We start from the raw sequence: 138,709 nt of genomic DNA on the forward strand, positions 1-138,709 counted from the left end.
GAAAGAGGAACTTTTATTCCATTAGGACTTCTTTTTTACCTCGGGAATTTCTTCAGGCTGCTAAAGAGGCATTTTTCAAGCAAGGAATAATAGGGAAGCTCGGAGCCCATCCACAGCACGTGGGGCTGGGAACTGCAGCTCACCTGCAAACTGAATTTGCTCTATTTTGTTAACCATTTATTTTGTCTTTACTGGCTGTTCAAAGGGAAGTGTGATAATCCCACTGTTCCTCACTCGCTCAGCGGGGAGTTTAATCTAATAAAGCTATTACAGCCGAATGGATTAAAGCAACGTGAAGCATTAGTAATTTGAGGAGCAGTTAAAGAATGTTAACGCTGAGCCTCTGCGCGGATTCTTCTCCAAACACGATCCCAGAGATGAAAGCAGAGCTGCTACTCAATATGTCATTTTTCAGGCACAAAATTTAATTCTTTCAGCCTCCTCATCCAGATGTTTATAGTGAGGAGCAAGAGGCTGCCCATTACTGAACAACTGCTGAAACCAGAGGCTGACCAGAATGGGCAGGCTTTCAGTCAACCCAGATTTCATTAATCCTTCTGTTACAATAATATCTTTTTTAGAAAGAGAGATACATGGCCAAAGTCATCTGATATGATGTATTAGGATGAGCTGCAGTATTAAAAGCTGAGGGACTTAAATAATGTTCACTGTCTCACCCCCTTGGTGCAGCAGATGTGGAGATCACTGCCAGGAGGGCTGAGAGCCTCAGCATGGCTGGGCAGGGATGGATGGATGGATGGATGGATGGATGGATGGATGGATGGATGGATAAATGGAGGGATCTGGAAATGGAAGTTAATACATTCAAAATTCCTCTTCTGGTCTTCTTTACCATATTTCCCAAGGAAAAAAACAGCTCCATGATGACCTATGCATCAATACATGGCAGCAAGATAATTTCTTGGAAATTCAGGGGGAAATTTGGAAACTGGACTTGAAGCATTCAAGTAGCTAGCAGCTTAACTATGAAAAAATCTATTGTCTCTATGTGATGCAAGTTCCACTTAATTCAGTCACTGGTTAATTTGTTTCTTTGTTTAATATGATAGAAACCCCAGGGATCAAATAATTCATAATAAAATTATATTAGTACTTTATTTTTGTCATTTCTGATTGCTCTGAGCAAGCATTATTGAATAGTTTGATCGTGAGATACAGAAAGTTACCATTTAATTAATATGAAAGGTGCCTAAATTTTGAATAATATTGAAGAAAAAAGCCTTAGGACGTGGCAGGAGACTCAGTGTGTTATTAAGTCTCTTGCTGTCTCTGCCATGTTGGCTGTCAGCTTTGGGTGCACTTCGAGTTAGGGATTTCATCTCGAAAGCCTGGAGCTGCTCAGAATGCTGTGGTCTGCACCCAGCAGTTGGACTGACACGATGGAGAAGATGATGGGTGTGGGAAAAAAAAAAAAAAAAAACCTAAAAAAAAAACCAAAAAAAACCCCAAACTTGTATGAAAGAAGGAGCAAGTAAAACCTGGTCTATAGAACCTTTAGCCAGGAGGTTTCACAGCATTCCTAAATCTGTGCCCACCTTTTAACACTCATATAGTGGAAAGCTTTGTAGGACACCCTGGCCCAGTCACCCTTGGCACAAAGTAAGTTTATGCTCTTTAATATGGTTGGTAGAAAAGGTAACAGTTAATTAGCACAGGAGAAGATAGCGAGGAAAAAGGGGAATCAGCAACACAGCTGGCAAGGAAAATCAATGTTAATAAGCAGAAGGAAATGTATACTAGAGGCAAAAACTAATGCATTTATAGACTCAACAATATCCCAGATCAACAGGGTGAAAACAAAATATGTTTCTGTAACGCATCCTGTTGGAGTATCCCAAAGGAAGTCACTGCAGACACCAAAACAGCCAGGTTAAATCAAAAAGATTTCCTAATTAACTCTAATAAGTTTAAAAGGCTATTAGACCTTGTACCCCAGGGTTTTTGTCAGTCTTTTACTACTGGAGCAAAGTAAGAGACACATTTTGGGGTGGGATTATGGGGCAGCAGTGTCCTCTGAGATTCTTGGGTTTTCCTCTAGAATATGCAAGAACCATTACAGCCAGGGATGAGGATGAACCAACAGAACAAAACAGACTCTGCTTTCCCTCAGCACAAAGTCACATTAGTTTGAAATCCCAGAGTCTCTGATTCAATTTGGGAGCTGCACTGGCGTCCCCTACAATGCAGCTCATCCATCTTACACTGTTTATGCTGCTGAGCCTCTTTGTGGCTTGTGAACCACCCAGCTCAGCTCTGCAGCTTTCCTCTCGCTGTGCACGCGAGAGGATTACACCACACAAGAATTTTTAAGGACACTTTCTACTCATATGTCTTCAAAAATGAGGCTTTCTACACACACATCCAGATATTGTAATTTGACATTCCCACAGAAAACTCAATTTTCTCCCCACAGGAACAGGCCACTGAAAGTATTTATAAAGGCATTAGAGCTCATTCTGCTGCCTTCTGAAAAGACTGCACATATTCCTTAATAAAGTTTAGTATAATAATTTCAAATGCAAATTATTCAGTCTTTGTTGATATGACCACAGAGCGGGAGCTGGGATGGAGCCTGAGAAGTTTGCACAAGTTTCTCTCTGTCATCATTATTTCCAACATGCAAAGGCTTTTTCATTGCTGGGAGTAATTGAATAAATGCTCAGGTTATATCTAATCAACCCAATCCCCATTTTCAGGTCTTAAGCAGCTTGCCACTGCATTGGCCAACAAACACAGGATGTTGCCATTCTCCACCTTCCCTATCAGATACAGAAATGCTGTTTGTTATCAATCAGCTCCCTAAAGACAGGGTTACAACTTTAATAGTTTTCATTTCCAAATCCAGCTGAAGCATTTTAGAAAGTCCCCGATGCTCATTACCCATCACTAACCAAAGGCCATGGATGTCTTTTCTTCCTAGACCCTCTTTAACCCTGACCTGCATGCAGAAGGTACTGGAATGGCACCATGAGAAAACCCAGGACAAGCTGGTTAGTTTCATTTTTCTCTTGAGACAGTTTATCCAGTAGTCCCAGTTGATTAAACAGGAACAGCACCAAGATGAGTTCCCGTTTGGCTGCAGGAGGCTGAGCTCCTGTGCTGATCCCAACATTCCCACAGCCTCCCTGCAGCACCCTCGCACTGTCAGCGTCAGGCCCTCCACAGAGCGCCTGGGGAGAGCCCACACGGTGCTGGGTAACTTACCAAGGCACATCTCCTGCCAGCTCCTAGCACCTGATAGCTTGGACACTTCCTGAAGCATCAGATTTGGATGCCTTCGGATGTTTATTTAATGTATTTGGGAGCATTTAAGTTATTCCTCCCTACATCTCGACTTTCTTGCTTTGCTGAAATGTCTGGCTCCAAAGCCCCTCAGGACACATTGTGCCTCGGCAGAGGGAAGGTGAGAAAAGAGCTGGGGCCGGTTCCTTTTCCCCCTCCTCTCAGCCCTGCTATTCCTCCGAGACCTCCAGCATCATCCAGCAGATTGTGGAGTCAGCCATGTGCTAATTCTGCACTTACTGCTGCCTAATTTAATCGCTCCATTTCCAGCCCTGTAACCAGCAGAAAGTGTTTCTCTCCGCTAGAATAACCTTCCTGCTCGGCCTGGGTGCAGCGCCAGCTCCGGCGACACTTGCTGGGGTGTCCCGGCAGAAGCGCAGCCGCCGGGCGGGGCCCCGCCGAGCAGCAGGGACAGGAGGGAGCCCGGGAAGCCGTGTCCTGCCGGGATGCCGGGTGCCCGCAGCTCCCGGTGGCCAGCCGAGAGCGTGTTCAGCATCCCAGCTCTAACTCCGCTGGCTCTGCTTGGGCCTGGGGCGGGCAGAACAGCTCGACCTTCCAGGTCCGCCTGTAGCGGGAACTTTGGCTTCGGGCTGTGCTCTTAGGGTGATCAGCTAATACAGGACCATGGGAAGAACACACTCCACTGCAGAACAGGCGCCGAGAATAAACCTGCCAAGTGATCTCTTTCCACTCTGTCCTGCTCCAGGTTACCTACGATCCTCCCCGGGCAGCAAATGCCTTGATCTTATCTAAACATTTCTTTTGCCTCTTTCATCACCTTCTGTAGCTGTGCATTACTTGTTTGGCAAGTCACCGTTGCAGCTTGAACAAGTGCAAAACCAAAACCAACCAAGCACCTGCTGAGAAAATAAACAGAAACTGACTATGTCTGAAAAACTTTTCCCCTTTGTTTTGCCAGATATTCACAACAGGGGATATAACTATCCTCCTTGCAGGTCCAGCGTAAACAGTTCTTTTCCTTAAAATTAAAATAATCAGTGTTTTTAATGCCTGTCAAGGCTTTGCAAGTATAAAATGCTGGAGGCTAGAGAGGACAAAAAATAAGTCTACAGCTGAAAACGTATATTATAACTGGTCCCTTAAACCCTGGTGTGGGATCCTTTTATCATTCCTTCATTCCAAGGTTAGTAGGTTATTAACCTGTATCCTGAGGGAGAAAAGATGCACATCAATTATATCAATTGAATAGACAAATGAAAATCAAATTAAAAATTTAACATGTGCCACCATAATTACAATACAGACCTACTACAAGGAATTTCAGCTGAGGAATGAAATGGAGAAATGCTTCCCAAGTGCAATTTACAGGAGGAGCAGGAAAAGTAGCCAGAGACGGGAATTCTACTGGAACTAAAGCCCAAACAGGAGGAAAATTATTTTCTAAATCTGCCACCCACTGAGAACTTTTGATTGCAATTTTAGACTAGGATGCAAAAATATTTAGTTCATTTAAGCAATTAACTGTGCTTATATGGTGTAATTATATGTATTGACATTGGCATATTGAAACAATTAAATAAACAATCTCAACACTTCAGCCTTTCCTGGTATTTAGACAACCCAACAAGTTGCAGCCCCATGAAGCTTCCAGCTGGCCAAGTCCTTCTGGGAACACAGGATGCACGAGGGGTCCCTGGCCACAGCCAGGCTGTCACCTTCTACAGTTGCAGGGGCCAGCTGGTGTGGAAAAGGGAAAGGCACAGTCAGCTCATTCCAGGATCCCCAAGGGATGGCAGAGGACAGAGAGGAGGCTGGACAAAGTCAAGCACCTGGAGGAGGACAGGCAGGCGTTGGAGGCACCTGCGGTGAGGCAGAACCTGTGTCTGTAACACGCGTCAAAGGCAGCCTTTAGCCAGCATCCCAGGGCCCAAGGAGAACGACTGGATACAGGTTCAACAGCTGCTTTAAATTGCTACAAGAGCCATTTAGAGGTTGTAGCAAAATTCTGCCCAAGCTGCAGCAGTAAAGCTCTCCAGGCCTCCCTTGGGGCAGCCAGACCCTTCTCTTTGGGGAACAGGCCTGGCCAAGCCCCTGTGCTGCCCCAGCGCTCGCCTCCCCTTTGCTGTGCCAGCAGCCAGAAACACCTTCCTACCAACAGCTCCCAAACACCTCAGCACCAGAGCTGGGGGGAAGCCAGAGGCTGCACTTCACTCTGCACATCTGCCTGTAACTTCAGCACTCCGTCACTTGTGGCTGAGGCCAATTCGTCGGAAACAAACAGGGAACAAAGGCGGCGCCGCACCGGAGCGCTGCCATTTTAATGCTATTTCTGTCTGTATAAAATCTTCTGTAATTTGTTTACGACTACCAGATTCAACAATAGTGTGCAAATGCAAACCCACTTATGTTAATGTCCTCTCTCGCTCTCTTTCTCAGATCAGATTCTGAATAAAAATTAGGTAAATACTCTGTTTGAAAATATATAAGATGAGAACTGGTTGGGGAGGGAGGAAGAGAACCTCCAAATGCACCGTCCTATCAGCCACGTTATTTTTTTTACTTAATAACTTAAGTGTACTGTTAGTGAAATTACAACCTGCTTGTGACACAATAAATTTACAACAAAACTCATTCCATAAATTATTCAATGCGCTGACTCCAACGATGCTGGGAAATATCACCATGAGCAGATGATTAGCATGTGAAAGGAAAGCCATCTCCAGCCTGAAACAATCACTGTCACACCTCCATTTGAAGATGCCTGGTGGAGTTTTGTAAAATTACCATTAGGAATACACATTTAAGGCTTTGTAGTTTCTATAAAAGCATTAACTATTTGATTTACATTAGATTCATTTGTTCTTTCTTCAACTGTCTCTTTTTCCTACAAACCACAACCATTTGGATAAATGCTGGCTCAATCAAGTGTGCATTAAAACAAAAGAATTTAGGTTCAATAAAAGTGATGAATCAGAACTAGAAGCCAACCTTCCCCTTCCTTTCTCTTCCCAGGCCACAGGATTGCTCCAGCAGGAGAAATGGGCAGGTTTGGGAGCCTGGAGAGCAAAATATTCTTGTCCCACATGGACATAAGTTCCTGGAGAGATAACCCAGGTCCTGGGCCTTTGGTGTGGAGTTGTTGGATCAAATGCTAAGTCCTCCTCAGTGATGGGAAGGAGAGAAGGTTGGGGATGAAGAAACATTTCTATGCAGGTAAACAATGGAGCTCTCAGTGGACAAAACTTGGCATTTCCCAGCCTAATCTCAACCACAGCTTTTTGGGGAGCCACCAAATGAAAATTTTAGCCAAAATTCAGCAGTGGGGTCAGCACATTCCCAACTACAGGGAATGAGACTACTCAGTGTAACTGGTGCCCAAGCATCATCAGCAGCTACCACAAGCATCAGCAAGATCACTGGAAATGTTCTTCTGCAGCCATCCCTTTAAACTGTTCTGATAGAGCAAGGAAAAGATTAAACCCTCCCTCTGTGCTCTGCTTTTAGCCTAATTGTTTGAACAATTCTCTTTATTCACTCTGTGGCTCTGCAGACACGTGTGACGTCACTGATGAATGACCCACACCCGGCCACTGCCACGCTCCACCCGATGGAGGAACGTTCAGCACAGTTTCCTCAGGTGACATAGAAGAGTAATCAAAATGCCTCCACACGAAAGACCCTTCTGATCCAGGCCCGTGTCATGTAAACATCTTACCCATTAGAGGTGTTGAAAAGGCTTCCAGAATCTTCTGCCTGCTGGATTTCCCAGGCAGAGAAATTCAAGGGGTATAGGTAAAGAATTTCTTTCCCTGGAAAGGAGGAGGAAGAATTCTTCTTCTTCTGGGAATCAAAATGTTAAATTTTTATAAAATACTTTTAAAAATAAGTCCAACAGCAGCAACTAAGTGATTCAAGAGTCAGTGCCATGAGAAAATCCTCTTTCACAGACAGGAATATTTTTAAATAAGAGCTGTTGGTTTTAAGCTGCATAATGACACCACTATGTCAACTTCCTCACCAACCCTGCCCCTTGTATTACACAAATCAAAGATTGTTCCAGAAGCGGTGACTGCAAGAAAAGGAATTTTTGCTCCTTTACCAAGAACTTTATTAGCTCTATGTGTGACTGCACTGCCCCATCCAGTGACAAACTGCTGGTTCCCGAGTTCATTACCAGCACTCAGACTCATTCCCTAGCTCCTTCCCAAAGCCTCTCCCATCTGAAAGCAGGAGCTTACATTATTCATAAGGAAAATCACAAATATGCAGGGAGCTGCAGACATGTAATGGAGAGGCTGGCTTGTATCCCATCCAAATTCCACATGCTTCATGGAGCTTATGACTTTCCCATAAATTTTTGCAGCATGGGACTTACCTCCATTCTCAGCCACTCCAGCGGTCCCAAAGCAGGGACAGCTTTGGGAAAAGTTCTCATGCTCCCCCGTGGAGTTTTATTACTTCTGAAGGAAGGAAATCAAGTGGAAATCTTGTGCCACCTTCCTGTGGATTCTCCAGGGGATGTGTTTGCCTACACACACTGACTGAACAGACAGAAGGCACAAACAGTGTTCATGCTCTGAAACAGCATTCTGGAAATTCTGTGGAAATAAATATTTTCAAGACCACAAGAACAGCAAAATCGAGTTACTGCTGTTTTCACTGCCTCCATGAAAAAGCCAGGGAAGGCCAGTGCCCTGCTTAGCATGACCAGCTGGCAGCCAACAAGAGGGCAGGTCTTCTGTAGGGATGGTGATGTGGAGGCATTTCTGTCTCATCTGCCTGCAAAAAGCACCTGAGGTAGCCACAGTCCTGTGGCAATGGCTGTGTGAGGAAGAAGGGAGGAGTCAAAGTCCAGTCAGCCTAGAAGAAAAGAATTAGATATGTCTAACTTTGAGAGTTGGAATGATATTTGCAGGAGAGATTATGAAATGAGGACAGATAGGAAAGGTGTGGGACCCTCATAGCATGTACTACTGGAAATATCCCAACTCCTTTTAGACAAGATTATTAAATGCCAGTAATAAAGTAATAGATTAAGAAAATGGAGGTACTTCTAAATCCCTCAAATCTAAGAACCAAAAAAAGATTCTTTCCCTTAAGCTTCGAACCATCCTGAGCAGATCCATGTCATCGGATGCAGTCCAGTAAGGAAGCAAGAGACAAGGCATTCACAGCCACATTAACAGTAATAACTGTAACTTCTGCAGAAGACAGAATTATGGAGACATTAATAAGTGATGAGATCACAAAACATCTGGAGAAACGTGAGCTGATACAAAAAGTTGCCAGCAGAGTCTTATAAAGGGCAAATCTTGTTTGACAAATCTGCTGGAATTTTTTTAAGAGGTAACACAGACTCCAGACAGGAAGAAAACATGGGACATAATCTGTTTGGATTTTAAAAGGTTATTTGACACATCACAGCCCGCAGGCCAGTGTATTAAAGTACATCAATCAAAAAATGCACCAACTTGGAATGGACGAATGAAATGAAGGAAGTTCACGGCCTGGTGGTACCATCAGCACAAACCACAGGGAGCAAAGTGAAGCCAGTTTTGTTCTGGGCATGTGAGGTGGAGAAGAAAATATCATAGCACAAGCATCCCTCCAGATGGATCACATCTACCCACAACATGGAGGACATCAATTAGCACACTGTAATGGTCATGGTATTCATTTTAACTGGAAAATGAGGATTTTTAATATTAGAAGCCTTATATAATGGTGCCTTTGGAAGACACACAACAGAAGAAACTGGGAGAACCTCTAGGAATAGCTGCAGAAGGTTTCATGGTGGGCAGGAGGCTGACAAGACTGATGGAGCCACACATGACAGGGAAAACTGAGCCCTCCATGAACAATGCTGTGGAGAAAGAACAGCCACCACTGCTGCATGGATGGCCAAGCCAAGGACTGACCCAAGAAACAGCCCAGACATAGGTCCTTCTGAAGTAGCTCCCTGGCAGGAAGGTAGATCTTCTCCAGCCTCTCTGGAAGCTGCAAATCAACAGCAAGCCAAGCACTGAACAGCCGGCAGCAAGGAGATGTCCTCTTCAGCAACAAGTTCCATTTATCTCTGACACAGGGAAGCCATTCCCCCTTGCCCTGGCACTCCAGGCCCTTGTCCAAAGTCCCTCTCCAGCTCTTTTGGAGCCTCCTTGGGATGTGACCAAACTGGTCCAGAAGTACCATAAGACACAGCACAAAGTAGGAAGAAAGCATGACAATAGGAATTTGCACCCTGGGAGGGGAGGCAGGAGCTTATTGTCAAGAATTAAATGTTTTCTAACTGCAATACGAAGACTTAAAATAATTTCTACATAGGCTTTCTGGGTAAAAAGCACAGTCAGGGAAAAGTTACACTAATTTAAACAAAATTAATAAAGAAATGTTCTGCTTCTTTTTATCATCTTTCTACCTCTCATCATTTATCATGCAAATTAAATTGCAGTAATAGAAAATGTAAAGAAAACAAACTCTGCAGTATATTGAAACCTCTATCCAGCAAGAGATAAGGTTGAGTATTAGAAGGAAAGGTGCAGAAAATTAGCTGTCCAGACAATAACTGGGAGGGAAACTGGTTTATTTAGCCTGGAGGGAATTTTGTTGCAAACTGACTAAATTAAAATCCAGACTATTATACCCAGTATCACACCAGAAAACGCCTTTTCCTTGCACTTTTAGATAAATTTTCATTGATCTCATTTTATGCATGATTACATTTTTAATGAGATGTACAGTATTTCGAAGCTAATTTTAAATGCCTTCTCCCTCTCCTTCCTCTGCTCCCCTCCCTCCTCCCACCACATACACACTTATGCTTGTTGGATTAACATTTCTGATAAATTGCTCGGCCAGAAAGGAACATTACCGAGAGGAAATAAATTACTTCCATCTTTCGCAGCTCCGGCACAGTAAAGTAACCTTTAAAATGGCCACTGTCTAATTCTGCCACCTTGCAATTCCTTCCAAAAGCGATCATTCTATTTCATGGAATGATTGTATTTGTTGTTGGGCACACTGAACAACATATGGAGCAAGGGAAGAAGTCACTTTCCTCCAGTGGCAGTTCTGGCCAGAAGAAACAGCAATGCCTTGAAACTCAAAACTCTCCTGAAATAAGGAGTTTTATTGTCAGGATCTTTGACTCTTGTGAATAAAGTACAAAGCAGGTGAAGGTGGGTGAACTGGCCTAATGCCAGAGCATGGGGGTCTCGCCTTGAAAATACTGGGCAATAATTGATTTTCAGCATGGAAAACTTGGCTTGCTCCAAGAAGTTTTCAATTTTATTTTCTTCCTTTGACTATTTTTGGTAAAGTCACACCCAGTAAAACAAAGGGGGAAATTGCAGGGACAAAGTATGAAATAAAATGCTGCCTCCAGCCCATCATTAAGGACCCAGCAGTTTATTTCCCTCTTTGATTTCAGGCTGCTTTTTGTGAAGAGAGGCTGGTTTGTCCTGCCAGTTTCTCTCCAGTCCGTGCTCAGGGAGGGAAAATAAAGGAATGAATAAATATGGAGGCTTGGGTCTCTCCTAAATGAATTTCAACTCTGTAATTTGCAGACGTTGTGCAAACTCTCCAAGGCTGTTCCGAATTGCTGCCTTGCCCTCCGGAGGGAGAAGAGCCGCTGTGCTCCTTCCCTCTGCCAGCCTCGCTCACTGCGCATCGCACCCACACCCGGGAGGCGGCGGGATGCTCCCGGGAGCTGGGGTCACTGGACACGATCTGCATTTGCCAGTGTGCCCGTCTGTGTTTCTCCTCGTGCCTGACCCACAGCAAGGGCCAGCAGCACCTCTGGCACTGCACTGCAGCGGGAGCACGGGCGGTGAGCAGGGCGGGAGAGGGGAGTCGCGGGCTGCGAGATGGGACAGCCCAGTAAAGCAGCAGTGGAGAACAGGAGAAAACCGGCGAGGATTGCAGAGGAAGGGAAGAGGCCTGGGACGGAGTCTGGGCTCTGGAAACCACGGAAATGAAGGAGTAACGGACAAGTATCTGCTCCAGCTGAAGCATCAGGAGAGGGGATTAGGAGTTTAGACTTGGGACAGTGGAAATGAAGCTGAGTAAAATGTCCCACAGACAATGGGAGCAGGAAAGAATCTTAAATGCAAATCCACGTTTCACAAAGGATTTATCATTATCCAGCAGTGCTTTGAGAATTAAGTGTTTCCATCAGAATTCTTGTCCCAGCACACTAACACGACAGACGGCGTGAGCCTTTCCAGATGTGGGAGTGCAGATGGGCTTACGGGCCCACAAAGCAAAATCTTCCCACTCTCCCCAAATGGATGAATGGGACTGTTACACAGCCTGTGAGGAATTATCACTGCCGAGAAAGCAGCGCTACAGGAACAGACAATGGGATCCCCAGAGCAGAATCCTGTGTGAAAACACACAAAACAGTTCCAGAAAGGTAAACAGCTGAAGAGAGGGAATGTAGATCATTGAGCAAAATACCGCACTCAGGCTGCACCCCCAGTTTTTATTAGCAGAGAGCCAGAGAATCCCAGCCACTTTGGGTTGGAAGGGGCCTTAAAGCCCATCCAGTCCCACCCCCTGCTATGGGCAGGGACATCTTCCACTAGCCCAAGTTGCTCCAAGCCCCATCCAGCCTGGCCTTGGACACTTCCAGGGATCTACATTTGCTCTGGGCATCCTGTGCCAGGGCCTCCCCACCCCCTGAGGTGGTTAAATTGTGTTATTATTAAGTTGTAGGTGTGAAGGTTAAACAGCATCCAAGTTTTCCATGAATAAATGACAGATCTCTGTGATGAAATAAAAAATGTAACATTTCCACAGATAAATGACAGCAAAGAACTGCTACTCCAGGTCAGTGGGTACCTCAGGGAAGCACAAACCTTCCCCACACACAAGAAGCATTTTAGTGTTTCTCCCACCAAAAAGGCTTTTCTGGCCCCAGCTGCATCCAGACCCAGCCTTTTACCCCATTGCAGGGGTGGATCTCAGACGGGGGCTGCTTTCAACAGAGCATGTTTTCCAAATAATCCCAGACGTTTGACAGGGAAATTGCCAAAGCTGCTTGTAGGCTGGATGTAACTTTTAGCATTCTAACACACAAAGCAATTCTTGCCTTGGTTTCCCTGGCTGTCCAGAAGGATCCCCTCGGTGTGCTGGCAGTGGGAGAGCCTGCACCACTCCGGCGTTCAGGAATGTGAACTCTTGGACAGTGCTGGATGGAAGGCTCATCCCTGGGCTCCCCCTGCACAGAGGGCAGCCCCTGGCTGGGGACAAGGGGCAATATCACACACAGAAACTCCTTCTTGGGACTAGGCACAACCAACTCCCCCCTGGTATTGCTGCTACTGCTTTATTAAAATGCATAAAGCAGCCAGAAGCAAAGACACCAATAAATTCTTCTGTAAAAGCAGAAATGTTTTTTTCAAATGGTTCCCCTAACACTAATAATCACAGCTCTCTTATGTGTACTTGACTCTGGTTAACCTTTTTCTGGCACTTTTTAACTTCTCCAAGTCAGGTACTAATATGGAACTAATGTGGGGTTTATTTTCCCTATAGGAATAGCAGAAAGAGCACTGCACATTAGCGTAATCACGCCGGCTCCTTCCAGAAACTGCAGGACTTTACATCAAAGCAGCCGCATTATGGCACAGGAAAAGAATTTAATAACAATTGGGGGACTAAGCATTTTTTTAATGTTAAGGGGGTTTTATTGAATATTAATCCTATAAAATGCTCCTGAAAGTTGGCAGAAGGAAAACTGATGTCCCAAATAGTTATCGTGGCCTTCCACAGTGCTGGCGTGCAGCTGCAGTGTAATCAGAATTCATCATGCCATTAGCAGAAGGACAACAGGAAAGGAGACACTTCCTCCTGCATCCTGGGGCTTGAACAACCAGAGCTGTGAGAGCAGGCTCAGCATTGACAGCCTCAGCCAAACTCTCAAAGTTTACATGGTGTTGGGTTCAGAGCTTGCAGTTTCTTTCAATACAATTTGATATTTGCACTCTGAATTTTATCTTCTGCTAAAGATTTCCATTATACATTCCTCTCTGAGGGGGTCAGAGGTGCTGGAAACAGGTCTGTAGTGAAAAGGAACAAGAAGCACCCAGAGTTTTTTTTTCCCCTATTTGTAAGTGCTGGATACTTTCCTTTTTCTTTTTTTTTTTTTTTTTTTTTTTTTTTTTTTTTTTTCCCAGGAGGAGGTCACTCCACTGCCCGGCATGGCTGCAGCCATGCTCCAGCCACATTAATTCCTGCCCTGCTGAGCTGCTGGAGAAACAGGAATTCATCTGGCACCAGCAGGGGAAAGACAGAAGGAAAAATGAAGGGGGGAAAAAATGAATAAATAAATAATTTAGGCAGAGGATGAATACTTGAACAAAGCAGGGCCTGTGTGCAAGGGAATGCTGGGCTGCTCTGGAGCAGAGAAGAGCACCAGCTCACAAAGGTGCACTTTTATCCGGGCAGAATCAGTGCTCCTGCCCAGGGGCTGAGCAGAGCTGTCCCCAGGCACCACCTGGACACACACACTGTGCCCTGGGTGGGACCTGCCCCCACCTTGGAGCTGAGTGCCTGGCACGGACCCTCCTGTGGGCACATGCCCAGGTTTGTGCCAGTCAGGTCAGCTGCTCCTGGACAGACACTCAGCACAACTCCTTTCCTAAGTGTCTCGTGGCCCCCATTCCAGGCCTTAGGATTTTCAGAGTAACTTCTGGGGGTCACCCCTGAGGGCTGGGCAAAGGACCTACATGTGGAAAAGGCCCTGTGCTTTAACCTCGATCTCAAATACTCCTTTTCTCTCTTTTTCTCTAGCCCAGTTCTAAAGGGGTGGTTTTTTCCCACTGCACATGCTAAAACAAGGTCAGGAGCACAGAAACCACTTGTGCAGAGCCTGATGCTGGAGGGCTGGGCAGCACAGAGCCCACAGGGGTCCCCAGCACTCAGACAGTGTCTTAGGACACACTTGGTGTTAGTTTCTTGCTCTGGGATGCCTCCAGCTTCTCCTTCACTGGAAAAGGAAACTCGTTCATTATGTATCACAACAGAGTGTTAACAGCTCACGGCCTGAAATGAAGCAAGTGCAGAAAACACTTTCATCACCGTTTCGGTCTCGTCAACTGGGAGTTCACTGGCACTCAGCAGAGACGTTTCCCCACCCGTTTACCATACAGATACCCCACAACAATGAGTGGAAGAGTGACCGACAGGTGCAATGCAAAAGATCAGCTGTTCCCCAGTCCCACAGCCATGGTCTGTGCCATGAGCGCTGCTGTCACCGTCAGCTGCGGCCGTGGTGCCTTGGGCAGCCCTGGCCCCGCGGCGCTGACGCCCGATTGACCTGTCGGGAGCATCGAGGCCGGGGCAGAGCAAAGAACACGTTAATAAATCTTGATATCAGCGTTTTATCAATGTGGTCTTGTAAGTTTACGAGCATTTGGCTTTGTTTTACACCAGACAGCTCCACGCTGCTCCAGAGCAGCTGCCAGATGTGCAGCATTTCCCTCTGCAGCCTCATTGCTTGTGACGGGTCAGGTCCAACAGGAACCTCCTGGAGAGCCTGACTGCTCCCCTCTGCCCCACAGCTCCTCTGGGCACTGCTCTCCCAACAGGCTGACCACACTTGTGACCTCTCTGGGAGTTACTGTGCCGACAGGGTGCTGCTGCCACCCAGCATCTGGGCTTGGGATGCAAAATTGTGGTCAAAAAAAAAAAGCCCAAGAAGGAGGGTGCTGCAGTAGGGAGTGAAGTGTGAACTCCATGGGGATCCCAGGAGCTGCAGAGGCAGTTCCCATTCATAACCATGTACAGTTTTCTCAAGATTAAAAAGTTAAGCTTGCACCCATGCAATATCAAAAAAATCTATGTGCTGTCAGGTGCCCACAGGAATCTCTCCACATTTGGCATTTGGGACTGGTGGGAGCATCAAATGGTTATGGATATCTCAGCAGCATCCAGCAACCCAAAGGCAGGCATTTTGTTGTGGTGGGAAAAAAATAATCCAAAGGGTGATTGCCATTTTGGCAATATGTTACAAAAACCAGCCCAAGGGAGAGTTCTTGCCCAAGTCCCTGTTTCATGTGCCTCACAGCCCACTTAGTTACAGAAACAACAGACCCTCAAAAGCTGCTGACAGCTGAGTAGTTTAAAGTTGCTGTAAGGCAATTTTTTGGCAAGTGGTCATATAATTGTTTGTTCTGGACATCTGCATTGACTGCAGGAGCAGTGAACACAAGACTGTAGGAGTTTTGCTTAAATGTGGACTGAATGGTCTCTGTTTCCCAGCAGTTTGTCCCAGCTTAGGCTCAACTACAAGAACTCTCTATTTTCAGAAATAAACTTTAGTCTTACAACAGGTGGCTTAAGGCAAAAGCAGGTGTTGACTATGCCCTTTTCATAAGGCCAGAGATGCCCAATCCCAGGCTACTGAATACCTCAAGGAGAGGAGGGGGTTCTTGGACTGGTACATGCTGTGAGCAGACCCTGAAGACGGGCAGGGAAAAGCCTCCATGGATATGTGCATCCATGGAATGTCAGCATCTCCAAACTGCCTTTTCCAATATCTGCTCTAGACCAACTTTTGTTACAAGGTACATCTTTTGTTATACCTCCTTATGTTACAAGGAGAGAAAAGAAACAGGACTTAACAGAGTTGTGGATGTTTGAGGTGTCAGTCACTGACAGAAGAAGGCAGATTTCAAAGCCTCAGCTGCCCAGACTTTGGACAGCAAGGAGTGTATTCAGTATATTAGGACCAAAAAAATCCAAGAACCGGTTTATTGTTGGGTGTATATGATTATATTATTAATAAAGAAGCAGACAGGGCAGAAGTAGTCAATAAACATTTTGTTAGGAAACTCAGCCAGTGCACTCAAATCAGATGAAAACCGCAAGCCCACCAGAGAATTTCTAGGCACAAGGAGCATCAAACAATCTAAAATCAAACAGCCTCTGGGTGCCTTGTGCTCCTACACTGTGAGAGAATTGCCAGGAGAGATCCCTAATCTGTCAATAGGAGTGGAGAAAAGTTACCAGAGCAGGAAAATCCTGGAACTCCGGAAATGCCGTAGATTATGTCCACGCTCAACCAGAGCAAGCAGGACTTGTAACTATAGGTTACTTAACCTGACATCAATCTCAGCAGAAAGTCGGGGAAGTTAATAGAGAATTTGATCAATAAAATATTAGAGGATGGGAATAAAATTAAGTCACAAATGTTTTGTACAGACTCTTGTTGAGCAAACATTGATTTTTTTTTTTTTTTAGGTTTCATAGTGTTGTTTCAATTGACTGAATCAGAGTCAGAGCCTTTGGGCAAACAGGGCTGCTCCATGCAGCAAAATCCTCCAGGATGTTCCCTGCCCTGGCCCCAGGTGACCAGTGACAGCAGGTGACTGTCCCCAGTGTAGAGGCTAAGATATGGCCACCAGACAACATGGGGGTTTATCACAGCCCAACCAGACCCTCACCAGCACAGAGAGCCACTTCCCATTGGTTTGAGGGCAACAAATGCTATCCTTGACTTAGGCTGATCCTCTCATTGAATCACAGGATGGGGCAGGGACCACAGCGGGTCATCTGGTCCAGCCTCGCTGCTCTAGCAGGGTCATCCCAGAGCGGCAGCCACAGCTGCTCTGGGCACCCTGTGCCACAGGGAGGGATTTAATGAAATTTAATGCACGCATTTGGTATCATGGGGACGATTTGCCTCCATTTCCATCCAGTCCCAACCCCCTCCTCTGGGATATCTCCAGGGAGGGAGACTCCACAGCTCTCTGGGCAAATTGTTCCAATCTCAAGCACACCTCGGAGTACTGGGTTGCACCACTGACAGAAACACGCGGCAAAACCTAAGAAAACTGGAGCTTTATCACCTCATAGCGGTAGGGAAGCCTCCCCAAAGACACTCCTCACAGCCACCACCACCGCCTCTGCTGCCCGCGGACCACAAACGCTGCGCGACACCGCAGCCAGTCCCGCCGAGAAAACCAGAAGCCAAACAGAAGTTTGGCCTCGATCCACTGAAAGCAGGGGCTCATCTGTAAGTGTTACAAGGTGTTCCCATCCCACAGTATGGCCAGACTCCAATTCGTGCAGAAGCTGAAATAATGGCTTTTACTAAAGGAGGCCGAGGCCGGTCCTTGGCTCACTCCTGCCTGGGCTTCCGGAGGAGCAGAGGAGTGATGCTCACTCGCAGGAGACTGGAGCTGATGGAGCCAGAGAGCTGAGCTTCCACTTGCTCAGGTAAACCCAACTTGAGCCAAAATTTTCTTGAAGTTAAATTCTCCTTCACAGATTTACAAGTGACCAGCTCAAAATTTTAATTGCAAGCAGGGAATGATGAAGCTGCTTATTTGAAAGGCAAGGCAGAGCGAGTCTGCTACTCCCAGGTAGCACCCTGTAACGGGACAGTGAGCCTGGGCTGGCACTCAGCTCTGCAGCAGCCTCGCCTGTGGGCAGCAGAGGAAGGATAATCACCTGCTGGAAAACTGCAATACTCATCTGGGCCTCCAAAGACATTCATTACTGCCTGGAAAACAGGGAAAGCTTTGGGGCAGCCAGGGAAGCCCTGCAAATACCACGTGTGGGGTACCATGGTGAGCCATGCCCTTGCTGGATGGGAGAGGAGGCAAAACTCAGCAAGGGCTGAGCTGTGGCTGGATTTTCTTATTTAACAGCATCTTCTGATGCTGCAAGGTTATACAGTCATTTAAACCACAGCACTTTCACTGCACCCACTATTGCCAGTCTATCTGTAATTTATTTTGTAATAAAAAATAAAAACTCCTCTGCAATCTCCATCCCTTCATTCATCCCCTTCACTACCAGCCTGACACAAGACACCCACTCCCAAACAGGCACAAACCCCCACAAAACGAGATCCAGCAATTGTAAGATTCAACTTCAAAGGCATTAAGAGACATAACATTTTATTTGCCTTCTGCTTTTTAACTTTTGGGGTCCACTCAGGTAATGCTTTTGAATTTTTAATTAAAAATAAAAGCAAGGCTGCTTCTGCTGTCATTTCACTTTGAAGTTGGACATTTAAATATAAAATCTGTTACCTGAAGACTCTGCTAAAGCTATGAGTTTAGGAAAACTGCCCAAAACATGTGTCTCAGCAGATCTGGACACTTACTATCGTTTGAGCTGGTTTTATTTTGCCTAAAACTCTTCCTGTTCATTCTTTCAGCAATTTTAAAGTGATTTTGATTTCCATGCAGTTTTTCTTTTTGCATTTTAAATTTAAATCAGAATCATAGGATCACAGAATAGTTTTGGTTGGGAGGGGACCTTAAAGCCCATTCCATGCCACCCCCTGCCATGGGCAGGGACACCTTTCACTATCCCAGGTTGCTCCAAGCCTTGTCCAGCCTGGCCTTGGATGCTTCCAGGGATGAGGCAGCCACAGCTGCTCTGGGCACCCTGTGCCACAGGGAGGGATTTAATGAAATTTAATGCACGCATTTGGTATCATGGGGACGATTTGCCTCCATTTCCATCCAGTCCCAACCCCCTCCTCGCTCAGCCCCTTCCCACCATCACTGAGAGTTCACATGTCCAGCTGGACCACTAAGGAGACAGTTCCATTGACACCTGGGAGCAGAGCAGGGCCAGGGGCTGTGCTTTCCTAACACCTTTGCTGCCAGGTGGGGATCAGTGCCCACCTTGACAAAGCCCTGCAAGTCCCGTGGGCCCCTCCCCTGGCAGCTGTGGCTGTGAGAGCGAGCACAAGCCCCCAGTGTTCCTGCTCCCCCCTAAGCACAGCAGCACAGCAGCACACCGCTGTAATGGGATCCAGCAGCAAAACACTCTTTCTACTGCAGGACTGGTATATTTCATTGCTGAAAGAACTGAAAACTTTTGAAGCCTCTCCTTAATTTTCAGTGAAAAGCATTTGGTTCCAGGGTGACAGACGAGGCTCTTAAGAGCTGTTACCACCTGAGGTAATTATAAAATGACGGAAGGGAAAGGGAAGAAAGCAAGCGAGGGCCAGATTAACACTCAGTGTGTTTGTGCAGGGCTACAAAGGCACTCGCACGGCTGCCTGCATGAGAGCTCGGCTACAACAGCTTCCAGTTGGAAAGAAAATTAAAGGAGGGTGGAAGTGAGGAAAGAAGAAGTTGCAATTAAAAACTGAAATGAATTCCAAAATAACATATGAACTGGAATGTTACAAAATACTTTCAAAAAAAAAAAAAGGAAAAAGGAGACTTTTATAGCAAACTGAAACCAGCCCAGATTGGAAAGAAGAGTCAAAAAAACTCTTGTGCAAGCTTGGGGCTGGCTCAGGCCCCAGGAGCTGGAGGAGGGCTGTCCTCTCCCTGGGAAGCAGGTAAATCTCAGCAAATTGGAATTTCATTTTGACACTTCACTTAATATACTCTATGTATAACTAGGGGAAAAAAAAATTAAAGCAAGACAAAACCATGCAAACAGGCTAAGCAAAGCCCAATGAAATGAAATGAAATGAAATGGTGCCAGCAGTAATAATTAGTTCTTTAACTACAGAATCCCAGAATGGTTTAGGTTGGAAGGGACCTCAAAAACCCATCCTGCCCCACTCCCTGCCATGGGCAGGGACACCTCCCATTATCCCAGGCTGCTCCAAGCCCCATCTAACCTGGCCTTGGACACTTCCAGGGATGGAGCAATATGGTGAAACCCAGTGAAGTACGAACACACAAACCATACAAGAAACATCATGTAGAGGCACAATCCTTTGGTAATAGATAAAACACAGCAGCTCCCAGTGAGGAGAGGTGAGCCCGAGGCGGGACCATGCACGAGTGACTGAACAGGGCAGAAGCAGCCGACAAGGGGCATCACCAAGTTCAGTAGCCTTCAACTTTGGATACCCTGCCCTTAAATCTAAATTAAACGAGAATAAAATGCAAGATTACTAGCCTATAGGTCCACATAATAAATTCCTCCTGAATTCTGCCTCCTGCCAGCAGAGCGTTTATAGCAGTGCACGTGGAAAAGCTTGGAAAGTCCGTATTTTGAGTGGCCGCACCCAGTGCCAGCCACCAGCGCCCACGGACACCAGCTGTGCCCACCCATCCCAGCCTGGAGTGGCGTGCACAGGGGCTGATGGCAAAGAAAGGGCCTTTAATAAACCAGCAGCATAATCCAGGACTCTGTCCTCTTTATTTTTTAATAGAAGCCTTTCACTATATGGAACTAATTATCGCCATCTGCCGTCCCCGGTCTTATATTTCCTCTCTCACAGCTCATTCTTCAAAAACTCAGTAGCTTCCTCCCCTTACATTTGTAAATGCTGTTGACTATGGATAAAATCCATGTTTACTTTGTATTCAGGGCCCATAGGAAAGCTTGTTTTAATCATCAACAGATGTTACATTCTGCTCTGCTGTGCTTGGCACACAACTTCAGAGGGAAATAAAAGAAAAATCTTTATTTTAAATTTAAATTGTAGATTGTTACAGACTAAATAAAATGCCAAATTGTTATTGGAAACAACATGGCCACTGTAATAACTGTAACTGACATTTACTTTTTACAATTAGGGTTTTTTTTCTGGTGCTGTATAACACAAGATGGTTTCCACATTTTGCAAAGGACTTTCTTTCCCTTTGCTCTGAAATGATTTGCAATCAAGCCACAGACATTTGTAATTTATTTTTATTTAATACTTTCCTACGAGCTTATGAAATACTGGGATTATTATGCTATATACAGTAGATAGTTTTTGAATACATACTCTCCCTCTGGACTCATATTTCAATACACATTATCCCCTTGAACTCATTTATAAACACCCATTATTCCCCCAGACCTCACTATAAACATGGAATATCTCCATAGACTGTTCCAGCCTTATGGTCCTTTTTATCTCTGGCTTCTTTCCTATTTCTATTCATCTTTGATGTCCGCTCCGCGCTCCCTTGGCCGCGCGTGCCCGGGGGACGCGGTGCCCTCCGAGCCGCTGGCAGCGGGACCCGCAGGCACGGCCGCTGCTGCCTCTCGCTCCCGTCCCAGCTGCTGGGAAAGCCGAGCCGGCGGCAGCGGCTGGCTCGGACACCTGCTGCACGCGTGGGGATTGTGGGCATGCGGACGTTCCTGCTGATGGCATCCACTGATGGCATCCCTGATGCCATCATTCCGACACCATGCCAGCATTCCCGCTGATGGCATCCACTGACGGCATCCACTGGTGGCATCCACTGATGCCATCATTCCGACATTCCTGCTGATGGCATCCACTAACAGCATCCACTGATGGCATCCCCTGATGCCATCATTCCAACACCATGCCAGTATTCCTGCTGATGGCATCCACTGCCACTTTCTCTGTCACCGTGTGAGCAGTCCCAATGTGATCCTCAAGCCTCTGGTGCCTGAGCGTTCATTCCTCACCCAGTTACCAAACTGGTGTTTTCTTTGATTGTTAACTTCTCATTTCAGTTTTATTTTCACACCACTGCAGAAACTAATTAAGAAGTTATTTTGGGGTTCAGTATTGCTCAGAAGCAAAATGGAGCAAAATGTTTGAACAGGAAAAACTGAAATATTAGGCAGGACAGCTCTTCATTGTACCTTACTGTGACAGCGATTGCAAGCGGACATCTTCCACTAGACCAGGTTACTCCATGTCCTGTCCAAATTGGCCTTGGACACTTCCAGGGATGGAGAAAATGGATTTCATGCCAAAAGATGTTTTAAATGCAAGCTTTGTGCATCCATGAGCTTATGCATAAGAGTGTCCAGGAGTTTTTAGAGCAAGTCTGTAAGGGAGCAGAGGAGCTATGCTAGACCTGAATGACGTGGTGACACTACTGGGGCTCTGAAGGATCAGAGTTGGGGGCTTAGATGTAAGAGAATTAATTTGCAAAAACACAGTGATGCACACCAAGGGCAGATGTTGCACATATTTGGGCAAATCTTAAGCACAAACAAGTTTTTAAAATTTTGCTCATGAAACTTTGTGACCTAAAAAATAAACCTCAGGAGGAAATAAATCCTTTTCTTTTAGAAATTGCAAACTCCAGCACAATGCAAACCAGCTTGGAAAGCACCAGACGGCTATTTTACATCGCTGGTGAATACTGTTATGAATTAACAGCTCATTAAGAAAAAAACCTTTGCAAACCATGAATCTCAAAAGAAAGTCTGAGGAACTGTCATCTGCAATCTCCAGTGTGTGAATAAATCTAAAATCCATCAAGGGACGGAGTTCTTCCGAGAGCCAAACAAACAGGTGTCCCCTGGCCTCCCGACCCCAACATCAACAGCGCAATAAAACTCTTCCCAGTGCAGGACCAAACCATTTGGTACCAGTACATGGGATAATACCTGCTCCTTAAAACACGGAAACACGGATAACAAATGCCTCTCAAGTCCCAGAAGAAACAGAGACGTGCACTGTGAAGTATCCCCCCAGGAATCCTGTAAATCATACCCAAATTTCACTTGTCCTGGAACAGGTTTGAAAATCTGTTTGTGGTTTCTCCTACATATTTTGAGCTGTACCTGGTCAGTTCAGAAATGAAAGAGTCCTTCAAATTCCAATGGAAAGAACCCTGTACGTGTTATTTTAAAATAGCCTTAAACTGCAGACAAATTTGCTCTGCAAACTCAATTATTTTTATGGTTTTAAAAAATTTACTCTTTTTTATCACATTTGATTGATCTGTACAGTCAAGTGCCATTACTTCATCCATTCATTCCTCTGTGCCAGATTTGTTCGTGTTGGCACCCAAAGGGCAGTGCTACGGTCGTCCTGGGTTATTCTCTGCTCCCTGAGCTCCAGCATTCCCAGCACAGCTCAGATCATCTTCGGGCAGCTGAAAGCACCACGAGCTTCTCCTGTTGGCTTCCATGAGCCTGGTCTCATCTCAGCACCAGAGGGATGAAAACCTCTGCTTATGCAAATGGTGACCCACATTTAATTTCTCTGACTATCTTTCCATCCATCCATTGATTTCTCTGCACTTGAAATGTAACACCAGCTTGGAAAGCTCTCCCAAGATAACTTTCAGTGTCACTTCCAAAAGGCCCCCTCTGACTGAGGGTGAGAGCTCAGCCCCTCTCTGGGGTCGCATCTTTGTGACTCGCTGGGTTCACTTGGCATTGCAGCACAGCTCAGCCAGAGGAGGATTTTTACCAGCACAAGTTTACCTGCAGTTTATTAATATTAAACCCTTTCTCTCCAGTCACTTCTCCCAGCTCCTTGTGGTTTATCCCATGGCTACCCTAACACAACGTTCTCACACAGCTGTGGTAAACACCAAATAATAAAACACACACGGCAATGTTATGACATGCACAGAAGGCAGCAGAATTAGAGCTGGGAGTGTCACTCTGTATCGCACCACGTGTGACACGGGGTGCCACCGCCACATAAAGCATGGGAAATTTAAGAGAACAGATAGGCATATGCAAAAAGGCAGAAACATCAAGAATTTTTTTTTATTCTATTTTCCTGACAGCTCCTTACATTTATTTTCTTTGTTTCACCACTAAAGAAATCCCTGTTCAGACAATTCGCAATGATGGACTAAAACATCATGAAAAACTCAAGCTGGTAAGACTTAGTTGTTCAAGAAAAAGGAAATTATTAGAGGTCATGTTTATTCAGAAACAAAAGTGCCTTGTTAATTCACCGGACTCAAGATAATGTGATTATTTGATCCAATACTTTGCATAATATAGGCCACTGGAATTTTCTGTATTACTTCCAGCTTAAAGCTCAATAGTTGCACTTGAACTACAGGTTTAGAAAATCATCCACTCTTGATGCTAAAATATCCACCATAACAGCCATTCCGTTGTTCCAGTGATTAATCACCTTCCCTGATTAACATGCACATTATTTCTAGTCAATTTTTTGTCTACCTTTAATTCAATTCACTAAATCTCTGTATTTTTTTCTTCTACTCTTAAGAGCTCTCTATTTGCTCATTCTTTTTGCCCATGTAGGCACTTATTGACGAAGTTCAACCACCTCTTTAGTGCCTTTTTGATAACAGAAGAGTTGAGTTGATTTTTTTTTTTAAGCTGTCACCATAAGATTAATTTTTCACTTATTTAATTCCCTTTGTGGATTTTCAGTGCATCTGTTTTGGTGCCTTTTTCCAAGTGTCAGGCCAAGAAATGGACAACAGCACATGAAGGCACCAGAGGAGCTGCAGGGACTCCCAAGATTAACCAAAGGGAAATTATCAGCATACAGAACCTTTTCAGCAATTATTTTTAATTTTTCAAAAGAGCCATGTACTTTTAAAGTGCATTTCAAGAAAAGGCAGTATTGTTTGTTTTATATAAACAGACAACTTTGAAATGCATTCTCTTTAAAAATTATACCACTTCTTCACATCTTAATTAGTGCCAAAATTCAATTTTCTTTCTTAGCAGTGTATTAGAAAACTGCTATTAATATAATTTAATTTTTGTAAGGACCAGCATTTGTTTTCTATTTTAAAAAAAATAGGTGGTTCTGAAATGTTGGTCTGTCAACATCACTTAGAACTTTCCCATTCCATGCCTCTATGTAATAAATTAAATCAGAGTTTTAATTGTGCCCATGCTTTGTGGTTCCTGGCAGTACAAAAAGATCTTCTGTGAATTCACGTCCCAAAAAGTCCTACTGAGTGATTAATTACTGGTCTGGAAGATATAAATATGCTTTTCAGGGAAGTCAGTATGGACTGCTGGAAGCTTTGGTCTTATATATGGCTGTAGATGTCTCTCACCCAGCAGACATCACCCTAATTCAAACAAGATTCCAGTTCCAATTTTTACTGGCAGTACAAACCCCTTTCCTGTCTGCTTGCCCTATTTAATTAACACAAAATCTATAGATCTGAAAGTGAGGAACACAAGATATGTTTATCCATATTTAAGATTTCTCTGAGTTTTCCTCAGCCTGGAAGAAGCCACCAGCACGGTGTCTTCAGTCCTACATGTTCTGGACAGTGAAGCTCCTGCAGAACTGATCAGCATGGGAGTCAAGCCCAGCCCAGCTGTCGGTCCCAACCCCATGGATCACTTTCCTCCCCACGACTCAGGGCTGTCACAGCCGGTGGCTTTGCTCTCTCCTCAAACTCTTTCTGTGCTCCAAGTCAATTATTGGGGCAGCCCATGGTATTTGCAGTCTGCCCCCAGAGTGCCATACAATAAACACACAAGGAGCTTTATTTTCCTTCCCACCACAGCACCATCAATATTAAAACCAAAACCATCCCACCTGCACATCTGGAGCAAGTCAGTGCCACCTCAGCCAAGGGACGGGGTCCAGCTGGAGCTTCCATCACCCCAGGGGAACATCTCCCAGCAGGGTGAGGAGCAGCAGGCAGGAGATCAGTCAGCAAAAGGAAAACTGATCAAAACCAGCAGTGATTTGAAAGGACCTGGAACCACTAATGCGATACTGAACTTCTCACAGTCGGGCCACCAACACAAGCCAAAGCAGCCTAAGTGGAGATTACTGCCTAATGGCCTGGCAGAGGCAACTGAGGGATCACAGTCCAGCTCCTTGCTGTAAGGAACACCATTTATGTCACTACCGGCAAGAACATGACAAACAAAGACAAACAAAGACTAACTCCATCCTTCCTCTTTGAAAAGGTCTGTCCATAGTCAAGGAACAGAGTGAAATGTGAGAGAGAAATGTGTTCCTGTTTGGGGGATAGAAGACAAGAGCTTTGCAATTCTCTGAGCACCAAAATTCACTGAAATCACCAGGGCCATTGTGATTGCTCATTAACAATACACATCTTCCAGCTGACATTTTCCATTTGGACCTTGTGAAAACCACAAATCAAACATACATAAGAAGGTAGCTAACTTCAACCGAGGAAAGGTCTTTAAAAAACAAGAAAGAAAATAAACCTTTGATAAAATAATTGCTTCTACTGTTATTTTTTTGCTATTGCTTCAAAAACAATTTCTCTTTCTTTCTTGTTCATCTGTCTGGTGTCCTGCTGGTGTGCAGATGAAAGGTCCAGTCTCTTTAAAATTTCATGCAGGGCTCTTCAGAACATCTCAGTTTTAAATGCCCATGGCAAAGACAACAAAATGTACCAGTAAATGGGAAGCAGATGAAACCCCTGTTTATACACTCCGTAAAGGTAGTGTGTGCAGGGTCTGTTTTCACACCCACACACACTGGCAAGAACCAGCCATAAAATCACTAAACCACATCACTTACATTCACCAGTACTGACCACGACTCAGCATCCCAAAAACTACCTGAGACTTAGCAAACCCAGGTGGGTACAATTCTATCACCTGGTAAAGAAAGTTTTTTTCTCTTTCTGCCCTTCCAGTACCTGAAGGAGCCTCCAAGAAAGATAGAGACAATTTACAAGGAATGACAGGACAGGGGAGAATGACTTCACTCTGCCAGATGGCAGGGTTAGATGGGATATTGAGAAGGAATTCCTGGCTTTGAGGGAGGTGAGGCCCTGGAACAGGGTGCCCGGGGAAGCTGTGGCTGCTCCTGGATCCCTGGAAGTGTCCAAGGCCAGCTTGGACATTGCTTGGAGTGACCTGGGATAGTGGAAGATGTCCCTGCTGGTGGGACTGGATGAGCTTTAAGGTCCCTTCCCACCCAAACCATTCCAGAATTCTGTGGTATAAATGATATTTCCTTCAAGTGATTTTGCCACTCACAGAGAGCATGTTCTGACCAAATTCAAGACAACAGATTCTCACAACGCACTTCAAGTTTCTACGGCTCGTGAGCCAGCATGGTAACCACCACAATTTAAGGCTGCAGCGTTCAAGTCTGACAGGTTTGTGTGGGTTTGTAGCACCTTTTTCCATCTAATAAGTCTAAAGTATTTTGCCAGAACAGTCACTGAATTTCCAACCGGAAGCCACGGCATCTGTTTCCTATATCTCTGCTGTTGCTGCTCTCATTTACAGTGTTCACAACTCTGAGCACTCATGAGGAGATATTTCTCAGCTCACTGTGGAGTTGAAACAGACGATTCACATCTGTGGTGCTGAAGCAGCTTGGGAGAAACCAGTGGACTCCCTGTCCAAAAGTGGAAATATATATAATTTAAAAAAACCAGAACAAAACACAAAAAAACCATCAGAGGAACCAGCTGTCAAATACTGAGGCACTTGAGGAGGAGCAGAAATTTATTGACTATTTTTCAGAGAGCTGTTCCAACATCTAATGGCAATCTAGATTCCCCTTAGGAATAGGGTAGTTTTAGGTGCATAAACTTGTTATGAGTGGAGTTATGTTTTGTACACTAACAATGAAAAAAACAAAAACTGTATCAAAGTAGGTGAGATGGAAGGTTTGGACTCTCAACATCCGGACACAGAAAATGTTACCCTGCAGGAGTCACTTGCATTAATCAAAGCGCTCTGGGAGTGAACTGCACATTGAGAACAAAAGCCAACCACGCAGGTGTGTGATGGGGACGGCTCAAAGTGAGCATGATTCAACAACAACACATCTCTGCTGCACTCTAGATGTTCAGTTTGGAGAGCACTGTGCATCACCCACAAGGAAACTTTTCAGTATCTCAAGGAGCTGCTATCAACAGGCTCATCCTGGATACTCTTGTGCCAAGGCAATTCCAAGGAGACAAATCAAACTCATCAGATGCTCAACAGAGCAGCCTTGTAGATGAAGGGTGGTATCACAGAGTGACACACGAGTGAGTCATGGGCTACTCCATGTGCAGAAGTGAGTCATGGCTCAGTAAATGGGCCTGCTCTGGCCACATCCCTTTGTCACATAGTGCTAATAAGACCAACCCCCGCTAATTGCATCAGCCATGGCAGAGGAAACAATAAAACTCCTTCAGTCAAGCCTGAGCTCCTGCATCCAGAACAACACCACCCCAAGGGATTTTGCAGCCAAGTGCTGTGAGGTTATGAACAGGGATGTGAAGCACAAACCACTTTCTATATTACCAAGTAACGACAGAGGTGAAAAAGCCTGGAGAGCTCCAACTGGGAATGAGTCCATTGTGAGTTGCTCCACAGGACTTAATACACAGAATCATTCTCAGAATCTTTCTGCAGAATCATTCTCAGGAGTCTCTGCCCCAGCTGGGGGGGGGACACATTTCACTTTGGACTTTTAAGGCTGAAAATAACACAGGTGATTTTACACAATAATCAGACTGGTGCAATATTTCAATATGTATGACCATAATGGAAGATGTAAGTAAAAGGAAATCTCTGTTACTCATCCCAGAATTTAATCAAATGAGAAGGATAAACCATGTTTTCTTTGACAATCATGTCTATGGTACATGACCTGCTGTCACACCAGAACAACCTTAATACAAAATTAAGAACTCAGGGCTATTTTATGTAAGTAAGAGAAGAAACTTGGGGTTATCCTTTTAGCTTACTCATGCATTATAGACTTAATAGCTCAGTCTTGGTTTTTCATATGTTACTACTAATTAGACACAGTGTAGCCAGAGGCAGAAAGCAATCAGAAGAAGCAGCAATGATCCAGAGTCAATGTGTCCCCCTTCACAGGGCCCTGCTTGTTGCCCGGCTGGACCCTCACTGCCTCTGACTGCCCAAGAGACACCTCTGGGCATGAAATTAGTACAAAACCTATACTACCTGTACAGTCTTGGGCCAGTACAAAACCTGTACTACCTGTACAGTCTTGGGCCAGGACCTCACCAGCTGTAAAGCTGCTGTTCTCTCTAAGGGAACGATGCCAACAGCTGTGCCTCCAAAGTCCCTCACCTGCAGTTCTGACCTGCACATCCCAACTAAAAAAGGCTTCTCTCTTCCCACTCCAGCATAGCAGCATCCCAGAGGGATGCATGGAGAGAGGTGTGAGCCCCAACAGCCACCTGGTTTTGGTATTAAGGGTGGACCCAGGTTTGCAGCCCATCATTCCCCAGGGCAGAGAGGGACCATCCCTAGCCTCAGGACATCAGAGGTGCTGCTGGTAGTAGAAGGGACCATGATAAAATTAATATGTATTAAAATACCACAAACTCCATCCCGTGACCTTAAACTGTTCCATTGTCAGACTGTGGCACCAAGGACGAGGCCCACAAAGTTTTTAGCTTCACAGGCAAAAAAGCTACAGCAATAATTCTGATGGACTTTTTCAAACACACCCTGAATTATCTGCACATTACCTATAACCCTCTGCCAAGTCCCAGTGGTGCTCTGCTGAGGGCAACTTTCACCAACACTTCACAAGAGCAGTGCCTGGGTGCCTCCCACCCTGCTCTGGGGACACCCTGTGCCCAATCCCTGTGCCAGTCCCCGTGCCCAATCCCCATGCCCACCAGCCCCGATGGCCCCATGCACATGCAGCCCATGGACAGCTGAGCCCCAGCACAGGGCTGCAGGAAGGCAGCAAACCAGCCCACCTGGGCACAACCACCTCACCCAGGAGCATCCTCATTAGAATCCTCATTAGCTGCTCCGTGTAATTAGCTCCAGGTAGTTGAAAGCACATTTTTGCTTGGCCTTTCTACATCTGTGTTTTCCTCAAAGACTTAACTACCTGGTTTAATGCTCAAACACTAAAACTCAGCTCTCCTTCCATAAAGTATTTTAATCTAAAAATAATTTGAACCATGTTTATTTTTAAGAACTTTTACCCTCCCAAAAATAATGTTTAGAAGAAAGCAACTTTAACCATGAATACAGAGTAAATAATTGCTGTTGCTTTCCTTGCAAATAAATCACTTTTACTCTGATTTTTTTTTAAAAAAAAAGATCAAAAGTAACATTAATCATGCTAGCCAGGGAGCAAAAGGACATTCCCAGACATTAACTGCCTTCCAAATATGAAAAACATATTAAATATCTCTCTAAAACAAGATGTTTTCCTCATGTTTCCTTTGAGGGAAAGCTGCTGGGCACATTCCTGCTGGGCTAGGCTGGGAGGGGCACCTGCAGTGTGCCACCCCTCAGCACACCTGCCCCACAGGCTTGGCATCCAGCAGGCTCTGGCCCTGGGATGAAGATGCCCTGGTGGCATCAGGAATTCTGCACTGAGAGTTGTCCTGACTGTGCAAATTGATTTTTTCCCAAACTTTTGCAAGAAAGCACATGCATGGAAAGTCCCATTCATCTGGCTGCCACCACGGCACAGGTGGATCAAACACCACAGATTGTGCATTTACTTAATCATGCCCTGTGATTTCTGTTGCATAGGATCGGAGACACGAGGGAGAGAAGCCTGCTTGGGCAGTGTAAGGAAATACAATTAGAGTCAGTCCCAAAAAAGACCCAGGAAAGCTGTATTTCCCTCAGCCTGGCTGGCCCAGAATGCCAGCACACCCTCAGTAGCCCTGAGTCAGCAGGAAGGTGCCAACTGCGCCCACAGTTCCAGTGTCAACCCTTAACCCCACAGTGTGGGTTTGTCATTAGGACAAAAGAAGGGGGTGACACTCCGTGCTGGGCATCGCCCATGGAGTGAAGGCCATTAAGAGCACTACTACTACAGAGGGGTTTTATCCTTCCCCTTCCCACCTCCAGAGACTTTTTAATGCTTTAAAGACACATTAAGAAAACACGGATGCTTTCTTCCCCTAACGGGAACTGGGGAACTGAGCGGTGAGTGCAGCCCCTGAGCCCCACGCTGGGACACACCAGGTGCTGGCCACAGGAACTGCCCATGGGAGATGCCACTGGCTGCCAGGCTGGCACACCCACTGCCAGTGCCATTCCATACCGCAATGCCCAGCTTCTGGAACACCCCTGTGCCCTGATCCTTGGAGCAGACACATGTTAGACCACTCCTGCCAGGAACCTGCTGCTACACCACACCTCCATGGTGAGGCTGCTCGTGTTCCTGCTCCCAAAAACAGAGCTCTGCCTAAAAGGAGAGGGATGAGCTTGGTGCCCCAGCAATAAAGGCTTCTGAGCACCATCAGTAACTCCTCTTCCCTTTCATTTCCCTGCTCCCCCCCAACAGCAGGAGGGACACACAGACAGGGAGGCTGCAGAGCAACAGCCAAATCTCCTGTTGGATTTGCTGTCTGTATTTCTTTGTTACTGAAGTCCCCCTAATTACTTTGAAAGTTTGTGGATTCTGGTCACAGGAATGAAGGGTTTCTGTCAAAGCAATTTTCCAGAAAAAGCTGGAATAAGCTTCTCATCTGCTAATCCACCAGTGCCGCAGTTGCTGGCTGGCCCAAAACAAAGGTTTTCCTCCCAGATACCCTAAGGAAGAATTTTATTAGCAGCATACATGTATGATTAGAATAACAGAAATAAGAGTTTATTTGTGAAAGAATTGACATCAAACCAATACCTAAGTCCTCCGAGGACAGGGTAGATGCCTTTGAGCAAGAAGCTTTTATAAAACTACCAAAAAGCACACAGGTCCCTCACTTTTTCCATCGAGTTTCTTCTCTGTGTCTTACTAGTATCCTTTACTTTTAAAGCAATAGTATTTGAACTTGCACCAACTCCTAAAAATTAGGATTTTACATGTTTATCATGTCTCATAAGAAGAAATTCCCATATATCAAAGTAGCAAACAGCACAGAACACAAAGCGATAAAACTTGGCGGAAAGTTCATAACTGCGAATCTTTAAAATGTTTCATGTGAAAGAGCTGATAATGCAAAAGCAAACACAGTGAGTGAGCATCCCAGGATTTGTGAATTAAAGCCCTTCAGTACCTGACATCCAGTGCTACAGGTCCTGTTAGAGCAGGAATTGGCTTTCCCTGACTTACCTGCTGTCCCAAGCGGAGCTCTGCTGACACCGTGCCAGGCAGCGAAGGTGGGCGCAGAGGCTGCTGCAGCTGAGGGGTCTCACAGCACCAGGGCTGGCAGCGAGGCTCCCTCTGCACCCTCGTTGTTCCAGCTGGTCCTGATGGCACCAGTGGAGTTTGGGAGGTGTTTGGGATCACAGCAGGACAACCTGACAACGCCTGTCCTTGGCTGTGGTGAGAGCACAGTCCTGAGGGGACCAGCCCAGTGCCCGGGCTGTTGGAATGTGTGCCCTCGGCTGAATTGTAGCACCAAAAAAGGAGCCTACAGAAATTATTGTTTTCTGATTCACTCTTAGACTAATACTCAAAGATATACAATCTCAAGTTATTTTCCAAACATTAGGAGTAGAAAAAACAAATATTTAATAAATTGATTAAACTTCTGTTGGGCAAAAGTACTTCAGAGCATACCCTGAGCTGCAGGTGTGTCTGTGCCACCCCCAAGACTGCCAACAGACCTTGTGCAGAATTGGTACAGTAAAAAAAAAAAAAAAAAAGAAAATATAAATACATAAGGCTTCTCCTCAACCTGTTTTCCTTTCCTATGAAGGAGACAGTTATCCCTGCTCCAGGAGGAGGGAGATAAGCACACACAGAATGCCCACAGGCTACAGTTTTTCATTTTCCTCTTGGCCGATCTACAACTAAGCTGCCAAAATAAACAAACTTCGCCTTCCAGTCAGGCTCAAAATGAACCAAACTGAATTTTTATATCATAAAAGGAAGCAAAAAAATAAGCAGGAACAGTTAAAATGCTTAAAATATCAACACTTTTTTCCAGAAGGGAAAATAAATTTCTGAAGACAAGCTATTAAGCACTGATTTCAGACACTAATTACGCAGTGCCCAACACATCCAATGCAGTATCTCAGTCACAGTTGCCTTCCTAAAGTCAATGAAGGGAGAAAGTTTGACCTAATGACATCAGGGACCAAACCCAGACTTTTTAGGTCAGAAGAGGACCAAGCACATATTTTGACAGCTACCTCATTTAATGAAGCTTTGCAGAGCAACAGCTTCATTAAATGACAAGTTTTTTTGAGTGGCATTTTTGTGGCCCAGTGAAAGCTCCAAAGGGAACTTGGAGAGAAATCCAAAGTCTCCTCACTGACTTAGAGCAGCAGGGATGCCCCAGGGCCACCTGAGCTGCCAAGAACCAGCTCAAAGTGCTGGTATTGATATTTTCTGGAGACACTGAAATTTCTCTGGAGGATCCAGACTACTTTCAATTTTAGATCTAGTATGAACTATAAATGATTAAACATTTCATTGTGTACTGAAGACCTGAAGGATGAACTTTTCTAAAATGCTGAAAACACGATAAGCACTAAGACGTAGACCCAGAGACTACCCCACAGCCATGCCATCTGTGCATTTCCCAGGGTGCTCTACCCAGCTCTGCCTCTGGCAGGTCAGGAACCAAGAGTGCTCAGCCCAGTCTGCGCAGGCTCCCCCACACAACAGCTCACATGTCCTGTATGGCCAACCCCAGAGGTTTCCCTGAGCTGTTGTGTCGTGCACTGCCTCCTGCAAGAGATTTCTCCAACCACCCGGCATTAGAAACTGTTCCTTTTAATTATCTCCTGCAAATGTCTTGCCCTTCCGAGCTGGGAGGGGCAGTCTCCGGGAGGTAATGCCCATGCTGGCCACTCCAGCAGGACCGGATACCTGCCGAGTGTGACAGCTGAGTGTGACAGCTGTATTGGTTTTGGCCATGGGACAGGGGGAGAGCACTGAAGGTTGCTGCAGCACCCCTCCCACCTTATCTTGGAGCAGCCCAGCACTGTTTTAACTTACCAACACCTAAGGCACCAGGGAAGTTGTACGCAGACAGGAAATTCTCCAGCAGCAGATTATTTCGTAAGATATCGAGGAAAAGGAACACGAGGAGCATCCAAGATCTCAGAGAACCCTTCAGAGGCTTCCTCCTCCCGGCTCCTGTGCTGACTGTGCCCAGGCTTCACTGACCTGCCAGTCTGAGGCACAAGCACACCAATCCATCACGATGCTCCATAAAGCAGTGCACAAATACCTGTTTTAAAGAAAAGCCCATTTTGTGAGTCACGTAGACAAAAGTACAAACTCCAAGTACCTGCTGTGTCAAGAAAAATACATACAGCACAATCAGAAAAAAAAACATTGGAAAAATGTGAATGCCAAAGCAGTCTGGAAGAGTAACTTAAAATGACTGATGGGCTGCTTGTCACTTTTGTATGTATTCTTACCCTTCTTCCACTCACTACACTCATTTCCCTTTTTTAAAAACCTATTCCCCTTACAAAGTGTCTTTGATCCTTTCAGAGTATGACACAACATTAATAACAGAGGTAGACAAACATCCAGACCAAAACAGAGCATGTCATCTATCACAACTGGTTCCTCACAAAGTACAAGCTTTAACTGGAATTTGTGTGGCCAGCAAGACTGAATTGTCAAATTAATTCACATTTTGCAATTTTTTTCCTTGTTATTGTAACAGGAAAATAAAATAAAAAGAGGAATTATTTTCACAACAAATATCTCATGACAACTGCAGATCCAGACCAACAGCGTGCCAGAAGGTTGGAGAGCACCAGCCTGAGACACCAGCCCCACGCATGCAGCAAGTGGAACCATGGCAAGCGTAGCCTAAGTTCTCTGTAAAAGCAGAGTGGAAATGAGTGGGAGGCTGTGCCAAGCAAGCGGCATCGCACACCTGGAGCGTGCGGGGCTGGGAGCGGGGCCGGGCGCTGGCACGCGGCTCTGTGCTCCAGCCCCAGCGGGAACACGGGCACTGCGCTCCCCGAGACCAAGGCCAGGCTGCTCTGACGGGGCACGGGCTCGCCCACACATCCCGCTCGGGGTTCCAGCGATGACAGGCCTGGTGGCTCAGAAGTGACTCCCCAAAGGCGTGGCCTGTCCGTCCCTGCACATCCAGAGCAAGGTCTGGGCCCCGTTACAAACACGGGCGTTGATCCACAACGCGTTATGAGCTCCATGAGGGACCACGGCCACAGCTGGTGGCTCCGCAAACAGGGGTGTCGAAAGCTTTGAGTCACACAGTCGGGATAATTTTCTATTTAATCTCATGGACGTTCCAACTGACCCCTGCTCCTGACATTGCCATAATTAGAAGTATTTGACATTACACTTTAACAACATTCTTCTTAGTTGGCATTTTTGTGAGCAATTAATAACCTTGACTAAAAATAAAATTTATGTATATATACACTGTGCTATGAAAGCCACAATATTTTAAGGCAGTGTTTCATCTGAATACTTTCTTGAGGTCATGTGGAGCATCTTTGTCTTTATATGGATAACTAGAAGCAAAGAGGAATCTGTCGTGATAACATGCAAATAAGTACGGTGCATTCATACGAGACCAAACACTAGAGTAATAAAAAGGAAGGAAAACTACACAGCAGGACAGATATTTCCAGCATTAATGTAGCATTTTCACCTGCTGTGCAGACACAAATTCTGTGTACATGAATTAACACTTGCTCTTATTTGTTTTCTCACCTTCTTTATAGACTGGAAGCCCTATGTACGTCTTTACTTTCAACTAATATTAAGAAGCATCCATGGCTGCAAAGATTATTTCCATTTATTCATGTGAAAAATGGGGTTGTTGTGTACACTTCCTAAGGGAAAAAAAATTAAAGAGTTATGACAAAAAAATAAGACAAAAAGTCTGTTAGACTCTCATCATTTATCACCAAGATACCTTTAAAAAAATTACTCTTACATCCAAGTAATGGTCACTCTATTGCCAATAATAAGGGCTAAATCAATTTAATCACAGAGCTTCCGTACTTGCTTGTTGAGCAAAGCTCAGCAGGAGCTCCTGGGCTTCATGGAGGCAGAGACTGTCCTGTGATTTCTTATCTTAATGTTTTACATTAACATTCTTTTAATATTAACAGGAGTCTGAAAACAGCCCTGTATGTGCAACTGGATCATGTGCTTATTTCCATCAGCGTTCTTCTCACAATCAGTTCCTTGTAGATAAGATTTCTAAAATAATTAATACTTTCATGGAGCCAGCTATGTTTTAACGTCAGAGACACGCAAGGAGATGGCTCTGAGGAAAAAAAGTTATCACCTAAACAGCTAATTTTTACTGAATTGCTGAGGGGCTCCAGCACATGGAATTCCCTTGGCTATGCTGTATGTTTGCTATCAGAACATGCATACCTCACTCAGCTTGGCTTATAAAATCCAAGTGTGTTAAACCTCTGGTGATAGAATAGTCCTGATTGCCTTTCTTCTTCTAATTAGCAAGGAAAAAAACCCTTGGAACAAGTTTTTCCCAGTGAGTGCGTTAGGGCACACATAGAGCAGTAATAGCACCACAACAAACTTGTGTAACAGAGAATTCCGGCTTCCTGCTTTCTTAAGCCTGACACAAAGCTGGAATAATTAGGGTGATAAAGTCGAAGCAGCCCGAGTAAATTCAGCTAAATCTGGTATCACCACAGTTGGGACACTTATTTGCATGTTTAAATTACTCAAGTGACTAATTTTATAATTTCCTTTTCAATTGCTGAATGCCTTACGTCTCAAACGAGTCCCCTGGGAGGCAAAGGCACAGCGCACGGTGTGTTAAACTTACAAACTTGTTATACTGCACCAGATTAGCATAATATTGCATATGTTATTCCTTATTTAATAAAAATTTAATTGTGCATATAATTTGATAATTCAATACCAATAATTGGTTATACAAATCTAGAATGCACTCATTTGGTTTCTTCCTTGGAAAAAAGTTACCTGTGAGTTCCCTGTGACTAAACATTCTCACTAGAACTCCCAATTTTGCCATATTTTACCTGCAGGCTTCTTAAACAGAACACAGCCCACAGCCAGGGAAATCATAGCCTTTTACTGGCACTCAAATATCCTTAAATCCAGCCCTGGGCTTTGTGTGGAGGATGCAGAACACTGAGGCTGCAGCTCTTTGTTAATGATGCTCTGATGACACTCCTTGGGCACATCTTTCACACAAAGCCAGGGAATGACCATGGAAGGTGACCAGAACAAACAGCATTCTGCAGCCAGGTTCTCCACACAGTCTGATGCCATGTAGAGACTTCAATCCCAGACTGCAAACAGCCACTGAGAACATCTTGAAAAGCGTTTGGAAAATCCCATCGCCGTTACATCATTCCCAATTACCAACCCTGGCAGACCAGCCTTTCCACCGGTTTGTTGACTTGCAATTTGGTTTTCCATGTCCTGGAGGGAAACTGTGATCTTGGGAACCTCCTAATGAAAGTAAAACTCACTCAACAGGATCACAGGAATGACAAATTCATTCTCTCCCGTAGAAATTAGCAGAAAATATTTGTCTCAGGTGTTCTACTAACATGTTCTTTCTTCCTTGTTTTCTAGCTCTGCGCTCCGGAGCTCATGCAAAGCTTCTGACACAAAAATGAGGGCAGGCAGGAGCTCTCCAACCCCCAAGGCAGCCCTGGGGATTTAACACCCATCCACCCACCCTCTCCCTTGGGTGCCAACATCAAGTCCCAGCAATGCATTTTAATTGAGAGCAATCACTCCACCAATAGAGGAATGCCAGAGAATGCATTTTTTCCATTGAAAAAAAAGTCCTAATAAACAGCCACCTTCATACAGGTGTTAAACCCATTAACCCCCACAGCTGAGACAGGAAAGGGTTCTTTGTCTCACATGAAAGCAAACTTTTTGGAGAAGTTGCAGTAATGCAGTTTTGTCAGAGCTGCATTAACGTCCTCCCACAAAGGTCAGTGCAGCTCAGCCCAGAACCTCCCAGAGCCTGCTGAGAAACCCTTTCCATCTGCCAAGCCTTTTTGCAATCTCAGTGTAACACGCAGGTCACCTTCCTAAGCTGCTCTACCTTCTCTACTTTTAAATTATTGGTATCATTTATTTAAGTTTCCAACTTGCTGTGGAGTATTAGCATATTGAAATTAACTCTGCTGGCTGTAATCACTTTAACTTAATAAAACAACTTACTAAGAGAAGTTTGATAAAATTATAGTACCTCCTTGTGGTGTTACCTTCGTGCCCCAATAGAACACCTTTTAATATTATATTTTTTAAAATCCTTTTTTATCAAGCTCAGTGGAGAATAATTAGCCTTTTCTAGAATGCAACAGGAGCAAAGGGAAGTAAAGGGACTATCACCGGAATCCAAGAGTGAATGAGCTAGAACACCACTTTTCCATGAGCCAAGGGAGTAATATTTACTAAAACTGACTCATTTTTACATCAACAAACACAGCTTATGACACTTTAATATGAAAACATCACTTGGGCAATTGTCTCCCTGATGCAAAATCAGTAAAGAATTATTTCCATTTAAAAAACACCAAACTCAACAGCCAGAACACAATCAGCCCAATCAGCTTACCAGTTAAAAAGTAATTTGGGGGTTCACCAGTGATTATACCCCAAGGAAACACCCCCCAAACTGTATACAACCTCAGAGGCACCTCCTTATAGATCCTGAATATCCTGCACCACTGTGCCGCTGCTTCCAGCACTATAAAAACTCATGTGGGACAGTTTCGGTACCCAGGACTTCAGGTGCCTCCAGAACCTGAAAACATGGGAAAGTGGGAGCATCCAAGAGCCTGCTCAGTGGAATTCCACAGTCAGGGAACCTTGCCGGGACAGCCAGGACACATTCACAGCTATTTGAAACCCATCACCTACCAAGCACGACCCGTAACTTCCATCACAACATTAAAAAGTTACTGTCTCCTGTTCATGACAAATGGAGCTCTGCAGACACAACCTTCCCAATATTTGGCTGCAGTCTAAGAATGGAAAAGAGAGAAAGTCTGGCAGAAATGCACCTAAGGAGATTTTATTCAGGGAAGAGAGGACCTCCTGCTTCACACACACAAGCCATTAAGAATTTTACAACAAAATCATATGGAGCTGCATGCACAGAACGTGTTCCTTCTCCCTTCCAGCAGCCCTGATAAAGGAGCCTGGCTCCAGGCTGGATGTGTTTCCTTCTGCTTCAGGACTCAACTCTGCCTTTCTTTTTGTTACTGCCTTTCTGAAATTCCATGGAAAGCCATTGTTGTTAAACAGCAGTAAGTGTTACTCTCCCAGCAGTGTACACTAACAATAATTCAGCTCTGTGTCAGGGGAGGCTGTGAGTTCCTAGCTGAATTTATTTGAAAAATAAAGTTTGTTCTTTTTCTCCAAGATCTTTCCTTAAGCCGGCATGGAACTCTTGTAAAAGAAAAGTGCCTCTAAGTACCAACTACCCAAGGAACAGCCTTTTTATTTTATTTTTTTATTCCTTGCTCACCATGACAACATAATAAATGAGCCCTGAGAGACTTGCAGTGCTTAACTATTTAAAATTGTGTATTTTATCTTTCACTGTAGGCTTCCAGACATAACATCCATGATCTATTTTCAAACCCTCTTCAGTGTCTCTGAGTGAAATGTGCCAATTTTCACCTGCAATACGCAATGATCAGAAGGACACCTTGAGCAGGGACTCTGGTAACACTTTACAGAACTACTCTTACAGTATTTTTGTGATCTATTAATAATTACTCACTCCTGTAAAAGAAAGGCAACAAGGCAATAGTTTCACCATCTGCTTTTTCCATTTTTGTTTGGAATTCTGCTGGATGGCTCTGTATTCTTTCATACATGACTAATAGGAAAGATACAAGACTAATAGGAAACACAACTGCAACTTCACTTAGGGTTGGTTTCAGTTAACAGATGGGCTTTAAACTATCCAACATAAAAGCATTCATTTCAGAAAAACTGACCCCAAAACTGCTTCATAAAATGAAGTATTTCCATTTTTTTTCCCCCTCAAAGCTTTAGGATCTTTCATGACACTACAGTATCAGAGGCCCCTGGGTTAAAAAAAAAAAAATAGCACACACACACACACACAATTTCTGACCTTAAATCTCAGAGACTAAAGGTTTTGCAATAAAAGTATCAGCAGTAACATACACGGCTGTACAAAAAGCCTTCAAGACCACAGCTTTCCTTGCTAAATTTCAAGTGCCAACATAAAATTACAGGAAAGAGATCTCCAAAATCCCTTTTTTAAGTCAAGTGAAGCTCTAGTTTTCCACCAGCCATACAGCAGCTGTGGTGGGGCTCGGGGCCGTTGCAGCAGCACTTCCCTCTGGATGAGGAACTCCTGCGAGGCAGCCTTGGAGGACACAGTGCAGCCACACGGGCTGGGGGCAGCAGCACGAGCCCTGCTTCCAGACCCCTGGATGTAGAGCACAGCACGTGGAAAACTGCTCGTCACACACACACCCGGACTGTTGAGGAGCATTTACCCAAGATTAACAAATAGGTTTGTCAAGACCCCTGGACGTGCCTGAGGCCAGGCTGCAAGGGGCTTGGAGTGACCTGGTGTCCTGCCCGGTGTGGTGCCAACTTCAATCCCAACCAGGCTCAACACCGGAGCTTTCCCAGCCTCCTGCTTCCTCCAGCCCAACCCACACCACAGCACTGACAGCAGCTTCACACAGGTTTACACTTACAACTAAAGACGTTCAAAATTATACTCTGTAGTATTTCTTGCAACTTGGTTCTCCTACTTTCCGTCCCAAAGGCCAGTGCAACCCCCCCGGACGCTGAGAGTGACGGAGCTTCCCAGAACTTCTGGGCAGAGCCCGTAGGTGGCGGCATTTTCGTATGGAAAAGCCAGAATTCCCTTTTTTATGGTCACTGCACAGGCAGATTCTGAGCCCGCTGGTGACGGGCAAAGGTTCTCCCCATCAGCTCCTGTCCCCAGCCGGGGCTGGGCAGTGCCCACACAAGCAGCAGCATTTCCCTCTGGACCAGAAGCCCAACTTTTCTCGCCGCTGCCCTCTCCTTACTCTCCATTGCTGTTAAGGAGCATCCCAGGAGTCACCAAAGCACAAATTTAGAAGCAGAGGAAGCAAGTGAAGCTTTCCAAATCTCACTGTACCCCATGAGCATGGATCTTCATTTTGAATACTTTTATTACTTCCTAACCAGAATTCTCTGAGCTTTGCAGAGAGATATAGAATCACCCAAAAAAATAATAAAAAAAGAACACACCAAAGAAAACTCCACGAACCCTGTAGTTTAAAAAAGGCTGTTAAAATTTCATACAAGAATTAACAATGGGGAAAAGTCAGCGAATAGGACTAAGTAGAAAGTAAGTTCCTGTGTTTCCAGCAGTGGTTTGCCAGATGCATCATCACATCTGCATGTGAGCAATTTTTCATTATTTATAAATGCGTAACAGGAACACGGCCAAGCTACAAACCATGGAGTCCAACACACGTTTTAAAAAACCAACCAGGGAATGTGTCTTGGTTATAGAACAAAAGAATTCATTTTATCACTTGGCTTTAGCGCTGGAGAAAATGGCTCCTGGTGCGCTGAACCCCGTGATGAATGTGCCCCCTCCAGATCTTTATTGCCCCTGTAAATCACCGCACTGACAGCACTTAATAAGAAAGCTTTGGAGTGGGTTTGAAGTTTTGCTTTGTACAAATAAAATCTCATATTAAAGAATTTGCTAGTCCTCAAGGTGTGGAAAAATAAGTATGACTAGAACCTGTTGTGCTTGCTTTTTTTAACTGTTTGTTTCCACTATTACTTTTTTTAATCATTTTGTAGCAAAGGGACCAGAATAGCATAAGGAAAACGGTCTGTATTAAAATAAAAAATTAGAGTCAGGACTTAGTTATTAAAACCCTGTATTTCTGATGTTTCTATATCCTGTGATGTCTGGACAGGGCAACAAAACCAGAGGCATAGAATATAAAACATTTAATATCTTCCGTGGTGTGATATGACATGTTGACAATACTCCTGGTTTTTAACTAAAGAAAGTGAGGATTTGATGTCCACAGTTATCGGTCAAAATTCCACTCTTTGAGAGAGGGCAGGATTATCTGAGTCACCTGCTACCCCCAGGTGGGAACAAAAGGGTTTAAATCCCTTGGCAGCAACTGCAACAATATTCACAGATGTGGTCAGTAACGACTTCTACATATATATATATAATTTTATATATTTATACACAGCTTTGGTCAAGCACCTTTTTGGGAAACAGAGAAATAAATTACAACACAAATATTTAAAGTTCATATCAGAAAGTGAGTAGACTCATTTATAATTAGATAATGTAATTATAATTTCTTTAGAGATGACACTCTAGAACAGATATTTGAGGGGGGAAATGACTATTTGGAGGTGTTCAGTAGCAGAGTGGAGCTTGGCTCAGGCCATCATGCACTGATAGACAGTGTCAGCACATCCCTGAATTACACTTTAGCCAAAATAAATCACAGTTCATATGGTGGTGGCTTTCTGTTCTGCTTCCATGACTTGTGCTATCCTTGCTCAATTCCAGGCAGCATCATTGCCTCTAAACCAGTTTATGGCACACCCTGGCTGAGGAAATCTTAACAGGAAACTACAGTTATTTGGACAAAGCTAAATGTATTTATAGGGAAATAAATGTATTTCCTGTTCAAACTGGGAGCACAAAGATATTATGTGACAGACTATCAACAGGTCTGGAGGAAGTCCAGCTTCTCCTGACGGATAAAACACATCTGAGGAGGTACCTCAAGGAAAATACACGCTAGTGGGCATGGTCTGTAAGTGCAGGAAAAATAAAGGAAGGTTTTTCCCTAAAAACAAACCCAAGCAGTATTAAAGGAGCACATTAGTAAGAGTCCTTTAGGATTAGGATCCAAAGTATCAGGTATCAATCTTTCCCAGCTGCATGGATCTTTCAATGGATTTTTTTCTAGCTCTCACCACTGGAAAGAACATCTGCAAAGGTGTGGCCCCTGTGCCACCAGAAAGAGTAACCTGGCACTTGGGGCCAGGGCACAACCCCAAGCCAAGCAAAAGGAAGAGAGTCGGGGCAAGAGGAGGAGAATCAGGGCACACGTGGATTTGGAAGGAAGTTCCAGGTTCACCATGTTCCCCCCCCCATGTCCAGGGACCCCCTGCTCTGGACATGGAGCCAGCACAGCCCCCTCCCCTTCCATGGACATTCCCTGCTGCCCACTCCCCCTGCAGCTCACTGAGGCAACAACCAGAGCCCGCTTTAACATTTACAATCATCACTTTGATTTTTAAACTACTTTAAGATGGTTTATTCTTATTTCCCAAACCGGAAACCATTCTTAAACTTCTGAGAACAGCTGTGTGTAACTTTTGGGGGTTGTGTATGGGTTGGATTGGGGTTTTTTCAACAAAATAAAAGCCCAGCAAATGCTGCAGGAATCACTTGTTCCATCTTAAAGAGCAGGTCCCCTGCTCCCTCCATCCGCACTCCAGGGGGGTGCCAGTGCTCAGGGACAGTCCCAGCTCAGCACCCCGGAGAAGGATCCCCTCTCGGGGTGGGTGTTTGCCACTCCACAGCTCAGCCACCTCGTTAGCTGCTTTGCATTGAGCACCAGCACTCACCACTGACTTCTCGATTCTGGGATTGAGTGGGATGCCCAGCCTGCATCTGCCAGCTGATTAGCTCAGTGATTCTCATAATCTCAAACCCAGAGAGCTGGGAAGGGAAGGAGCTGCAGCCCCCGGGAGCCGGCTCCGTGTACCCCTGTGTGTACAACACCAATACCCCAAACTCCCAGCAGCGCAGTCCAGAGCATCCAACTTCAAACGCGCCAAGTTCCAGAGCAATTTCAATAAAAATCCACAACGGGCCGTTAAAATGCCCCTACACTGTGTCCGTGCTGCTCCCGCTGGAGGTTTTGGAGCTGCTCTGGGAGCTGGAGGAGCCGCGGGGTGACCGAGGTGGCTCTGCCACGGCCGGGGACAGCCCCCTGGCCCTCTGCCCCCGTCCATCTCCTCGCTGTCCCCCGTCACTGCCGGGCATGATTTAACAACTCTAATTCCTTATTTAACGATGTCAAAGGTTTTTAGGAAATTGACTGTATTTCACCAACGATATATTTCTTCTCGATGACAGAGTGGTTAAAATGATTTTTAAACCAAGACAGCAAAATAAAGCAGTAATAAAATCAATAAAAGGTGCTTAAAACATTCCTTCTATTAGGTAATGGCATTTAAAATATCCGTAGCTTGTAATGGCACTTAGGATATGCCCGAAAATCAATGAGCTAAATTACTTATTGAACTAGTTAATTTGAACATTGAGTTTTATATGTATATTGATAAAACAAGTGACAAGAACCCTGGCTGTGTTCGAATTCCACGGTCAGATATCTCCCTCTGCCGGGAAAAAAACTCAGAAAACTCCACTAGAGACTCTTTTTTTTTTTCTTTCTTTTTTTTTTTTTTTTCAGCAGGAGGACTAAAGGATGTAACAACTGAAAACTCCACGAGAGGTCTCAGACTCTGCAGGGTTTGTAAATTATTGTTGTTTTTGTCAAAATCTCTGAAGTTTTATGATGCTGATTAGCAACACAAAACCTTCAATTGCGCCCAAAATATCATTTGGTATTTTGAAATACCAAAATATTACCACTATGTACAGAAATATACAAAAACCATGCGGCAACAGTGTAAAAAACAAGGGGATATAACAGAGCTTTAAAAACTGTGAGATCACCCTCAACAACTTTGATATTTTTCATGTCAGTAACTCCTTCATGTAGACGCTGAACTAACAGCCTAAGGTAATACTTTCTCTTCTTTTTTTTTTCTGGTTTGTTTGGGGGTTTTTTTGTTTTTTGGGGGGTTTTTTTGCTAGAAATAAAGTGTGAAAGACAAGATCTGTGTCAGCTTCTGCTCCTGAGGCGCAAAAACCCTTCTCCAAAGTCTCACCTGAGCCTCTTTCTCTTCTACACACAACAAACACCTGTACAAAATCTGAGAGGCTGAAGGGCAGTGGCTTTACCTGACACTGGGAAGAAACCAAACACTAATGACGATTTCTGCCTGTTTTCGTGGACTTTTAGCGCTGCCCTAGCGGGATTCCTGCCGTCCTCTGAGGCCCCGGGACGATGGCGCCTGCCGGGCCGGGCCGCCAGGACAGCACGGGCGCGCCTGAGGGCGAGGATCAAACCCGGCGGGGGCTCTTTGTGCCAGCCTCAGCCCGTGAGGGATGGCAGGGCCGGCGTGAGAGCGGGGATTCCTCCCTCTGGGAGAGGGCTCCGAGATCCCGGAGCCGGGCAAGGGGGAACGCCACCCGCATCTGCCAGGGAGCGGCCATGAGGGGCCCGGGCACTGAGGGGACGGAGGGGGGAATGAGGGGAAAAGGTGGGGAAAGGGGAGGGAAAAGGAAAGAAAGGGGGAAAAGGGAGGGGAAAAGGAAAGAAAGTGGGGAAAGGGGGGAAAGGGAGGGAAAAGGAAGAGAAAAGGGGGGAAAGGCAGAGAAAAGGGGGAAAAACGAAGGGGAAACGGAGGGGAAGGGGAGGAGTCCGCCCTGAGGGCCGCCCCCTTCCCGCCCTTTCCCCACCTCGGGGCGGAGCAACGCCGCAGCCCAAGATGGCGGCTGCACCCTCCCAAGATGGCGGCGGCACCTTGCCAATACGGCGGCGGTACCTTCTCAGCATGGCGACTGCCGCGTCCCGCCCCGGCCAATCCCCTCCGAAGATGGCGAGCGCACCTTCCCAAGATGGCCGCGGCCCCGCCCCGCGCCGCGCGCTGCACGCCGGGCGCTCGGGGCGGGCTGAGGGCGCGGGGCCGGTCGGGCCTGCTGCGGTCGGAGCGAGCGGGGCCGGGCCGGGCCGGGCAGGGCAGGGCGGGCGCCATGCCGGAGCTGGCCGTGGACAGGGTGGTCGTGCACCCGCTGGTGCTGCTCAGCGTCGTCGATCACTTCAACAGGTGCGGCCGCGCGGGAGTGGCGCCGCGGCGCTGAGTCACGGCCGGGCCGGGAGCGGGGCCCTGAAGGAGCCCGGGGCCGGGAGGGGACCCGGCGGAGCGGGAGGGTCCCGGGGCCGGGAGGGGATCCGGCCCCTCCGGAACCCCGGGGAATTGGGGCCTAAGTCCGCTCCCTGCCGCCGATGCCCAGCGGTTTCGGAGCCAGAAATAAACCCTGAGTCCCAGGAGGTGGCCGAGCCCGCGGCGGCTGACGCTGGCGTCGGTCGCTGTTCGCAGCCGGGGTCGGGGTCGCGTCCCCCTGAGTGACATCGGGCCGTCCCTGGGGACAGGCTTTGGTTCCGAGGGCAGCGGAACGCCCTTTTGTGGCTGTAAACACAAGCGGTGGTAGCACAGTCTTAACCCCCTCTTCCACCCCCGCTGTGTCTCCTCCGACACGGGGTGCGGGTCCCTTCTCCCGTCCTCCCCGTTCGTGGCAGGGACTGACAGCCGTTTTTCCTTTTAGAATAGGAAAAGTGGGAAATCAGAAGCGAGTGGTTGGAGTGCTGCTGGGCTCCTGGCAGAAGAAGATCCTGGATGTGTCCAACAGTTTTGCAGGTGAGTTCGTGTGTCCTGCCCTTCTCCAAAGGCACTGAATTATTTAGTGGATGGTTGTGTTGTGGGTTTTGAAGAAACCCTTGATCCATCCATGTACCAATCACCTCATATCCAACAACAAATGCAAGCTGCTGTCAACACCCCTAAGTAAACCTCACTCTCCTTTAGCAGCCAAAAATACCCAAACCCGGAGCATTTCAATAAACATTTTAATTCAGGAAGTTGGACTCTTAAACACTGGTGTTTTGTTTTATTCCCAGTACCCTTTGATGAGGATGACAAGGATGATACCGTGTGGTTCCTGGACCATGACTATCTGGAGAACATGTATGGAATGTTTAAGAAGGTCAATGGTGAGTTGAGATCTTCTGACAGTCAGGGATATGCTCCCAAAAACTTTCAGGGCTGTGGAGGAGGGAATTCCTATGAATCACAGAATCCTTGAGGGTGGGAAGTACCTGTAAGATCATCAAGTCCAACCATCAGCCAGCACCGTGTTCTCCGCTAACTGTGTCCCCCATCCACATGGTTCTGAACACTTCAGAGATGGGACTTGCATCTCGAGATGTCAGATGTGCAGGCTGTCAGACCCTGAGAGCCACACAATTAACAGAAGCTGTTAATTAGCCGTGAAGGGGCCAGGAGAAAAGCTGTGGGTCAGTTACGGTGATGAGCGAGTGCGGTCACTGCTCAAGCCATGGCCTTGTAATCCACTTCCCTCTCCTCCACACAGATCAGGCTCTCACCCTCCATCAGCCCACCCAGTCTCTGCCCAGGTCTCTCTGCTGGGGCCTCCCCCAGTTCTGATTCCAAATCCTTTCTGCTTTTGCTCAGCCAGAGAAAGAATCGTGGGCTGGTACCACACGGGCCCGAAGCTGCACAAGAACGACATCGCCATCAATGAACTGATGAAGAGATACTGCCCCAACTCTGTAAGTGGGGCCACCTTTGGCCTGTGGGGTTGTTCTTGCCTCCCTTTCCCTAAAAGGGGCATCTGGGAAGCCTTGTCCCCCACCTTTTTTGCTGGTGACACAGCTGTAAAGTGATTGAGGAACTGGGATCAGGAGTTTTTTGAATCATTGTCTCAGTGCTTGAGGTTACTCCTCTGGGCAGCCTTGTGCTGGTGCTGAGGAGGGAAGAGCTGGCTTGGGTATTTTTTCCCTACTCCTTGACTGAAATCCAGTTTTTTGCACGTTTTCTTTCTCCCCAAGGTGCTGGTGATCATTGATGTGAAGCCAAAGGACCTGGGGCTGCCCACAGAAGCCTACATCTCCGTGGAGGAGGTCCATGATGTGAGTGTTCACTGTGTCAAGTGTCACAGCCGTGGCTGGGAGCTCTTGGAGGCTGTCACTCGTGGGTGTCACAGGCTGCAGGTGCTCCAGGTGTGCCCAGTCATTGTGGGCCTGCCCTGAGCAGCTCACTCCTCGCTGAGCCCCACGCAGACAAACAACACCCAGCAGTGAGTCACTGTAATTGTTGCATTTAAATTAATACTGGATGCATATAAAATAGTGGATCTTGTTGCCTTTCTGAGGCCTTCACTGCAGAGCAGGAGCTGCTCTCCCAAAATGCAACAAGGTTGGATCAGGGAAGAGAGAAATAATTGAGATATTTACAATTTCCATTGCTCCCTCCAGGCACAGACCAGCAAAATGCAGAAATGGGAAGTTAACCAGAGCAGGAGAGATTGCTGGGGCAGTCAGTGACACTGATTAAATCAAGGACACCCCAGCCAGAGCTGTTCCTCTCAGATCCCTTGTAGCCTGTGTAGGGGCTGCTTTTCTGGTTTCCTTGGTGCAATCCCTCATCCCCTGGCTGAAATGCCCCGTTTGTGTCCCCCTTTAGGATGGCACCCCAACCTCCAAGACCTTTGAGCACGTGACGAGTGAGATTGGTGCTGAGGAGGCTGAGGAAGTGGGTGTGGAGCACCTGCTGAGGTGAGGGGACAGCTGTCCTGGGCCCAGCCACGCTCCCAGCGGCGTTCCCGGTGCCACTGCCCGAGGAGCACATCCAACACGTGGCATAAATCCTGGGAGCCGGCCTGCCATCAGCCCTGGGCCCTGCTCACAGCTGGGAAGGTCCCGGGGGTGAGGTTCTAATCCCCATTCTCTCTGGGTTGCAGGGACATCAAGGACACCACGGTGGGCACGCTGTCCCAGCGGATCACAAACCAGGTCCACGGCTTGAAGGGACTGAACTCCAAGCTTCTGGACATCAGGAGCTACCTAGAGAAAGTAGCCCTGGGCAAACTCCCCATCAACCACCAGATCATCTACCACCTCCAGGACGTCTTCAACCTGCTCCCAGATGTGAACCTGCAGGAGTTTGTCAAGGCCTTTTACCTGAAGACCAATGACCAGATGGTGGTGGTGTACCTGGCCTCGCTCATCCGCTCCGTTGTGGCCCTGCACAACCTCATCAACAACAAGATTGCCAACAGGGATGCGGAGAAGAAGGAAGGACAGGAAAAAGAAGAAAGTAAAAAGGAGAGGAAAGATGAGAAGGAGAAGGACAAGGAGAAGAGCGATGGCAAGAAAGAGGAGAAAAAGGAGAAGAAGTAAAAGGTGTAGTTTTTTTATTTGTAAATTAAAAATCTTGTAAACTAAATCCCTGGTGCTGGGGTCTTGTCTGTCGTGCTCAGCACTCTGCTCCTCCTCACCAAGGCAGGGCTGGGGGGAGCCATGTGGAGGCTTTTGACTTGATGATGCTGTTACACAGCACTTCTCCTGCCCCCAGTGTGTCTTCGGGGGTGTTGATGCCTCAGCTCACGCACACTCTGCTCTCACTGAGCATATTCCCATGTTCCGGGGCTAATCCTTTGCCACTAGCCAGTGTTGTGCACCCTCGGGCTGTGGCACAGCTGGGATGTTGTCACTGCTGTCACACCTCCGGGCCAGTGAGGCCCCAGCCCCTCCCTGGGGACAGCAATGGTGGCCCTGTCACCCCTGGCCGGGACCAAGCAGCTCTAGGGGCTCTGGGGAGGCACTGGGGCCCTCACCACTGACAGAGCAGGCAGGGACAAAATCCATGGGATTTGTGATCCCAGTGCTGAGCGTTGGATGCCGTTATGGCCCTGGAGCCTCAGTCCTGCACAGACCCCACCCTGGGAGACACACACTGACCCAGGAGAGGCGCAGACCTGGGACACAGAGGGACCCAGGACACACACGGGGACCCAGGACACAGGCACACCTCGGCAGCTGCTTTGTCGTTTATTGCACACGAAGCCGCGCGGGGCAGGCGGGGCCGTGCGGAAGCGGCCGGTTCCCAGCCCGGAGCCTTGCAGGGTCCCGTCTCCACAGGCCCCGGACACACGGACACAGACACGCCGGGTCTGTCGCCCGCACACACGGGAGGGACAGAAGTGACAGCCAGGTGATCTTGCCCTCCTCACTGCAGAGGGAACAGGAGTGTGGGCAGAACCCAGGATCTGAGCGAAGGCCGGCAGGGCCCCTGCAGAGCCCCCGGGGCTGCTGTGGAGCACCAGCTCCAAGCAGAAACCACATCATTTAAATACAACCGCCCCGGGGCCATGGGCTGCACATCCCTGGACACGCCAGGGACACGCTCAGCCAGGCTCTGGCTCCAGTGGCTGCAGGTCTGGCCTGGGAAGGGGCTGTCCTGGCGCTCAGATGGTGCACAAGAGCCCCTCAGAAGCACTGTCTCGGGGATCCCTGTCACTGTTGCTGAATGCAGGATGGGGCCCAGAAGTCAATCTAGAGCCATTTTCCCCCTCACCTGCCACATTCACCAAAATGCCATGAAAGGCAGAAAACACGAGGGGGAAGAAGAGCATCTACCAAACACTTAACAGTGTCTGCAGAGGGGGCTGGGGAGCCCCAGTGGCCCCTGTGCTGCCCCCCAGCCCCTCTGTGCCAGCCCTCGCAAGCCAAGCCCTTGTGTCCTACTCTCCATCACACCTCGGGTTTCCTTAGGGAGGGAAACACAGCCCCGTTCCCCCAGGGCCGTGTCAGTGCAGACCTTGCCCAGGAACAAAAGCCACAGTGTCCATAGGGGCCCGTGCACATCCCGGGGAGGGCTCGGCCCTGGGCACCGGCCGGCAGCGCTCCGGGAACGCCCCACAGCTCCATCACTCCTGTCCAAACCCTTCCGTCTCCTCAATGGCGTAAAGCAGCTTCTCCTTCAGCTGTTCATAGCTCTTGTAGGGAGGGAGATCCAGGCGGTTGAAGCTGGGGAGAGAGCCGAGGCTGGGACAGGCCAGGAAGAGCAGTCCCCTCCCATGGGATGGAGAGCCCCGTGCAGCCCCACAGAGCTCCCTGCCCCTGTCCCCGCGCGCTCCGGCCAGGCCGAGGGGCAGTGACTTACCACGTGTGACTCCGTGGCAGCCACGTCTCTTTGCCAACTTTATCTATGCAGAATTTCTGAGGCCCGTTGCTGCCTGTTAATGAAGAGCACAGCAAAGTTCTTTACACGACCAGGAGCTGAAAAAGAAACCCCACCCACACACCAAGATCCACCATCATGGCCCTACAATCTCAGAGGTACACAGGGCATAAATCCATGGCAGCAATCCCTGCCTGGCTGCAGAAAGGACATTCAATAAACAAAGGAGAAAGCAAAAAACAGATTCACAGCACAGAGGGGCAAGAGCTCCATCTCTGAGCACGATGGCTCCATAGCAAGTGCTAAAAGCCATTGATCTGTAAACCCTCAGGATTGTGTGAGTCCATCCAAGTTTTAAAGGACCTGGCACAGCAAGTCTGAGTCACTAAGGTGGTTTTTTAACACAGTGGGAATGCTGGAGAGATTCCAGGGGGTGGAAAAAGCTAATATGCCAGCAAGAACAACTGAGTGGGTTAAGCAAGCTGGTTGGCGTAACACGAATGCCAGGAAAGTCAGGGAAAGGCTGGTATAGGCCCCAAAAAGCAGTAAATTAAAGGAGGAGTGGAACCACACTGTGGTTTTCTGAAAAAGAGGCTTTGTCGCACAAGAATGAAAATTGAATCAGAAATCCAATCTCATTCAGACTGAGATCACAAACCAGCCCCACAAAGTTAACCATGGTGGGACCCTTCGGTCACGGCCAAAGAACGTGTGTGGAAATGGCACAACACCAGAGCACTGTGCTCAGACCTCACAGCTGCCTTCCTGCTCACGTGCTGCCGTGAGCTCTGTGTGGGGACAGGGACAGGAAGGTGCCACCCCCAGGACACACCGATGAGCTCAGCAAAGCCCCCGACGGGCAGGCGGCAGGTCCCCGTCACGAACTGCAGCAGCCGGATCCTCTTCTCGTTGTCCATCTCCTTAACCACCTGCAGCAGGAACGCAGCAGCTGAGTGGGATCCTGGTCCCATCCTGCAGGATGGCTCCTGCCAGCGCACCCCACGCCCTCAGCTGGGCTCAGACTGACCTGCCAGAACCACTGGATCTGTTTGCTGTTCTTGGTGTAGTGCCTGTAGATGGTATTTTTCTGCCAGTCGTTCATGTCAATCTCCTGCATCCCGCACAGCATCAGCTGGGGACAGGGGACACTCAGCAGGGGACAGATGGGGCCCTGCACCCACGCTCTGAGTGCCAACCCCTCTGGTGCCAGACTTCACCTGGCCCAGGTGCCAGTACTGAGGTGTCTGGCACAAATTCCTCCCATCCAACGGGATGGTCTCTTGCCAATGGACCCAACGAGCCACCCCCGCACCCAGCACACGTGGCTGTCATCAGGGGATGGGCACAGAGCATGAGCAGGGTCACCACGTGCCACTCTCCATCCACATCCCCACCCCAGGGGCCAGCTCACCTCCAGCTCCTTCTCGTCGAAGTAGCGCAGCCACTCAAGCGGCACCACCTCGTTGAAGCCGTCCAGGAACGCCTTGGTCTGCTCCTCCACGCCCCGTGTGAACCTCCAGTCTGTCAGCAGCCTGGGGAGGCAGACGGGGTCGGCACAGGGCCAGCACTGCTGGCCTGGCCCGGGGAAACCCCAGGATCCCTCCCACCAGCAAGGAGGGCCCAGGGAGTGTGGGGAATGGGAGAGGGGCTCCCTCAAAGCACCAGGGCTCCCCTCAATTCCCACTGGTGGGTTTCTGTCTCTGCCCCCAAACCCATGAGCAGCATTCAGCCCTGACAGTGGCCTTAGGAGCTCCAGGGGTGCAAACCACATCCCCTGGCTGGAGCTGAGCTGGCCCTGGCAGCCCCCAGGCAGGCAGGGGGAACAGCCATGGGATGGGAAAGCAGCCTCAGCCTCTCTCCCCTCTCCTTTTTCCTGAAAGTACTGGCAACTGCCCAGGCTGCAGCAATCCAGACCGCAGCAGAGCTCGGCCAGCCGCGCCAGCCCGGGCTTGTCACAGGCCACGTAGCCCAGGGAAGCGGCCACGTCCCAAGCCCCACGGTCCCACCCCTGCAGCCGCTGGGGGCGGGTGCCTGACAGGACCCTTGGGGCAGCCACTCACATGATGTACTCCTCCTTGTTCTCCTCCGTCACACGGATGCTCTCACCACCCTCCTTCAGCTCGTGGGTGGTCACCTTGCCCAGGATCTCCATGTCCTGGATGAAGTACAGCTCCAGGCCGCACTCCTCCAGGCTGTTCTCCCTGTGGAGGACACGGGGATGTGATTCCTGATGGAGGCACCCAGCAGCAGTGAGGGGCTGTGGGGGGAGCTCTGCAGGAGGGAGTGCAGGGCACTCACTTGGTCCAGACGATGGAGTTGTAGAACTCTGGGTCGATGGACTCCAGGTCCTTCAGCGTCGGGCGCTTGTTCAGCATCCGTTTGTAGAAGGGCAGCGTGAAGCCAGTGTCGATGAACTTCCCGTGGTACAGAGCCTGTGGCAGGGAGGGGACACCAGGTCACAGGGGACCCTGGGATGCAGCCCCGGGGCAACACAATGCTCCACCCTGGGGCAGCCACAGTGCAGAGGGGACTCATTCAGGGGTTCCTGAGCTGTGGCACTTGCTCCTCACTGGTACACATGGAGGGGAAGGGTGGGCTGCCCCAACAGCACTTCCCAGGCCGGGTGGGCTGCAGCCCCTCTCCCTCCCCATGGCAAATTCCACTCCATCTCCCTCTCCCCTCACAGCTCTATTAAGAGCACTTGTTTAAACAGAGCTGTGCTGTGGCTTCCCTGAATCCCTGGCTTCCAGGAGCCCCGAGGCAAAGGCAGCCAAAAATAATGCAGACGCTTGTCTAGAACGGCCCAGCGGTGAGTAATAGTCTGGGGTTTTATTGGTATCCTGCGAGGCGGGGCAGGGCAGGGCAGGACAGCGGGGCCGGAGCCGCCTCCGCGCACACCCCGCGGGGCTGCGTGCCAGGGACCCTTCCCCGGGCTCGGGGAGCCCCGGCAGCCCCCCTGCCAGCCCGGGGCACACTGGCCTTGAGCAATCCAAGACAAATGGGAGGAGCTGCTCTGGAGCTTGGGCAGCTGGAAAATCTCACACTGCTGGGACTAAAAATAGTCCCTGGAGCTGCAGACCCGACAGCACCTGGGGTGACAGCCAAAGACCTGGAGCCGTCCATCCCTGCCACAGCTCCTGGGAAACCAGGTCTCCTCTGGCCCCACAGCCGTTCCGTGGATTCAAAACGCATTACCCCACAGCACCCCCTTGAAGGCCCATCTCCCACTGACCCCCACGTGGGCAAGAAGGAGCTCAGGGAGGGCAGCAGCGCCGAAGCCAGCACACCCACAGCACACGGAGCTGCCCCTTGCCCTGCTGCCCACCCTGTCCCCTGCTCCACACGGGGACACAGACCCCTGGGGCCATCCCCCGGCTCTCACCATGGCGATGAAGCGGCCGATGAAGCGGAAGTAGGTGAGGTGGTCGGGGTTGATGGAGGAGGCGGGGTTGATCTGCAGGCAGTAGTTGTTCTTGCCAGCGTACTCAAAGAGGCAGTACATGGGGTTGAGCACCTCATGGGACAGGAGGAAGAACCACTCCCTGGAAGGAGACAAGGGGAACACGGTGAAAAGCAGCTCAGGGAGGGGACAGTATGTGTCCCTGCACCAAGCAGGTGCCCACCTCCCCAGGGTGCCAGGCAGGTGCTGGGCACTGGTGTGACTGGGCAAGGCTGTTCCCCTCCCCAGGGTGCTGTGTGGCATTTGTGAAAGTGTTTCTGGAGATGCCAGCTTGCTGCAGGCCCCACTCAGAGCACTGGGAACCTTGGAAAGTGCCACACACAGTCCCAGCTGGGCTGTCCCACACACACACACCCCCTGAGTGCACCCAGTTCCTCCGCACGCGCTGCCCCGGGAGCCCCACGCCAAGCTCGGGACAGCACCATCCTGGCTTTGCTCCCCCGGCCGTGCAGGCAGACAGGAATCCTCAGACGTGGAGGCAGCCCCGGCATCCTGTCCGTGGTTCTACCCTGTGGTAGAACAGCATGACGTAACCTACCATAGGGTAAAACCACTGGCAGGACACGGAGAGAGCTGGAGCAGGAGCAGGGGCCGGGGCAGCCGCCCCATGAAGGGCAGCAGGCGAGCGTGGGGTGGCAGCGGGCAGGGACACGCCAACTGAGCTCCAAGGAGATGTCCCAGGTGAGCCAGAGGGGGCCCACAGGGACACAGGACCCCCTTCCAGACAAGCCACAGCCCATGCCCTGTGGTAACATCATCCCGGGGCAGCAGCAGGGTTGCAGAAACCACATCACACCCTGCCTGCCCTGGCACACACTGACTGTCTGGGGCCTGTTTGCTGCAGGGAGACAAGGCCACTCAGCCCATCACCCCCACAACTGGGGGCAGCGGGGAGTCCCAGCTGGGTTCCCTGTGCTCTCACTGCCAGGACAGGCTGGTGCGATGCGTTCAGGGTGTCCCACCATTCCTAAAAGCCAGTTGCCCATTTGAATGCCCCTGGACTCCTCTGCTCAAGGGCTGGGAGCAGCTGAGTGCAGCTGCCTTATGCGTGCACTGCCCACGGGACCCAGGGCACAGGCAGGGCACGGCCCTGTGGCCCGGCAGGCCACGCTCACCTGGCGATGCCACCGTAGTCCAGGCCCTCCTCCCCTCGCATGATGATGTACAGCCGGCGCCGCAGGTCGTACGGCTTCATGTTCATGATCTGGGGACAAGCAGGGCAGTGTCACCACAGCCAGGGCCAGCTCCACTCCTGCTGGCCAGCTCCATGGCCTGGCTCCTGCCCGGCTCCGCGGCCCTGGCACCTCCCTACCTGCTGGAAGGAGTCCTCGAAGAGCGTCTGCCGAGACACGCTGATCTTCACATGGCTGGGCAGCGCGTTTGACTGCAGGCAGGGCAAAGGCACGGGGCTGTGTGAGGCTGGTACGGTTCTCCTCACCCACACCTGCCCACAGGGCTCAGGGCAGCCACACAGCTGCCCACAGCCGCTCTACTCACGTGGCAGAGGAAGCGAAACTGGTGGTACTTCCAGCGAAAGCTCCGGTCGTACGCGCCCGGGGAGCCGCCGTGCTTGCTCCTGCCAAAGCAGCGGGGCCAGGGTCACACCCTGTGCCTGTCCTGAGCAGCCCCCGGCAGGAGCCAGGTGGGATGGGGGTCACTGGGGCGCAGCTCCCCTCAGTCAGAGCCCACACGAGCCCCCAGACGAGCTGCTCGGGGCTTACCCAGACTCGAAGCCCGGGCGCGGGTCCTTGAAGGTGGTGGTGCGGGTGTTGTGGTCCACGAAGTACCGCACGCTCTCATTCGTGTACTTCATCTCCCAGCCCGGCGGCAGCGGCGGCTCCTGGATCATCCTGCTGGCAAGGAAGGGCTCACCAGACAGGCCCTTTGGGCAGTCCCCCCCTCAACTACAGCTCTGTGCCAGGCAAAAGGAAGGATTTATGGCATGGGACTGTCCACACCCCAGGAGAGGAGTCCTGCCTGGGCAGCGCTCTGGCCACGGCCACGGCACTGTCAGAGCTTCCCCTCCACCCGTGGGACACATGGCCTCAGTGCAGGCCAGGTCCCTGGAGAACTGCACCTTCCCAATCCCTGCTCCCCCCACGGCCGCCTACCCCTGCGTGCGAGGATCTTCCCACTGCGTGGTCCGGGTGTTGTGGTTCACGTAATACACTCGCCCATTGTCCTGTCTCTTCTCTAGGAGAAAAGGGAAAGAAAGAGTTAGCTGGAGTCCTGGAACAGCCCTCCCCTTCCCAGCTCAGAGGAAATTTGTCAGCTCCCCCATTCCACCTCCCTGGTTCGTTTGGAAAAGGCAGGATAAACCCCACATTCCTTCCGCGTGCCCGAGCTGCCTCAGCCCGGCAGTGCCAGCGTGGGGAGGTGCCAGGGCAGAGGCCAGCACTGCCAGGCCAGCACTGCCAGGCCGGCACAGGGGCTGTGCTCAGCCACACACCCTCGTGGCACACACACAGCCCCTCCTGGGACACGCAGCAGTATCCCTCCACATAGATCCACAGGCGCTTTCCCAAACTCCCTGCATGGCCGTGCTCCAGTGCACACGTGTGTGAACGCACACACCTCCCTGTGCTGCACACAGGCACAAAACAGCTACAGCACACACCCCGGCCTTGCAAACAAACACCCCCTGCCTCCCCAGCACTGTGTGTGCCCTGCACCTCCTCCTCCTCCTCCATGTGCTGCGTCACTCCCCCATGCTCAGCCCTGCACCATGCAGGCAGGGACACCTTGTCACCTCCCTGTCACCCTTGTGGCCAGTGCCAGCCCCTCGCTCCATCTCACTCCTGGACTGCGGGCAGCAGCCCCCAAATGATGGCCAGGACTGCAGCCATCCCAGGGATCCCATCCAGCCTGGGAACCCCCACCCCACGGTGCTGTGCCTGCCCAGCTGCCACTGGGGGTGGGTCCCCTCTCCTTGCTGATGGATGGGGGGACACCCAGCAAGGGCTCCACCACTGCCCCCATCAAGACACTGCCCCTGCAGACTGCCCGAGCAGCCTTGCCCCTCTGTCCTGCTCCAAGCTCCCACAATTTTAACCCTTCTCCTGCTCTCTCTGGCACAGCACAGCCCAGCTGCACCCACAAGCATCCCAGCCTGCCCTCTCCAGGGATGCTCTCACCATGGAGGGGTTCTCTCTGTCCTGGAGGTGGCACAGGGACTTTTCAAAATGTCCCAGCACACAATGCTTGGGCCATTTGGGGATGACCAGCTCTGCTCCTGCCAGCTGCCAGCCCTGCTCCAGAGCCAGGCAGAGCATCCCAGGAGGCAGCACAGCAGTGGGAGCTCGCCAGAGGGGTCCAGGGACAAACAAGGACTTCCACCCCCAAGTTGGGGATCTTCCCCAATCCAAAGAGCAATCTCAAGCACTTCTGCATTCAGCAGCTGAGAGAGGCTGGGAACTCCTCCAGGAAAAGAGGAAGGCAGGGGAAAAAAAGCTGAATTTCACATAAGAGATCGTGCTAGTCACAGGCAGAGTCAGTCCCACGTGCAGCCGAGCACAGGGAGTGCTGGCTCCAGGGTCACCCTTCACCCTTCCCAGTAACGCCAGTCACGGGAGCCAGGGAGCTGCTGGCAGCACGGTGCTGCCCGCGGGACAGGCAGGGTCCTGCTGCGGGTGACAGGAGTGTCCCCTGGGGGCCACGCAGGGGCAGGTGAGCGGTGCAGTACTTACCCCAGCCGGGAGGAAGGGGCCCCAGAGGATCATTGTCGGACGGGGCTCCGGAGGACTAGAGAGAGCAAAAACACGGAATAAACCCCAGAGCCGGGATGGCTGGGAGGAGCAGAACACAGAGATGAGCCGGCCAGCCCCGCTTCCACTCGCCTCTCCTTGGCCCACAGCTCCCAGGGAACTAAAAAAAAACTTGCACACTCAAGGGGGGGTTAAAAAAAGAAACAAAATAAGCAAAAGCAAATGAAAAAAAAAAAAAAAAAAAAAAAAAGAGCCCAGGAGCTCAGGCTAAGCAGGGCTGGGGCAGCCAAGGGGCAGCGGGGCAGGGGCTGTGCCGGCCCAGGGCAGCGGGACGGCCCGGAGGGCTCCGGACGTGCGCGGCTGCTCGGCTGCGCCGGCGTCCCCTGCACATACACCTCCAGCCTCCTCCAAGAACCACACACAAGAGGGGAAAAAATATCGCAGGCCTTTCCAATGAAATCATTCCCACAAGCGCTGTCCACGCCCCGCGCTTCCTGGCGGGACGGCGGCCCCCTCCTCCCGGGCCGGGCTGCGGGATGCGCCGAGCCCGCGCCCCGGCCCCGCCCGCCCGCACAAAGCCCCTTTCTCGGCCGCACGGCACGGCTGTCCTCCTGCCCGCTGGGGCAAAGCCCGCCCGGCCCCGCCGGGCTCCCCGGGCATGGAGGGTCCCCGGGGTCCAGGGCAGGAGGGGGCCTGGAAGAGCTTTTAATGGTTAAATGAGAACGCATCGTTACCCAAAAGGTGAAAAGCCATCTGCTGGAGCGGGGCTGTGTCCCAGCTTCCCGCGCCGGGATGGGTGCGACTCACCTGGGCCCAGGGAATGCCACCCGCAGCCAGACCCGGCTGGGAACCGGGGCAGCCCCGGCCCCCCACTCCCAGAAAGGCACCAAAACCTGGGTGGGTACAGCTCGTGGCAGCCAGCACCCCGAGGATGGCCTGGCACAGTCTGTGCCCCTCAGAGCTCTGTCTCTTGTACCCACCCCCTGTGCCAGGACTGGCGTGGCCAGCACAGCTGGACTTGGGGCAGTGTCCACTCCCTCCCGCCAGGACAGGCTGCCCACACAGCAGCCGAGTCATGTCCAGGGGTACCACCTCGCTGGCACCTCAAAACACCTAATGAAAGCTACCAGGGCAGAGCTCCAGGCAGCTCCTGCTGCTCCCCACAGCCCCTGGGAACAACCTGCCCCCAGACCCTTTGTGCAAAGCATGTGGCACTGGGGCATCTGCCGGGAGAGCGGTCCCAGGCTCCACTTGAGCCCCCCAAACTGTGCCTTTCCCACCTCTGCCCCACTGCTCATCATTCCCCTACCGTGCCCTCCAGCAAGGGCAGAGGGATGCTGGAGGCAGGAGCAAGTCAAGCAGCAAGCCCCTGTGGGGCAGCAGACAGAGCAGGAGCCATCACTGTTGGCAGCAGAACTCAAACAAAAAGTACAATCGTTTCATCAGGCTAAATTTGGAGGCCGAGTCCCTCCCTCGGCAGAGCGTGGCCAGGGCGCATCGCAGGGCCTGGAGCAGCTCCAGGGCTGGTGCTGGCAGGGAGGAGGGACAGCCCCCAGCCCCGCTGGGCACGGTGGCAGCCCCTCCCAGGGGAGCCCCTGCTGAAGGCAGGGCCAGCACAGGATCGGGGGTCCAGCTCTGCCTGTGAGGCTTGGAAGGGTTGGAGAGACATCCAGGGAGGGAGAGCCAGGGGGAGGAGGGGGCTGAGCTGCTCCCACAGCCCCAGGAGTGAGCCTGATTGTGTCCCACACAGAATACACTTTGCTCTACACACCCCACCAGAGAGCAGCTGAGCTCCTGGATGGAGCCCTGAGCTCACTCCAGTCCCAGCTGGGACTCCTGGCTTTCTCTGAGGAGATAAAAGGCAATGAGAAGTCGGTCCCTGTACGCTGCCCACCTTCCCTCCACAGCTGTTCACCTGCCTCTGGCAGCAGTGCAGGTTCACCCCTGCGTGGGGCTGGATTGCTGCTCCAGGAGGCAGAACTGCTCCAGTCTGGCTCTGTCCCTGTCCCAAGCACTGCTCTCCCTGCAGCCCACGACCACCAGCACTGCTCAGGTCAGCAGAGGTGCTCACCCCTCCACAAGGGTCCAGATCCATGGTAAAGGTATGGCCAGGCCATGATCCATGGCCAGAAGTAGTCCCTGCCCAGGAAAATAATGGTTGAGACCATTCCCTGAGCAAGGAAATTCAAACATTCAGCCCAAACCAGGAACAGAGGGAAGCAGCAGATAAAGCAGGAGGGTGCTGGCCAAGTCCAGCTCGTTCCCTGCACTCTCTGGTCCCTGGCTCCTGCAGCCCTCTCCACTTGCACCCCAGGCCTTTAGCTCCAGGACCCAGCCATGCTGCCCTCAGCCCAACAGAGACCTGGAGAGGGATGAGCTCAGGCCCCAGAGCCTCCTGTCCTGCTACACACCAGGCTCCCATGGCTCCCTCCTGACAACAGGTTCTGCAGCCCCACAGGTCAGCAGCAAGGCTTGTCTGATGGGAGCCACAGGAGAATGTGTGGCTGGCCACATTGGCACTGGAGAAACCTTGGGGACAGGCTGCTGAGGACACCTCCCACCACCCTTCAGGGCCATGCAAGCTTTATAAAAAGCAAGTCACTCCCCCAAGGCCTCTGCAGGCAGCTCAGTCTGTGAGCTCCCATCCAGACACTGCTCTGAGCCGGCACAGACCCACACAGCCCAGCAAGCGCCTTCCCGCGCCCCGTGGCTCCCAGGCAGCCCCGGTGAGACCAGAGGGAGAGGCAGGTGAGACCCCAGCTCTCACCTGGTACAGGAACCTCTGGCTGAACTGCTGCATGGCCCCTTGCAGCTGGTTGCGCTGCGACTGCCACTGCTCGTAGTTCCTGACGTACTCGGCCGTGGGGCGCTGCCACGTGGTGGTCCGGGTGTTGTGGTCCACGTAGTAATACCTGCCTCGGGGATCCACGCGTTTCTCCCACCTGGAAGCACCCAAGGAAGTTGTCACTGTGTGGCTCACGCCGCTGGGGTCCTGCGGACTGACACCCTCCGCCACAAGGGCTCCGTGCCCAGCTCCACAACCACTGCTCTCACACCTAAAGGGGCTCTTCTGGGCAAGGACCCACCAAAAGGAAACACAAAGGGTGAGTAACTCCTCGAGTAGCTCCTGCAAGGGCACACGAAGCCTGACAGGATGCTGGGACACCAGTGGAGCTCCCACCAGGATGCCATGAACGTCCATCCCTCCAAGACAGCGACTGATCCAAGGCCTGGACCCCCGAGCCCCTTACCCTGGAGGAAGGGGTCTCTCCCACGTCGTGGTCTTGTTGTTGTGGTCTACATAGTAGACTCTGCCATTTGGCAGCTCCCGCTGCTCCCACCTGCAAGGAAAATGAAATCATGAGGCAGGTGATACTTGCTGGCACCAAGAACATCCAGAGAGCTGTCCCTGCTGGTCAGGGAGCCCAGCCCCTCACATCCTTGGCACTCCAGCCTTCATTTGACAGGTCTGCGTGGCAGCCACTGGGCCTCCTAGACGGGGAGAGGGGCTGCAGCACTCTGCTTCCTCAACAGGCACAACTGGAGCATAAATTCCTAATTTGCCTCAGAAAGGTCAGCATAGGATTTCACAGAGGGTCAGTTTTATGCCCTGTGTTTCTGATGTTTTTGTTTAGTTTCTCTTAATACATCTTCAAAGGGGAGTGTTTGAGTTGGGGCTGGGATCTGTCCCTGCAGCCCTGGGCTTGCTGCTGACAGCTACAGCTTAAACACATGCGTGGCCATGGTGCTCAGGCTGGGGTGGCCCTGAGGACAGCCCAGTGACAGCAAGCCTGGCTTCACAGGGCCACGCTGCAACCACTCTTTGTGTGCCTTCATTCATTAATTTACCCTGGCAAAGGTAAATGCTCCGTGGAGCCTGTGCTTTCTTGTCAGCTTTTATCCTGCAGCAGAGGAGGCGAGCCAGCAGCTGCTGACAGATCAAGTGTTCTCCTGCCACACTTCTGCTCCCACAGGCCTCTCTCCCCATTCAATCATCTGTCTCAATTAATCACCACAAAAAGCTCTAGGAAATTAATACACCAGCTTCTGTGAGGCAGCAAGGGAGCCAGCCCAGGCTGGCAGGCAGCAGGCAGCCCGGGGGATAGAGCTGCTCCATGTGCTGGTACCCCACAGCCTGGGCTCATCCCAGCTCAGCCCCACAGCTCCAGGGACAGCAATGCCATCACCACAGCCACACACCTGCAGTGACACAGCTCAGCTGCACTGCAGCCTCTGTGGAGCCAGTGCAACACCTGCACATGTTGCTTCCAGTCAGCAGCACTGGACCTTTCTCCTCCCTGGAACGGGTCAGAGACACCAGTGGGCATCCCTGAGGGAGAGTCCAAGGCAGGGCCTGCTGTGCCCCTGCACCATAAGGGTGAGGGGCTGCCAAGCCTGACACCACCTGGTTTCCAGGTCACAAACCATGAACTTGGTGCTTCATGAACATAAAAGCACCAGGACAGGTAAAACAAGAAAAACATTTTCTCTAAAGAGAAAATCAGCACAGCTGGGGTGTCCTAAGGCATGAGCAGGTCTACCCCATGAGGAGGATGGCAGAAGGTGTCCATGCACTTTGAGGGCAGTGGAACTGCCCTGGACAGCTCCTCCAGTCTCATTAACAACAGATGCTCTGATCCATACAGCTCTGAGGACTTGGAAGGTACCATTCCTGCGGCTGTAGAGACCAGAACTCCCATGATGAGAATTCCTCCAGGTTTCTGGATCCCTCTGGGTGCACTCATGACTGCAAAGAGCCACGTGGGACTGGGGAGAGCTGCTGGTGGTGGCAGCTACTGCCTGATGTCCCCTGTCCCCACCACACTCCCTGTAAAAACACTGATGAGCTCACAGACTGCTCACCAGCAGCTCCTGGGTGATGTGAGGAGTGAATCTGCTGAGAGCTGGCTCTGTGAGCCAGTGCTGATGAACCGTGGTTACTGCTGCCACACAGGGATGGGGACACTGGGGACAACCCATCGTGGCTCAGACACCTTGCCCAGCTCCACAGGGCCCCCAGCATGGGAGATCCATGGTTTTGGGAGTGCTGGATGGTGGGAGCTCGCCCCACAAGCACCACAAAGCACCCAACATGCCAGTCCCTGCCAGCTCTCCTCCAGCTGCCCACAGGCTCTCGATGGCCATGGATGCAAGGAGCCACAGGCACTGGGAAGTGGCAGAGCTGAGGCAGCCCTGCAGTCCAAACAAAACGCCCTCCTTACGTAAGAAACCACAGCCCGTGGGCTCTGCCAGGCAGCATAAAGCACCTCTTTGTGCGGGCAGGGCAGCGCCGCACACCCCCCGCCCTGCTGCCTGTCCCACACGGGATCATCCCTGATAGGATCCAGATGCAGGAGCCAGCAGCCCCCTCCCCTCCCCTCCCTCGCTGCTCGGAAAGCCCAGCAGGAGAGCTGGGACCCCAGGCTGGGACCCCCAGGCCTCGGGCGCTCCACGCACGCTCCCGGCTCCGCGGGGGAACGCTGCCCAGAGGATGTGAAGGAGGCTTTGGGCACTGCTGGGCTGGAATTACTCAGAACTCCTTCCAGCCCTCTCCAGCCCCTAGGACAGACTCCCAGTTGTGTGAGGGATGCCTTTGAGCCGCCACACCTGGTGCAGATGTTGAGACACAGAGATCTGAGCAAGCAAATCGCTCTGGATCCCCAGATGAACCCAAGCATCTGTCACAGCCCAGAACGAGCAGGGAGGCTGAGGCCACCCTCCAGAGGTTGAAGTGAGTGTCCCCCATGCTCCCAGGGAAGGAAGGAGACACTCAGAGAACAAGGCAGGGCTCGGGAGGTGCCTGGTAGCTCTGCAAGGACTTTGCTCCTGGAGTGGCAGAGCAGGAGCCGCCCCCATGGGCCCTGCAGTGCTCTCACAGCCAGCCCAGCAAGGGGCTCTCCTGCATCCCCATCTCCCAAGCTGGGCCCCAAACCACTAGTCAGAATAATTCCGTGGTGAGGTGAGCCCGCCAAAAACCAGCCTCCCTGGATCAGGGCTCAAGAACTCCAGAAGCTCATTTACACCACCCCAGGGACAGTGTTGTGCAATCCCAGTTCAGCAAATCCCCGTTAGCCCAGGACCTGCTCTGGCAGCTCCCTGGAAGGGCTCACACCGTGGAGACCCCAGTGCATTCAACTCCCCACTCTCATTCACCTGGGAAGCCCTCGATCTCTGGTCTCCCCTGCCCAGGCCAGCACAGCACAAGCACAGCTCATGCTGCCCTCTTTCCCCCTACAGATCCCACAGCCAGCGCAGAAGGTGCTAATCAAAGGTGTCTCCAGAGACACCTTTTTCCAGATTCCAGGAGCTCAGCCTGGAGAATGTCCCTACCCTTCAACATTCCTCTCCATCCAGCTCCCAAAGCACAACAGCTTCATTCTCCTCCCTGCTCTGACACACCAATTCTCTGGTGTGAGCTCCACAGGGACATGGGCAAGGTGGACATGGCCACCTTTCCATCTGGCTGGGCCAGGTAAACCCAGCCTGGTGTGTCTTAGAAAGCAGTGCCCACAGCCTTCGGAACCCAGAGGTATCTGCAGGCTTCCCCACCCCAGCAGAGAAACAACAGCCTGTTTCCAACCCCAGGTGGGGAAAAGGAGACCTTCAGTCTACCTGGTAGGAGCAGAAAGGGGCTTAAGCTCTGGCTGGAATAAAGGCCTTTTTGAGAGCACTGGACTTTTCCAGCTGCCTGGAAACAGGAAGCGCCCAGGCCAGGAGAACAGAAAGCCTCACACACCCTGTGCATAAAGGCACAGTGAGCCGTTAACCCTAATTACCTGTGACTGACACGCGAGCGGGGCCTGACCTTCCAGGCATCGCCTCAGCCAAAGCAAAATAAACAGCTCCCTTCATCCCAAACACAGGCCGTTTCACCCCCCGCCCAGAATTCAAGGGGTCTGACACAAGGGGAGAATGGTGCAGCTGCAGCACACTGGGGGCTGAGCCCAGACCCCAACTGCTGCCCCCCACCCTGAGCCAGCAGCTCCCCCTCCCCTCCAGCCCCCTCCCGATGTCCCCTGGAGGAGGAGGAGGATGAGCAGCATCCACACCGGGGAGAATGAGCACCACTAGGGTCCTGTCCCCCTGTCCCCAGCAGTGGCCAGTGCCTCTGTGGTGTCCCCAGAGCATGTCCGTGCCCTCCTGCTCAGTGGGAGCTCCCTGAAAATCCACACTGTCTCCTGGGTGTTCTCGTCTGACTGATCCCTTCAGCAGCCCTGTGAGAGCCAAGGGCTCTGCTGCTCCACGGGCACAGAGATGCCACCCACTGTTGAGTGCCCAAACACCGGTGGGCACAGGCCAGACCCCAGCCCAGAGCGTCCTGGGCAGGCAGGCAGGACAGGGAGCACCGGCTGTGCCAGGCAAGGGGCACAGGATCCCAGCACCTCCCTGTTCTGCTGAGCACCAGCACCTCCAGCAGCTGCTGGGGCAGCCCTTTCCCTCCCTGGAACAGCCTCTGGTCCCGGCACACAGCAGTGCCCCAGCTGGCTCCTGTCCCCCTCCCCGAGGGCCGCAGGCAGAGCTTACCCGGGGGGCAGAGCATCCAGGGCGAGCACGGCTGCCCGGGCCGGGGGGGCGCTGGGGCCCGAGGCCGCCTCCTCCGCCTCCCTGGAGCCGCCCAGGGCAGGAGGGGCGGGAGCAGAGGAGCCCTCGGCCGTGCCGGACGCCGCCGGGGTCGGAACGCTGGCCCCTGCTGCCGGCCTGTCCTCATCCATGTCCACGGCAGCCACGGCGTCCCCGTTCACTGCAAGGCAGAGGGGAGCAGGTCAGCGCAGGGAGGGCACCGAGGCTGGCTGACCTTCCCGGGAAGCAGAGCACGTGGTGGGTGACAACTCGAGCTCGTGGTGGGTGACAACCCGAGCACGGCACTCTCAGTGCTCCCAGCCTGCGGCAAAGGCAGCACCTGCTTCACCCAGACCCCTCTGGGAACCACTGCCACCGCCTCCATCCTGAGACGGCACTTTGCATTTGTGCCCAGGGTTTCTTCTGCCACTGGAAACATGCTGCAACCCAGATGGGAACTCGGGGAATGAGCAGGAGCCCCAAAACAGTGACTACAGGATCTCCCCCTGAGGCAGAGTGAAACCCAGGCTCCACAAGTCAACAGCACTGCAAAGAGCTACATGTTGCTGGATTCCACTGAACCTTTGGAAAAGGAGAGACAAAGCAAAGGAGAACTACCAAAAAAAAACTGTTGAGGAGGAAAATGCAGAGCAAAAAATGAAAGGGAATTTGTTAGAGGAACATTTATTAGATACCAAAACCCCAAGATGTGGCAGCCCAGCTGAGGAGAACCTTTGGTACAAGATAGTCTGGCTGGAGTGGTAAAGCAAAAGCTTTATAAAAACCCATGAACAAGGAACAAAGGAGTGAGGGATGCAGACATACTTCCAGGAGCTAGAGCTGAGAAACATAAAAAACTGTAAGGAAAGCCCAAACATTTAGAAGCATTGTAGGAAAAAGCAGTACAAACCCTCATGGAAGGGAGACTGAAGAGCTACAGACGCTCTGTAGAAGAGACAGAATGAGACCCATCAATGCACAGGGACAAAATTCCCAGGCACCACAAGATGCATTATGAATCTCAGCAGGGACTAATTTTCTCCCCAGTGAACAGCTCTGAGCTCTGCCCCACCTCCCACGAGCACTGGTCACCTGTGCCATTGGCCACGCCGTTGGCCATGCTGGTGGCCGTGCCGTTGGCTGTGCTGGTGGCCGTGCCATTGGCCATGCTGGTGGCCACGCCGTTGGCCATGCTGGTGGCTGTGCTGGTGTGCTGTGAGCTCTTGGCCTGCTGCCGGTGCCGGCTCCTGCCACTGGGACTTTGCTCTCCACTCCCCGTGTTCCCCCGGGCTGCCCCGGCCGCATGTCGGTGCGTCCTGCAAGGGAGGGAGCACAGGAGGTGAGACATGTCACGTGGAAAACACCACTCCTGCCTTTGCACCCTGGGCTTCTGCTGCTTCCACGCAGCACAGCCACTGCTGTCCCCTGGGAAGGGTCAGGATACGGCTCCATGCCTCTGCTCAGGGCAGTGCCTGGAGCTTCATGCTGCCTGCTCAGATCTGCCCAGAGTCCTGGCACACACCTGCTGGTGGCAAAGACCCATGGAGGAGTCACCTGGGTGACACCAGCTTGCTTTGTTCACAGGTGGTCACTCTACATGCCAAGGAATGGCCCTGGATGCTCACAGCCAGACTCCTGCTCACCACAGTGGATCCCAGCTTTGCTGCATCCACCCCTGCAGATCCCAGGAGATCCCACACCAGCCCCGGGTCCTGCACCATGGTGGGGACCCTCTCCAGTGCCTTGTGCCTGGCTCCAAGCCTAGCGCAGAGGCAGGTGAGGAAGGTGCTCCCAGGACAGCTGTGGCCTCCAGAAAAGGAGAGAACAGTCAGGAAAGATAAGAGCTGAAATCCCAGCACGAGTTGTGACCAGCTCAGGTGCAGCTGCTCCATCTCTTGGGGGTCACTGCCACCCTGGAGCTCACCTGTCACTGCCCTCCACGGCCAGGGCACCCCAACCTTCACTGGCAAAGCACCTGCAGCTCCCCCAAGCAAACTCACTGCCTTGGACCATCCAGGGCGCCCAAGGCAGCACAAAGGCATTCCTGAAACAGCTGGGTTTCACCTTAAGAATTCATTCCTGCGAGGGAGATGCTGTCATCCCAAATCTGGGGGGCCTGAGGAGCAGAGGCAGAGCCCAGACACCTCCACCCAGGCTGGCAGCCCAGGCAGCAGCCATGGAGGGTAGAGACTGCAGGGAAAAGGACATGAGTTTCTCCCAGCCAAAATCTACCTTAAAAGGGCAAAACCCACAAACTGTCCCCAAGACTCAGGGCTGGTGCTGGGAGGGGACAGCAGCTTGGCAGCAACAGGGCACAGATCAGTCATGCCACTCTCAGCAGCTCCAGCAACTGGAACCCTCCCACTCACTCCAAAGCTGCTCTCCTCGGGGAGCGGCTCATGGCAGGGCTGGGACTGGGAGGAGACATGGGAAAGCAGGAGATGGTTGTTGAAAATAGATTAGATGAGAGCCACGGGCAGAGCAGGAGCTGCTGTGACCACTTGAGTGAGTCACAGACCCCTAGGAGGGCAGCCCCAGCCAGGGGCTCCTGGAGGGGCTCCTCAGACAGTGAACTCCCCGAAACCCCAGCTGGCCCCCAGACACAGCTCCATGCTGCAGTTTGCTTTGGCCACCAGCACCCAGCAACACAGGGCATCTGTGGGGAGAGAAGAGGCTCCTCTTCCCCCACCAGGAGGTGAAGGGGGCCCCTCACTGCCGGGGCTCAGCAGGGCACACTGGTACCACCCAGCTCCCAAAAGCTGGCTGGGACCTCTCCCCACAGTTCCCCCCATGGGGAGGCCAGAGGCAGCACAGCCCCCAGAGCCCTGGCCAGAGGGGAGCAGGCAGGTGCCACCAGCCTGTCCCACCGGGAGCAACCTCTCTGGCATTGGATGGCTCTGGTCCCTGCCCTCCTCAGCACAGATGAGCTCAGAACTGCTCAGGGAGTTTTTAGAAACCAAAACAGGATGTTTCCAGCCGGCGGCACAGGGTTACCAGCCTGAATTAGCCAGCCCGCCGCCCAGCCCAGCCCTCCTACGAGTGCTCCCATCTGGGCATTGTCTTTTAATAGACACTGGAAACAAACCCAGCAAGGCCACAGAGCACGGCGGGATGGGAGCGTGAGCTTAAAATAGGAGCAAGGAAAAAGCAGGCAGAGCACAGATGGGAACAGACAGGGTGGGATGGAGAGGGGTGTGTGGATGGCAGCCCCTCTCCCACAACGGGGACAAGACCCTGCTGTCCCCCATCGACTTGGGGACCTTGGCTGGCTGCCCCACTGCCCCTCCCGGGCTGGGGCAGATGATGCCAAAGAGTAAAGTGCCATCAGCCAGGTGACATCAATCCTTCCTCTTCCCCTTCTGCCAAGGCAGAGTCCCCTCGTGAGCACGAACCCCAGCCAAGAAACCCAGGAATGGCCAGTTCCTGCAGCTGGGATGGCCAGAGGGTCCCTCAGGAGATGCAGCAGAGGTGACAGTGTGTCTCAGTCTCACTCAGCACATGAGAGCCCAAGCTGTGGCCGAGGAGGAGGGCAGAGCACAAGCTGGAGCCAGCGCTGGCTCTGGGGAGCAGGGCACAATCTCTGGGAAACAGAGAGAGCCTCAGTGCCATGCAGGGGGCGAGAGCACAGCCCCCAAAACATGGAGCTGAGAAATTCCCCCAGTCCCTGCCAAAGGGGGGAGGCAGCCACATCCCCCAGCACCCAAATGAGAGAATCATGGAATAATTTGGGTGCCAAGGGATCTGAAAGCTCACTCTCGTTCCAGCTCCTGCCATGGGCAGGGACACTTTCCATTATCCCAGGGGGCTCCAAGCTCCGTGCAGCCTACCAGGCTCTGTCTGGACACTTCCAGGGATGGGGCAGCCCCAGCTTCTCTGAGCAACCTGTGCCAGGGCCTCCCCAAACAGGGGCTGTGGCACCCATGGCCCCAGCTCTCAGCCAGAGCTCCCTCTCTCCCTGCACAGACGGCTGTGGAATTTCACACCCAATCACCAAGATTAGCAGCAAATCCCAAGATGACATTTGTTCAGGAGAAGAAAGAGAAGCCCTGACCAAGCAATTTCCCTTGCAGGGACAGTGTGGAAATAGCTGAGGAGCAAAGAATGCCCCTTTTCTTCCCATCCTGCCGCTGAGTGACTTTGCCAGCATCCATCACCAAGCCCAAGAAAATAAACACGGCTCTGTGTATAAACACAGCAACCATCAAACAACATTCCCAAGTGCAAGGGACCCACATTCCACCCTGGAGCGTGCAGCTGTCTCCTCTGTGGGTATGGAGAGCAGTGCTCTGCCCCACAGAGCAGCACCACATCTCACTGAGCAGGGGTGTCCAGAACAACCCCACATTCAGGTGAGTACAGCACGGATTGAGAGCTAGCTCGGAGGTTCCCACAGCAGGGCAGCCAGGGGATATGGCTGGTGGCAGGCACACCTGGCAGGTGTCTGAAGGTGCCCTGCACAAGTCCTGGCCAGACTTCACCACACTCAAGGTGACAGCTGAAGCACAAACTCCTCACAGACAATGGGAAGTCAATGGGGAATGGGCAACAAGCAGTGCCCAGGCTCAGCCTCCCAAACCAGAATTTTTTTTGCAGGTTTTCTAGCACCTCCTGAGAGCTGCTAAGTGCCTGCCAAGCCCAGCTCATTCAGATCACTGAGCACTTCCCACCCCTGGGGAGGCTCTACCACCTGGACAGCAGGAATCAACAGGAACAGCCACCAGAAAGGGGCAGAATCTGTGTTCACAAACTGCTCCCAATTTCCATCCCTCTCCCTCCCCGGATGGGAGATGAACACACAACATGGAAAGACAAGGTCACTTTTTGAGCCAAAAACATCAACTCTGGTGTGTGCCCAGCACATAATGTAGGAGCAGAAGAGCTCGAGGTGTGAAGCTTGCAGCTGAGAGCGCTCCTGAGCCTGGGCCACGCAGAACCCCCCACGGACAGGCTGCAGGCGCCCTCTCCACAGCCACACTCCTACCCAGAACATCTGTACAGGCTGCTGGGCCACTGCCATGCTCTGGAAATATAAATAGGTGTTAAATTCAACTCCATGTTGACAGTGTGACACGTCTCTCAGTAACCACAGCTCCAAAAGGAGCAGCACTCAGCCACTCCAGCCCGGCAAGGAGGCAGGGCAGGGCAGGGCACAGAGCCAGCTGCAGGATGGCCTGCTGCCCAAGCATCTCACTTCCTTTGGAAGCAGCTGCTATTTCCCTGCAGCTCTGCTTCTCCTGCTCTCCCTGGACCTTCATAAGCATCTCCCTCTGGCCATTGCCTGGAGGAGCCTTGTGCTTCCCAGCCTGGCCAGGGCTGTGCTCAGGTGCTGGGGTTCCTGTGATCCCCATTTGAAGGGACCCCACTTTGCTGGTTTGCCTCACTGCCCCACTCTGAGACAGATCATTTTTTCAGCTGCCAGCAGAGCAACTGGTGGGAAACTCTCTGAGCCATCAGACTTGCTGCTCCTCGAGACACCAACACTTTAGGAGAGGCTCAGGCCAGCCACAGCCCAGCTGTACAGTCACTCCTCTGCACTCCCAGCTCTGCTGTCCCCCAGCACAGACCTCCCTTGTGCTGCAGGACAGGGGCTCACTGGGAGATCTGGAGTGGGGTGCCCAGCACAAGGCCAATCCAGCACAGCCACAGCGACCCCTCAGCAATGGACACACGGCATGGGACCCTCACCTCGGCCTGCTGCCAAAGCAGTTGGTGCTGGGGGGTTGGTGCCGGCCCTCCGTGGCCACAGCTGTGCTGCTGGGGTCCCGTCCAGGTACCTGGGACCCTGCATGGGGGAAGAACAAGGGGTGAAGAAAAGGACTGAACCACCTGTAGATCCACCCTCCTTCTCTCCCTCCTGCCTTCCAGAAAGGAGCCCCAAAAGCACAACAGCCCCATCCCCTGCAGGACAGACCCCCAGCAGCCTCACACCACACAGCCCAGCACCTCCTGCCCCCCCCAGCACTCCAAGCAGGACACAGGACTCTGCAGAGCTGGCAGTGCCAGGACAGCACTGCATCCACAGCTCCCAGATTTCACAGGTTCTGTCTTCCAGCAACAAAGAGAAGGAGCCAAGTGAAAGCAATGCACCAACCCCTGTTCTGCACAAGCTTTGCTCTCCTGGCAGCCCTGAGAGATCAGCCACCAGCCCATGACCCCACAGATGCTCTGGCATGGGGAGCTCTCGTGAGTGGATCAGCAATACTGACACCATTTCCCAGCCCTCACAGCCAGCGAGGGAAGGGGCTGATCCAGTGAGGGAAGGGGCTGACCTGCGTGGAAGGCTGGAGGAGGGCTGGAGAAGGGCCGCTCCTCCCAGGCTGCTGGGGAGGCAGCTGTGAGCCTGTGGCTGCTCCCGTTCCACTCCTGCCACAGCTCACCCCGGCGGGAGCCCACGGGGCTGGCCCGGGGTGGGCAGGGGTCTCACGGGGGGCAGAGGTGGGGGCTGGCCCGGGGTGGGCAGGGGTCTCACGGGGGGCAGAGGTGGGGGCTGGCCCGGGACACCGCGCTCGCCCCGCGCCTCGTGGGGCCGGGCACTCACCCTCCGTGCCGGCACTGCCGTCGGGAACGCTGCCCAGAGCAACAGCCGGCCCGTCCAGGAAAATCGTCAGCTCTCCGCCCGACACAATGCTGCCTTTGTTCTCCGTCTGCAGGTCCAGGGTCAGCTGCCTGTTCTCCACTGCGGCAGACAGGACACGGAGAAAGAGACCCCCAGTCAGCAGCGGGTACCGGCCCTGGCAGGGGTGGCTGCACCGCCCCAGCCCCGTGCCAGCCTCCCGGGCCTCCCCCATCCCCAAAGGACAATGTGCCCACGCCCTCAGGGCCACCAGTGCTGGCCCCACACCTACACACACCTACCAGCCCAGCCAGTCCCACCACCTGCTCCTGAGGAAGATCATTTTCAGCAGCCCTCAGGGTCCCTTCACCCTTCACTGGGGCTGCAGCTGCCCCAGGGGCCCTGGCTGTGACACCGAGACCCCCATCGCTCGCAGATCCAGGAGCTGGGGCTGTAGGGCAGATCCCAGCAGGAAAGCCAAGGGGTTTCACAGAACCACCGGGTTGGAAGAGACCTCCAAGATTGAGTCCACCCCATGCCCCAACACCTCAACTAAACCATGGCACCTCCCTGGGCAGGCCATTCCAGAACTTTATCACTCTTTCCATAAAAAACTCTTTCCTAATATCCAACCTACATTTCCCTTGGCACAGCTTGAGACTGTGTCCTCTGGTTCTGTCAGTGCTGCCTGGAGAAAGAGACCAACCCCACCTGAGCACAGCCACCTTCCAGGAGCTGTAGAGAGTGATAAGGTCACCCTGAGTCTCCTTTTCTCCAGGCTGAACACCCCCAGCTGCCTCAGTCGTTCCTCACAGGAGTTGTGTTCCAAGCCCCTCACCAGCCTCGCTGCCCTCCTCTGGACGCACTCGAGCGTCCCAAAGTCCTTCCCAAACTGCGGGGCTCCTTTAAGATGACACAAGGGGCAAGAGGGGTCCTGCAGGGTGGTGAGCATCCCTCCATCCACATCCCTGTGCACTGGCTCCACTGAACAAAACCAGCACGGAGGGCTGTCCCCAAACAGGAACACTCTGCTGCAGCACTGGACTGCATTCACAGAAGGTTCTGGAGAGAGTGCCACGAGCTGGGAGGCTCCTGGAGACAGCTGCCAGCTCCACTCCCTCCTGTGTGAGCCAGTCTGCCTTCATCAGCTTGGCTTTGCTGGTCCCTGGGGGCAGTGGGGGCACAGCACAGCCCTCAGCACCCACCCCATCACAGCAACGCCTGCCAGTGCCAGCCAGACTGAAACACCCGTCACAGAAGGCCAGAAAAATTTGGCTGCACCAGCCTGGGACACTAGCCCAGACGCTTCCTGACTCATTTGCTCAAATAATATTTTTATTATACACGGATTGCTCATGACACAATGGCACCATTTTTTAGCAACCTGCTTTGTCCCGGTGTGACGCGGGGATGGGGTACAGCTCAGGCCAGCAGGAGCAGGATGGGAGCACACCCCCATGGAACCCTTGTCCCACCTCTACCTGTGAGCTGTCCCACACTGGGACTTGACACTTCCTTCTCCAAGGCCCCCCAAAAAGCAGTGAAACAGGGTCTGCAGCGACACAGGGTTTGCAGCGAACACGGGGCTGTGGGACAGGCGGCACTTGTGGATCTGAGGGAAGTCTCCAGTTTTTAGTGCCAAGAAGGCAGGTGTCTCCTGCACAACAGGGGCACACACTCACAGGGGCACAGCTCTGTCACTGATCACCATCATCCAACAGGGGATCCTGCTGAGCCTGGTCTTCCCCTCTGCCTCACGGAGCTGCACTCCGCTTGCTTCCATGGAAAACCGACCTCACAGACAGTTTTAAGAGCCTGACACAGAAGATGCTACTGAGCACGGCCAAAAGTCAGAACAAATCCAGACCCTGTTTCCCCCCTGGCTCCTCCAAGCCGTAGGAATCCGCATTTTCTCCAGGGTCCCTCCATCCCCCTCCACGCGCCGCGCTCCGGGGCCGCACAAGCCCTCATTGTGCGGGCGCCCAGCTGAGGCGCAAAGACAAGGTGTCTCCAAGTGGAGGATGTGAACATGAACCTCCCAGCCGGCTTCCTTCTCCCCCCCTCCACCCCCTCCAGCTTTTTTAAAGAAAATAAACACTCGCAGAACCTTCCACTCCCTGTCCCCGTGCAGCACGCACAAAGGGACATTGCTGCTGCTCCGACGGCGGGTCCCCCGAAGGGCCCGGCACAAAGGCCGCCTCTGTCCCGCCGGCTGCCAGAATGTCAGAGGGATTATTATTATTTTGGGAGGGGGTCGGGGGGTGATTTGGTCCTGAATAAGGTCTCAGTTCAGCTACTTCCAGTGCCCTGCACGCAGCATCAGAGCTCCCATTTAGCAGAGGTGAGCTGGAATTCCCACCCAGCCCATTAAGCGGATTTACGGTTCCACGAAACGAGGCTGGGAGCAGCCGGTGTGATAACGGCCCCGGGCTGAGCCCCAGCCCTGGGACCCCCAGGAACCACTCGTGTCTGACCCCAGGGAGCTGCCACACGGGATGGGCAGCTCCTCTAGAAGACTCTGTGTGAGGTGGCCCCATCTCCACACCTGCATCCCAGATTATTTTCAGACAGACAGCCAAAATGAGCTTCCCAGTGTCTCAGCTTCCCAAACCAGTGCCAAGCTCTTTGCCCAGTCCCACTGCATGCAAAGGCCAGTTCCCATTCCAACAGCTCCATGTGATCATCCAGGTTTTGTCTGGGATGAATCAAAGCTCCCTGGTGCCGAGCAGGTGAAGACTGGCTCAGCCTTTGTGAATTCCCACAGAAGAAATGACTCCATGCCATGGCTACAGTGCCTCCAAGAACAAGCAAGGGGCAAGTTAAACATTCTACAGACATTCCCAAACTGAAAAGGAACCCAGAGTTAGGGGAAGGGATAAACTTTAGTGCCCCATGAAAGTCTCCCCAGGGAAATTTTGCCTTTGCTGCTGATCCAACCTCAACCACCAGCACCAGCTGTGTCCCACTCCATTTATCTGCCAGGGATAACCAGGAGGGTGTCAGGTTTCTGTATCCTTCCTCTAAAAGGTGACATGGGATGGGCACTCTCCAATCCCTCTAGTGACTGGCTGGATGGCCACTTCTGTGGGATTTACATCCTGGCCATGGCAGAGCCAGCTCACGGAGCTGCTGGGACATGCAGCACAGCACAGCACAGCTCCTTTGGCATCACAGCCACAATGTGGGGGGGGGAGCTGCAGTTTTCCAGAGGCTGGGAATTGCTGCTGGTGTCCTGGAGGATCCCAGGAGGCTACAGTTCCAGCCACTCTGCCTGGGGCACCGCAGCAGGGACCCTGCGGGATCCCTAAAGCCCTGCCACGTGGTGCCACTCAGCACACAGCGGGACCAGCACAACCAGCAAGGCCCAGCAGGGGCTCGCACACAGCCCGGGATGCGGGGCTGCCCGGGGCCGGGAGCTCCGGAGCCCGGGAACAAAGAGGAGCCTCTGCAGCGGCGGCAGCGCAGGGGCCGGGGCCGGGGGCGTGCCACGGCAAACGAGCTGTTTTATGGGAGCCCTGGGAGCAGCCCGGCTCCGGGAAGGCTCCAGCCCGTGTCGGTGGCTGAGCCGGCCCTGACCCACCTCTCCACGCCCGCGGCCAATCCCGGGAAGGCGGCAGGCGCTGCCCGCCCGCCGAGAGGCCCCGCAGGAAACGCTGCGAGCCCCAAAGCGCGGCCGGAGCCCCGGCTGCCCTGCCACAGCCAGGCTGCCAGCTCCAGCGGCTCTCACAGCCTTCCCGGCAGCTCAGGCCTCATCGCTGAGCTCTTCTTCCGTGCTCCCGGCCTCAGAGCTGGGACTCTTCCCCCTGCAGTGAGGCATCCCTGGCAGCAGCATCCTGGCACGCAGTGCCACAGGTGTCACCGGCAGCGAGGACACTGTCCTGCCCACCGAGGAGAGCGACAGGAACACCAACACAAGGCCACAGCTACACTCACTAATCAGTATCTTCCATTAAGCTTCACCAAAACCATAACAAACCCAACGAAGAGGGGCTGCTGCCCAGCAGGAGCTCACTCTTGGCTGAGCACCTCTCAGGATGGCAGAGGAGGGCCAGGACTCTCCAGTGGCAGGAGCACACACATTTCACTGCCCTTACATCAAGTGTCTGACTCAGGATGGCTTGAAACCCCAGATGCCTTCTGCACTCCCCGGCCTGACCCAGCCCCTTCCTCAGGCTGGCAGGCAGAGGGAACACACTCCCCTATTCCCAGGAGGACAGAAGCCCCTGAGGAAAGGATCTCCCAGGCTCCCATGGGACCCCCACCAGCCTCTGGGCCTCTCAGACCTGCAGCAAAGCCCGAAGGCTGAGCGTGAGCCTGCAGAGAAGAGGAGGGAGCAGATGGCAGCCCAGACAAGGAGGGCAGGCAGGAGCAGAGGGGCAGCACCTTCCCGGGCAGGGCAAGGCAGGCTCTGCAGCTTTAAGAGTCCTTCCTCCCTCCCAGCCCGCAGTGTCAAGGAAAAATCTGACACGTTTTTTCTGGGGGATGTTAACAGACAAGCTAGAACAGCCAGTTGCCTTTTCCATTCATTTTCCACACAGCCTCCCGGGATGGCTGGGAATGAAAGAGCCAATTGTGCCCCCGTGGCGGCGCAGGTAGGGCAGGAACCGCGGCGGCTCCGGGAGCCCAGCACGGCCCTGCACACCTCGGGAAACAGCGGCTGCAGGGGAGGGTGCCCAGGGGCACAGGCCCACAGCTGTGGGGCTGGCTGCCTGCTACACCCCAACACAGCCAGCCCGAGGCACACGTCCAAGTCCCCACAGGCCTCGTGAGGAGACAGCAGCAGCAGCACAGCTCCCACGTGTCCCTCAGTGCCACAGCACCCGGTGCCACCCAGAGCCACGGTGGCACGGTGGGGACACCGGTGTGGCCGCAGAGCTTGCAGCACCAGGGGAAGCAGCTCAGCCCAGCCCCCAGCACCGGGGAGGGTCTGAAGCAGCCCCGAATCCCTCGGGGCGCAGGAGGCCCCTCTCCCCGCTCAATACCAGGTCTGTGTCTCACAAGCTTTGCTTGGAAGAGACAGAGCCAGCCTTTTCCAGCCCCGCGCCGCCCGGGCCCTGAATGGCCGCCTTTATGTGGGAGCTGCTGTCACGAGCCACGCTCTGGCAACCGCAAACGGTGGCAAATAGCAGAGGGGTTTGTGCTGCCCGGCCGGCCCCGGCCCGGGCTGACGCAGGTACGGCTTCCGGCACGCCCGGCCCGGGCACACAACGGCACCTTGTTCCCTGTCAGGGACACAGCAGCACGCAGCCCGGGCCCTGCCCCGTGCCCAGCCCTGTGCCCCGTGCCCAGCCCCGTGCCCAGCCCCGTACGTACGTTTGCCACCGCCCTTGAGCAGGCTGCCGAGGCTGAGGGAGGCGGCGCCCAGCAGCTCGTTCCTCAGCGTGTGGCAGATCCACACCTTCAGCTCCAAGTGGCTCTGAGCAGTGACATTCCTGTAGAGACCGGGAAAGGGGCTGTCACCGTGGCCTCCTGCCTGCTCTGTGCTTGGGGAGCAGGTAGTGCCACAGGCAAGGAGCAAAGGAAGGTGGGCAAGGACATGGGGCAATGGGAGAGCCCCCTCCCACTGCCCTCCCAGCCTGGCTGTCTCTGGCAGTGTCCTCATGCAAGGAGCAAAGCCCTGACACCTGAGTGTGCCCAGCCGGTGGCACAGCGGGGCACACGGGGCCAGCCCCTGACCAGCCCCACAGCAGGGCTCACACAGACTCACAGGGTGAGGATCTCGTTCCACAGCAGCTCGGAGACCCCCATCTGCTTCCCCGTCTTCTTGGTCTCACTGGGCAGCCCGTCGCCGGCCACCTCCACGTAGCAGTTCATCCGTGCTGGGCGGCTCTGGGCCTTGGGCTTCACAGACACAACTGGGCAGGGACAGGCACAGGGTCAGGCCTGCGAGACACCCCGACCTCTGCCCTGTCCCCTGCCCTGTCCCCCAGCCCACCCCTGCCCGCTCAGGGTGCCACGACTCACAGCAGAGCGCTGGGAGAGGGGCAGCGGGGAGCAACGCTCCTGGTGGCAGCGACGGCTGGCACCAAGCCCTGACCACGCCTGTCCCCAGCGTCACCCCCCGAGGGTGGCAGGGCTGTCACTGTCCCCACGGACACCTCCCTGCCCCAGGGCACGGGGGCAGGGCGGGACGGGCCAGCAGCGCCCGCGGAGGGGCAGAGCGGGACGCGGCTGCGAGGGGACGCGGCTCCGGGCGCCGGGAGCCATCTCGCGGCCACGGCAGCACCAGCGCGGCCCCGGCAGGGCCCGCAGCCACGTCCCCACGGCACCGGGCCCGGGCCATGGCACGCAGGGCCGTCCCCAGCCCCTGCCCCCTGCAGAGTGCAGGCAGAGCACGCGTTCCCGGCAAGGCAGTCCCAGCGAGGCAGCAGGACCCACCTTTCACGGAGAGCGGGGACTTCTCGCAGGGCGGCCCGGCCCTGGCCCTGCTGGAGCTGGCAGCGGCCATGGCATCACCCCCAGCTAGAAGCAGAGAGAGGAGACACCTCAGCCCCGTGCCACGGCACCCAGGGAGCCCAGACACAGCCCGATGCTGCTGCGAGTGCCCGGCGTGGCACGGCACGGGGAAAGGGCTGGGCGAGCCCCGGGACACGCGGGCTCCCTCTCCTGAGGAACCCCCCTGCACCTAAGGCAACGCTGCGTGCCTGGGAGAGCAACCCCTGCACGGCAGCACCACGGGCTGAGCCACCTCCAGACACCCCTCTGGGCACCCGAACCCCTGACCCGCAGGCCAGTGCTGCTGGGGGACAGAGCAGCCACCAAAGCCTTGCCCTGGGGGACACTGACTCACACAACACCAACAAGATGGCAAGGACATGGCAGGGCAGCGGCTGGACAGAGGGAGCTCTGCTCACAGCATGGGGACCACAAAGCTCAAGGGCAGGGCAGCCCTGGTCTCATTATGGTACCAAATCCCACAGGATCACCGAGGCTGGGAAAGGCCTTGAGACCATCGCGTCACCCCCTGGATGAGAAGGACACACTGTGACACCAGGGAGGGCGGCAGGACACGTGGCCAGGGCCGGAGCCCAAAGCAGCAGCCACAGAGTGGAGGGATGAGGTCACACATCCCACAGGAGCACGAGACAGCCCTGGGCCTGCCCCGGCTCCTCCGCCGTTCCCAGGAGCTGCAGAGCACGGGGGCCAAGCCCACAGCCCAGCTCTGCCTGGCCAGGCCACTGCCAACCTCCCCTCCCCGGCCAGGGCAGCAGCTCCAGCCCCTCTCCCTGTGCAGGAGCCTCTCCCCTGCCCTCTCTGCACATCCTCCCTGAACCGTACCCAGCTCCACCCCACGGCACATTCCCTGTGGAATCCCCTCTCCCAGGGTCGCTGCTCTCCGTGCCAGCACAGCAAACCTGCCTGGCTCCATCCAGCAGCAGCCAAGCTCCCGGACACGTCCCGGACACGTCCCAGCCTCCTGCCCTCACCGTGAGGGGCCACTCCCCACACTCGCTGTCACACCCCAACTGTCCCGGCCCGCGGGTCACCCCGGCCTCCCCTGAGGGGATCGGATACCCCTGGTGCTCACGTCCCCAGCTCCACAGCACACAGATCCCAGCGGGGCCGTGCCCCTCCTGTGCCAGCCGTGCCCAGCCCTGCCCCGGCTGGGCTGCCTCCATCCTTCTTCCTTCACAACCCGACTCTCGCCCCCATTCCCTCTTTTCCTGACTCCACACCATGTCTCTGTCACTCGTCTGACACCCCCAACAATCGCCTCTGGCCCTCCAGACACCCCTCGGTGCCCGGTGCCGCTCCCCGGGCGCAGCTTTCCTGCCCCGCACACCGCAGAGCGCCTCAGCCGAGCGGGGCCGGGACCGGGCCGGGCCGGGCCGCTCCGCCCGCTACCCACGGCGGGATGTCCCTGGGCCAGGCCGAAGCCTCCCTTCCTCCCCGGCTTCCCGGCCTGGCTCCCGGGACACCGGCGGGGCCGCGGCAGCGAACACCGAACCCGCCCCAGCCCCGGCCGGCCCGGCCCCGCAGCCGCGCACAGAACCGGGCCGGGCACCGCGGGCACCGCGCACAGCAGCGGCGGCCAAGGGCCTGCCATGGCCCCGCCGTCCCGGCTGCTACCGGCACAGGCTGGGCAGCTCCCGGCGGCCGGAGCGCCGCACCAGGCCGTGTCCGGCGGGCGGACGGGAGCGCCCCAGGCTGGGCCGGGAAGCGGGTCGGGTCGGGCCAGGCCGGGCGGGGCCGAGCCGAGCCGAGCCGAGCCGAGCCGAGCCCAGCCCAGCCCAGCCCAGCCCGTCCCGTCCCGTCCCGTCCCGTCCCGTTACCGGCGGCCGCTCCGCTCCCGCTCCCCGGCTCCAGCTCCCGCCGTCATGTGACCCCGGCCCGTCACGTGACCGCGCCGGCCGGAAGCGCTCCCGCCGCACGGCGCCGCTCCCGGCGTGCCCCCACTGAACTACGACTCCCGGCGTGCCCCGTGCCCGGACCACAACTCCCGGTGTGCTTCCCGCGGCGCTTCGACGGCGGCCGGGGTGGGCCATGGGGCACGCAGACATGGCGCGTGTTCCGCACGTCGTGGCCGACACGGGCGCGTTCCTGAGCGCGGCCCCGCTGCAGGTACCGGGGGAGCACCGGGGAGACACCGGAGGGACGGGGGGGGTCAAGGGGCGACGGGCCGGTGTGACGGCGCTGCCCGCAGGACATCGCAGACGCGCTGTACACCGTGCCCGAGGTGCTGGCCGAGATCCGCGACCGGCCCGCGCGCCGCCGCCTCGCCGCGCTGCCCTGCGAGCTGCGGCTCCGCCGCCCGCGCCCCGAGCTGCTGCGCCTCGGTGAGTGCCGAGCCAGCGGCTCCCTTCCCCCGCCGGCCCGGCCCCGCGGCCCGCCCGGCCCGGCCCGGCCCGGCCCGACGCCGCTGCTCCCCGCCCGCAGTGACCGAGTTCTCCAAGAAGACCGGGGACTACCCGAGCCTCTCGGCCGCCGACCTGCAGGTGCTCGCCCTCACGTGCCAGCTCCAGGCCGACATCGACGGCCCCGGCTGCGTGCGCTGGGAGCCGCAGGACAAGGTAGGATGGGCGCGGGCACGGGCCCCGGTTCCAGCGGCACGGGGCCCGGTTCCAGCGGCCCAGACACGGGCCCCGGTTCCAGCGGCCCGGACACGGGCCCCGGTTCCAGCGGCCCCGCCGACGGCCCCTGCTGCCCCCCAGGTGCGGCTGAGCTCCACCCCGCGGCACCCCGAGGCCCCCCTGCACCTCGCCGGCTTCCACCTGCCCGCCAAGGTAAGGCTCGGCGGGGCGCGAGGGGCTGCGGCCGCGAGCCCCGGCTGAGCGCTGCCCGCGCTGTGCCCGCAGCACAAGCCCGCGGGGAAGGGCCCGCCCCAGCCCGGCCCCGGCAGCGGCCCGGCCCCGGCCGAGAGCGACCAGTTCGGATCCTTCCTGTACTGGCGGCCGCCCCTGCCCAGCATCGAGGAGGAGCTGCGGGAGCTGCTGGTGAGAACCTTCGGGAGCTTCTCCCTGTTGCCGTTTCTGGCTGGCCGCTCCCCACCCCTGTGTCCCACCCTGACCGTCTCCTGCCCCCCTGGGCCAGGCCATCGCCGGCAGCCCCGAGCCCCCCGAGGAGCACAGGAGCTCTGCAGACGGGGCCAGCGCCGGCGAAGAGGAGGAGGAGGATGAGGAGAGCGATGACGAAGGCTGGATAACTCCCAGCAACCTGAAGCAGGCCCAGCAGGACACGGGGCACTGTGACACTGCTCCCGTGGGTGTCCAGGTCGGCTGTGTCACCACGGACTTTGCCATGCAGGTGGGTGCTGGGCTGCAGCCGGGGCTCAGGCTCTGGGGCAGCTCCGTGTGTCAGACCAGCAGGGTCTCGGTCCCAGAGGCCCCTCAAAGCCTGCAGGGCTCTGACTGGCCCAGCTGGCAGGTCCCAGCTGCCGGGGTGTGTCCCTGCTCTTGCAGAACGTGCTGCTGCAGATGGGTCTCCACGTGCTGGCTGTGAACGGGATGCTGATCCGCCGGGCCCGCAGCTACATCCTGCGCTGCCACGGCTGCTTCAGGTGCTGGGGCTGGGGCTGAGCCCGGGCTGAGCCCACGTTCCACGGCCCCGGGAGCTCTGAGCCCCCTGTCCCACCCTCGCAGGACCACCTCGGACATGACCAAGGTGTTCTGCCCCCACTGTGGGAACAAGACCCTCAAGAAGGTGGCAGTGAGTGTCAGCGATGACGGGAGTCTCCACATGCATTTCTCCCGCAACCCCAAGGTGCTGAACCCCCGGGGGCTCAGGGTGAGTACCTGGACAGACTCCCAGACTCACTGAGGCTGGAAAATACCATCAAGGTCATCGAGTCCAGCCTGTGACTGATTCCTACCTTGTCAGCCAGCCCAGAGCACTGGGTGCCATGTCCAGTGAGTTCCTTGCACACCTCCCGGGATGGGGACTCCACCTGGGAGTGGAGCCCCTTCCCCCATTTAACAACCCTTTCTGTGAAGAAATTCTCCCACTGGGACCCAGCTTGTGGCTGGCAGGTTGCAGGCAATCAAAGCAAACTGAGAACATCCTCCAGCTGTGGTTACACTTGACCCCCAGGGCTTTCAGGCTTCCCTGCTGGCTCTGCAGGGGGCTGCGGTCCCCGGGGCTCCCCGGGGCTGATCCCTTCTCTCCCGCAGTACCCGCTGCCGGCGCCGCAGGGCGGGAAGCACGCCAACAACCCGCACCTGGTGGAGGACCAGCGCTTCCCGCAGCAGCGCCTGTCCCGCAAGGCCAGGCAGAAAACCAACGTGTTCGACCCCGACTACCTGGCCGGGGCCTCTCCCTTCGCCGAGAACGACGTGCACAGCCGGGCCGCGCACCTGCACCTGCGCGACGCCGCCCTGGGCGCCGGCCGCCGCCGCCTCAACCCCAACGCCGTCACCAAGAAGTTCGTGAAGAGGAGGTGAGGGCAGGACAGGCCCCCCTGCAGGACCCACCTGCCCGCGTGTGGTGGTGGCTCTGCCAGGGCGAGGCCTCTCCCAGCACCTGGGCACGGCTCAGGCCGCGCTGTCCCCGCTGCGCTGGTGCCAGAGCCGCCGTGACCGGGGCGATGGTGACGGGGTTTGGGGAGGCACGGGGAGGGTGGGGTGGCTTCCCTGCCCGTCCCTGGGCACCCCTGGGCAGGGGCTGTCACCCAATAAACTCCAAGTCCCGAGCTCTGTGACTCAGTCCCATTTCTGCATATGCCTGTGCCAGGGGGAGTCTTTCTCTGAGCCTCGAGGAACGAGAGGCAGAGAGGGAGGGAGGATTTCTTGGATCATTTGCCCCATGGGATAATGAGCTCCAGAAGGACAAAAGCCCAGGGCAGGGGGTTGTGTCCCACCCTGGCGCTGGGCGATGCCCAGGACTGAAGGGGGAGATTCCAGGGTAAAGCTTTGTGGATAAATCTGCTGAAATCTTCCACAGTTGACTGCTGGGCCCAGCTCTTGCTGCAGTTTCTCCTTAACCCTGCTGAAATTGTTCAAAATAAGGAAATACCTGATAGCAGCTGTGGTCCCTGGCCCTGGGGAGGTCACAGGTTGCAGAGTGGGAGCAGGAAAGGGGAACAGGGCAGTGGGTAAGGCAGCACACATCCTGCTGAGGACGTGGTAATTCCAGCATCTTGGCCTTGGACTCCTGGCCTCGCCTCCCTGGGGCAGACTCTGCCTCTCCCCCAGTCCCTCGGAGCCGGGATCCTGGGCTATGGAAGCCGTTCCCGTGGTCACAATTTGGGGGCTGGGTTGGGCAGCCCCCAGGGGTTACCGGGGTGCCACAGCACCAAGTCAGTGTGGTTCCAAGGACCTTTTCCTGCAGCAGCTGCAGCGCCCTGGGCACAGCTCTGGAATTGCCTTTGGTAAAACCATCACAAGACTTTAGAGTGTAAAATGAAAACTTTCATCGTTTATTCTCGACTGCAGCTGTTTACAGAAATATAGTTGCGAGTATACAAATGTCCCAATAGAAGCAAAATATTTTTTTTTTTTTAATATTCAACAAGTTATCACAGGAGAGCTAAAAACATAGATGCAAATAAAATATCCCCTCATAGACAAACTGAAAACACCGGGAATCAGTGCCTGGAAAACCCACCTACGAAAGCCATATACACAGAACTGCACGAAGGAGTATCTGGTGCTACTTTCACACTGCAGGACACAGAAGAGGCAGCTCAGCGGTCGAGGGTGCACCCAGAACATCTGGCAGGCAGGGGAGAGCCCACCTCAGGTGCAGGGACAGAGGCTGGAGCTCTGCTCTGGAGGGGTTGGAGCTTAGCATCAGCTCAGATGGGAATAATTCAAATTGCCTCCTTTTACCCAGAATAGAAAAGCCTCAGGAATGCTGCAGGCTAAGGACACAGGAATGGGATCCCAGTTCTGCAAGACCCAAAGAGCCACTTCCAAACAGGAACAGCCCCCTGGACACGTTATCCCAAGGGGCAGCCATGGTCCTGCCCAGGTCAGGTCCCGTTCCATGGGGCAGCTCCAGGGCCAAAACAAAGCCAAGGCCATTTACCTGCCAGGTGAAGAAACCCCTCCCTAATCCCAGGCCTGGAGCTGGAATGTGTCACAGAGGGCTGCTGGGTGTGGGAGCCTTGGAACCTCAACAGAGGGGTCAGTGAGCAGGGAGTCCTGGCTTCCTTGCCCTGGCCCTACACAGTGAATGTCACCAGGCAATTCAGTGAAGTGTAACAGTAAAAATGACACATCTGTGGAAAAAGCAGAGTTCAGCTCTGCAAACTCCAAGAGAACAAAGGAGGACACTGGCTCTCAGTGGGGAGGAGGGATTTAAGAAGACCTGTACCAGGGTAACACTGATCCACAAATTCCAGTGCAGCACAGATTTGGAATTGAAAGTCATGTTGGACACAACACACATTACTGAATGCATGACCTGATTTAATGGCTGGAGCTCTGTCAGGGGAGGTTCAGGGTGGATCTCAGGAAAGGTTCTTCCCCCAGAGGGTGCTGGCACTGCCCAGGCTCCCAGGGAATGGGCACGGCCCCAGAGCTCCAGGAGAGGTTGGACAGTGCTCTCAGGAATGCCCAGGGTGGGAGTGTTGGGGGGTCTGTGCAGGGCTGGGGTTGGACTGGATGATCCCTGTGGGTCCCTTCCAGCTCAGGATATTCCATGATTCTGTGATTCTTAGGGTTTAATTCCTCACACAACCTGCAAGAAAGAAATCAGCACGAGTCGTGGCAGGTTCCTGACAGACAGAATTCAAGGGGAGCTTCACTGGCTTTCAAGGAGTTCTTTAGATTTTGATTGTTGCACTAATGAATCAGTTAAAATAATCAAGTTTACAGACTCTTGCCTTCGTGGGAATAAAGAGAAAGGGCAGAGGAGCTTCCCCTCCCTGACCCAGCACGAGCAGGGACCTTTTGCTACACAGTGACATCCCACACACCTGGGCTGGTGTCAGCAGCCCTGCGCAGCACAGCCAGCAGCAATCCCTGTCTGCACCAGCTGCTGCCCCACTGGGCATGGAAAGCACTCAGGGGAAGCCCAGGGATGCTCAGGGCTGCAGGAAGCCCATCCTCAGTCAGTTCTATCCTAAACCACACCTGCAAGTATGAACTAAAAGATACAAAAACACAAGAGTGGCCACAGCTGCTGGCAAGCCACAGATCCCAGCGAGGTTCCCAAGCAGAGCAAGTTCTGGATCCACGTCACCAACAGGACCACACGTCCAGGACTGAGAGGTGTGAGACAGCTACTCATGAGTTACTACAAAAACCTCCTACTGAGGAAAAGGAGTATTATTTCATGTTTATAAAAATGTAAATATAACAGTGTTCTAATGCTGTGTCTACTAATATTTATATATAATAATCTGACTCCTCTATATACATATATATAATCCTAGAATATACAGGCAGTGCATATTTACATCCCTATACAGACTGGGAGAGGAAAAGCCTCTCCTCCTGTGGAACCTCCCCGAGTCCCCCACTCCCCTAGAGAATTTCACAAGTTCCCTTTGGCAGGACTTTACCCCCTGCTGCATTTTTCCCTGTTTCTAGCAGGTTTAGCCCATTTCCAACGCCGACCCTCGGTGGCACAGACGCCCTGCCCGGGGCACCACAGCTGGCACAGCTGGTCTGAGCAGGAACACAGAGTGCTCACAGGCTGCCACAAAGACCAAACCAGCCCAAACTGGAACAAAGCCCCTGAACAAACACAGCATCCCACTGCTGTTTCCTTTTAGTGTCTACAGAACGGAGCTGCCCGAGCCCCCCGAACACAAAACCCCCAACTCCCTGAAATTCCATTTGCACTCATGAGCAGTCAACCAGTGACCAGAATTTCCTGTGCTCGCCTTCCACCTACAGCTCAGAGCACGCCAAGCAACTCCCTCTCCTCTCTCCTGCTCCCCTCACTCAGATCCATGTCTGTGCTCCCTCTGCTCTCCCACAATGGCCCTGGAAAAGGAACCCAACAGTTTGCCAAGCAGAGGCACAACAAAAGAGGAATAAAAATCCATTCAGAGGTATTTTCCTTTTAGAAATTAGATTCTAAATCAAAATATCAATGGAAACTTAAAAAATTATAAAGTTCAGCTTATGCAAGAGAGGGGAATGCCCACTGACTCAGCTGCCCAGACTTGGCACTTCCAGTAAAAACCTGCCGAGGTTATGTTTAACTGTTCATGCCTTGTTTTATCTCTGGTTTAATCTGTCAGTGATTAGAAGAAATCATCATCACTGATCAGAGAGTGGACACCCACTTCAGAACAGCCAGCCTGGAATTACTTCTTGAACTAGATTTGTGATAAAATAAGAGCAAAGTGTTTGGCTTGCTGCAAGACCAGGCAGTGAGGAGGCAATTAATACCAAAGCAACTGTTAATTAAGCACAAAGCACCAGTAACTCCGTGCCAGAGGAGATGTTCAGCTCAAGCCGTGCACCCAGTGTTGGCTCCGTGGTGTCTGGGGGGGCTCTGGGCACACTCAGGGTAAAAGCTGAGGGGCATGGGGGGGTTGGCAGCTCCATCTCCCTCAACTCTCACCTGTGCCCACACACGGGCGCTCTGGGACCCCCAGGGATGCTGGACTGGCACAGACTGGTACCTCAGGGTCCTCTCTGTCACCCAAAGGGCCCAGACACGACGGCAGTGCCCGCGTGCTCCTGGAACACAGGGGTCATAGAGAAGCTCTGCTGCCCAACCTCAACTGCTAAAAATGCCAGAAGTGCATGTTCAGGGCCCTGGTGAGACAGCGGGCTGCGCTCCCTGCCGTGACACCCTGCAGCCTGTCCCTGAGCTCTTCTGGGGCTGATCCAAGCCCTCCACCCTCAGAGCCGCTGCCGAGCACGCGCCAACCGCTGAGCGACCTCTTCAGTCACACAAATACTTTTTGTAACCAAATCACATGTTCAAAGTGTTGTACATTTAAACATTGACCTAAAATGAACAGGTAAATTTAACACGAGGAAAGGAAGGTGTTTCCAGAAGGAAAACTGGGATAGCACAGCCCTTGGTTGGTTTTTTGTGTATGTTTTTTTCTCTCTTCTCTTCACGAGCGACCTCAAACGCCCACGATTCAAACATACCCTTCCCTGGAGCTGTGGCAGGCTTGGGATGAGGTTCTCTTCTGGGCACTCATCCTGTTCCATGGAGAATTGGTCCCTGGTGACTTGGCACGACCAACAAATGGATAGAGCCCTTGGGAACAAGGAGCAAACACTGAAGCAGCACGCGAGCGAAGCCATCGTTCCCGTCGCTCCTTCCGCGTCCGACGGCCCCAGGTGACCCCAAGAGCTCACCCTGGGACACAGGTCCTGCAAACACCACCAGTTCCTTTCCCAGTCAGTGCCTATGGACTTCCACGGCCCCCTGGACGTTGCTGGGCCCATTGCTCTCAGCCTGAGCAGCCCCACGCAGCACCTGGGCGCTGCTGGGGCTGCTGCTTTCGTGTTGTGAACCATTACAAGATGTTGGTAATGTTTTGTCTTAGCAGGGGAAAAAAAATAAAATACAGAAAGAAGAAGTCTGGGTCGGGGTTAAAGCAGCTCTGGACATGATGCAGCGGGGAATCCTTTCTGTCCTGATTAAAATTTCCAACGTTTGAGCATAATCATAAATTAGAAGTTAAAACACAGAGGCGCTAATAATAAAATATTAAATAGGCAATGAGAGTGGAGAAAAGCTGAATGGCTCATTCTGATGGAAACCCCAATATTTCATATTTTATATAATCCTAAATGCCTCTGGGTTTCCTGGCTAGGCTGTGATGAGGGACACACCAAACACAGAGCAAAGCTTCTCGTGGCCAGCTGGACCAACACTGCCTGATGGAATGGCGAGAGATGAACACGTTATTTATGTTGCAAAAAGTACTTAAATACTCAATAAAGACATAACAAACCCCACCCCACCCCACTGTTATCAGACGCCACGTTGTGGTAGAACATCAGACAAACTCACAAATTTACCACAAAAATGTGTGGCAAAAAGAATATTTTATATATATGTATATATATAAATTTTTATATTTATGCCAATGTACTCACTCAGTACAAATAGCAAAATAGTTATACCATTTCCTAAATACAAAATATAGCTTTCCAAAAAAATGAAACACACATTAGATATAAACCATCCAAAACTTGAACGATTGAAAACTGTATTCAAAATTAAATGACCCAGAGCAGGTCTCTTTCTGAAAAGTTCCCTTCATATCGGCAAGAAGCCTTACTACTGAAAACGTAATTCAATGCCTCTCAATGAGAGAGAGAAAGAGAGAGACAGAAAGAGAAAGTGAACGTCGTGACAGACCAACAAACGGGGGAATCCAGGAAAACCAACAAAAACTCTACACGGCTCAACTACGCACACGAGTTAAGGGGAAAACACACAGTAAACAGACTCGAGGAACTTAAAAAAAACCCATTTACAGACTGTTCTTTTGTTATTTCAAATAACAAAAATGAAGAATGACGTGACACCAGCTAGACTCTGCCGAGGCGGAACGGGCGCCGCGGGAGCGGCTGGGCTCCGGCGGCAGCGGGAGGAACACGGATCTGGACGAGGCTGTAGTGAGAGATCACACACTGTCTGGAGAGTTGAAGCACCCAAAAAATCCACAAGCCTCACGATACACCTGCACGGTCTGGAGTGGGTTGTTTTTACATTCGGTAACATCAGTCAATGATTTATTCCTTAATTAAACGTGACAATCTAGAAACCAGACTTGGGGCTCGGTGGTAGAAAAAGGAAAAATCACTTCAGAACTGCGATGAGCTCCACGTGCTACAAAGATGCAACAGCTCGGGATGAAGTGACCTTTTAAGAAGGCTTAAAAATGATGCAATTTGCCCCCTACTTGGAGTAAAGCCAAGCTGAAGATTTCCATCAGTCACAGCTGGAAGTGGCGGGTTAAGGGGGATTCCTGCAATTAGAAGGTGGTGGAGAAATTGCTTCCTCTCTCCTTACTCCTTGATTATTTGTCAAAGCTTCTACTGACTAAGCAATTTACTGCCAAGGATTCCTAAAAGCTCTTTCTTTAGCTTTAAAGCCAGTAGGATATTTATGTCTTTTTTTAAAAAACAAAATACAAAACTGAGGGAGAGAAGGAAAACCATGGAAATAATAAAAGGGAGAAGGCTGGTTTGGGAACAGCTCATGAGGCTTCACAGAGCTCCAACCCATCAGTCAGAACAAGAGACACAGAGGAGTCCCTTCCTCAGCCACACAGAATGCTCTTTTCAAGCTGAAAGTGTTTTAGAGAAGATTTTAAGATCAACTGGAAGTTCCCCTTCATTTCTTCATTTTGTAGAGCCACCAAACCCTTGCTCTATGTACAGCTCCACGTAACTCCAGCTTCCACAGATGTGGAAAACCGTTAACCCCATTCTCAGATGGGAAATGGTTATTTACAGCAGCAATTCTCTGCTTGGTTATTACAGTTATCAATACTTTCAATACATAAAGGGTGGGTCTGGCTCTCCCACTCCGTGTCACTCCTTCACTTACTGACAGCTGAGTCACAGCTCGGGGCAGAGGCAGCTGCTGTTCCTGCTGCACAAGCTTCCCGAGGGAAAAAAGGGATGGGAAGAAGGAATAGCAGGGAAAAAGTAAACGTGGTAACATGGATTACCTTCCAACAACAATAATAACTGACCAGATATGCTTTAAATTCCAAGAGCCCTCACTGTAATGAGGTTTATGAACCTGGTAACAGCCCAACCCCACGCCCCAGTAACACAAAGCATAACTCCTCAGCATTATTGGCACTGTGGAGCCCCAACTCCATGGTCATGGCCTCAGGTCTGCCACTGGCCACACGTGTGCTCTTAAAGAGGCCACTTTTCCACAGAAGCAATTGGTTCCACGCAGCCTAATCCAGAGGTGGAAGGTCTGAGAGGATCTGGGAAATCGTCGCTTTTTTTTCTCCAGGGAATTTCTGCGTGAGAAAACAAGCAGAAAAGTCAGGCATAACTAACCACAGTCCCCTCCTCCTTCTGTGCAGTGCCTTCATCTTCAGGGTGCTCCTCATGAGCAGGCACTGAACTGGGGGCGAGGAGCAAGAGAAGCTCTGGAGAGACTCCAGACTCCATATACAAACCCCTTTAGATTAGGGAATGACGTGCATCACTTCAGTGAAAACTCAGGGGGGATTTAGGACAAGACCACCCCAAGTTACCACAACCTACACTGGACTCCAGAGTCCTTGGTTCTTGGTGCTCATTTGTAGTCAAAGGCTCTTCCCCCCTCTGAAAAAGGCACCTTCTAAATGCAGAATGTCTCCTAGCAACAGCTGATGCCGTCGGCTGTTTCTAACACAGCCTCAGCATGTGGCACACTCAGGAGCTGCCACATTCCACCAAAACTTGTTTTCACATTACATTATTGTAACCCGGGGGAAGAGTTCAGAACAGTTCAAACTTGAGGTGTTATTTACTCAGTAAGTGTCAAGTTTTTTAACCACAGTCATGTTTCATAAGGTTTTGATCTGCCAAGCTGCCAGTGATCCACTCTCCTCCCTAACAAACTACCAGGCTCTCACGGCAGATGACAAAATGTAGGAAAAATGAACAAGACACAGTCTCAACCGTTTCATAAAAGTTCTGATCTCTGACTAGTTTTAATGACTTCATTCTGGTATTATAGACTTCATCCTGCCTCGCTGGTGTTTTAGCTGACCTCTTAAAGCACAGTCACACACTGCAAGGTGTAAATGCACTGAACAGAGTCCTGCATGGCAGCGAGGAACCCAGAGAGCCAAACTCACCACTTGCCTAATTAAAACGAGCCAGCCATGTTGTTCCCCTGGTTCTGCAGGGACACGAGCAGATCATCGATCTTCTCCATGTTCTGGTTGGCGGCCATGGCCGAGGGCAGCGGCGGGGTCTCGGGGAGCTGCTGGGACAGGAGCGCCGGCACGGCGGGCTGGGCCTCGCCCTGGGGCTGCCCGGGCTGCCCCATGGCCATCAGCTCCTCCGGCAGCGCCGCGGGCCCGGCGGGCAGCAGCTGCCCGCAGTCTGGGGGACAGAGGGACATTTCAGTGTCTTGGCACAGGCCAGGAGCTCCCACGGCGAAGCACACCAGCAGCTGCGCACCCACCCCGCGAGAGCCGCTACAGCCTGATGGAAGCAACACCTGCAGCTCCCACTGCTGGGGCTCACACACACACAGACCTCTGCACACACAGCAAGGCGCTGCGACCCACAGAACCAGTCAGGGAGGCTGGGTCCAGAGAGGAGATAAGGAAAAGTGTAGGTTTGTACAGCTAAGTACACTTTAACAGACACTTTTCTGGACTCTACAGCTTCTAAAATCCTTGCTTTCCTTCAGCAATGTGGAGAGAGGCAACACATATATTGTGGAAACAAAAAACAGCAAGCGAAATGCTCTCCTAGGAGAGCACAATCATTCCTCGATTGGGCATCAGTGAGAAACTCTTCCCTGTGAGGGTGGGCAGGCCCTGGCACAGGTGCCCAGAGCAGCTGTGGCTGCCCCTGGATCCCTGGCAGTGCCCAAGGTCAGGCTGGACAGGGCTGGGAGCAGCCTGGGACAGGGAAAGGTGTTCCTGCCATGGCAGGGGTGGGATGGATTGGCTTTAAGGTCCCTTCCCACCCAAACCACTCCCTGTTTCTATGGCAGCTCCCCACATGGTAAGCCCAGCATCGGGCACTGGTCACTTACTGTTCTGGATGCCGAACAGGAATATTCCCGAGGTCTGCTGGGATGAGGCAGGGGAATTCTGCAGCTGGTTGATGGCACCTCCCGCCGTGCTGTGGAACAGAGGAGCCTGCTGCTGGGGAGGAGAAGCAGTTCCTGGCATTCCTGCCATGCTGTTTTGGGAGGAGTACATGGGGGACTGCTGCAGCTCCGGCTGGCTCATGCTGTTCTGCAGGGCAGACATGGAAGCTGAGGAGATGAAGAGAGTGACTTGTTGCTCTTGAGAACTTGGGGACCCTTGGACCAGCTGAATCTGGGGCGAGTTATGGAAGATGGTTGGCTGCTGTGCTTCAGCCTGGCTGGAGCCAGGATTCTGGAGAGACGACACTGTGGTCTGACTCTGGAATTGCATGGGCTGCTGTTCCTGATTCATCGAGGCCATGTTGGACTGTGGATGAAAAATGGACTGGCCTTGCTGCTCCTGATTGGTAACTGGGTTTTGGTTTGGATTGAAAATCATGTTCTGCTTTTGGGGGGCCATTGTACTCATTGCATTTTGATTGCTGAACATCATGTTCTGCTGCTGCTGCTGTTGCTGCTCCTGAGATGGAGGGCTGCTCTGGATAGCAACAATCGAATGCTGAGGCTGGAAGATGGCTCCCTGTTGGTTCTGAGGGATGGAGCTGGACTGCATGGAGCCCAACGACACTTGGGACTGAAACAAACCCTGCTGAGCTGGCTGAGTCTGGGGCTGCTCCTGGGGAAGCATGGAACTCTGGATATGAGAGATCTGCGTCTGCTGCTGGAAAGAAGTCTGCTGTTCAGTGTTTGTTGCTGTCTGAAGAGGAGAAATGGGATTTGGGCTTGTAAAGAATGACATCTGCTCTTCCTGAGTGGCAGGGTTGCTCATGGAACTCTGGGAAAGGAACATGTTGGCAGACTGCTGGTCTTGAGGCACCGAGGAGCTCTGCAAGACACCCATGGCATTCTGTGAGTGGAACATGGGGGGCTGCAGTTGGTCAGAGGAATTAGTGTTGGTCTGGTTGTGGACAATGGAATTTGAGCTATGAAAAAGGGATCCTTGTGTTTCCTGGGATATATTCTGAGTGTCACCAATAGGGTTCTGAGAGTGGAAAAGCTGAGCTTGTGAGTGTGGAGACTGCTGGATGAAGCTTCCCGACTGAATGGACATCATCTCTCCACCTTGCTGGAACAGGCCCCCGCCCTGCTGCTGAGTCCCACTGGCCTGGACACTCATCATGGTCTTGGTAGATGAGAAGAGATTAACCTGGGACTGACTTTCCCCACTGTGCTGCATCTGAACCATGGTCTGAAACACAGAGCTCTGCATCTGCTTGCTCTGGCCCGAGGCCTCTTCTCCCTCTGCAGAGCTCGAGGGCTGGAACATGGCAGCGCCGTTGCTGGAGACCGGCTGCTGCGCGGGGGCGGCCGCCTCGCCGCCGGACACCCCCGGGGACGAGGAGAACAGCTCGCACTGCATCTGCATGTCCTCACTGGAGGACAAGCCACCCATCATGTGAGACGCCTGCTGGTACACCGGGGACTGCTGCAGGGCTCCGTTCCCCGCCGTGCTGGAGGAGAACAGATCCGACTGCATCTGCGTGGCCGCCTGGCACATGTTCTGCTGCATGCCCATCACCATGGCCGCCGACGTCTCCATGGCCTGCTGCTGCTGCTGCTGCTGCTGGTTGGACAGGGCACCTTCAGGCTGGGAGCGAACGCTCTCGGCTCGTCCAGGCAGAAGGTTCTCCGGTCTGGAATGGACAGCTGTGTCTGAGGAGGAAAACATCCCGGGATTCACGCTGTTCTGTATCTGGCTGACCTGCTGAAAGATATCTGCGTTCAGCTGATCTTGGACATCCTCGCTGCTGTCCGAGCCCGAAAACAAAACGGAAGATAACTGCTGCTGAGCTTCCAGAACCTGCTGCACCAAGTCAACATTCCTGCTGCTGCCCGTGGCGGTGTTGGTGGGGAAGTTCCCAGCCTGGAGCTGCTGGATGGTGTTCTGGAGCTGACTCACGCCGCTGGCCGACGAGAAGATGCTCGAGGAAATCTGCTGCTGCAGGGCCTGGGCCGGCTCCGAGAGCGTCGGCTGCTGCTGCTGTGAGGCATCAGTCAGCTGTGACAGAGTCACCACCGTGCCGTCCGACTGCAGCACCTCCCTGGGCTGGGAGTCCCTCGTCTGGAACTGCGCAGCCTGCTGCAGCAGGGCATCGCTGTTCTGCAGCTGGCCCGGGGTGGACACTGCGGAGAAGCTGCCGGGCTGGGAAATGTCCTGCGTTTGGATCGTGCTCAGGGTCTCTGGGTTGTACACCTTGGGCTGGATTTGCTGCTGGTTTTCACTTTCAGAAGGTAAATGGGAAGCAGAAGTTGATATGCCAGACATGCTGTTTTCCAATGTTTGCTGAGTTGGTCCAACCACATTTGAAGCCTGAAAAGAGCAAGACATTCGGTAATTTATAAACTACTGGGATAGTTATGCAAATACAATTTCCCAAAATCCCCAATGTCCAGGGAAGATCAGAGGGAGATGTGAGATGTGAAACCCAGGCACACCCCAACCAGCAAACAAATGATCAGCAGTGGAATGCTACTTCAAGGATGGAATCACAGCACAATTTAATGAAAGCAATGCTAAGAAGTGATTAAAAGAATATTACAGTAATAAAAAGCTCTGTGTCACAGGATAAAAATCCCCATCACAGGGTCACTAACCCATCAATCTGTCTAGGTGCAGCAACCAGGTGAGTTATTGAAGGAAACTGTGTGTTTACTCATGCTCTGTGGTTGTGTTTTGCCCAGACTGATCCTGGACATGGCACTTTCCCTGTCTATTACTCTTCTCCACTGCTGAAGCATGGACCAAGGAGCAGATGCAACTCAGAATGTGAAAGCTGCTGTGCTCAGCCCCCACCAGACTCACCTGGAGCACGGGGGAAGAGCATTTTTGTGCACTTACTTCCATTGGAGCCACATCTTCGTTCTTGATCATACTGCTTGGCATGAGTGGAGTTATCAAGGCACTAGGAAGAATGTTCACCTTCTCCAGGTTACAGCCCGTGGCCTTCACTGCTGCAGCCACAAACAAAACGAGAACAAGAGGGGCAATGGTAAAACCACTCCACAACTCCCTTTAAGTAAATTACAGAATTACTCTTTAACGTAAAAGCCACAGACCTCCACACCCTAAGCAAATTTAAACCTTACAGTAACGTGGCAGTAAAATTTCTGCACATGTGTCTAGAGTGAGGAAGGACAGAACAGACCAAGTACATACAGCAAGCAAAATTCTCTGACCGCTGGTTCAGAGTCAGCCTGGAGCAGAACAGGTACAGGAATGAAAAAGAGGAGCTGACACAGAAACCCCCAGGAGAAGGTAAATTCAGATTGATTGCATAAATTAACTGAGGACAATGAAGGAACAGCAACAGCACGTTGTGTTCCAAGGAGCAGCAGCTGCTCTCCTGGAGCAGTTGGGATCTTCTCTCAGTTAAGCTCCACATTAAATGAGATGGATGTCAGGCATATTAGTTTATATATTTGCTTAAATTAACACTACACAGTTTCTAATTCTTTGTATTAACTGCAATCCTAGGCTTTTTGTTTAATTCTTCACTTGCAAACAGACTAAATAAATATTAGACTGGAGAGCCTAATGCATGAAAAATGAAAAAAAATTAGTATTATTTTTTGCCTTTTTTTTTGTTCTGTATTACCTTGTACTAAAATATATTGATAGGAATATTGTTATAAAGTAAAAGTTTCAGAGTCAGAAAACAAACCTCCCTGTAAGAATAGGGCCAGATTTTATAAGCACAGACTTATCACAGGATGTCTGATTCATTTCACCAAATCTGGGTAGGAATTCATAGTTAAATTATTAAGAACACTGATAAGAATCAATTTAGTACCTTTTATAGCCTCTTCAAAAGAACAATGTTGGGCTGGGCTGGAGATTTCCTTCTTCACATTAACATTCAGAGTCCCAGCTGCCGAGACAAAACACATTGAGAACTTCCTTACGTTAAATCAGCAAACAAGCCAAAAAAGCACAAAGCAAACCAAAACAATTCCTTATAGCTTAAAGAAATTCAGGTTCTTTGAAACCCACACAAACCTTTGCACTGTCTATTGTGATACAGATAAATAAATAAACTAAAATACATGAAGTGGGCAAATTGCAGCTTTCCTCAGGATAAAGCCTGGTGAGATTTCTTGGTTTATTTGGTGCATTGTATGGGATATGTTGATTTTTTTTATCCTGCTCAGCTTCATTTTGATCTTTAAACTAGAAATGGATGCTGCTCTATAAGAAGAGCTGTCACAAGACAGCTGGAATTTGAGGTATTTGGTGCATAAATGAGAAAAGCAAAGCCTTTAGGTTTTACTATTAACAGAGCAACACTGGCCAGTTTTGCTCTGTTAATAATAGCCAGTTTTGCTAGAGGGGTTTGGGAAGATCCACGTTGCTGAGCGTTCTGTGCTGAGCAGGTGAAAAGGGCCCTGCTCCCCCGGAGCCCCCCACACACCTGGCTCTGGAGTGTAGGTGAAGGGCTGCACGTCGTGAGATCTGCCAGCGTTGGTCACCACGTAAATGCCCACTGAGACAGCTGAGGTGATCTGCTGGTCGTGATATGGTGGCACCTTCACAATAAGGTGATTCTGCAAGGCAAAAGGATCACATTTTCCTACTACTGATCTTAATTCTACTTACTTACAACAAAAGACAGAAACAGGCTGATAAAACACATAAATAAAAGCCCAGGGCACTGGGGGCAGTGCACATGTGGAATACTGCCCAGGAGGTGGGACAAGGATGGCACTTTCCTGACACCATCTGCAACCAAAGAGTCCATAAAGACACTTATTTGTGTCAAAAAGATTAAATATTCTGTATAGCATTTCAAAGTGGAACAAAAATTCAGCCAGTTACAAAGACTTTGCTGTACACACAATCTCCTTCCATGGAAAACTGCTGGGAAAACTGAATTAGGCCTTTTAGTTCCACTGTATGTAAGGGCAAAGACCTGCTCAGCAAACCCACTGTGGGATCCAAGCTCTCAGTTAGACTGAACAATTTTACTGGTGTAAACCCAAAATTATATTCCACCAGACTCACAACAGACCTTACGTGAAAAAAATTAGTATTATTTCTGGAAATGTACAGAAAGAGGGAAAGGCTTGATTCATTTTTCTTTGGAAACAGAGTCAGTGTATTTTTTAAATTAAAAATATAATTATAATAATAGCAATAGTAATAACAGTAGTACTAGTAGCAGTAGTGATAACAGCAGTAATTATAAAAGTAATACAGAAGTACCTGATGAAATAATTCCATGTCAATTTCAGCTTCTGCCTTCCAAGAATTCTCATCTAAATGAAAATTAAAAGCCTAGGTTAGTGCACATCCTGTAGAGCAATTTTTCCAGTGCCTTTGACCCTGCTGCTCAGTTTGCTCTCCTGACTGAGCTTTACCCAGCAGTGAAACCCCAGCCCCAGGCTCTGCCCAGCACCCCAAGCCAGCCCTGCTTTCACACTCACCGGAAACATTCTCTTGGAAAATCACTTTTGTTCCCTTTAGGAAGTTCTTGCCAATCAGAAAAACTTCCTCTTCACCCTTCACTGAACAGCTGTGGAGACTTTTCTTTAGGATCTCTGGGACTCCTGCTGGCTGAGCTGCAAGGGAAAAAACAGAGTCTGGAATCAAGAAAATATCAACATCCAAACCAAACCACTTTTACTTACAGGGTTATGAAGGAAAAACTGAAACTCCTGAGCTTCTTTCTTTATCATGTATTTCATGACAAACTCTTCAGAATATAACCATTTCTATTATTTCCTCACCAAATGTAACGAGCTCACAGAAATCACACTTAGCTCAATGATCCACTAATAATCTTTCTTTTTTTCTCCTGCACTTACTAAATCTTCAAGACAAAACTCCCAGTGTTGGAGCCAAAGCTCAACAAGTGCTCAGAAGAGAAGGAAATGTGGTTCTGTAATTCCCTGGTGTAGAGTGATTTCCAGAGCCATCAACCCTTAGACACACCTGAAGCCTACCTGCAAATTCAGCCTCTGGGTCACAAAACTTTATTTTTTTGTGAAGCTTATTTTGCTCTGCTCTGCAAAAGAGCAGAAGGAGTAACTCCCCTATTACCTGAAGGGTTTGCAGTTTTTTTACATGACACAGTTTTCTGTCTGGTGCAAGAACTAACCCAGGGCTTGGAGCAACCTGGTGTCCCCTGGCCGGGGTGGAATGGGATGACCTTCAAGGTCCCCTCCAAATCCTTGCAAGACTCCCATCTCTGGAGCTGGGAATTTCAGCAATTTGAATCAAATAAACAAGCCAAGAGGATGTGGTTTTACAGAAACACATCCCTGGATGCCCCTGTGCCAGAGGTCCAGATGATGATTTATATCATTCTTATCATGAACTGACACTGCTGCAAACCATTCCTGCTCTTCTTAAACCTTAAACCAAACAGGACCACATGTGCTGAATACAAATGAGCACTGCAGACAATTTACACAGAGATACATTTTAAAATAACGTTTTTTGACACATTTAATATAAAATAATTCCAGTTTCTCACGGAGGTTCCTCAATCACCTTTTCTCCTCACACAGCTTCCAGGGCACACACCCAGACTCGTGTTTCTGCACTTGCCTGGCCCACTTGGAGTGTTTAATAACAATATTCTCTGGGCTTACTACACAGCAGAACATACATCCTGTACCACTCCAAATTATTTAATGACCTTTCAGAAAGGATTTTTCTACAACTCTGGCTGCAGGTTCCCAGGCAACCGTTACGCAACGACTGAATATGCTCAAGGCACATGAAAAGAGTAACTGGATTTAGGTTTGCTAACAAGTTAACAAAGCCTATTTAAAACACAGCCCTCAAATAAAGAGCTGCAGCTCCTTAATGCCTTCTCTATGGTTTCAGGAACGTTATAAAACACAACATAAACAGGCTCTGGTGAGTGTAAATGCAAACCTTGTTGAAGGTACATCACACACTTGTCATAAGGTTTATGTAGCAAACCAACCCAGTGTAATTTGCCTGAGGAGACGATTTATATTCAATAAACAACACATTTCATGCCATTTTGATCAGCCAGTACCCATGTGCCAGCACTATTTGCTTGGCCAAGGTCTACTGCAAGTCCCTGCAGCTTTGGCATAAGTTAAGACAGAAGCACAGAGTCCTGGAAGGAGCCTCAGGAATTCCCCTCCCAACCTTCACACCAGGATCAGTTTTATTCACATATTCCCCAAAGACACAAGTCTGACCAGAGTATTTTGTTTCTGTGATCTAAGACTTGCAGCACTGGAGACACTGCAGAATTCCTGGGCAATCTCTTAGCAACTTACACAATTGAGAATATTTTCTTAGCAAGTGACCAAACCCCAGCCTGCCAAAAACCAAACCAATTTACTCTTTGCATCAAATACAGCTTTTTTTAGCTCAACAGCCTATTTTAAAATCAGTCTCTAAACGTTTATCTCAGACTCTCAGCTTCTATTCACAATAGCAAGCTTTGGGCTGTTAAAGAAAACATCAGGTGACTTCCACTCCCTTTTCTTCTATAGGTGAAATAATTTTACATTTAACCAGAAAGTTACAAACAAAAGAGATACAGGAATGGTTTTGAGATTTTATAGAAAATGTTTTTATCTTAAATCTGAAAATTAGTATCAGAAACTCCATTACTGTGAAATACCACCATGGTCTATTGCCCGGAATGGAGCTGCAAAGATCACTGTACTTCTAAAAAATAACCCCAAAAAATTCTTTTTATACCATGGGAAGAGTACAATACGAGTGCCAGGAGCTTCTCTACTCTTTCCATGCACAGACCAAGCTCTCCATCTCATTCATCAAGATAAGGGGGGGAACAAGATGAGCTTTAAGGTCCCTTCCAGCCCAAATCATTCCATGATTCCACAATCCCCTCTTCCCTGTTGGTCAGTGGAACCTCCCCAGCCAAGGCAGCCATCTGTGCTCGTGCTAAACAGAGCAGTTTAATAAAGAGCTATAAAAAGTTTTGTTCTTGCACTGAAGCAGAACAGATCCAGCCTCTGGCCCACGCAAGGACCACAGCTGGGAGAGCCAGGCTTGCTGGCTTACTGCGAGTCCTGTCTAGCACCGCAAGCTGAGGCATGAATGTGACAATACAGCAGAGACAAAGTACTAACTGTCGGTTTTCAAAGCAAATGACAAAAATGGTGACATTTTAGGAGGCAAAAATCCATAGAACTGAAGATCAGGAATTGTGTAACTATTTTTCAATATCGGACAATAATTTTAACTATTACCCCACCAAAAATAAAAATCAATCCACTTGATTTCAGCAACAGCAATTGTGAAATTATCACAGATTAAAAACACAGGGTTGGTTTTTTACTCCCCAAGGTATTTTCACAGAATAATCACAGCATCATTTAGGCTGGAGACCACCCAGTCCAAGCTGTGCCTGATCCCAGCCCAGAGCACTGACTGCCACATCCATTCCTTCCTTGGGCACCTCCAGGGCTGGGGACTCCAGACCTCCCTGGGCAGCCCCTGCCAGAGCCTGACCACCCTTCCCATGCTCAGATCACACCAAAACCCAGAGCCCCCTACTCTCAGCTCTGTGGTGTGACACTCACTGCACAGAATTGGGGAAGAAGGCGTCTGCAGGGTCAGGGTGGAGCCGTCCTTGCGCGTGATGTTGACGCGAAAGACAAGCCGAGCGCGGGTGCTTTTCTTCTTGGAGCCAGCAATCCCTATCCTGGCTTCCACATCAGCATTCCTCAGCTTCAGGATTCCCACACAATCAACCCTAACAACACAAAACAGAGCAGAATTTCATCGTTTAGTAAGTTCAGCACCTTTAACAGTCTCTCAAGTAGTTTCATAAGCCAAAGTCAAAAGCCTTGAGGTAATTACAGAAATGTTATTAGATTTCTTTTTATTTACATGAAATCTATGACCTTTTTCAAGTTTTCATTCAACCCTGCCTAATTTGGATGATGAATCACAGCAGAAAGGCATATGAAAGCATGAATAAAACAGAAAGTGCAATTTAATTCTGGTAAGCATTCAATTTAGAATCACAGCTCTTCATTCTTCCATCCCCAGGGCGAGATCTGTGTTTGCAGGATTATTGCTTCAAAATATTCTGCATTCACTTAAAGAAAGCAGGAGTAGAAGAAAACTTACTGTAGTCATATTATTTATGTTCAGTAGGACTTGGAAGTGACAGATAAGTCCTCCCTTAAGTGTGGTCCTAGGGGAGATGTACAGGGCCAGGTGAGTGATGATGCAGTGGTGGCTTTCAGACAGGCTCCATGCAAAATGATTTAAAGCAAAAAACAGCCAAAAAAAACAAGAACAGCAGAAGCAAACACAGCCTGATGTATTAAAAAGAAGAATATTGCAATCTACCCAGGATTTTGGGTTCTGTGTCCCAAAAGCACAGGGACCACCTGCTATCTCCTGTGAGTACACTGAATTACAAGCAAGAGCCGAGGAGCAGAGCGAGGAGAGCGCCGAGATGCTCAGACTTGAACTGTAACCCATCCAACAGAAAAAAGGCATCGGTTCCCAAACCCAAGCCAATAAAGGACAATACTCCTGGAGGAGCTACTCACGCCAGTGTCATGTTGTTGCTTGGGTCCAGCCCCACCTCGATGACAGTGGTGCCCTCGATGTCCACCTCCTTGCAGGGCGTGGTGTTCCTGCCCGTGACCCGGCAGGCCTGGTAGAACCCGTGCGGCTTCACGCGCCCGGAGTCGTTGCCCACGAACACCTGCAGCACCACGGGCTCGTTGTGGCCTTCCAGCTGCAACAGGCCAGGTGGGCAATTAGCACAGGAACGGCTGCTTTAATTGTTATTATTAATAGCGGGTTTCTAAACCAGGCTCAGTCCTGTCTACCTTCAGACAGAATTATCCCAACTGCGATCTCAGGTCTCTTCCGACCTCCTGCTCCCACTCCAGCTGTGACTATTCCCCCTTCCCCTCCCAGCATCTACATCCACCAGCCAGCCAAGAAAGAACATTTCCTGGGGCTGCTTGCAGAGGTGAAGAGGTTTTGCTGCTCAATATGTGCATAGCCACTGGCATTCCAGGACCCCACCTTCATGCGAGATGCGTTTTGAAATCCTCGTGAAACCAGATTAGAATTGTCCAACAGCTGCAAAACCCCTGAAGGAGTCAGAATAGGATGAAAGGGAAGCAGAGGGAGAAATGGGCAATTGAATAGTCCAACCATCCAACCGAATAAGCCCAGCTTTCCTTCAGACACCAAAATAAAAATTAAAAATGGTAACCCAACATCTCCTGCTTAAAAGGTAACAATGTCAGGATTCACTGAAATACTTCATAAATAAGAGCAGGTCAGACATTTTAACATCCTCCTGCAACCCCCATCTGCAAGTCATAATTATCCCAGAACATGCCAATGAAAAATACATTCATTTCTGTAACATCAACACCCTGGCATGAAATGGTTTGTGTCCTTTTAAAGGTTTTTTTTATTAGTGGGATCCCACTAGTGCCACAGACTAAAAATACTCTGAGGTAAAAGAAGTCCTGAAGTAAACCTGGACATTGCATTACAAAGAAAATTCTTCTTTTTAGGAAATAGTTAAGAAAAATACTCCAAGTGAAAAAAACATTAGATTGTTGCCAGATTCCCAGGCCAGAGTTGGAAATTCCTTGCCAGAGCATTCTAGGAGATAAAATGAATATTTTAGTGTTTCCACTGAGACGTATTTGTTGTTCAAGGCCTTCTGGGTGATAGTGCTGTCTTTTGTCCCAGGCCTGGAAGCCCAGGCAACACCTTTAGAAAGAAGCTTCAGTTTCAGCAGTGAGGAGATGCAAATGAGAGCAGAATCCTCTGGAGAATCTCTTGGGGGATTATTCCCTGACACACTTAAAAAATGTAATTCTGAAGTTTGTAGCAAGTTTGAATAAAGGAAAAAATAAATAAAGCAGCAAATACTGATAAGATCACTGCGTGCTCATGTCCAAGAGGAGCAAATAGCAAATGTTCCTGTCAGAGATGGGCAGAGCCCCAAGATCCCTGCAGTGGCCCAGCACAGGCATCCACATGGGAACCAAGGGCACAGGTCACAACAAAGGGCTCAACAGCCAGTGCCTCGATTAAGGCTTGGCTGTACAGTTTTAATGCTGCATACTAATTGTAGACTCAAGTTTTAAGTCATAAAGAGCAGAGTTTTATTTAAATGGCCACTGAACCTGCTTCTCCTCCTCGGCCTGTGTCAGGGCCATGCGCTGGAGCCGCTCCCAAGAGCCAGATCTCTGCTGAGCACCAACATCTTTACACTGCTCCTCCCCACCTTTAAACCCCACAAACAAAACAAAAAACTCCCTTGTCTGGAACGTATTTTTCCCCACTAGCTCAGATTTCCTGAAGATTCACTGACTCATTTGTCTGTCCAGCCCTGGCAGAGTTTTATCTGCAGGGTATGAACTCCTCTGCCTACTGGTAAAGCAAACTGGAACTTCCAGGAATTCAGTAACATGAGACTCTTCCAAAGAGAATTTTCACTGATGGGTGCTAAAGGGTAACTGGGAAAGGAGTTAAAAGGAAATTCAGATGAACAAAGGCCCATTAAGAAAATCCACATAAATGAGGACTAAATCCCCATAGCAACAGGCTGATATGAATGGATTCTTTTCTTATGAAACTTTACTGGAGTTCTGCATTACTCAGGAGGACTGAGTGAAGGGCTGCTGGTGTTCCGAACACTGCAGAACAGGACTTTGAAGATAAGCCTACTTCTGTATTTTGTCAGCAGCAGTCAGCACAAATTTCAAGGGCTGTGTCACAAACAAACATCTCCTTGTGGACCTGGTAAGTTAGTTTGGGTTGAGAACTGCTTTGCTGATTTCTCAAAGTGATATAACTACGAAAAAACATTAAACAAAATGTCTTTCACCCTTCTTATCTACATGATAACAAACCTAGCTGTGTACTCACTCAGCCTGCTGGCCACACTGCTCCCAGTATGCCCAGTATGCCATTTGCAGTGTGGTGCTGGCCTGGACTCAGCTCTCTGGTGATTCTCATAATCACTTGTGGGAGGATATTTAACATCAGTTCTTCTGTTTGCCACCCTAAGTCAAGCCCAGCCTTGCCCCTGGTAAGCCTCTCTACCATTTCCATGAGGAAACCTTCCCAAGCCCTCAAGTTCTCCAACTGCTTTCCCCAGGCTACACAGGGAAGAAAGAAGACCTGGAAATGCCCACTCTGTGCATTCATGGGCAGCCCCTGGAGGACAGCCTCAGTCTTCCTTCCTGAGCAGAAATGTCACAGATCTTGTAACCTTCTTGTGTTGCTCAGAGCAAGAGGCCTTCAGCACCTGAATTTTAAGCCCCAAAGTCCACACAGTAATCAGGCTGCAACTGTCAAGTGTGCACATAAATGCTGCCTCGTTCCTTGCCCCATTCTCCAGTTCTAATCCACATCTACCTCTACTACCTCCACCCGTACCATGCTAAACACACTGAGCAGTACAGACTGCAAAACACACCTCAGTGAGATCTCCATGACTCACCTGAAAGACACTGTACACAGCAGCTCAGATACTGCTGAATTAACAAGAGCAAAAAACACCAAGCAATTGAAAAAAAAAACAAAACCAAAACATCCCCTTTACAATTTATTTTTTTTTAATGAAAACTGGTTTTATGTCTTTACTACCACTGAACAATGATGGCCCACTGTCACCAGCCATCAAACAGCTACAGCATTTCACTGCCTCGCTTTTGTAGGTATGGAATTTCTCTGCATTCACACAGTCCATGGAATTGCAGCCTAACAGGATGTGCATCCCAGATTTTAAACCCCTGCCTTGACATGCAGCTTCCCTCTCCTGTAACTCTGTGGTGCCAGTAAGACCCGTGACCTGCAAGAAGAGACCCTGTCCAGCCCAGGACTGCCAAGTCTGCTCCCTGACCCCTGCAGAGACTGCAGGCCCACTGCCAGGGCGGCCCTGGGAAGGCAGTGCCCGTGTCCCCAGCCTACCTTGACGGTGGGGAAGCCCTGCTGCGTGCGGTCCTTGACGGAGCCCCGGCTGCCCTCGGTCAGGTACCGAGCCCTGTGCTGGGTCTCCGGCTGCACCATGATCTTCAGCTCCTTCCCCTCACTCTTAGTCGGGTACTGACCACACAACATTGGGGTCTTCTTCCCTCCAGCTCCCTTCTGGTTCTCTGATGCTCTGAGAAGTCAAAACACACCATCGAGAAGATGTGAGAAGCAGCTCCCCAGTAAAAACGCTCCAAATCACAGAAAAGCTAAAAAGGCAAAGAGCGCGTATTAACTGGTGGAAGGTTTGTAGTTGGGAGCAAACTTTGGGACTCTCTTTCTGCCAGAGGAGACCTGCAGGATGAAGAGGAATGGTGCTTCCCTGCCTCCTCCATCCAGAGCACATGGGAACTGCTTTTCAGAGAGCAAACATAAAGGAAGGGAAAAGCAATTAGCATTAACCGATGTTAACGAACAGAAGGCAGCTCATAACCTGCTTTTTCAGAGTCTATGACACAGCCTGAACAAGCTGTTTTGCTGCTGTGACAAACACACACGTACACACACACTGGATGGATTTAAGGTTAAATGACACTTCTTTAAACAGGAAAATAGCCTCATGCCTGTCTCCACCTCAAATTGTACATCCATGAAAACTCCAGCTCCGACTGCTGTCTAAACAGAGTGACCAATTTATGCTAAAACCTAATTAGCTATTGTAAAAGCTCTGGCATAATTGCACCAATGTTAAATCAGTGTATGCACTAGGCCTTTCTTTCCAGGAGCATTCCATAAGATGTAGTGGCTTGTTCTCAGTTCCATAATTAAAACCAGGATGAAGGAGCCTTCCCAAGTCTAGCAGCACATGAGACATTTTGTGTTCCCTTTAGAGCACAGTGGGAAATAACCCTTGATCCTACTCAGACCAGGATTTGGTAACGAACCTGAAGACCAAGAAACTCCTTTCCCACTAGGAAATGTGAATGTACCACAGTACATGATGCAGGCAGGAAAAGGGCTCCATGATTCATGCAAATGTCATATTCTTTCTTCCTAGGAAAACATGGTTTCTAACAGCTAATGCCTGGGAAGAAAGCAGTTTTAAATAACAAGTGTGGATTGTTTAAAAAAGAAATTCCATTTCAACATGCAAGTTATTGAAGAAATTTATCCAGGATTTTCTCTTTCTCAAAAAGGATGAAAACTGCTTTTTTTTCTTTGCCACTGCACGAGGCTCTCACTGACCTGGAGCTGGGGTGACCCAGCTCTTCTCACCTACCAGATGACAAACACGATGCAGCCCTTTCCTAGAGCTCCTGCTGAGCACAGAGCAGCCCCTGGACACAGCCCTGCCCCAGCCCTGTGGGGCCTGGCCCTGCTGTGCTGCTCCTCTTCCTGCCCAGGAAAGGCTGGGCACTTTGCCCCCCACATCTCACAGCCCTAAAGCCATGGAATCACAGCAGAGGGTGGGTTGGGAGAGACCTTTAGAGGTCACCCAGTGCCCCCCCTGCCATGGCAGGGACACCTTCCACTGTCCCAGGTGCTCTAAGCCCTGTCCAGCCTGGCCTTGGGCACTGCCAGGGGTCCAGGGGCAGCCACAGCTGCTCTGGGCACCCTGTGCCAGGGCTGCCCACCCTCCTTTTAAAAAACTTCCTCCTTTGACCTACACTGAATCAACACTCTTTTAGTTTAAAACCACCACTCTTTGCCTAATGCAACACATCCTATTTGTCACACCCTTATTTTCATTTAAGCCTTTTTCTTAAGCCTTCCAAAACCTTTCACTACACATAAAAAAGGGTTAAAATAGACAGAGTTGGTGCTTTGGATGACTTCCATTTCCATTTTCTCTCCATGAAGGTTAAGCACTTCACTGTGGACAGACCAGGCACTGCCCTGGCTGTCTTCAATACTCATCCTCAACCAGTACCCAGCAGAGGCAGGAACTACATAAAAATTAGCATAAAATCTGCAAAATAATATTAATACCATCTTATAATAAAACTATCTTCCTGCCAAGCAGTCCTGATTACTCTGCTCAGTGTAGCCACTGGGGAGACTGGGATATAGTTGAACTTTGAAGGGAAATGTTGGAGAGCTGGCCATCAAAATGAAATTCACCTTTGCCACTCCCAGTGCCACGATTCAGCAGTGACATTAACACTGAGCTCTCCAGAACAATATCCTTAAATCCCAACTACCTTAACTGTCAGCATATTAATGTATTATCATTATCATATTTATGCAGAGAGATGCTTCTCACAATTATTTTGGTCTTTTCTCTAAAAACTCAACCATTACTTCCAATCAACTAGCCAAGGCTGGATGCAACTTAAAACCTTCACCAGAATTTCTCAGTGGTCCTTCTCAAAGTACAGGATGAACCACTTAATGCATCCTTTCAATTCATGAATTCATTTTAATTCAGTTTATTCATACTGCAAGTATTCACACCTGTACATTTCATACGCACGCATGTATTAATCTGATTGTTACCAGACAAAATATCCTCCAATCTAGCACTTCTGGTTTTTTAAAGGAATAAATGTAAGTGGCAAATGCTATGAATCTACTCAAACAGATCTCCTGAGGAGTTTGGCCCGGTCCTGTTCACAGGGCAGACCCCAAAGTGAAAGTGAGACCACAGAAACCTGAGTCTCTGCCCTGAACCACCACCAGTTCATCCACTTCTAAAAAGGCTTTCACAAATTCCAAGTTTCCACAGGAATATATTCTTTCTCTTCCTGGCTTTTAACAACAACTGTCTCTTTAGGGGCAAATGCCATTTCCATTCACCACGGAGCACAGCAGTTTTCCTTGCTCTTTTCTTTAAGCCAAAAGTAAATGAACTCCCTTGGCTGAGCTCCACCAGGCTGGGAAGTTTTAAGAACTCCAGTCACTACGGTGACCCAGATTTGTAAGGCCAAGTCTCCATATTTCAATGGCAAAATTAAGTTTTCCAAGATCTTGGCCACTTCTCATCCCAGAGCATTTACTCCCGAGGACGGTTCTGCTACCTGGGACTTTTCCTGCAGTTCAGTCTGGCCTGAGACACATAAGGAAAAATATTCCACCTTCTTCCCCTCTGCACTCACAGAACTCACGGATTTCCCTGCTCAGCCCAGTGTTTTGGGGAAATCTTATTCTATTTCCAGACCGTGATCTCACATATTCTTTCAGAGTTTACAAAACCCTCCTGAGACCACACTTACAGTGGCACAGTTCTCATCCTCCCATCAAGCTTCTCCTTCTGTAAGGGCAAGCCTGGTCCCTCGGAGCTGGGGGAGGCACCTTCCTCATTCCAAGCTGCCCGGGGTCTACCAGGTACTAATATTTCACTTTATGACCACAGATTTTGGCTGGTGAAAACCCCGAAGCCAGAGGCCACCATGCCCAGGAAGAGAAGCACACTCAGGACATGTTCTCAGAACTGCTTTTCACAGTGAAATTTTAAGTATGGAACTGCACTGACCCTGGGAATACAGACTCCAGGCTCTTTCCCTTTGGGATATGAGAAGTTCATCATCTTTGCCATCAGTCAAATTTTAATATTCACCGTTGCTGTGATGAACGTCAGAACGTACTGCAAGCACAGATATAAAAGTGAAACCAAAATGCACTCCTGCCCCCAAAAAAGCCCAAAATAAAAGAGCCAAATCTATCCGTTTGACCACTTTAAAAGTACTAAAGAAGCAAAAAGTTAAAAAATAAAAGAAAAAAAGAAATGTATCAACACACTCTTGCAAACTGATGGAATTGTCCTCTTTAAGCAGCTACTGGAATGCATTTAGTGAACAGTGTGAAGTGGGAGATGAGGGGCCACCACCCAGGCGTGCCCACGCAGACACACGCACACGACCCAGAAGCACAGAGAGAAACAGCATTAGAGATTTATTTCTGAAAAAATCAAATACAGAAGTGAATTCACATGGGAAAACCAAAAACTGGTTCACCATATTGTCTTAACATTTCATAAAAAAGTAAAGCAAGTGATAATTTAAATGATGAGAAATCCTAATGAGACATTAACCGTTAGCTTGTACTCCCATCCCTGTCTCTATCTGACAAACAGAGCAGCAGGTGAAGTGTACAGACTGAAATCCTCATATAAAATCCTGCAAAAAAACATTCAGGGTACACCAACTCCACTCTGCCTTTCTTTTTAAATACATTTTCATTGCCATTTTATAAATGGAATTGTGTGGCCTTTAGGGAATTTCACTTAAGGAACAGATGAGCTCATCAGCGCTGCATTTAATTGCTGCAGGAAAGTTTAGTTTTATCTTCTAAATAAAGATTAACAAGTCTAATTAGAACTTATCACAGAATCATGGAGTGGTTTGTTTTGAAAGGGACCTTCAGTTCCACCCCTGCCATGGGCAGGGACAACTTCCACTATCCCAGGCTGCTCCAAGCCCTTACGTCCAACCTGGCCTTGGACACTTCCAGGGATCCAGGGGCAGCCACAATTTCTGGGGGCAGGAAGAGCTTATCCTGGGCTAGGACATGGCAGGGACAGCAGAGGACACAGGGGTTGATGTGAGAACCTAAGCAGAACATTTGCCGGGGCACTTTTATTAATTTGGGTTTACATACGAAGATAGAATGTTTTTTCTTTAAAAAAAAAAAGAAAAAAAAAAAAAAAAAAGCAGATACCAACCCATTTCCTGCTTTTGAGTTGCTTTTGCTGTCCGTGCTGAGCTGAGAAAGGACATAGTGAGGCGCTTTGGCACTGTCGGCATCAAAGATATCCATGTTGGACTCTTCGCAATCTCGGCGTTTGATCCCTGGCCTCTGCTTTGGGTTGCGCTTGCGCGATTTACGTGGCACCTCAGTGTTATCATTGTAGGAACTGGTACTCATGTTACTGAAGTTGGAGGGTGAATCCTCCATCCACATACTGCAGCTCTGTTCTGACTCCAATCCACAGCCCTCATCCTGGCAGGACATCCGGCTGTTGTCCAGCAAGTCCTCGGGAGGTGGCGAGATGTACAGGACAGTGTGGCGCTTCGGCGTGGCCGGGTGCTGCTGGGCTGTGTTACTGGTTATCTGCTGCTCACTTACCCCTCGGGTACTTACCCCCACGGCCGCGGAGCAGCTCTCCACTTGCATAGCCTTGCTGTCGGTGACTGAGGTAGAGTAAATGGTAGGGCTGGAAGAGGTGGTAAAGGAGCTGCAAGCACCGCCCATGGAGGAAGAGGAGGGAGCTGAAGAAGCATCTGCGGTGTACAATTCACAAGTAAATACAGGACCCGTGGCGGGGCGTGCGCTGGCTATAGCAGTCCCAGTGAGATCAAGGTGATTTAGGAACCGATTGCTTTCCCCCATGAAATGTTTGGAATTTGGTTCAGTTTTGGAATGGAAGTGCTTAAAGCAATACAGCCTAGCCAATGCTTTGGAAATGTCCAAACAAGTCTTAGCACGATCCACTGTAATCGAATTTTTTTTACAACTTAGCGTTAATTCATACAAATGGCTGCGAGTAAACAGAGCTTTCATTGCCTCAGCTGGACTAATTATTGGTGTAGAAGCCATTTCGTCTAAAATAGCCCCAAAGCAAAGTGCTTATAATCCACATTCGATGCCAATTAAACAATTTATTGTTGGAAATTTTTAATTTTTTTTTTTTGAAAAGATGGGACTGTGCTTAGCCACAAAATATTAAAATAAGTTTCTAACCTATGAAGCAGAGAACTACAGGTCATTTTTAATGCAGACACTCCCTGCTTCAGAGGCAAATCCTGGAATAAAAATATGAGAAAATAAATGAGAAAAAGAGCTGCTGATTATTCCATCATAAATGAGAAATAAAATATAAAATCAACTGAGTTGGTAGGCAAAATGGAACTGGTATCAGTCACTATGAGCGAGCTGTTGATTTTGAAGGTTCAAAAGAGGGATGAATTATCTGTGTTGGAGACACGCTGATCCAAGGACTGGGAATTTCTGTGATTTGACTTCTTCAGTCACTGGGACCAATTTCTCTAAGACTTCATTGGTCCCTTCCACAGACATGGCTTGGGACAGACCTCTGAAAAATGCACATTAAACAGGAGATTTCCATCACTGTGACTGCAACTTCTGCAGAGGTCCCAGAGCTCAATTTGGTTTAGAAACATGAAAATTATTACACCAAACCCCCGAAGATTTCTGGAGAACACCACTGAAAAATTGTAATGGACAAATCAATGGAATACGTAAGTTAAATATCCCAGAGGAAGCAGGCCATTCAAACATATGTATTTATTTCAGTCAGCTGTAGCTCACTGAGGAATAACTGAATTTTATAGTCAGATTTTAGCTTTCTGTGGGGAGACCCTGTTTTCTGTATTTCTGCACTGCCACCCACACCTGATAAACCAGGAGCACTGAAATAACCTAATTTTGGAAACAAATTGTACATTAAATATATACATAATAATACAGTATGTTTGTTCAGCTACTTACTGCTGTCACACAAGATAATCTCTATTACTAAGAGGAACATGATGTTTTCCTTTTTGCTGCTTGGGATTTTTTAAAAATCCAAAATATTACAACAGTCTCTCGAGTCTAATTAAGAGATTCAGAGACTGCTGAACTATTCTACGCAGTTTTAGTTACTTAAAAGTAATAGAATCAAGCACATTCAGTCATGATATATTAAATTAACAGTAAAACTCAGCCAACTTGCCTATACTGGGAATTACTGGGAGTATCAATGACTGATAATAAAGAACTTTTCAACCATTACTGTTTCCTACAGCTTTCCTGTGCTAAATAAATGTAAAAGCAAACTTACATTGCTTCAGACTGTGAAATTTAGAGGTCATTAGTTTATCAATAAACTACCCTGCCCTCCCTGAGCCTCCCAGTGAAGCAGGAGCAGCTGAATGATACCAGTTCCATTTTCCAGCTTGTTCTTTGGCAAATACAGTGGCTGAAATTGGAAAAATTCAGTCACTTTGCATTCCAATTTAAAGGCAAATTTCTCCTTTCTATATCATGCATTAATTCAATGCTTCTTTCAAAAACATTTACAGGATTGGCAAGAACTATCAAATCTAGATATTCATTTCAGTGACAATATTTAGGAGCTGATTTGCAGCCACTTTGAGTTGAGACAGCCCGTTGCTATTTGGGATGTTTTGGTCGAGAGGATTGGTTTCCATCCATCATTTATACCTCCAGAGAAGCAGAAGCGTGCCCAGGGACCCCTGGGGCACAGGAGCTGCAGGGCTGGGGGCTGGATGCCAGGATTTGCCCCAGGAAAGGCCAGAAATGAATTCGGGAAGAGCCCGAGGCAGCGTGGGCAGTCGGGGTCTGTGGGACAGGGACTCAGACCATGGAATCTTTACACACATGGAACAGGCAGCAGGGCTTCGACTGCAGGACTCCTCCTCCAACAGATTAATATCACATTTAGCTTTTCACATCAATCCTGGGAGTGTAAGGAAACCTTGGACACTCCAGGCTCAGCTCTGCGTGGGCCACGTACACCAAGCACTGGGCTCAGCTGGTGCTTCAGTGCATCTCCTGGCCAGGAATGCAAAACCTGCACTTTTCCCTCACTTTCCTAGGGAAAAAAATAAATATATCACTGAACCAAATGCTTTTCAAAGCTAAAAGAGCTGGTGATGGTAGTGTTGTTTTAGGGTGCAGCATTGTGAAATATTATCATTATTGCAATGTCATCATTATTGCTCTCCAAAACAATTTCGCCTCCTTTCTTTTTCTAGAAGGTAAAAGCACTTATATGTATAAATATGTGTATGTGGGCTTTTATACTTTTAAAAAGTAAATAAACATTGACAATTATAAATTGGTCACGCTCTCCTCCATTTACCAGAGATGCCCCTGTGTAATGATTAGATGTAAGATCAGATTTTGGAAATAAACCCAAATTGAACAGTAATGGCAAGAAAACCTCTCTTTAGCCTTATATAATAAATTAATGCCATTACTATCCATAAATAAAGTATGATAAATATTACAGCAAAAGGAATAGACTGGCTGTATTGGAACAGTCAAATACACAGATTTAAAAACTTTTGGGGGCATAAATTAGAAAAATTAGTAATTGCTTCAGCAACATTTTAAGTTATGAAAATACTAAGAAACAGTGAAATCTGTGTTTTCTCAGAGTATGCAGGCCTTGAGCCAACTCATCTTCCTTTGAACTAATAATAAACTGGGTCAATCAAATAAGAATTCACCACGTTACTGCAATGAATAAACAGTGCTTTACATGGCTCCCATTTGGGTCCATCATTTTATTCCAAAGCCAGTGACATTTGTATCTGACACCCAAAAGAGATTTCTTGGATCAACATGCTGCATTTTGGAACATAAGTAATTCAGTAATTTTAACTTGTGTTGCTTTACAAGGTGAGAGCATACACACACCTTCCCCAGCTTTGAGCATTCCTTTTATTTTACTTTCTTCAGACACATATTAATGGGCAAGGGCACAGGTGGCTCACGGTTTGCAGTTTAACAGTGCGTGCAATGACAAATACATATATGTATTTTTAAGTGAGTAGGTACATTTTGAAGTAGAAGACTGAATGTATTTCATTTAACACAGTCTCAAAATCAAACTTGCTTTCAGAGCAAGGACACTGAACAGAAGCCAAGAGCTTATCATGGCAAGTGTGCAGCCTCAGGACTAGAAATGAAATGTGCATCAGCATCACAAGGTGGGGGGTTTTTCTCCTTTTTTAAATGAAAACAAGAGAAAAGAATATTCCACATTAGAGCAACTGAGATCACTGTTGAAACTAAACCTCCTGAATCCCGTCACTGCCATCACTGTTACATCAAAGGGAGCTGGAAGTAATTCAGATTTTATGCCTCTGCTACAAGTTTTTCTCCCTAAGAGAGGCAAAATTGTATCAATCAGTGCACAAGGACTGAAAGTAAGGGAGCACATGGCAGAGTGTCGCTGGGAGCAAACCAGGGCAGGCTTTTTCTTTTTGGCACCAAAAAAACAAAGAAAATGTATGACCTCCTGCATTAGCAACCAAGGCAATGACATATTTTCTATATCCTATTCTCCTGTGAAGTCAAACAAGGCATTCAGCCTCTAGAAAAAAGATTGGGAAAGGCAGGAGAGAGAAAAAAAAATCATTACTTGGCATTAAGGGAGTCTTTTTAGGTAACACCTCTGTGGAGCCAATTCTGAAATCCTCGTTCACTCTTTTCAAATACCCTTAAATACAACAAGGATTACCCAAGTCCTCACACAGAAACAGTGTCCTGATGACTTTGCTTTTTAATTGCAAAAGCAAGTCATTTCCCAGACTGGAAATCTTCAGATTATCAAGACAAATAAACTGAAGATATTTTTGGTTTCACAAGTTTTCCAGCCACCTGTGCAGGGACAGCCAGGACAAGCAGAAAGCCATTAAATAACTAAGTTTTTTCTCAGGGCCTCCCCTGCACTCCAGGGTATCCTCTATGCTCTGTGCAGAAACAAGTGTCAAAAATGAAAACTCACCCACAGGGTGAGGATTAGGTGGTGCATAAGCTTAATATGTGAAGTATAACTTTTATTAAATGTGTTGATTTATCTAACATGTCATGTCCTTGGTAAGATTTTTTTTAATTGGTTTATTCGAACCTCTGGACACAGAAGAACAATTTCAGGACAGACCCAGAAGGAAACTGCAAAATTTCCACCATCAACCTTTGTGTTGTCAAAGGTTTCAAAGGTAAAACCCAGAACTTACAAAGTGGCTGCAAACCTGCTTTCAACACCTCACATGCCAAACTTGGGGTTCTACTTTTCTTCTTCTTGTATTACTGATGTCATGTCAAAAACTTTTCCAAAAAGCTTAGTTTCAAATCAGTATCAATACACTATTCAGAAATAAACAAAAAAAAATTTTAAAAAAAATTTTAAAAAAGAAAGAAAGAAAAGAGACTTATGAAGAAGTCTGAAAACAAGACCGACCTATACCCTGGGTGAGATTGGATGGGTTAAGTGTCTCTGGCACTATTTGTCTTCACTATTGACAGACACTGTCACACAACCCACCACTCGATGCCTGTCTCTGAATGGCGAAGCTAGAATGCAAGTTAAGTGTATTAATAGAGAAAAAAACTAGCATCCCAGCAAATATCATAAAGCAATCCAATTCACCAGTTATTAAACACACTCAGATTCAAGATAGGTAGGTTAATTTAATTTACATTAAGCCCAACAGTGTAAATTCCCCTTTACATTCCCAAGCTGACCCAAGCAGTGTATTATTATATTTTGGGTAAACACATCAATCAATGGTTTTGTTATGACTCCCATTATTCAATTAACACTCAAGTTTAGGTATCTAAGGAGGACTTTTGTTAGTGGCTCACACACATCAATGATGGATCTCAGATCCTTCCCACTCAGTGCAAAGGCTGATTCCAAGCAAGCAGAACTCTGGGACCCACAGCTGCTCTCTCCAAGCCCTGCCTGCCGCCCCTGAGCACCTCCCCAGCTCCCTCCAGGAGAGGTCAGCATGGGTGGATCTGGCCAAGAACACCTCAGCTCAAGAAACAGACTATTTTGTCTTTTAGATACAGGGGTGGGCTTTTCCTAAGAAGGCAAGAACTGCTCTTGGCTTCACGATGCTGCTACAGAAGGAGGTGCCCAAGCAGCGGCACAAGAGGATTGTTCTCGCCCCTCACGGCCTTGGTGTTCCATTATTCTTTAAGGAACAGGGAATCCTCCTGCCACAAAGTAGTTCTCAAGTCTTTCTGATCTAATAACTAATAGCTGCCATTTAATGCAAGAAATTGCTGTAAGAAAAAACCTCACAGAACGATCAAACAGTTTCTGTTTGATTGAACAGTTCTAGAAAACTGGATGTACTGACTGTATGAAATCCATGAAGACTGAAAACAAATTTAGAAAAAAGACGTGAACTGGACATGAAATTCATGAAGACTGAAAGCATACAGTTTAGGAAAAAGAGATGAACTAGACATGAACACCAATATAAATGTGGAATTCTAAGGAAGATCATGGGGCAGGAAGGCCCTCAACACACACCACTCCATACAACTGCAATATTCCAACTCAGTTTAGAGAGAACACACATACAATGTTTCCATAAAATGGAAACAGTAAGAAAAATCGTTATCTCTGGCATTTCCCAGCAATGTTGTCTCACCAGGAGACCCTCTGGAATGAAGAAGGAACCTCTCCAAGCTAAGCTGAATGTCATCACGACCTGGCCTCTCCAGACTGGGCTCCACCACGGCTCCCTTGGGCCATGAACTTCCAGGAGAAACACTTAAAGCCATGCACAGGAGCAGGAGGGTGAGCTCTGAACGAGCCTCAGGGTCTGCCTGAAGCTCCTTGTGTCAGAAAGAACTATCTGACTCGGGACTGCAGCAAGCAGGCTGCAGACAGAAATCCCCGGAAGACATCCTCCTGGAAATGACAGGAAGGCATTTCCAACTGGGAGGGCGGTGGGAAGAGGAAGGGAAAAGCCTACAAAGAAATGGAAGTTTTTACAGGCATCGGAGACCAACTACAAAGAAGAATCTTTTTTTCTGCTCATTTGTTTACAACGTGCAATCGTAAGCCCAGGATAAGAGAACTGGGGACAGCGCTGAGATCCCCTTTGAAATGTCTGGTAATTATTTCTGTACCAACAGGAAAAACTGACTAATGACACCAGGAAGGATGATAACTGAACAAAATATTTTCAGTAAAAATAAAAGTTAAGAAGGCTGAGAAGCCACTCAGGGAAAACTAAACCAAAAACAAACCCATCTCTATTTCGAGGCTTCATCAGAATCTTCCACTGGAGAAGGATGAAAAAGTCTTATTTTGGCAGCAGCAAACATGACCCCTTAGTGCCCAATCTCTACCCTACAGGCAATGCAGGTATCTTTATCTGTGCCTCTAAAGCAGCAATTCCAAATCAAAGACTTATTTGCATAATGAAAATTACCAAATATGCTCATGGCAACACTTCAATTACCATTCCAATCAAAAAAAAGCCCAATTACATCTGTTTGGGCAAGTAGACTGTCCCTTTAACTAAAAATAAGTACAAAAAGAAGGATAAAATCGATCACAAAAAGATAAAGTTACCATTCCAATCAAAAAAAAAGCCCAATTACATCTGTTTGGGCAAGTAGATTGTCCCTTTAATTAAAAGTAAGTACAAAAACAAGGATAGAATCGATCACAAAAAGATAAAGTTCACCATTTACCTACAATTTTCCTGGGATGTAATCACAGGCGCTTGGGAGCCAGAAGACTTCACTACATCACAGATTTACTGCATCCCAGTATGGAGAATGCAAAAGAAGAGATCAGTAAACACATTTCAGTAGCACAAACCCTGCTCCCCTTCTGCTGCAGCAAGAACACCACTCTGGAGAATTCCACTGGACACTAAGAACTGGAAACCAGACAGCAATACAAAAAATATGGAAATATATATATTTGCCTCTGTGGGAAATGGAAAGCAGCTTGAGAGATCATCAACAAGATGAAGCATCTCATTCCAAGTTTTGCTGCAGGAAGAACAAGGGATGGTGAGAAGGGAAGTGAGTTTCTGTAACAGTTCACTGAGGTTCAGAAGGGTCGAGCATTCCTGGCACTGGAGACAGAAGATGAAAAAGCAACACTCATTTCAAGAAAATGGTTGAAAATACTCCTGATCATCCCCCAAAGACAAGAACCATGTGCTACCTACAAGCCGGAAAGACACCTTTGAGAAAGGACTTAAATTGGCAGAGTGAATTTTAAGTGTTTTAAGGTTCCAAGGTGTCTTGTTCAACACCAAAAATTGTTCAGGCTTTCAGAACCAACTGAGAGAGACTCGAGCACCGCTCCTCGCAACTGGAGCTCACTAACACCGTGCAGGAGCACTGGGAAAGCTTCAGGGACATTTATTTCATGTACAATCTCCAGGCAGAGCACACAATGACATTTCTCAGCATGACACCCTCATGCATTTCCAGAGTCTGGAGATGATTCATATTTAATGTGTTTATGGTGCTGCACCAGGCAAAATCCTCCTTTTCCTGTCCCCTGAACAAAGACACTGGAATTCAAGTAGCAAGCACAGAGAATGGTTTCCAGGGGTAAAAACAGATCTGTTCCCTCCCTTCTGTTTTCCAGAAGAACTGCAGAATTAGAAGCTTGAGATAGCAGCTCAAAATCCCAGAGTTCTATGAAATCACACTTGTCTGATATTCAGAGTGGGTAATGCCTCTTATGTCTGGATTAATGAATAGCAAATACACATTTATTAACAAATTAATGAAAATCCAATCAGCAACATTCCATTTTCATATTCTTACAACTGTTCTGTAAATCATAAAATAAATTTCCAAATGGAAGAAGAACTAGAAGTCTGTCACTGCGAGGTCATCACTGCTAAAACCAGCCTATCCTGCTCCTCCAAAAAAACCAGGAGTTAACTGCAGCAGTATTTCCAACCTACAATATGATTTATATGGGACAAAACCCCACAGCAAGGTGACAAAAAAGCCTTGAGTAAGCTGAATTTCAGCCAGATATTGCCTTACTTTGTGTTTCAGGAAGCAGAGAACAAGCTGTGTGAACTACTAGAGGAGTAGGAAAAAGCTCTGAACACTTTGGATCAATCCCTGTCACGGAATTCTCTCATTATCCAGAGTAATCAGATCTGTAGGAGAATTCTACATGGTGTGGCTAGCTGTTCAAATTAGCCCTTCCTTTTAAAAACAAGAGTAAATGAGATTACATACAGCCTTATGCAGACTGAACTATCATTTCCCTCTCATTCCTAAAAAAGGAGGTTTTAAGGCAAGTAAGACCAGACCAAAAAAAAAAAAAAAAAAAAATAGAAAGACTTACACAAAACAGGGGGAAAATTTCAGATACACAACAAGAGTTGCCAGTCCTTCCTCTTTACCCTGCTCCTGTACAGCATCAGCTCCCCAAAGATCTGCCTACAGTCTGCTATTAAACACTTGATGAATGCAAATGATAGTCAATCTTAATCTTTTGAAATGTAAGTGTAAAAGGTATGTTTGTTTCCCTGTATAAGCACCTGGTTTGCACAAAGCCCAGGATAATTCTCCTGTATAAAAAACCCCAGCCAGACCTCTCATTACTACTTATGGCAGGGTAACAGACAAAGTGTGGTGGCAACTTCTCAAAGATGCTGCACAGACCCCACAACAATTAAAGAAAACAGTAAACCACCCTTTTCTCTACCAAGGGTGTACAGCTACAGGAAGAACACAGAATGTGCCACATCCAAACCAGCAATGGAAACAAAATGGGTCTTTGCTCCTCTGCAGGTTTGTCTTGTTGGGTGGTGCAGTTTAAACAGAGTTTCTAACAACTGCCACTCCAGGCCCTTGTCCCAAGACCCTCTCCAGGTCTCCTGGAGCCTCTTTGGGCACTGCAAGAGCTCTGAAGTCACCCTGGACCCTTCTCTTCTCCATGCTGAACAATCCCAGCTCTCAGCTTGGTATCAGCTCAGCCTCTGTGACCCTCTGTGGTCTCTGACATTGAAGAGTGTTGGTAAGTGAATGACCAGGTCGTCTTTCAGTTTTAACAAGAAGCCTCAACATGAATTTTTAAAGGTTTTCATTCCAGAAACTTGTGCTGCAGTTTAACCCAAACACACCTAAAGAATGCACTCAGGTTTTTTAAAGGATCTGGACTGGCTGTTGGCAGATGCCAAATACCTGGAGGCAACAGACTTTTAGTTCCATTCAAGTTTAAGTCTTTTCTGTTAGGTACAGAATTAATTAGCAGTTCAGGCTTGTCTGTGGATTTAGAGTGTAACAGGGTTTGTGGGCTGTTTTTGTTCAGTTGTTTTGAGGATACAAGTTTCTACAAGATTTGGTTGCTGCTGTCTATGAACCAAACCCATCATTAAGCACCTTGACTTTAGAAACAGATGCCCAAATTATTTTTTTAGTAAGTGATACAAAAACATCAAATCCTTTTGATATAATAGAAGCATCAAATTCTTTCAATGAGCAAGTTCCACTGTGCACAGTTAAATCCACAGGTTCTCAGGAGAGGTCTGGCAAAACATGAATGGTGAGCAGTGCTGTAAAGTTTCTCTGACAAACCTACAACCACTTGAGGTTCTGATCAGGATTCCAGGACCATGCAAAAATCTGGGAAACATTCTCACACAAACATTTAATGCATATGAACTTGGAGAGAGAGAAACAGGAATAATGCAGCTATCTGAATCCTCACCCTATAACCATTTTTTCCTCAAACAAAAATGTAATGCCAATTAGGAAAGTGGAACATGACCATGTAAGAAATACAGGGTTCAATTTATTAAAAAAAAACCCTTATCCAGTGAAGGGAGACACATCTATAATGGGGCAAAATTATCTTTTTTCCCCATTGCACAGATGTGTACTAATATTTACAAGTTACTGACAAGAATCCCAGATGCAAGCTAACACTGAGCCTAATATCCCAAATCAAAGCTTTGCCCTTAGATCCTCACTTTTTTACGTTTAATGAAGATCAGTGGGAGTCTTTAAAGTCTAGAACATGGCTGGGAATAAGAAAAGGATGCAGATTAAAAGGTCATGCCTCTTTTTTGTATGTTGTCAATTAGAAAAATAACTACACTGGTCATGTACAGAGTTCCAGCTGATATGCATTGTATCTTCATGTATTTGAGGACCTTCTACCACATCACAGTAGAGATGTGTGTGAAAGGAGTTTAAATACTACACTTCCTCAGGCCCCAATGGAAAATATGACCTTTTCTTCCTGCTCACATTTTGGTAAAAGCTTCATGGCCCAAAATGTCATCTCCCATTCCATTTTTATCCTAACTAGAATCCACTGGTTTACAGTCAGTCAGCATTCTGCCTCAATTCCAAAGAGGGATTTATTCCCCTGGAAGACAGAGTGCATTCTAGGAGTTAATTGCCTGTGTGGCATAACAGAATAAAGGAACAGCTAATGTATTGCTTATGGAGATGCATATATGAAACACAGCAACCTTAACATAAAATACCTGACGCTTTTGATCACCCAGCTGAACTACACCACCTACTTTCCCTCTCCTAGAATGAACTCTGTTACTTCTCCACAAGCTCTTTTTTACACTCAGAACTTTGCCAGCACTGTTCATGTTGGCCAGAACATCACAAACCTTAAGAAAACACCAGAATAAAGGAGAGTCCTTACCAGCAGCAACTACAGCTGGAGGCGGCGAACCGGCCTCACCACCGCTTGTTTGGCTCATGGATGCTATGGATGTTTCTCTGGAAGGTGGTAACTGCAGCTCCTTTGGGAGAAGGTCATAGACAGATTCTGTGGAACAAAAAGAACTCGATCAAAATGTCACCCGTGTTCTACACAAGAAAAGAAATAATATTTTTGCCTAAAAGATATGAACTATAACCCAACCCTTTCAGAACCTTTGGGAAAAGTTACAGTAAGTGCTTGGAAACAACACATGGAAGAAAGTTATTTCAGAAAACAAACAAACATTAAGATGCACATTCTGAAGACCGAAACAAAGGACACAAACTTGTTCAAACAAAGAAATAATTCATGAACTTCCAGAGAAACTGTTCTCATCCAGAATGAAGGGCTGAGGGCAGCACATCACATGAGAATCTGAGACAAACCTGTTTTCAGAATTCCAACTGCGCAACTGACTTCCTAAGGAAAAAAAGCCTAATTTAGCACCATGACCCTAACAACATCCTATGGAGTCTTAGAATCACAGACTGGATTTGGGTGGGAAGCAACTTTAAAGGCCATCCTGCTCCACCCCCTGCCATGGCAGGGACCCCTTCCACTGCCCCAGGCTGCTCCCAGCCCCGTCCAGCCTGGCCTTGGGCACTGCCAGGGATCCAGGGGCACCCACAGCTGCTCTGGGCACCTGTGCCAGGGCCTGCCCACCCTCCCAGGCAAGAATTCATTCCCAATATCCTATTTAACCCTGATCTCTGGCAGTGGGAGCCATTCCCTGTGTCCTGTCCCTCCATCCCTTGTCCCCAGTCCCTCTCCAGCTCTCCTGGAGCCCCTTTGGGTGCTGGAAGGGTTCCAAGATCTCCCCTGGAGCCTTCTCTTCTCCAGGTGAACACCCCCAGCTCTCCCAGCCTGGCTCCAGAGGCAAGGGGCTCCAGCCCGTGGATCAATGACCTCCTCAGAGCTTGCTCCAAGAGCTCCATGTCTTCGCTGTGCCGTATCCCCATGGGTTTGATCTCTCTTCCTCCTTGTGTGTTACCCAGAAGAACTCCTAAGGTTCCCTCCTAAGAGCTTGCTCCATCCTCTCATAGTCACAGCTCTCAAGTTAATTCCAGCCTCCTGTACACCTGCAGCCTTAGGTGTGCTCACCAGGGGTTTCAGGATAGAGGCTGGCTGTCGTATTTTAGACCACATTTCAAGTAACTTGGTCTTTATCAATGAAGCATGAAATTAAAGATTTGCTCTTAATGGTCTTGTGATCTTTGGGAATGTGCTTCAATTCTAATGCTGGCTTTTCCTTCCCTCCTTTATCATATTGTTGGAATTATTCACAAAGACTAGAATTGTGCTGCTTGTGGATTACTGCAAAAATCATGTGCTCCCTGAGAAAAAATTATCCTGTGAGAGTCTTGGATGTAAGCACACCTCTAAAGCAAAAGGCCTGACAGAACCTTCGCCACACTGGAGAGTCAAAAATAAATTTCTTAAACAAAAAAATCCCCAAGAATCAGCCCAAAGAGACAAGCTCTCAATTAGCCAGGAACTTGGGGTTTGGAAAGGAGCTTTTGTAGCCAACCCTGAATACATTATGTGTCATGACAGATGATTATGACAATTCACTCCTCTCAAAGGATTTCTTGACGAGAAAGAAATTGAAGCATGTGTATATATTCAACTTACACATGAAATATAAAGTGTTCTGTAGTTACCTGCAGACACACACTGTTGCAATCCCTCATTCTGGAGCCCCTCACTAAACATTTTGAGTAGCAGCAGCCCTGAATGTCTGATTTTCCTGTCCTGCTACAGGTAGAAGTGCCAGTGCCAGCTGGAGTAAAGGCTGGTGCTCACTTACAAGGGCTTGTACAAACTGCTGCACTCATCTCTGAGGAAAAGCAAATGCAGCTGCTCCTTGTAGTACAACAGGAGCAAAAGTGAGAACAAGTGTTACCTTCCCATCCCTTCCAAACCATTCTGTGAATCTATGAACTCATGGCAGAAGGTGATGGTCAAATCCAAGCTTTCAGAAGAAAAACAACTCTCCTGGCTTTTCTTGCATCAGATGCAGCTTCACAGTCTAAAACACATCGTTTCTGAACTGCAGTTCAGCACTTTCCAGAGGAATCCCAAGTTGCCTGGGTACCTTTAAGAACTTCTACTGCCACAAACCTACTCCACACACATCAGACTTCAAATGAAACTTTGTGTTTTCACCTAAACACAGGCCAATGTTTATATATGCTGAACTATAAATAGCATTAAAGCAAAAACTGACAAATTCCAGAAACATGATGAGAGTTGTTGCAAGGAAACTAATTCTTCCCCAGAGGATACAGCCCCCCCGTGCCCCACACTGTCCTAAGAGCTGAAGCTAAGCTCAGCCCCTCTCCATCACCACATTTTAGACGTGTGCACTCACCAATACTGAGAACACGAAACTCCCTGCTAGAATTTTACGTTGATTCATGCAGAAAACACCCACTAAAGGGAAAGGCTGCTGCAGAAATGCAGTATTACATTTGGAGGCAAAAATAGCATTTCAGCATCATTACGTATTTCTACATAATTAGTGAGAAAAAAAATGTGTAGACAGAATTCCTGCTTCCAGCAGCCAGCACTGAATCAGTGAGGAAGTTCAAGCTGTCTGACAGCACTAAGTGTCCTGTAATTTATTGCTGATTTCAATTCCTTTGACAAATACATTGGTGGATCCCGAATTTCTAGGGTTTTTTTCCTGGAAGTAGCTCCATTTATACCCAACATTTAAACAAATTTTCTCTCTCCCTACAGGAAGCAAGGAACATGTGTTTCAGGATTAGTGTTATTATGAAATATAAACAAGATAACACACAAACCAGATAACCAAACACTAGTGAACTGCTCGAAGTCCCACAGAGTCATTTCCCGACACAAATCCGCACCTGTTAATCAGTTATGAGACATTATCTACAGTAAACTTCCAAATCTCTTATCTTGCCTCAAAATATCTTGCCTAGACAAGCCCAGCTTCACAAATTCTCCTCCCAAAACCAAGGACACATAGGGACAGGCAGATTTACAAAAAGTATTTTAAGTGTCAAATTTCTTCAACTGCCCTTTATCCGATTATCCTGCCCTTATAATCTATCATCGGAGATCAGCTGCTTGGAACTTTGATCTTCCTGCCAGTTGTACTGACAGTCCAGAAAATTCTATTTCACATGGTATGTGGACCAGAACCACACCAAACATGGGATCAGGATGCAACAACACAGCACTTGGAATGGGGAAAGAGAAGATGTTGTTGAGTACTAGTTGGACCTGCACACAAGATTCTGAATTTATATATTAGCAAAAACTAATCAAGAAATTTAGGAAGGAATTTTTCACTGTGAGGGTGGGCAGGCCCTGGCACAGGTGCCCAGAGCAGCTGTGGCTGCCCCTGGATCCCTGGCAGTGCCCAAGGCCAGGCTGGACAGGGCTGGGAGCAGCCTGGGATAGCAGAAGGTGTCCCTGCCATGGCAGGGGTGGCAATGGGTGGGATTTAGGGTCCCTTCCCACCCAAACCACTCCAGGCTTCTCTGGAATTGGGTCATTTCAAGTTAAAACAACTGCACAAAAGGTGTCTGTGGCAGGGCGCACACATGACCACCAGTCCACACAAAATACACCCTTGGGTCAACACGGACCTGGATCAGTCCCAGCAGCTGGTGACAGGATCTCTGTCTTCCAGGGGGAGAGGAGAGGCCTTGGAAAGATTCAGGAAAGATAATGCTGAGAAGGTACAAAAACCAGCGTGTGAAACTGATGTGGTGATGGTGCAGCAGGAGTGCAAAAGGCTGGTGGCTTGTGATGGCAAACCAAGGTCCTTCCTCTTTTACTCACTTCCCCTCAGTGCACACACACAGTTACCCTTTTCTAGGAATGATTTTGGTTTCCTGCACACAACCTAACCAGGCTGAGCTACAGACCTGGGCCTACAGCAAAGTCTGAGTGCTCAGCCATCCCCACCAGCAGCAAACACCTCTGGAATTCCGAGCCCATCCTCATCCTCACAGCACCAAGGGACTTTCAGAAACACAGCACACCTTGTGACCTGCAACATCACATTCCTCCTCACTCACCAGCATGCTGTGATTCCATTTAAACTTTACTCTTAGGAACAGAGCAATTAAGCTTACAGGAGCAAAGAGAATACAACACAACTGCTTCCTATGTGGGAATGCTGAGACAACTCCAGATTCTGTGAGGAGCTTGGACGTGTCCCATACAAAGCCCTGCTTTTCCCAAAGAGTAGGTATTCCCAGCACGGGGAGTGTTCTCCCCCCTCATGGAAAAAGTCTGCTGTAAAGCAGAAAACCAAGTACACAAGGATCCTCTATTCCACCACATGCAGCACCTTCTTCCTTTGGGTCAAGAATCCTCCATGACTTTCTGACGGCACGTACACAGACATTTCAGCTGCACAGAATAAAAACTGTGATTTCTAGAAATTGAGTGCCCTGTTATCTTGTGCTGTGCTAGTACTGGCTCAGGGTGTTACAGAACCTCTCTGTCCTCAAACTTCTGAGACACAAATTGAATTGAGATCCTTCTGGCTGGCTGACCAAATTGCTGCTACCTGTAACTCGGCACCTGGCGATGCTGGGAGCATAGAGCCAAGGAAAAGAGCAGAGAATACCCAGCTCCAATGTTTAAAACAACAGCAGCTCATTCACGAGGAATGCAGACATCCTCACTTTGCCAGGACCTCCAAACACTTTAAACATTATGGAATTTTCTTTACATACAGAAAAGATACCCCTAAGCTTTGCTACTCCATATCAAAAGCTAAGCCATGTTACCTGGCACTGCCACAGCTGGAAGCCAAGCCACAAACCTGACAGAGAAGTTTGCTCTGGCCTGCAGGCAGGTGAGGCCATAACTAATGCAGAGAGCCCTGGCTGCAGGCAGCTCCAACTCCATCACTTCTCCAGGCTGCTCCCAGGCCCAGCCTTGAGGAAGCTGCTGGAATCCAGCCCCAGCTCTCCTCCATCTCAGCAGTGTCTGTCCCACCACTCATGGGACTTCACCCCCTGTAATGCTCCTCCAGCAGCACCCCTTCAATCCCCACCCCTGGACTCACAGGTAATGACAGGTTTCCTGCTCCACAGAAATCATGTGCAGAGCAAGATCAACACATGGGAGAAGACGAGAACCACAGGAATTACCAGCACTAGCAGCAGACTCGGGGCATTTTCCACTTGCTGCTGACATTTTTGCCCTTAAGGAAAGGTACATCCTGGAAATCCCTTACCACTTCCATGACCTCATGAACAGCAGCCAAGTTAATCCTTGTCTTTAATAAGCTCCCTGCACTGAATGGCTGCCCATTTGATCCCCACTGATACTCCTCTCCTCAACATGGTTTAATACCAGCACAGATTTGGCTGCTTCTTCCAAAGCCATTTCCTTGCTGCAGCACATGACAGTCACACCAGAGATTAGACAAAACCTTGGTGTCCTCCTCTAATCAGCTGGCAGCATCGGAGCAGAAATCTCTTCTAATGATGTTCACTAAGCTGATCAAAAAAACAAGCAAGCAAACAGGCCAAGAGAGTTGTTTATATGGAACTGAGATTAAAAAACAATTAGAAATCATGAAGCAGCAAGTAGCCTCTGCTACACAGGGGAGGTCAATGAAGTGAAGTGAAGGTACTCAGCAAATTAAAGAAACTATAAAGGAAAAATAACAGTATCCATATTCCACCTCACCCCCCCACAGGGATCAAATTCAGTTTCAGAGCTCCCGCACACATATAAAGGTCCTATGATGCTAATCTAAGACACAGTTTTGGGCTAAACCTGTATTACCAAGGCTCCAAATGTCAGATTGTCACTCCTCACTCCAAAGGCTGCTGCATTTTAATAAAACAGTATGTGTGATTTAACATATTTCAGAAACTTTTGTGGGTAAGGGATGCTAAAACCAGAATCTACTCTAGGCCTAAAAAATACAGCCCCTGTGCCAGAAGACCTTGTGGTTGGCTTATCTGTTTATCCTGAAGTTCAGTTCTACTCAGAATTTCAGTGTCCATAACCACCACAGCTTAGTGGCTGAGCTTACTGGAGGCCACTGATTCCATCACAATATCTTAGTTCACAGAGTTTTTAGAGAATGATGAAGGAATGGGGGAGCTCTAAATAGTCAAAATCTAATCAAAGCTTCACTTTGTTAAAAGACATTCATATCACATGGCCCTCAGGGATTTTTCTGTACACAAAAGGGTGTGGGAAGACTTTGAAGCAGATTACTTTGCCCATCAGGAAGAGCCTGTAAGAGCCAGTGAGGAACCCTCTGGCTCTTCACCCCAAGACAAACAGGTTTTCCTGCAGACCCCAGGAACAGCACTGCCTGAGTAAGTTTGGTAATTACAACACAGAACTCAGAGAATCACAGAATCCTGGAATGGTTTGGGTGGGAAGGGACCTTAATGCACATCTCATTAAACCCCCAGCCACGGGCAGGGACACCTTCCACTGTCCCAGGTGCTCCCAGCCCTGTCCAGCCTGGCCCTGGGCACTGCCAGGGATCCAGGGGCAGCCACAGCTGCTCTGGGCACCTGTGCCAGGGCCTGCCCACCCTGCCAGGGAAGAATTTCTTCCCAATGCCACAAGAGCATCCAGGATACATTTCAGAAGACTTGGGCCACCCCACTAGAGAGAGTTCACATCTCACAGCTGGGCTGCTCTCCCTTCCTCAAGGCTGAACCGGGAGAAGCAACCTCAGGACCCACCGGAGTAACTCCTGCAGTGGAAATCCCACACTTCAGTACTCTTCAGGATTTGAGTGAGCAGGCAAAACTGCTCCTCCAGCTGCTTTGAGGCAGCACACCCATAACCCGTGACAGGGAAGGACAGGGAATCTGTCCCCAGCCCACGGAACGTTTCAGGCCCTGAGACAGCAATGCCGATAACACGGCTGGCACAGGGCACCCGGCACTGGGACAGCGTGGATGGAAGCCAAAGGAGGATAACAAGGATTCAGTAAGAAGCTCAACAGAGGAAGCTCTGAGAGTCTGAGAAAGGAAACTAGGAGAGAGACAAAGCATAAACCAGAAGAGAAACAGACTGAGACAGGCACAGCCCAGACAGATCAGTGACCACTAAAGCACTTCCTACTTCAGTGCCGAGGGTTTGTTGTCGTTGAGGTTTGGGCTTTTTCCTTTTTCTTTGTTTGGTTGGTTTTTCTGAGCACTCCTTAGGTGATCCAAACTCTCACTTGCAGAAGTGAGAATCACCCATGACAACTCCAGGCCACGGCAGTTCTGCTTAAGGGACAGCAGAGATTTTTATATTATGAAGTTACAAGCAAAAAGATTTGGAAGATGGAAAGAACACACAACAAAGAGTAAATCAGCTTTTGTTCTGTATCTGTCAAAAGAGGATTTATGACAGTCTGTAATATGTCCTACTCCTGCATTTCCTAACACCTTTGCAACTTCAGTGATTTAACATCACAAGCTTGGCAGCAGAGAAAACAAGTCCTGAAAACAGGTTTAGGTTTCACACAGAGTAAAAAGGAAGGACCCTGCTTGAGCATACACGGAATAGATAAAATACAGCAACTGTTCAAAGAATCACAGAATCACTAAGGTTGGGAGAGATCTTTAAGAACACCAAGTGTTAACACAGTACTACCAAGTCCCACTGAACCACACAGATATACATTTGGATGGGATTTTGGGAAGAAATCCTTCTCTGTGAGGGTGGGCAGGCCCTGGCACAGGTGCCCAGAGCAGCTGTGGCTGCCCCTGCATCCCTGGCAGTGGCCATGGCCAGGCTGGACAGGGCTTGGGACAGCACAAGGTGTCCCTGCCATGGCAAAGGTGGAACAGGATGAGCTTTAAGGTCCCTTCCCACCCAAACCATCCTAGGATTCTGTGACACTTGTGACATTCTGTGACATAACTGCATGGCAAAAGCCAGAGAGCAAGAAGCAGCCCATAGACAGTGAGGCTGAGCAGGAGGAGAACAGACACCCTAAAATACTTTAGAGTTTGGTCTAATCACTCCTATTTTTGCAAGAGTTGAAGCTGAGTTGTAGTAAGATCATAACTCACAAGACTCCCAGTCCTATCTGCCTTACCCCAGCGCCAAATCCACCAGGTTACACTTACTACAACATTGATTTTATTTCATATTTCTGAGTATGTCTCAATGCAACTAAACAAAGGACTCAATAAAAATTTAGCATGCAACCGAAAACATGTAAGGACTAATTAGCACGCTCTTCCTAATTGCCCAACGCTGCCCATGGATTTCCACACAGCTGTCAGATGCAGGTCTGTCACCAGAGACTTGTCAGGCTGTCCTGACAGAGGAAACTAACTGCAGAGCTCTGCTCCCTCTCTGTGCCACGCCACCCGTGATGGTGGAGCAGGGAAAGACTGGAAGCACTCCTGTTATTGTCGGCCCTGGCAGGGCTAGATTGCTGCTACAGCAACAGTGGCAGGTTTTCAAAGAAACTGCAGTGTATACAAGGATGTTTTACACAGCCAAACAGAAAATCTTCCTTCCAGTTCCCCCTGGCTTCAGACAAAAGCAGCAAACCCTGAATCAACAGGCTTCACGCGCGCGGAGGGAAAGGCAGATGCCGTGGGGCTGCCTGTGCTAGAAAACTTCAGGATTGAAGAGCTGATGTTGGTGCAGCTCCACTCTGCAGAATCCCCAGGGGATCCGAGTGCCCCGTGCTGATGACGTAGCAGTGGGCACTGAAATTCAAACCTTCCCTGCAAACGCTGCTACTCCCTGAAATGCACATTCTAGTGTGTCAGTGAAGGAGAGGGCAGTGTTCTGAAAAGCTGCTCTTTCAGAGAAAGATGACCAGTAATATATCATTAATGACAGATGACCAGTAATATATCATTAATGACAGATGACCAGTAATATATTAATAATGATAAAGTCATTAGCATTTGATCACAACTCTAATATCAGAGAATCCCAAGCTGGTTTGGGTGGGAAGTGACCTTAAAGCCCATCTCATTCCTACCTCCTGCCATGGACATGGATATCTTCCACTAGTCCAGGCTGTTTCAAGCCCCATCCAACCCAGCCTTCAACATTTCCACAATATCATTATTTCTTGTACTTAAAAATAAAAATTTAAGCTAGAAGTGGTTTCCTGTATTTTTCTAAAGGGCAAGCATTACTACCAAAAATGGAAGTATTAAATAGGTAATTTTGCAAGCAATTCCCAACCAGCTCCTGCACTATATCCCACCAACCTTCAGAAAAGTTGCTAATCTCAATATTCAGGACTCTGCACAGCAGAGTAGAGTTGAGAAATTAATCCTTTTAAAGTTGAATTTCAACAACTGACAAAGGCATGTGTTAGCTAAATTCTATTTATGGCATTCATCCAAATATCAAATAAAGCTTTCCTGGCTGTGTTTCAGTCATCCCCATTCACAGCTCAAAGAGGACTTTTATAAATGTAGACAGGCAGTATAAATCCTGGATCTTGTTTGCATCCAATTTTACACATATCAGAATGAGACAACAACATTATTCAGGAATTGTCACTTCAAGGAACAGACCAGTAATGACTTACTGAGACACCTATCCTATGCAGTTGTAAACTCCAGACAGAAACCAAAGAACATAAAAATACTCCTAAAACACCACTGTGGGCAAGGCAGAGCAGCAGGCAGGCTGACAGAGCAGTAGGTACATGAACACAGAATCCCAGACTGGCTGAACTTGGAAGGACCTCAGAGCTCACCTCATCCCACCCCCTGCCACGGGCAGGGACACCTTGCACTAGACCAGGCTGCTCCAAGCCCCGTCCAACCTGGCCTTGAAAAGTTTAAAGAAACCCAAATACCGAGCGATCAAAGAACATCAGTAATAGCTATTTATCAACCCCTTTAAAACACCTGTGTTGTTTCAAAAATCAAAGTTCACCAGAAACAGAGGTAATCAGGCAGTTCCTTAGGTACAACGCACCACCCAAATTCAGGGACACACAGAATCCACCTGGCCCACAGTTTACTGTTGTCTTAAAACATTTCTCAGCCTGTACAGGTTTGCACCATTTTTTCTGATGGGGTTATTTTTGTCATCTCTTACAGTTGCTGTGAGCAAGAAAAGCAGCAGCAGCAATGAGAGACACAAGATTCTTTCTTTTGAGGCAGTACCACAATACGTAAGGTGAAGAAAAAAGGCATTCTGACAGACTTCCAACACACTGTGGCCACCCCCTGGGTTCAGTATTTCATTATAAACCTGGATGCACAGGCTGTACTCCTGAGACCTGACCTGTCCTAGTAACTCTCACATGACATTCAGCATCTCGAGCCCACAAAGCACCTCCACACCTCCCTGCCTTTGCTCCCAGTAACAGGTATGTTCTTTCATCATCACCAAAACTGAGAAACGTCTGTGCTTCCTACCAGCACTTTGCTTCCTACTGCCAACTCAACTGTTTGATGATAAACACTGCTTTTCAAACCACAGGTGATGTCCAATACAGAGCTCTGGTGAGTCTGACACCTCTCACGCTTCCAAGGGACTGATCAGGGACACGAGGAGCATGCTCAGGAAACCTGCAACAACTACTGCACCTGGAAGGGATTCCTCAGGGAAATAAAGATGGAGAAGGCTTGGGGGGGACCTTATCCATGTGTGGAAATTCCTGACAGGAGGCAAGAGAGGCTCCTCTCACCGGTACCCCATGCCAGGACAAGGGGCAATGGGCACCAATTAAAACACATGAAATTCCATCTGAATTATCTTGTCCATGAGGCTCAGGCTGCCCAGGATGGTTGTGGGGTCCCCGTGAGGACAGTCAGACCCTGCTGGGCACGGTCCCAGCACCCGCTCCAGCACTGATTCCATGATCTCCAGAGGTCCCTGCCAGCCCCAGGGGCTGAGACTGAAAGCTGGCACTGCTTCCACAAGACTCACCCAGATCCTCTCCCACCACCAGAACATCTGACTGTTTTCAGAACTTTAACCTAAACCAGATTCCTGGGCTCTGCATCATTTACTCGTCAGATAAAACCAAGACTATTAGAAACTGTAATTATAAATTCCTCAGTAAATCTGCTTTAATAGGGATACACATTCCAAAGAAAGCTGCCTTTTTTCCTCCCTAAGAAACAAAACATACTCAAATATTAGCAGGAAACCTCCTCATTCCTAAACTGAAAACAGAGTAAACTTTAAATGACATAAAAGCCTTTCTTCACCATATATACAACCAGACTGTGGACTTCTTGCTGAGTCCAAAAACAAATCAAGAGTCAAAAAAGAACTGAGTTAAAGTCTAGATATTCCTATTCTGCCCCAAATAGTAAGGATTTACACACCTCCACACTACAGGATCCTCACTGCAGAGGTAGAAAACTGCCAGTTACCAGAAGCTCTGGACTCTGCAGCTGATTATCCCCCAAGCACCCCGTGGTGCTCCTACCCAAACTCACTGACTCTTCTGCTGAGTGAATCCACATGCACAAAAAACATCAGGCCTCCACACAATGGGGAAACAACTGGATGTAGTGTCAGTTTTTCTGAACGGGAATGGAAACCCCAACACTTGGAAACTCCTTAGGATTGTCTTTAAACCCCTCTCTTCCCTATCTTCACCCTGTCTGGGCACTGACAGGAGCCACTGTCCATCTTCCCTGTCTGCCAAACCTCCCGACCTTCACCACAACTCAGCCTGCTTTTAGGGTCAAAACCTTGTGTTTCTTCAGCACATCCCATCAGTTTCATACACTTTTTAAGGTGACCCCAAATTCTTTCTCATTGTTTACAAAGCAACCATAAAACCTTTCCAAATACTGAAGGGATAAGTGATGGAAGGGAACGGAGAACAATTGCAGAGTGTATTTATGTAAACAGTGACAACATTCCTCAGTCTGGTTAAGTGATATTCACCTCACAGATGCCTCAGAGCTATGAAATACAGTAAAATAACATACCTGAAGTTGGACATTTACATTTCAAACACTGCAGAAGCATTGCTTGCTTTGCAAACAGCAGTTACTGGAGATTTTACTGCATGTCCACTACCACTTCGTATTACTACACAGTTCAAAGCTGGATCTGAGAGTTTGTCCAAAGCTGGATTTGAGAGTTCGTTTCAGTCAGTTCCTAAAACAATCACTAATGACAAACTGGCCTGACTGTTCAGCCTCATCAGTTTACTCTCTACATGCCCACCAACGTAACACACGTGTAACTGCAGAGACATGACCACACACCTTACTTCACCTGCACTTTGGCCACTCGCCAACTCCTGCTGGTGTTCACCAGCACTTCTACACTTCGAAATTAGTTCAGGTCATTGTCTTTTTGTAAAAATGAAGTGTTAGCTCTCTTTCACTATCCCTGGAGGTCTTCAAGGAATGAGTGACACGGCAATGAGTGTCCGTGTCTAGTCAACAAGGCGGGGATCACTCAAAAGTTGAACTCAACCTTAGAGGTCTTTCCCAAGATAAATGATTCTGTGAAATACATTTCATATAAAACTACATAACCTGTGTACCAGTGTGAAAGTCAGATCAAGGCTCCAGAATGCCAATCATTTTTAGTTACAGACACCAAAAGGTAACCATGCTGTTGAAAATTTATAAATAAAGGTCAGATGCTTCATTAAAAAATGAAAAAGCTTAACCTACAACCACAAAAAGGTATGACGAGAAAATTCTACTTCTTGACAACACTAATCTGCAGTACAGAATCACAGAAGCATGGAATGGTTTGGTCTGGAAGGGACCTAAAGTTCATCTCATCCCACCCCCTGCCATGGGCAGGGACACCTTCCAATAGACCAGGCTGCTCCAAGCCCCATCCAGCCTGGCCTTGGACACTGCCAGGGTCAAAAGAATTGGGCAATGCATGTCATTCCCTAATGGTGAAAACTACAACTGTCAGGGAAGGACAAAGTATCCAAAGCATCCAAAACAAGTAAAACTGACAATCAAAGACTCCAACTAGTCTTAGAACCCAAGAACCAGACATTTCTTCTCGGACAGGGCTGCCCTGCCTGTCCAGGTCCTGGCGCAAGAGCACCGGCACAGCAAACAGCACAGAAGGCACCACGCAAGGAGCATCTCCTTCCATGGCAGAGCCAGTTCAGCAGTTTTAGCTCATCTGCTCCCACCTCCACCGCTTGATCCCAGCGCTGCAGAGCCCCCCTTTCCTGCCGTGGCACCACGCCTTGTGCAGCTGCACAGAAACTAGACCAGGAAGCAGAACAATGCGAGAAAATCCGATCAGAAGTACAATATCCCCATTCTAGATCAGTTTCCCAATCCCATTCATCTCCCAACCACAAACAACAATTGTGCTGGCAGGATTCAGAGCACAGTCCATGGGTGAGAACAGACGGTGAGGAAAAGGGGCTGTTCACCAGAATATTCAAATTACACCCTGGAAAGCTGTGAATTCAAAGTCTCCCCCTACCCCCAGCACAATCATCTTGCAGTAACACATTCCAGAGTTTGGTTTTGAAAGCCAGTAAAGGAGGAAGATTCCAAGGAGGAAAGGACATTCACAAGGCTGACGCACAAGTTAAAGAACTTTGGTTGAATCCATTTTGGCTAAGTCAGAATGTCCTGGGGGCAGCTGGCAGAGCTGCAAGAGGTGGATGTAGGGATCCATCCCTCACGGAACGCTCAGCACAGCACATCCACTGTGGCACCTTCTACCAGCTACAAAAAAAGATAATAATTGCTGCAAAAAAAAGCCAAGTCTGATTTCTATTCCCTACTAGTTCTAAAATTCTACACTATTTTTATAAAGCATCTTTTCCAACCCTCTTTGAGAATTTAGTCACTGTCTTACTAGAGTTATCCCTGGGATCACAGAAGAAAAGAGTTCTGGTAGGGAAAAACAAAAATCACCAAACCCCATGTTTTGTATCCCAATTCCCAGCAAACACAAGTGGATTACAGTCAGTTCACATTTATGCATGAAGAACGTTTGAGTTTTGGTTATATGACGTTTTTAGGGCAAAAGAGCTATTTATCAGAATACTAACATTCTTCTTGTTGCTACCAAATTCCAGGAAGTCTCTCAGTTTTACAGTCACTCCATTGTGGAAAGCAAAATGCGGGACATGAATAAAAACTTCTAACTGCACTTGTGCTACAGTGCAAAAATGCCATTTTATTAGTACACACACTTTATTGGGCAACTCAAAGTGAATGTATTAGCTAAATTAATCCCATGTTTAATCAGATTTGGTCCCTGACATCTGATGAACTGCTTTAATTACAGGTTTTCACCTCTGCCTGCTGCCAACGAAGAGCCAACTTTGCTCTATTTGAATGCTGCAGATGATATTCAACCACAGGACAACCAGCCTCGAGGTTTTAGGTTTTATGCTCCAGTGATTTTTCTACTACATTACTAATCTGTATGCACATTTGGGTTGGTTTATTCCAAAAAGGACAGTGTGTTATGTAAAGATGGGAAAGAAACATACTACAGCCTAAATATTTTCAGCATGAAGTGATGCATATTTTTTTTATATCTCTATTAACTTCTTAGCAGGAGACGTCATCCTTCTGCAATGGTTACAGAGCATTTCTTAATTGATTATACATTATTTAATATTGACCATACATTAAAAGACTGGTTTTTGTCCTTCACACGAACCAGCTCCTTGGGGTCTGTGGACGAGCTCCAACAACAGCCCCTGGAATCCACACTTCCCATTTCTCTAATTTTTAACAGCTACAACCAACATATGAAACATTTAGGGATCCTGTTGCAGAGGCCTGCAAGTTCAGTACAGTTTCACTATCATTTTAAGCCAATAAAAGCTGCTGAAAGAACCAGTCCCACCTTTCCCCAAGGCCAGTTTCCACACGTCCCTTCCTTGAGTCAGCACAAGCCATTCATGAAGACCCACAGCAAACACAGGACACTCACCCCATTAAAAACCAACGTTTCTCCTCCCCTTTTCCTTTGGGAAGGAATAAGGGAGAAGCTGAGTTAATTTTAACGTGACCAGCTCCCCAGTCCAGCTCACTGCGGCCACGTCAGAGCTGGCGTGAGCAGAGCCTCAAGGAAAAGAGGAGCACACAGCTGCCTGAACTGTGCACGTGGGAATCCATGGGGCTGGAGCTGCTCGTGGACACACACCTACAGCGGCGAAAGCTGGAACATGAAGTATTGAGATACTCAGAGGAAATATTGCCTGTCCCAAGACACGCATAAATGAAAAGAAACTGCTCGAATGAGTTATCGGAGTTTACATTATCGACTCCCACTGCGGGGTGAGTTTATATTACCCACTCGCACTCACCTGAGGTGTGGCAGCTTTTAGAGTTTTGTTTAACCTTTTTTTAGGAGAACGTGAAAACAAAATTCTTAACTGAGACGGCGGTGCAAGACAAAACTTTTAACACATGGTGGGGGGACAGGCTGATGGCATAAGTCAGTTTGTCCAGAGAAAGGGAGAAAATACTACTGAAAACTTCAGTCATTGGGTTTGCAAACGTAACTTTGCTTCTTTTTAATCGGCGCACGCAGACTCTGCCACTTTAACTCCACCAAACCGAATTTTCTCTGTCAGAAACCCCAGCAACTGTGCAGAGCACCCCAACCTGAGCGTCCCTCAGCAGCTCAGAGCTCCCCAGGCCGGGATCAACAGCCAGGAGCACCCGGAGCACAGGAATGCGATTGAGAGGAGAGGGACTGGCCCCCGTTCAACCTGGGGCTGGATTCCACCCGCGGGGCGGCTGCGCTGCTAAAAGCAGAGCAGTCATAAGAAACTACTCGCTCTAACACACCCTCATCATAAATGCATATTTGTGGTTCTCCCACTGTGTTCAGACCTTTCCCTTTATCTCATCAGTTGTACTTGTACCCTGAGCCAGAGCACTTGTCCACGGGATAACTTATCTGTATCTATCTAGGGGAAAAAAAAAAGCACTGGAGCGTGTTCTGATCAGAGATCCAGCAACACCTTTTCCTAAATTTCACTTAAAATCATACTCACAATCACTTTGCTATTCATTCTCAGAAAGCATATTCATTGGTTCTAAAGTTAAATTGCATTTCAACTTATCATCTCCTTGATCTTTTGCTGTGACAAAATACGAAAAGCAAAACTTGCTTTAACCTCTTTATAACCCTTCTCTGCGTTGTACACCTCTGCCACGGCATCCTGCTTGGATCAAGCAGCTCACTGTGGCCACAACATCCTTCCCCCGACCTCTTCCAGCTCTGAACCCACATCTCTGCCCCGGAATAAAAATACACTCTTGATTAATCAGTTCGAGACTCTTTTCCAACCTGGAACACTCAACCCTTCCATTAAATAAAAAAATAATAAAAGAGAATTGACAGTAAGATTGGGCAGTTCAGAAGTTGGGCTCATTAACAAGTCCTTGAAGCAATTTTGTGACTTACACAGAACATTTTTATTTTCAATGTGTTACAAACTAACAGCGCACACTTCGCAAATTTCCGGTAGGATAAATCATAACTTCAGTGGGGTTTATCACCTGTAGTTATAATTGAATTACCCTGTTCCAAAACACTCTGCCTACTGCCGGCACAAGGACTGAAACCAACTGGAACACATTGTGCTGGGTAGCCAGAAAGCCTTGAGCCCCTCTAGTAACATCCTAAAAAAAACTTACAAGCTACCAGTGATAACTTTAAAGAGAGAGGCAATTACTCTGAGCAGTTTGAGAGCTTCCAATATGTACTCTAATTCATTAAAGTCTTTTTATTTCTTATATCTTCATCTCCTACCAACACACAACTGCAAGTTAATGACCATATTATAGTCCTAAAAAAAATTAATCTTTACTGCTAAGCATGTTAATGCTGCAACAACACTAAAGTGGTTTAAACCTTTACTTCAGGGTAATAAGAGACTTCCATTTATTTTGTTGTACAGCCCCAAAATTGCTCCCCTCATCAGTTGCAGTGTGGGCAGGTGTGTGCAACAAACTACAAGTAAATTAATAACTGGTACTTCCAGCATCACAAACTAATAGTAGCGGCTTTCAAGTCTTTTAAACACGAGAAAATGAGTTATAAACTCTGTAGTACGTAACACTCGTCCTGACAGACTTACCCACGTTCACGTGCACTTGCCAGAGCTCAAATTCGGTATTGTGAAAACAGAAATTAATCTAATTTCCTTCTAAACCCACTCCATGCCCTCCGGGTCCAAGCCCCCACAGACAATGCCGCTTTAGCCCGGCGCACGGGGATAACGCCGGAGATGCTCCGAGCTGCCGGACCGGGACCCAGGACGCGGCGCCGCCGGGCTCCGCGCCCGTGCTCACCCCGGCCAGGGCATCCCGCCCCGAACGCCGAGCGAGCCTTCCTGCTCCGCTGCACCGCCTTCCCGGGAGACTTCAATCGGCAGCTCTGGGGGTCCGCACCCGCCCGTCAGCTCCCGCTCCAGGCCGGAGCGTGTCCGTGCCGCCGGCCGGGCAGAGCCGGGGCCGGGCGGGACCCCGGGCGGGACCCCGGGCGGGCCGCAGCCCCCCGCCG

The 138,709-nt window shown here is 49.8% G+C and overlaps 4 protein-coding genes across 10 annotated transcripts; 2 read left to right on the plus strand and 2 right to left on the minus strand.

The window, feature by feature from the left end:
- Nucleotides 1–45,537: 45,537 nt before the first annotated feature.
- Nucleotides 45,538–48,907, plus strand: PSMD7 (proteasome 26S subunit, non-ATPase 7). The gene is made up of 7 exons (XM_041484133.1): nucleotides 45,538–45,709; nucleotides 46,209–46,300; nucleotides 46,561–46,653; nucleotides 47,135–47,232; nucleotides 47,512–47,592; nucleotides 48,146–48,237; nucleotides 48,423–48,907. The coding sequence occupies exons 1-7, from the start codon at nucleotides 45,636–45,638 to the stop codon at nucleotides 48,859–48,861; spliced, it is 969 nt and encodes a 322-aa protein (XP_041340067.1). The 5' UTR covers nucleotides 45,538–45,635; the 3' UTR covers nucleotides 48,862–48,907.
- Nucleotides 48,908–49,500: 593 nt separating this feature from the next.
- Nucleotides 49,501–80,289, minus strand: WWP2 (WW domain containing E3 ubiquitin protein ligase 2). 3 transcript variants are annotated; one of them, XM_041484099.1, is made up of 24 exons: nucleotides 80,195–80,289; nucleotides 78,300–78,383; nucleotides 77,629–77,776; nucleotides 77,235–77,353; nucleotides 71,907–72,044; nucleotides 71,054–71,150; nucleotides 66,461–66,684; nucleotides 65,333–65,549; nucleotides 61,060–61,149; nucleotides 60,576–60,750; nucleotides 57,791–57,845; nucleotides 56,216–56,297; nucleotides 55,826–55,954; nucleotides 55,602–55,680; nucleotides 55,417–55,488; nucleotides 55,220–55,308; nucleotides 54,027–54,186; nucleotides 52,943–53,076; nucleotides 52,705–52,845; nucleotides 52,056–52,176; nucleotides 51,672–51,776; nucleotides 51,477–51,573; nucleotides 50,627–50,699; nucleotides 49,501–50,490 (listed from the first exon to the last, which is right to left on the minus strand). In XM_041484099.1, exons 2-24 carry the CDS (start codon nucleotides 78,367–78,369, stop codon nucleotides 50,391–50,393), a joined length of 2,715 nt encoding a protein of 904 aa, XP_041340033.1. In that variant the 5' UTR covers nucleotides 78,370–78,383; nucleotides 80,195–80,289; the 3' UTR covers nucleotides 49,501–50,390. The 3 variants fall into 3 exon arrangements, with proteins under 3 accessions (XP_041340033.1, XP_041340025.1, XP_041340043.1); XM_041484091.1 differs by having other exon boundaries at nucleotides 55,826–55,957; XM_041484109.1 differs by lacking the exons at nucleotides 65,333–65,549; nucleotides 66,461–66,684 and having other exon boundaries at nucleotides 55,826–55,957.
- Nucleotides 80,290–80,320: 31 nt separating this feature from the next.
- On the plus strand, nucleotides 80,321–83,046 carry NOB1 (NIN1 (RPN12) binding protein 1 homolog). Its single transcript, XM_041484120.1, has 9 exons — nucleotides 80,321–80,483; nucleotides 80,566–80,698; nucleotides 80,799–80,932; nucleotides 81,074–81,145; nucleotides 81,218–81,355; nucleotides 81,453–81,665; nucleotides 81,821–81,918; nucleotides 82,001–82,145; nucleotides 82,529–83,046. Exons 1-9 carry the CDS (start codon nucleotides 80,406–80,408, stop codon nucleotides 82,796–82,798), a joined length of 1,281 nt encoding a protein of 426 aa, XP_041340054.1. The 5' UTR covers nucleotides 80,321–80,405; the 3' UTR covers nucleotides 82,799–83,046.
- A 705-nt stretch (nucleotides 83,047–83,751) lies between these two features.
- NFAT5 (nuclear factor of activated T cells 5) lies at nucleotides 83,752–121,325 on the minus strand. Of its 5 annotated transcripts, XM_041484074.1 has the most exons (14): nucleotides 121,205–121,325; nucleotides 110,731–110,792; nucleotides 109,712–110,270; nucleotides 105,052–105,244; nucleotides 101,649–101,839; nucleotides 100,665–100,837; nucleotides 97,551–97,685; nucleotides 97,330–97,382; nucleotides 96,539–96,671; nucleotides 95,921–95,998; nucleotides 94,969–95,081; nucleotides 92,013–94,440; nucleotides 91,099–91,348; nucleotides 83,752–90,270 (listed from the first exon to the last, which is right to left on the minus strand). In XM_041484074.1, the coding sequence occupies exons 3-13, from the start codon at nucleotides 110,239–110,241 to the stop codon at nucleotides 91,110–91,112; spliced, it is 4,266 nt and encodes a 1,421-aa protein (XP_041340008.1). In that variant the 5' UTR covers nucleotides 110,242–110,270; nucleotides 110,731–110,792; nucleotides 121,205–121,325; the 3' UTR covers nucleotides 83,752–90,270; nucleotides 91,099–91,109. The 5 variants fall into 5 exon arrangements, with proteins under 5 accessions (XP_041340008.1, XP_041340006.1, XP_041339997.1 ...); XM_041484072.1 differs by lacking the exon at nucleotides 110,731–110,792 and having other exon boundaries at nucleotides 94,969–95,078; XM_041484063.1 differs by lacking the exon at nucleotides 110,731–110,792 and having other exon boundaries at nucleotides 91,106–91,348.
- Between the last annotated feature and the right edge of the window lie 17,384 nt (nucleotides 121,326–138,709).

Source organism: Pyrgilauda ruficollis, unplaced genomic scaffold (assembly GCF_017590135.1).
Source record: "Pyrgilauda ruficollis isolate IOZ18807 unplaced genomic scaffold, ASM1759013v1 scaffold117, whole genome shotgun sequence".
In the NCBI taxonomy this organism is placed as follows: Eukaryota; Metazoa; Chordata; class Aves; order Passeriformes; family Passeridae; genus Pyrgilauda; species Pyrgilauda ruficollis.

What these genes read in the sequence shown, in the direction of transcription:
- PSMD7 (XM_041484133.1), top strand. Translation starts at nt 45,636, where the DNA reads ATGCCGGAGCTGGCCGTGGACAGGGTGGTCGTGCACCCGCTGGTGCTG. An exon ending in GTCGTCGATCACTTCAACAG is followed by an intron (nt 45,710 to 46,208) that starts GTGCGGCCGCGC and finishes TTTTCCTTTTAG; the next exon opens with AATAGGAAAAGTGGGAAATC. An exon ending in AATGTTTAAGAAGGTCAATG is followed by an intron (nt 46,654 to 47,134) that starts GTGAGTTGAGAT and finishes GCTTTTGCTCAG; the next exon opens with CCAGAGAAAGAATCGTGGGC.
- WWP2 (XM_041484091.1), bottom strand. Translation starts at nt 78,369, where the DNA reads ATGGCCGCTGCCAGCTCCAGCAGGGCCAGGGCCGGGCCGCCCTGCGAG. An exon ending in GCTCAAGGGCGGTGGCAAAC is followed by an intron (nt 72,045 to 77,234) that starts GTACGTACGGGG and finishes TGTCTGCCGCAG; the next exon opens with TGGAGAACAGGCAGCTGACC. An exon ending in TCGACGAGAAGGAGCTGGAG is followed by an intron (nt 51,777 to 52,055) that starts GTGAGCTGGCCC and finishes CCCTGTCCCCAG; the next exon opens with CTGATGCTGTGCGGGATGCA.
- NOB1 (XM_041484120.1), top strand. Translation starts at nt 80,406, where the DNA reads ATGGGGCACGCAGACATGGCGCGTGTTCCGCACGTCGTGGCCGACACG. An exon ending in GCTTCCACCTGCCCGCCAAG is followed by an intron (nt 81,146 to 81,217) that starts GTAAGGCTCGGC and finishes CTGTGCCCGCAG; the next exon opens with CACAAGCCCGCGGGGAAGGG. An exon ending in TGAACCCCCGGGGGCTCAGG is followed by an intron (nt 82,146 to 82,528) that starts GTGAGTACCTGG and finishes TCTCTCCCGCAG; the next exon opens with TACCCGCTGCCGGCGCCGCA.
- NFAT5 (XM_041484063.1), bottom strand. Translation starts at nt 121,262, where the DNA reads ATGAGCCAAACAAGCGGTGGTGAGGCCGGTTCGCCGCCTCCAGCTGTA. An exon ending in AGCAACAACATGACACTGGC is followed by an intron (nt 100,838 to 101,648) that starts GTGAGTAGCTCC and finishes TTGTGTTGTTAG; the next exon opens with GGTTGATTGTGTGGGAATCC. An exon ending in TTTCCAAGAGAATGTTTCCG is followed by an intron (nt 97,383 to 97,550) that starts GTGAGTGTGAAA and finishes ATTTTCATTTAG; the next exon opens with ATGAGAATTCTTGGAAGGCA.